Source organism: Equus caballus, chromosome 2 (genome assembly GCF_041296265.1).
Source record: "Equus caballus isolate H_3958 breed thoroughbred chromosome 2, TB-T2T, whole genome shotgun sequence".
Lineage (NCBI taxonomy): Eukaryota > Metazoa > Chordata > Mammalia > Perissodactyla > Equidae > Equus > Equus caballus.
The window spans coordinates 61134542-61278720 of NC_091685.1; the positions used below are offsets into that span (position 1 = coordinate 61134542).

Below are 144179 nucleotides of genomic sequence, written 5' to 3' on the forward strand. Positions count from 1 at the left end.
GGACATTTATGATCGTTTAATAAGCAACACTGAAAACAGATCTCAGAGATAATGTTTAATTTCATAAAGTTTGCATTTTACACCAAAGAGATATTCAGGTTATATATTTATAGACTGTACCTCCCGTGAAAGCATAAAACAAGATTTTTGGTTGTAATTATAAACAGAAGGTAATGACATGCATTTACTAAACTTTCCTTCATATTTAAGTATGCACACTGTTAAAAGACCAACACAAAATATTTCTCTGTTTTATGGTAAAACCATGGATTAAATCACATCTGTGTATACAGTTATAATGGACTTCAACTTTTACTTTAATGTGGAAAATCTATAACATAGATTTTATCATCATGTTCTAACACCAGCATTACAATAGACTTTTAAAATTAAGTTTATTCTTTCCCTTAATATATGCCGATTACAGAATATTTGGAGAAACGCAAGTATCAAAGGAGAAACAATGGCCCCTTGTCCACTGCCCAGAGACACCTCTGGGAGCACCTGGTACATTTCCTTCCCGTCTTTTCAGCTCTACGTGTTTTGTGTTTGTTTGTGGTACACACTAGTGATCATATTGTATCTGCATTTTGTATCCTGTTTCTAAAGCACAAGCAATTTCCTCTGTTTTTACAAACGCTTGACTACATAATCATCTGCCTGGTGGATTCACTGTCTTTTTTCTTCAACACCTGCTAGTGTAGGATAGTTTGGTGATTTGATAGTGAGTTCTACACCTTGAAATTGTGGTGTGAGTTGTCATCATAGTCTAGACTCGGCAGAGTTTTGGAAAACTGCCATCCAGGCCAAATTTGTAGATATTAAGAAAGTATATAAAGGGCTGGCAACTGCTTATAATTGTTCCCTGTAAAGTCCTTGCACCTGCTCCATGTCAGAAAGCATGGCTGTGGTGGGTTTGCCAACATTTTAAACCATATCATTTTCTAATCAGGGACTTCTCCTTTTCCCCTTGAGTTCATGGTCTTTCTTAGACACCCCTAGTTCTAACTGCCTAGTGGAGAGAAGCATTTAAACCATGCTGCTTCTCATTTAGTGTAGAGGAGGGTTTGGGTTCATCTCAACTCCAAGGAAAAGAACATCTTTCAAGTGATTCTCCTCTCATCGTATAATATACTTTAAAAAGCTGTTTTGGAAAACCCCACAAGTGAGTCTCATTAGCTCCATTCTGCTGGTGAGATTATGGGTATACTTGGCGCCGCTCAGCTCAGATTGGAAGGAGAACACCTCCAGGAAAACCCAGAGGGAGTTTTCCTCTTGGTGTGCCTATGCTGAACTCAGTTCTCCAGGGAACTATTACTTGGTGCATCTTACATGTGGTCATTGTTGAAGTTCTGGCTAGTGGCTCACATGAAAAAATGCTTGCATCATAGTATGTGGATCATGTGGATGAGGGAATGGTGTCCTATGGGATTCTCTTGGATTAACACGTATTCAGCAACAAAGGACCAGTTGAAAGTAGTTGGGATGAATCCATCTATAAGCAATTTACATATTTAACCAACTATTGCCTAGCAAATGTAGAACAGAATGACCAAGATAACTTGTAAAATGCCTCTTTGTTCCAGGGATAATAAAAGTGAGTGAAAACATTTATGATATGGCACACTTTAAGGAGCCAACATTTCACTGGTTTTCTTCCCAAACCAGAGAGATCTATTCATTTATCCATTAATGCAACAAATTATGTGGCTGGTGATATGGAGATGAATAAGACATACTTCCTACCCGCAAAGAACTCAAGCTAATAATGGATACATATTTAGATAATTTAAACATAATCTAGTAAGAGAGAACTGCATTAGATTTTACGAGAATATTTAGGAAGCACAGCCAGTCCAGCTTAAGGTGGGTAGAAAATGGGAAAAAATATCAGAGAAGACTTCCTGGAAGCAGTTACATTTGAATTGGTTTTTTAAAAAAACCAGAAAGAGTTTTACTGGCTGAGGAAGGAAAAAGGGATGGGCATGTGGGAATGTTGGGGCAGGGTTGGGTGAGTGGATGGTGATATTCCAGGCAAACAGACAACATCAGCCAAGGTAGAGGGGACATGGAATCAAGACTTGTGTTCTGGGAAGGCTTGTGTTAAATCCTTATTGGACATCTGCAGAAATGTCAAGGAGGCAGGTAGAGGTGTGTGTGTCTGCAGTTCTGGGGTGAGGACTGAGATAGAGACTAGATTTTGCAGTCACTGGAATATACATGTTATTTACATCTGCAAAGACCTGTAAATACTAAGTGAGGTTACCTGGGAGAGTGTGCAGTTAGAGGAGGGGATCCAGGAGAGAGGCCAGTGAGACACATCACCCTAAAATTTAGAGGGTGGTCTGGGAGGAGGAGCCAGCAGAGGAAACTGAAAAGGGTGGCTAGAAAGGTTGAGGGGAAACCAATAAGGTGTCAAGAAAGAAGAGTCTCAATAAGGATGGGGTGATCAGCCATTTCAAATGTTTTTGGGAAATAGAGAAAGACAAAACCAAAGAAGTGACCATTGGATTTTGTAACATGGACATCACGAACGACCTTGACGGAAACCATTTCTGTGAAGTGATAGAGAAGGAAGCCCCAGTGCAGAGGATTGAAGATAGAATGTAAGATAAGGAAAAGGAAATAGACAAGAGCAACTCTTGCCTTTGGGCTATTGGGTCTCCTGGCCTCTATTCCCTTCAGAAGAAAGGGAAGCAGCTTGTGTTCCACTGAAATGACTGCTCAGAGTCAGAAACTGCCAGGTCATTTGTACCTGGGCACCAGGATGCACTGATCCTTGATTATCAGATCCATCTCAGCTCATCTCACAGGCACCTAGTACCCTCAAGACTCTATATAGTATTCCTAGAAGAGTGCCCAGCACATAGCCAGTGCTATATGAACTTTTGTTACAATTATCCCAGTTTCTAGGCAAGCTTTATTGGCTCCTAAGAAGAACAAATCATTGATGTAGACCAAATCATTTTTCAGGATATGTGAAGATTCAAATCTTACACATGGCAAAAACTGAAGCACAAAAGAGAAGAACGACTTGCATACAAGGATGCCAAGTCCTCCAGTTTAATGGTCTGTTCTCTCTCTTTCTCCCTCTGAGTTCTGGTTAAGGTGGAGAGCTCTCACCAGGAAAAGGAAAACGAATTGTAGAGACATATCCTGAGAAAAACACTTATGAAATAAACCAAAATAGAAGTAAATACAGCACACAGTGCATTGAAGTTTGTACCTGTTTGTACAAGTAGCTGAAAGATGACAGATACAGGGTAGATTTTTAGTTTTGGTTTGTTCATTGGTAAAGTGAGACACATTGCCCTAATAATTAGAGAGTGGTCTGGGAGGAATAATAATACAATGGTACAGCTGTCCCATGTAGAGGAATTCTTCTTTTTTATTTTTGCTGGAAAAGAGTCACCCTGAGCTAACATCTGTTGCCAATCTTCCTCTTTTTTTTTCCCTCTCCAAAGCCCCAGCGCATGGTTGTAGATCCTAGTTGTAAGTCCTTCTAGTTCTTTTAGGTGGGCCACTGCCACAGCATGGCAACTGACAGACAGATGGTGTGGTTCTGCAACTGGGAAGTGAACCCAGGCCCCAAAGCAATGAGAGTGCCGAACTTTAACCACTAGGCCATCAGGGTTGGCTCTATGTAGAGGAATTCTGATACTTGTTTTACAGTGGAACTGCTCTGGAGATCAAGAATAAGGTAGAAGGTGGAGATGATGGAGAGGAGGAGTAAATATTGTAGATTTCCCCTTGGTCTCTGAATGCCTTATCACTCCTTTCAGCCTTAATGTTAAATTCTGGAGGTTTTTGCAGGTTTTTTCATGTGTAAAATGCAGATATCTATCTCATGGGAGTATTGTGGAGATTAGTGAGATACATAAAGTGTACACTATATAGTGACTGTATCATTAGTGCGTTTTTCAACGAAGTGCACATCCCGTCTTGGCTGATGACTAGTGGCTCCAGTTTACTTTTTTCATTGTACCTTTTAACTCTATTGAAGATGCTTTAAATACAAATCTAACAATAACTGCAGCTAACATTTATCATGCACTCAAATTAAGTTACTTAATCTTCGAAACTAGCCTGTAAGGTAGGATTGTTACCCTCATCTCACAAGTGGAGTCAGCATTTGGCAGCCTGGCTTCAGAGCCCAGCTCTTAACTACTGTTTTTACACTTTTAGTTGCACACACCAAATATGGGCCACTTTTTCAGCCATACTCTGCTACTAGCAAACTCCCGTTTTCTGTTTAGAAACCACTCTTAACTGCATTCTGTCACCAAGGACCCTCGCCACAGTTCCCCAGGCCCATGAGAAGGTAATTTAATTCACCCGGATGGAACCGGTCCAGATACCTCTCTCTCAGATCCGCGAACTGTCACCTTGGCTAAGCAGCCAGTCTGCACCACCGTCCCTTTCTTTCACCGGCCTCAGGGCTAACCCACAATGTCACTATTTTAAGTAGCAATACGGGTATTCTCCAAAAGGACACAGGACCCCATGAATCCTTGCGAGCTGAGCCCGCCCCAGAATCTGGGCACTGGCGCGAGGGCTTCGGACCCTGTGATGCGCAGCAGGACCGCGGACTGGCACCAGTAGAACGGGGCACAGGGCACCGCAGGACACCCGCCCAGCAGGGCGCGAGCCGGGGCGCGGCGCAGGCCCGCCCGGGCCAGGCCCGGACGCAGCGAGGGGGCGGGGGAGGAAGGGGCGTGGTCAGGAGCCCGCCCGGCCGCTCCCCGCCCCTCCCCCTCTGCTCTCCGCCCCGGCCCTCGCCCGCCCCGCCCCTCCGGCCCAGCCCGGCGGCTCCGCCCCCGGTGACGTCACTAGCCAGGCCGGCCGGCGCCATTTTGAAAGTGGAGTCGCCTGCCCCTGCCGCTGCCGCCGCCGTCGCTGTCGTAGCTGCCGCCGCCGCTGCTGGAGAAAGAGCAAGAGCAGGGAAGCCCCAGAGTGAAATCCACCATCCTGCTGGCCAGTCTGCCCGCCCCGCCTTCCTTCCTTCTCCCCCGACCCCCACCCCCTCCCCCCACAGGTGCCATCCGCCGCCATCCGCCCTCTCTACCCCCCCATCCCCAGGTGAGGGGGGTGAGTTCAGGAAGCAGAGACCCCGAGGAACCCAGCAGGGTCACCATTTGCAGCGCAACATGGCAGGTAAAGGAGAAATCACCCTCGTCCACTGACAAGGCACCGCTTCCTTCCTCCTCCCTCCATCACCCCCTAGCGACCGCCTTTGCCTCTGGTAGAGCCACGGGGCGCCCCTTGGATTTCAGGGAATTGGTCCAGTGGGGTGGGGAGGGTTCTGGAGAGGCGAGGGGTCGCTGCGGGATCGAAAGGGCTTCTAAAATGAGGGTTGGAACCTCGGCCCCGGGGGGTGGGGTGCGTGCCCGGAGCAGCGGGGTGAGGCGTGGGCGGGGCGGTGGGGGCGAGTGCAGATTTGTCCCCACTGCCTTGGAGCCCGGTGTAACCTCCGCGCCCCCCCCCCCCCCCCCCGCCCCGGGCTTTCCTGCGGATCTTCCTTCGTTTAATTCCTGTTTTTCTCTCGGCTGCAAGCCTTCTTGGGTGTTGATACACATATGTTTTGCACTGAGAAGGAAGAGTGCTTTACAAGTTAAAATACAATGGGGTCATATGTGTATTTTTTTCCCACCGTGGGTGCGTATATTTTTGAGACTTAAGAGCCTGAATTTTTTGTCTTGAACCATCTCCCTTTCGTTTCTTACCCTTTACGTCCAAAGAGTGCAAGGCCTTTAATACAGCAAGTTGCATGAAAAATGTAACTTAAACTTTCCGTTTTGCGTGTTAGCTTTTGTGCCCATGTCCTTTTCCCAGAAGGGTTTCATCGAGTTAGTTAAAATAGTTGTGGAGTTCAGTGATATAAATAGCCAACGGGAGAGAGGTATTTAGGTAAAAGCTTGTGCGGGGGGAGGGAAGGAAGGATGCTTAGAGAAAACCAGGTTGGAATATTTAGCAAGGAGTGGTGATGAAAGAAGGGAAAGGTAATGGCTTTGAAGATTATTTTTATGCATTTCGGTGTTCCTGAATATCTGTCTTCATCTAGTGGAATCAATTGTAGATCTCGATTGTTTCTTTCTCCGTACATGCCGGACATTTCCTCATCAGTGCTTGTAAGTGAAATAGAAATATTCAGGGACTAAACCAGTTTTCTGTGCTTTTCTCAATGTTTAGATAATTAAACCTTTTAAAAAGTTAACATGTTGAATTGACTTACGGTTTGCTATGAACAGGTTGCTCTTTGGCCTTGTTGAATAATTAAATGAAATTAAAATTGTTTCGCTCAAGATGATAAATTAGCAAAATTAATTCTTTGCAAGGTCCTTTGGACTCAGAGGGATAAGGTGAAGGGAGGCGAAATGAGCTTCCTTTGACAGTCTCTTCGCAAGCTTTCCTTTCGGTTTCTTTCCCTCGCTCTCTGGATCCAGTGATTTGCTGGTAAGGAAATGCAAAGAAAAGGGTGGTGAGGTTGTTTGCCGTGTGCGCGCTTTGGTGATAGGGTTCATATGAATCATTACTCCTCACCCAGGCAGTAATGTTCCTGAAGTTTTCTCTTCGTTCCATGTTTTATGGTAGTTTAACCTTATTAACTTTTCTGCAGGCTTTTTGTACACTTAAAGGAAACCTCTCTAACTTTTGATAATTACTTTTTTCTGGTAGGTCTTGCTTGAATGTAAGGCTTTTATTGAGGGGAAGGGAAAATGGAAGGAAGTTTTGAACTGAGGTACAGTGTTAAGCATAGTACGTGGCCTTTAAATATTTCCTACCTGGAATCCATCAATCTCTCTTTTTTAATGCAGTACCAGTTGTTGGGGACTAACCTTTTTCCAAATTAGTGCTCTGGAGTGGTAGTTGTATGTGTGGGCAGTACTAGGCTATTAGTATCATGCCAGCCGTGGATACCATCTCTGTGTTTACGGGAGTAAACATGAACAGGACTCAGTTTTAATTGGTATGTTTTCTTTTTCCAGGAGCTGGAGGAGGGAATGATATTCAGTGGTGTTTTTCTCAGGTGAAAGGAGCAGTAGATGATGATGTAGCAGAAGGTAAGAAAGCTTGCTTAATAATGCAAAATTTGAATATAAATCTTTTCAAAATCTTGATTACTGAAGGATTTCCTTGCAACTGAGTGTGTAATAGTTTAAGAACATTTTGTGTTTGTTGTCCAAGCAATGGAAAAACAGTTTTAAAAGTCACTTTTCTGAAAAATAGTCTTAAATCTCTTTTATAATTAATGCCTTGTTTTGTTATTATTTTTCCCTGAATTAACTGAAAGGAGCGCTATATGATGAGAGAGAGAGAGATATATATATATATATAAAAAACCATCAGAAGAAAAATCTAAGGTTTCCTTGCTATATAAATTTCATGTGCAAATAAATGGTGATGCATTTTCATGTTTGTACATTGTTTTTGGATGAGTAAGTTGAAACAGGTGCCGTCAACATTTAGCTCAGAAACATTTTTGACTGCATCTTTTATTTTCAAGGGAAGATTTTTAGCTTTTTATGACCTTGCCTACTTTGAGAATGTAGTGTTGATTGGCATATTCTGTGAAGGAATGCTGGTTCACATGATGCATTTTATTGTCTTGTAAGGATTAATTTAGGTGAATAAGAAAACAACAATGCTATGGATATAGTTTGACTTTTGGGAAGCTTATTCTTGTGCAGTTAGAAGCTGGATTTGATCAGCTGAAGTACTTAAGTCTTAATTTTTCCCAAAAATTTGTTTATTAATGTATTTTAAAGTTTAAAGTTTTGAAACTTTTTTAGGGTTTTGCACTTATTTGAGATGGTCTTAAGTGGTGGAGGCATTTTTTCCATAAAGTAGTTGCATTATCTCATTGTTCAGAAATGTTATTTAAAGATTGAATTTTAATAGTATTCTGTCTTGAATTACAGTAGGAATTTTCCAACAAAACTCAGATATTAAAACGTACTTTTAATTTTTAAACATTTCTCTAGTGAAAATTTATAAATCATTTTTTTTAAGATTGTGTTGTTCTCATATTAAGATCCTGTTTCTTACCTGCTGTCTAGAGTACTGTTGGGGAAGTTTTCTAGGTGCTGGTAGGGTGATGGCTTTGTGATGAGCCAGTAAATGCTTGTGTCAGTGTCATTTTTAATGAAGTTTGGTCAGAGTTTGGTGAACCCTGTGGGGGAGCCAGTTGACATGTAACATTATACTTTTTGATGCTTTACAGAGCAATCTCATGTTTTTTTTTCTATTGAGTCCTCATCCGTTTTTCACTTGAGAAACGAGAAGCTTAAAGAAGCTAAGAGACTCTCTGATGGTCACACAAATATTGGAAATCAGGGTTTTCTGGTAAAGCCTGTGGTGTTTGACTTGTTTAGAGAAATAAATTCTAAATTCAAGGGAGGAGTCATGTGTTACTCATTTTGTAACACCATTACCTGTTGAATAGTAGGCAGTCAAATATTGGATCATTAGTTCTACACCGTTGTGTAATACTCACCAAGTTATGAAAGTTCTGTATACTTGAAAAACATTGCTTGGTTGAATTCATCTTACTCCCTTTATCAAGGATCTTTTGGGGCTTCCTAAATGCTGAGCACTGGGGCCACAAGGTGTTGAGGACATAAACCTTGCCCTTTGAGAAACCATAGTTTACTTCTTAGCAGAAAAACCGCATGGGTTTTACTTAATTAAAAGAAATTGATGTTCTAAATTTACGTAACTGCATCAAGTGATAGTTTGTGATAAGTATGATGGATCAGTTGTAGTTGTCTTCTACTAATACTTAGCTGCTTTTTGCTACTGGTTCATTAAAAATTTTTTTTTGAGGTTAAATATCATTTTGACGTACAGTGCATTCATAGCATTTTAACATGCTGAGTTTTGGTATGTATATTTTAATAAAAATATGACTGTTCTGGTGCTTGTGTCTATACAACTGTATTAAGTGTAAAAAGCATCCAACTTTCAGATTTCACTGCTTTAATTTGGGTCTTTTTGCAGACTATGGTTTGTGTATCATAGTCTGTTATGTTTAACTAAGAGAAGACTTCCTTTTGTGAAATCAAGTAAAACTATTAATATGTTTTCCCCATTGGTTGAAACTCTCATCTCTAAGCAGATTCTATCTATCTCAGCCTTATAGTTTAGCTTGCCTGTTTTCTATTAGTGATACATCCCAATTTCTTTTCCGTTAAGGGCTCCAAATTGTCTGTCTTTCCCCTCCTCCATGCAGTCAGCTGTCATGGCATACCATTTTTACTTCTCTAATGCTTTAATCTTCTTTCCATACCCACGTTCACTTTAGTTCAGGTTCTCAGTATCTCTCATCAGGATTGCAGTAACTTCCTAAATGATTCTTTGCTTCTTGTCCTGTTTTACTTCTAAGTTAATCTTAAATGCAGTCCCAGTTTTATTTTCCTCAGAAATCTTAAGTAGATTCCTGTATCCACGGGATTATGAATTACTTTCAAATGATTCAACCTTTCACCAATATGACCTGTGCTTCTCTAAGTTTATTTCCTAGGATGGTTTATGATCCAGCTAAATGGATACTATTCTTCACACAAGATGTGTACACTCTTACATTGGGGTCTTTTGTTTTTTTGCTGTTCCCACCTTGGAATGCCTGAAACTCCTCCCACAGTTCTCTTATCAGAATCCTACTATCCTTCACATCAAACCTGTAACCCTTTTACTTATCTCCCTTTTTTGGAAATACTTTTAGAATCTTTCTTCACAGCACGTTATTTCTATATTTAGTAGCCAAAACCTGTAAGGTTGTACTGTAAGCTTAGTGCAGGACTCATGTGTCTTTGTGCTCTATACAGGACATCCTATATAAACTTGCTGTGCTTAGAACAATGCCTGGCATATGGTAGCTGTTCAGTATTTATTAAATGAAGTAGTATAAGTGTTACCATTATTATGAGGTTATGAAGGGGGAAGAGAAAGGTGAAAGCTAGGATGATCAAGATATACTTCTGGCAATGATGGATTTATTGATTTGGCAGGCTTTATAACTGGCTTGATGATATACAGCTATATAATAGAAACAAGTCAGGAGACCTTGGGTTTTTATCCTAGTGACAAACTAGTATATGTCACTTTGGATAAGTACTCCTCTGGGTTCCAGTAGGCTGAGCCTTAAGACGGCAGGACTGGCTTAAGTGATTTCTGTTGTTCCTTATACTCTGATCTTGTTAATTCTCAAAGATGTCTTAGAAGAGAAATCGCCCAACTTTACTAGTATTGGTAAGTTAAATTGTTTGAGATGTTGGAGTCCCTGGAGGCCTTAGTTTAAAAATAAGTCTTCACTGGACTTAGTTACTCAAAGCTCAGATTTTTTCATTAAGTACATTACAGAGCTAAGACAGAATTTTGACATTTAACCAAATGCTTTCATTGACCTTGGGCCTGTTTTAGGCTCTTCCAGGACATTTACAGCCTCTATGGGGATGCTTATTCTGTGTCCAGTTCTCTTCAGGCACTTTTAAGTGGTTTATCTTTGGTCTAGCTACTTGTCTGGGAGAAGGGTGAGGCACTAAAATCTCTATCACTTGGATCTTCTTGTGTCGTGCAGTTTTTCATTTTAATCTTCGTGGTTAGCAGTAATAACATTTTATCGTATTGTATACTTTGAACTTTTCCTTTATTAAGAGCTTTCTCTCATGAGACAGTAGGTAAGTGCACAGACTCTGGTGCTAGGCTGCGTGGTTTGAATCCTACTCAGTCACCTACTAGCCATGTGATCTGGGGCAGGTCACTTAACCTCTTTGTGCCTGTTTCCCCTTCTAAAAATGAGGATAACAATACAATCTGTCTTACAATGTTGTTTTGATGATTAAATGAGTTAATATACATAAAACAGAAACCAGCATATGGTAAGAGCCTTATAAGGGTTTAGTTATTGTTATTACTTGAACGTTTATGGCAAAAAAGGGAGAGTTGGAGAGTGAAGAAACTGGAGAATTGTCTTTAAAGGCTATGAAAAAGTTTCTCGTCAGCCAAAGTGAAGAAAATGGTACATGTATGTTTTATACATATTCTTTGATTTCATTAATATGAAGTTCAGAAACATTCAAAAGTAAACCATAGGTTTAGAGACATATATGAAGCTGGTAAAACTCCAAAGAATAGCTACGCAGTAATTACTGTAAAAGCCAGTATAATGGTTGCCTTTAAGCAGTGAGAGGGAGCTGTGATTGGGGGGGCGTCTGGGAAGGCTCTTGTGGTTGGTGTCTTGACCTGGATGGATGATGGTGGTTGTACAGATGTTTGTAATAACTGATTAACTTGGACATTTTTTATTTTCTGTATTTGTTAGGTTTCACAATAAAAAAGGGTTTTAAAAAATTCAATACTGTACTAAAGGGTTTAGAGTGAAAAATGGCAATCTCTGCCTCACCCACTCCCTAATCCCTAGTCCATCTCCTAAAGGCAATTACATTGAATTCTTTTAGCTGTGTTCCCTGGTGCTTAATTACATTTTTTGTGAATAAAACGATACTTCTGTTTCTCATCAATTTTAGACATTTCCAATTGACTTCCTTCTCTAGTATATGAAGATTAAGCTGTTTAATTATCATTCTCATGCCCCAGTGTTACATCACACTTTATGGTTAAATTAGAAGTCAGTGCTTACATTGTTATGACCATGCACATGTTTGCCACTGAACTAATACTATTATATAATGTTGCTCATTTCTTGTGTGTCTCCTCATTTTTCCTGAAGGTAATTGCCTGTTTTTTAATTTGCCTGGTTCTTTTTGCATTTTTAAAAAGACTTCATTATAGTGCTTTCGAACATTGCAGGAAGTAGATGGAATAGTAAAATGAACCCCCATCAGCCAACATCATCAACCCGTGGCTAGCGCTGCCCCATTTATACTTGCATCACTTAACTCCTTTCCCAGACCATTGTTTATTTAATAATAGAAATATTATTGATTTTGTTTTTAAAATCAGAATTCAACAAACTAGAAAACCAATTTCATTTTAAAGTGAAACAGTAAGGAATTTTTCCTAATGATTTTTTTGCAGTAGCCATTCTGATAATTTGTTAATTTATTTAAATTTTGTAGAAATTATTAAAAATTCAAATACATGTGAATAATCTGAAGTGTATGATTTTTGGTAAAAAATATGAAACAATCATTCAAGATGGCTATTTTAATGTTAATTTTATTATTTACTCTAGTATTGTTTTAATATTACTGAATGTTAAATAATTTTTGTTATTTTAATGCTGTATTTGACCATCTTAAACTTTCCTTCGTAGGAACTTATTTTAGGAATTTGATTTTATTACATGAGGCCTGTTTTTATGAAACTTGGATCCAAATGCATTGTATCTTTTCAACACTTTGCTTCCTGTTTATTTTTAGTAGGATTTAGACTTGTGGACTGGTTCTTGGGAACAATTTTTCAATGGTAGAGTCTAAATACTCCCCAAATAAGGATATAAATAAAATTTTGAGAAATAAATAATTTTTGCGGGTATCACCTAAAATTGAACGGTTTTAAATCCATTCCATATTTCTAATGCTACAATATAAACAGAATTTAAGGTCATTTGTGTTCTCTGTTTCTTAGAGGTGTATGCATGTTAGATTTAGGCACTAGTGTCAATTAGAAAAAATAGTACAACCAGTTATTTCCAGATTTCAAAATATTGGCACATCAGCTATATTCCAAATGACCTATTCCTAATGATCTATAGCAAAGGTCTTAGATACCATTCTTGCCTTGTGTCATGTGACACTCCTCCTTTCTCTTAATATTAGCATTACTACTGACAAAAAGTCTAGTTCTCATGCAGTGCAATCACTTAAAGTAGTGTAAATTTGCCCATTAAATAACATCAATGACCTTGTTTATTTAGTATTGGGCAGTGTCTTTGTTTTCATTAAAGATATTAAAAATTTTTTTCTTATTCCTTTATTGAAAGAGAAATTATGAGAGATAATGGTTCTGAAAGAAAGTTAGCTGACATTTTGTCTCAGGTTATTAAAATAAGCCAAAAATTAAACTTAGTTATTTCTTAATACTTTCTCTTTGTGAACTAAATTTTAAAATCCTTAAAGATTGTAGAATAAGCAGAATGATAAGAGGTTGTTTGAAACAAAGAATTTATTTTGTGAAATCAGTAATAAGTTCCCATATATTATGTATTTGCACATCTTTATTTGCTTAGTTTAGTTGAGTTGCAAGAGGAAGGGTAAACTATATCTTAAATTTCTTATGCTGTTAAATAGTAAAATTGAAGGGTTGGAGATAGATGTTTTAGCTAATATTCTCAACTATAATCTCTTTTCCCTTCTCTTAGGTGATATGAAAATTATATTTGAGTAATCAAGGGTCTGCAAGTTGCTTCCTTAGTAGAAGGAAAAGAGAAGTAAACACCTGGTAATATAAATTAGATTTCTTATAAATAATTGAATTTGATTTTTACCACTGTAGAGTCAATATAAGGAAGAGATGGCATGGCCATCATAAGTACTCACAGCAGCTAGTGTTCACTGAGTACTTAACTATGTGCCAGGTACTGTTTTAGGTGCTTTATATATATTACTTCCTTAATCTTCACAAAAACTCTATGAAATAAGTAGACACTGTTTTCCCATACAAATGAAGAGTCTAGGCTAGGAAGGTTATTAAATATGTATCCTTGAGCAGGTGGTGGACTTGGGATTCTTACCTCAAATCTTTTAATTCCCCTAATGTAATTTTATTTACTTCCAAACTTGAGCTGCCTTTTTTAGGTTAGGTGAGGGTGTCTGAAGTTGTTGGAATGTGACTTATTTATAACAGAGTTTATTTGTAATGCCTAATAGATTATTGTTGTTTTGAAGTAATTCGGTTTGGAGATTTACTGGATTTTCTAGTGGAATTCTTAAGAACGTGCTATAAATGGGCTGTAAGGGCTGTGTGGACCTTCTCAAGTTGTATGTAAAATTATATTGTGTGTGCATGTACATATGTGCGCTTTTCTGGTCCAAGAGGGTCTGTAACAGCTATCATTTATTCCATTTCAGAGCGTGGTCTGGCGCCCACTCAGTTCTTTCAAGAGGTCTATGAAGTCGAAACTGTTTTCATAGTAATGCTAAGATGCTGTGCCTTTTTTATTATGTTGACATTTGCACCCATGGCACAGAAGGAGTATGGGTAAATGTGCTGGCACCTTACCATGAATCAAGGCTTTGGCACCAAATGGTCCCAGTAGTCATGGTAATCTTCATTGCCATGTACCAGCAGTTTAAAAATGCCAATTTTACTTAAGAATGTCTTTGGTGAAGCAGTATACGTTACTAATTTTTTTAAATCTCGACACTCGAGTACATGTCTGTTAAACATTCTGTGTGACAAAATTCTGCTATAGACCAGAGTACAATGGTTGTCTGCAGCAGAAGCTTTGGTACAATTATTTGTTTCAGAGTGAACTAGCTGCTCTTTTCATGTAACATTATTTTTCCTAGAAAGAGCTGCTGACAATCTATGGTTATTCAAACTTGGATAGTTGGGAGATATTTTCTCAAATGAACAGTGAATCTGTTGCCTCAATGGACAGTATTTGCTGCCTGTGGTAAAATTTGAGCTTTTAAGCAAAAGTCAGAATTTTGGAAAACGTGTATCTGCCATCCTGAGCTTGTTAACTTCCTAGTAAAGATTTTTCAAATGAGATCAGTAGTACTATTAATGACTGTGATTTTTAATATTGTGTAATATTTGGAAGATCTGCATAACTCTGAATCAGTATTTTGCAAATGACCAATGCTTGTGATATTAAAAAGTCATATATAAGTAAAAGTGCAAGATGGAGGATTGCATTTTAACATAACAGACAACCCAATATGGTATCAGATTCCACAAACCTTTAAGAAACTACCAATTGTTGAGTTTTGGTGTATTATCAAAGGGATATCCATAACTACCTGAAAAGACTATTAAAATATTTCTTTTCCAGCTACATACCTGAGTGAGGCTGGATTTTCTTCATATATTTAACTGAGACAGCGTAGTGTAGTATGTTGAATGCAGAAGCAATGAAGAGAATCTAGGCATCTTCTGTGAAGCCAGACATTAGAGATTTGCAGCAATGTAAAACAATACCATTCTTACTAGTTTTTGGGGGGGCAAATATAGTTGTTTTTCGTACTTTTTTTGTTAATGCGTAGGGCTTATTATTACTGTTTTTAATGAATAAATACTTTAAAATTTAAAAGGTCTTTGGGATTCTCAGATTTTAAAAGTGTACCTGCCATCCAGAAATATCTGACAACTGTTGGTTTAGTCTGTTATTGGATTTCATTGTGCTGTTGCCTTACAAGAGTCTCATGAACCACAGGATAAGTGATCAGAATAGTGTGCTGCTTTTGTGCACGCTTGTCTAAAGCGTTCCTGTGAAAGAGTTTCTGTGACTGCAAATTGTTTCAGCCTACTCCCTTGCTGTTCTCCACATCCCTGATTAGATCTGCCGTGAGCCCTTTCCTCTGGTGAGCTTGGTCAACTAAGGATACCTTCAGGACTTTAAAATAACTATTTGTAAACTTAGCTCTCCCTAGAGAGATTAAATACCAGGACATATTTGCCAGAATGCTTTAACCCTAAAAGTTTTGTAGGGCTTTTCCAGCTATTTCTGCTCAGGTACAACTGTCATTAATACTTAACGTAGAATTACTAAATTCCTTAGAGCCTAGTCTAGTGCCATTTCTGGGTTGGCGGCCTGCTCATTAGAAATGAGTTGGTGCCCTTGACATTGTGTTTTATTTTGAGCCCAACGTGTCGCAGTTTGATGTGTTGTTTTTTCATGTAAGAAAGATATAAAATTGGCTTAGTAACTTTTTATTTCCCAACTGTTTTAACTACTAAAGGGAGGAAAAGGAGGAGGAACAGTGTTTTTCTTTAAATTCTACTTTAAAGTACAAAATAGTTCTATTTTAAAATAATTGCTGCATTTCCCATTCTAAGAGTGCAGTATCAACTATTTACTGCTAAGTATTTTCAGTGTTTTTGTGGCTATTTTTGTAGCCTTTAAAAAAAATCTGCCCAACTATGTAGTACTTTTAAAACTAGCTGTACCAGTTTTGCCTCCATGTTTAGAAATTGGGTTTATTAAAAGAGCAACACAGCTGTTTTTTTTATTAATAGGAATATTTTTAGTTAATATTAGCTGTAGTTGATTACAATGTCATATAGATCCTTGCCCATGGCATATGTGGAATCCTTAGCAAATCATATTGAATGCTTCTATATGTCATTATACCTAGGTTTATACTCCTGTATTTTTAGTTTCTGTTGGTTGACCTCCTCTCTGAATGTTCAAATACCAACTGGAATTTTCTCTTCTGAAGTCTTTGAATGATTTTTTTTTTTTTTAAGATTTTATTTTTCCTTTTTCTCCCCAAAGCCCCCTGGTACATAGTTGTGTATTTTTAGTTTTGGTTCCTCCTAGTTGTGGCATGTGGGATACCGCCTCAGCATGGCTTGATGAGTGGTGCCATGTCTGCACCCAGGATCCGAACCGGCAGAGCCCTGGGCCACTGAAGCAGAGCATGAACTTAACCACTTGGCCATGGGGCCGGCCCCATGAATGATCTGTTTTATCCAGTTCAAGGGGGTTCACAGGCCAGTGACCCTGTTAAGAACCTCTGCCCTAGTCTGTAAAGTTTTGCCTGTGATTATATGCCTACTGAAATTTGGAGGAGTCAAGGATATTTTCTATGATAGTGATAGTTTTTAGATTATTAAGAAAGTATTCTTTCTTAGGAATCCTCTTAGTACTTAGTGTTCCTGATGTAATATTAGAGGGATGAATCTTCTCTAAGATGTTAGGCTTGACAGCTTTATTGTATTCTCATCTTAATTTTTTTTTAAATTAAAAACTGCTCTCTCTTTAACCATGGTTAAAAATATTAGGAATATATTGGATTTTGAGTCAGTTGCTCATTTTATACTTCATTCTGAAGGAATCTAAATTATTCTTCAGTAGCTGATATTAAGAGAGAAACCAAAGCAGATAAAAGGAATTGATGGGAAAATATTTTCAATTTCCTAAAGATCTGAAACAATGTTACTTTTTAGAATTTGCTATTGTAGTTTCAGGTCTGCTCTGTGTGAAAGTGGAAATAGAACCTTTTTGGTGTTACCTGGTATCTGTTTTTCCCCATCTTACCATAGGGTAAGAGTCTTGTGGTCCTGCAGTAGATGTGTTTCTAAGATAGCATGAGAGAAATCTTTAATATCTTATATTGGCTACTAAATTGTGAAGGCTCTATTTCAAGAGAAACAGGCTATTGTAGGCAATAAATCTTGTCAAATTCTCTATCTAGGGATGCAACATAGAAAAATGGTTATTATAGGAATTGGTAGTAGAGAAGAGATTGCTTCTTTCTAGTGTTTTTTTTCCCCTTGACATAAAAAGAGAATTACTTATTTTTTTCCAGCAGCAGAATAAATTCTTTCAGAAATATTTTTTAACTACCTTACATTTTTATGCATTTTTTGTTGTAAAAGACACATAAAGTTTACCATCTTAACCATTTGAAGTGTACAGTTCAGTACTGTTAACTATATTCACATTATTGTGAAACAGAGGTCCAGAACTTTTCTGAATTACAAAACTGAAACTGAGCTCATTAACCAGCTCTTCCATTCTCCTTTCCCCTCAGCCCGTTATCCACCGTTCTGCTTTGTGTTTCCATGAATTTGAGTGCTTTAGATGCCTCATACAAATGGAATCATACAGTGTTTGTCTTTTTGTGACTGATTTATTTCATTTTCTCAAGGTTCATCTACGTTGTAGCATGTAGACAGGATTTCCTTCCTTTTTGAGGTTGAATAGTATTCCATTGTCTGCATATGCCACATTTTGTTTATCCATCAACCGTTGATGGACATTTAGGTTGCTTCCACCTCTTAACTATTGTCCGCTCCAATCTTTTTATATATGGTTGGGGTTCGGTGAGAAGGAACAGCATAAGTACTATCTATAAGTGATTGGCGGTGCACAGGAAGAACCTTAGGCAGAACATGAAGGTATCGGTTAGAGGACATTAAGAATACAGATTGGTACTGCTGGGAGATAAATGTGTTATCCTAGATTTGAAACAACAGTTTGAAAATTAGAATTGGATTACTATATTTCGTAGACTCGTTCAGGATAGGATTAGACAAAATCCAGATTTTTGAGCAAAGTTTCACCTCATTTGTTTTGCAGTTTCCGGTTTAAAAACAGAAAATCTTGTGGATTTTGTAAGTCAGTGTTTCATTACTGTAAAACTTCTTATATTAACAATAAAGCAATCTGTATGTTGTTTCATATATGTTTTAATTAGACAAAGTCTTCAGCATAATAGGGAAAGTCGATAACTGCATTGTATTTCTTTCTAATGAAATTGTAGATAAGGAATGATCAAGGTCACATTTCTTAAAATAGCCTTTGAGATAGACGTTATTGTCATTTTGTATGTGAAGAGCAAAGTTGGTCTAAGATTATGAGTTAGTAGAACTATTCTGTCTACTTTTTAGGCTCCCACCTTGCTTCTGTGTGGTTCAATTTTAAAAAATACTGTTTGATTAAGTCTGAATCTCTGGTTCTCATAGGAAGGGGGTGAAATTAATGTGAGACCGTAGTTATTCATCCACAAGTCAACAGGTGTATGTTGAGTGACAAGTACTGTGGAGAATGTGAAGGAAATAGAAGACATGGTTCCTTCACTTTAGGTATATTAAAAAGGTCAGTTTTATTAAAATAAGCATTTTCCATAACACTTGGTGGCTTTTGATATTAAGCTGTTATGTTACTAGGAGATCCTCGCCTAATTCCATGTAAAAATTTTACAGGAGGGGCTGGCCCAGTGGTGCAGCAGTTAAGTTCCCATGTTCTGCTTTGGCGGCCCGGGGTTTGCTGGTTCAGATCCTGGGAGCGGACCTATGCACCGCTTGTCAAGCCATGCCATGGGAGGTGTCCCACATATAAAGTGAGAAAGATGGGTATGGATGTTAGCTCAGGACCAGTCTTCCTCAGCGAAAAGAGGAGGGTTGGCGGCAGATGTTAGCTCAGGGCTAATCTGCTTCAAAAAAAAAAAAAAAATTACAGGTAATGCTGAAATGTGAGTAGTAAATTCTTTTCCCTTTTCCCAGTTGACATGATGCTGCCTGATTTTGAGATGGTGCTGTTGTACAAGTACTTAGTTGTTCCTTGGGGTTAAATAAAAAAAAATCACATATATCTCAAGTCTTTCTAAGACACAAATACGCCTTTTGATGGTTTTAAACGGTTGTGAATTGAATTGATTAATGAATAGTATTACTAGAGATTTCTCCAGGTAAATGTTTGTGGTAGCTTACAAGCCTTTTTTGTCTTTGTCCTCTGTCTCAGGTTTCAAAACTTTAATTTTAACAGTTTGGCAGTTCCTTAAAAAGTTAACCATAGACTTACCGTATAATCCAGCAATTCTGTTTCTAGGTATATACCTAAGGGAATTGAAAACATATGTCCACAAAAGCTTGTACACGTTTATAGCAACATTATTTGTAATAGGCAAAAAGTAGAAACAAACCAATTGTTTGTCAACTGATGGTACATAAGGAAAAGATGGTGTATCCAAACAATGGAATATTATGCAGCCATAGAAAGGGATGAAGTACGGCTACATGCTGCAACATAGATGAACTTTGAAAACATTATGCTAAGTGAAGAAGCCAGTCACGAAATCCACATATTGTATGATTTCATTTATGTGAAGTGTTCAGAACAGGCAAATTTGTTGAGACAGAAAGTAGATTAGTGGTTGATAGAGCTGCTGGGGGGCAGGGGTAAGGGGAGTGACTGCCAGTAGGTACAGCATTTCTGTAAGGGGTGATGAAAATGTTTTGGGATTAGATAGTGTTGATGGTCGAACAGTACTGTGAATTGTACACTGAATTTGAAGAAATAGTAAATTTACTAAAAAATACAAGGAGAGACCAAGAGTAGGATTCCCTTTCTTAAGTGAGTTTCCAGAGCCAGTAAAAAACTCATGGTTATAAAAGAAAAAGCTTTTGTTTTGCAATACTTCTATCACACACACCACCCTACATCTGACTTTCTCCACAATATTACGCAAATCTAGTTTGCACATCTTACAAACTAAATATAAGGCAGCTATTTTTATCTTTTACTAACTAGGTTTAAATATATACACACACCCACACACATGCAGTGGTGAATCCAAACAATACAACAAGAGGTATACAGTGAAAGTATGTCTCCCTCTTACCCCATTCTCCAAGATTTTATATTCCCCAGAGACACGATCACAAATTTCTTATATATTGTCCAGAAGTATTTTATATTTGTATATGTTTTCAATTTAACAGAGCGTGTTCATCATTTTAGGTTTGAAAATGGGAAAATATATTCCAGAAATCCATGATAGACAAGGTCCATAGGCCCTTTGTTAGAGAGGATCTGATGAATTGTCCAAATATCTACCATTTTCTTGTAACTGGCCTATGATTTCCATAGCTTCAGTCGGAAGAGTTGCTGAGAAGGTTATACACATTTGGGATATGCACCTAGATATACAATTAGTGGACTGTGACTAAAACTAAGTAAAATTTATAGTAATTAATTTCTAAGATATCCAAGTCTTTAAAAATAACCGTTTTGGTTCTATGATGCTTGGAGTCTGTGTCTTATCCCTGTCTTATCCCTTATTAAATTAGACCTTGAGCTTTCTCCAATTGAATCTTACTGTTCCTGATGGTATGTGAAGTGACCAGGTCTTTTTGGTGATTATTTAATTAGGACTATAATAAACGTTATAAGGTAGGCTAGATCCTAAACATCTTCTTTTTTTTAAAGATTTTATTTTTCCTTTTTCTCCCCAGAGCCCCCCAGTACATAGTTGTATACTTTTAGTTATGGGTCCGTCTGGTTGTGCTATGTGGGATGCTGCCTCAGCATGGCCTGATGAGTGATGCCATGTCTGTGCCCAGGATCCCAACTAGCGAAACCGTGGGCCGCTGAAGTGGAGCACGCGAACCCAACCACTCGGCCACGGGGCCGACCCCTAGATCCTAAACATCTTATGTGTCTTTTTTTTTTTTCTCCTAATGTGTCTTTTTGACTGTTCAGTAAACAAATGGGTCCTTTTGTTCACATGTGTACCATCTCTAATTCTTAACTGAATTTCTTGGAAATTTTGTTAACATTGTTTAAAAGGCCAAAATGTCATGATTTGTATACTGCTCAAGTTGGTGAGAATGCAGCTTCATTAAATTCTTCCTGTGTGGTAATTGTTACTATTAAGAATTTTTATTCTTTAAGGAAAAATAGCTTCCTGAATATAAACATAAAATGTCTGATATATATATATATTTTTAAAGATTTTATTTTTTTCCTTTTTCTCCCCAAAGCCCCCTGGTACATAGTTGTATATTCTTCGTTGTGGGTCCTTCTAGATGTGGCATATGGGACGCCGCCTTAGCGTGGTTTGATGAGCAGTGCCATGTCCATGCCCAGGATTCGAACCAACAACACACTGGGCTGCCTGCAGTGGAGCACGAGAACTTAACCACTCGGCCAGGGGGCCGGCCCCCTCTGATATATTTTTAAAATAAGTCCTCAAGAAACTTAGCTAACTGTTAGTGTAAATACTTTACATGTATTCTCTCATTTAATCTTCTCAACCAGCCTCTGAGGATAGGTATTATTATTATTTTCATTTTATAGATGAGGAAATTAAAGATTATGTAAAGTAATTTAGCCAAGGTCACAGAGTTGGTCAGTGGGGAATCCAGGGGTTGAACCTTGGTTCTTCTGACTTCAGAACGTCCACAAGTAAGCAAAAAAAATCATGTCTCACTATTTCAGTCTTTATGATTTTTGCTATTATAAATTTATGATGAACATCCTTGTGAGAATCTTACTCCTTTAGGGTATATTTCTAGAAGTGGAATGGCTAGTCAAAAGGTGTCGTCTTTTTTTATGGCTTATGATATGTGTTACCAAATTGCCTGAGAAAGTTGTTGATTTTCTCTTCTTCCAGCAGTAAATGCGAGTGCCCATTTCCTGACTTGTTGACTGGCAAAATATTACCATTCAGAAAATTCTTTCCTGCTTAATTGTTTTACTGTTTTTAAGTGTGTGGATTCTGTTCATGTCCTTTGTTTGTTCTTTGGAGATGCTTGTCGTTCTTATTCATTTGTAATAGCATAGTCCCTTTTCCCCCTTGAATCATATTATAGCTGAGGAAAGTTTTATGGAAGCTCAAAGAAGAAATAATTTGGGTCTGGAGTAGATGGGAAAGGCTTTCTAAATGAAGTGATTTTTCATTTGTTTTTGACAGGCAAAGGAGGGCAGAGGGTAAGGAAACATTTGAGTACTACTATGTTTAGGTTTTTTAAAATCTGTAGGCGGGGATAATTAATAGTACTTGCCGTGTTATTTCAAGGATTAGTGTACATGAGTGCTTAGTTTTTATACATACTAAATGCTCAGAAAATTTATTCACTGCAGTTATTTAGTTATTTAATGCATGATTGACAGAAATAACAGATTAACAACAGAAGAATAAAAGCCTGTTCGAGTCCACAAACGAAGATCAACTAGTTGTTTTTGAAATTTGAGGCAGATTATAGGCACTTTCAATAAGTGTATGTTGCATTAATGAATACAACTGTAACTTTGTTGGGTTGGGAGTGGGAAATCCAAAGAGAGAAGTGGGAAGAGTAGTTTCATCAGAATTGGGGTTAGACTAGGGCCTGGAACTTTGACTATTAATTTGACTAATTTAAAACTATTATGTGGCAACAAAAGTTCAAGCTTGTTCCTTTTTTATTTTTTATCTCATTTTCCTTTTTTCCTCAAGTTCCTCCAGTGTTTTGTTCTTCCCTATGATTGTATACTCTACATCTTCTCTCAAGAATAATGTAATTTGGGAGTGAGGCTGGGAGACTTTGAACATGCGCTAGAGCCCAGAGTGTCCTTCCCTAGTAGTTTCATTTTTCCCTACCAGGTGGGAGTGGAGTTTGGGCCACCTGAAAGTGTGATCTCAGGAAATCGAAGTACTGACCCTTAAGTGCTGAGGCTCTAAAAAGCCCTGTCCTTCCTCCCCTTGTTGCCTGAGGCATCATTGTGAGTGCGATATTTTTTTACATTATAAATATTTTCTCACTACTCTTTCTCCCCACTCCTTAGATGTTTCTGTGATGATCTGAACCCTTTACCGGACCTGAGTAGGCTGATGAATATATGTAGAGCCCATAAAAAATTCTACAGGAGTCTTGAAGAGAAAGCAAATTTTCTTGTACCAATGAACACCCTTATTTCTCTCTTTGATTCCTTATTCAGAAGTGTGCTGTGTTTTGTTGTCAAAACAGCCAGTACTTCTCAAGCTTCATGTGCTGAGGAATTCCCTGGGAATCTTGCAAAAGTGCAGATCATGATTCTGAATGTAGGTCTGGGCTGGAGCCTGTGAGTTTGCATTTCTTACCAGCTCCATTGATGGCCATGTTGTTGCTACTGCTGTTCTGATGGTCTGCACTCTACACCTCAAGAGAGTGAGAAGACAGCTTACAGCCTTTTTATGGGAGAGAACAGGTAGGGTAGTATCTTAATTCTTTTACTGAAAATTTCTGATGGACTGAATAGATCCATTGTGCTGTTCTCACATCAGTTAACGTTTGTTCAATAAATGAATAAACACCTCCTGGGGAGCTAGCTGTTAAAAAGCAGTTTGCATCATAGTACTACATGTTAGCCATGCCTAATTGTTAGATTAAATTTGTGTTTGTATTTCAAGTTTGGCTCAGGCCAAGATTTTACTGTACATAAAGATTTACTTTTGCTAAGTAGTTTGCCTTTTTAACTAGATTCCCCCCCAGTACTGTGAAAAGGATGAATTTAGGAATTGAAATCTTAACTCCTTAATTGATTGTTTCATAACCTAACACAGGTTTTTAATATGTATAAATGGTACCCTTTTAATTTTTATGTTTTTGATTTTGTGTTTGCCTTGAGGTACCATTTCAGTCTCCAATCAGGATTTCTCTCTCTCCCCCCAGCCACCTAATGTTACTTTTGTTTTAGGTTGTTATTTTATCAGTACAAGTCAATAGTTTCAAAATGCTTGTGAGGAAAGTTAACAGTTTCTGTGCTTTTCACCTATCCTTACCTTGACTCCCCTTCCCTAAACTTTTCTTCAGATACAGTCCTGTTTGTAAACAGTGTACTCACATAGCCAATTCTTTATCAATTTTAGACATCCTCAGATGTAAATGGTAGCTAAGACTTGAGGTCTATTCTGCCCTTCTTACAGCTCCTCCCTTGTTTTCTCAGTATAGTTATACCATTATTACTGTTTAAACCAGTGTTCAGAGTTGTAGGAGGCTGTACTCCCTTTCAGTTGTACCCCCGAAAGATATCCACATCCTAACCCCCGGAATGAGTGAGCATTACTTTATATGGCAAAGGTACTTGAGATGTGATTAAATTAAGGATTTTGAGATACGGAGATTATTTTGAATTATCCTCCTAGGCCCTAAATGTAATCACAAGGGTCTTTATAAGGAAAAGAGGGAGATAAGATGATCTAAGGAGGAAGTAGTAGATGTGACACCAGAAGAAAGAGGTTGTAGTGATGCAAGGAAAGGAACACAAGCCAAGGAATGCGGGTGGCCTCCAATACCTCAAAAAGGCAAGAAACCAGCTTCTTCCCTAGAGCCTCTGGAAGGAGCTAGCCTAGCCCACACCTTAGCTTTAGTCCAGTGAAACAGATTTTGGACCTCTAGCTTCTAGACCTGTAAGAGAATGAATTGGTGTTGTGTTAAGCCACCAGATTTGTGGGAATTTGTTACAGTAGTCATAGGAAGCTAGTACAAGAGTGTACATCATGTTCACTACTACCAGGTAATGAATTACGATTATATCCTTTCTTCTTTAACATTGTTTTCTCTAGAGTTAATAATTACCTTGTTTTTCCATTGTGTTTTGTTTTGTTTAACCTACTGTCGCTGTTTTCTTTCTGCACCTTTCAATATAATTTTCTACATGGTGAAAAGAATCAGATAAACCTGTCAGCATTCCCCCGGTGTTCTCCATCATGTTTCGGTCTGGAGTGATTTGTTTTGTTTCCTGTGACTCTGTCAGTAAATCATCCTCAGATCCTTTGACAGGAGACTGTGTCTTCTGTCATGGTATTGAAGCACGTCAGATGTTCTCTTAGTGTCACTTTAACCTTGAACTCTATCCCTCCAATGCTCCTTAAGTCTGGGCTGGGTCTTTTCTAAGTTTGTTGCACAGTTATTTTCCTTGGATTTTCCTTCGTTCTTATTTTCAGGTCACCATCATGGGAATTCATTTTGCCTCTCCTGTGTTGGATCTCCTTGTTCCTGAATCCCATGTCTTTTTCTTTCTTGATTTATTCCCTCATTTTAGTGGTGTACAGTATCCAGGATTTCATGAGAAAGATTTCATGGGTGGTACAATTTTTGAGATCTTGTCTGCCTGGAAAAGATCTTTATCCTGCGTTCACACTTCCAGGTTTGGCTAGTTATTGGAAATCATTTTTCCTCAGAAATTGGAAGACATTTCTTTTTGTCTGCCAGCGTCCAGTGTTGCATTTGAGAAGCCTGATGCCATTCTGTTTCTTCTTCTTTTTTCCTTTCTGGATGATGTACCTTTGGGTAGGTCTTTTTCATTAACTGGGCTAGTACTCACTGGGCCCTTTTAACTTGTGGATTCATTTTCTTCCGTTTTTTCCTTCTCTGTTTTATTTGTTCTTTCTGGAGCTCCTATTAAATGGATCTTGGGGGCTGGCCCCACGGCCAAGTGGTTAAGTTCGCGCATTCTGCTTCGGTGGCCCAGGGTTTCGCCAGTTCGGATCCTGGGCCTGGACATGGCACTGCTCGTCAAGCCATGCTGAGGTGGCATCCCACATGCCACAACTAGAAGGACCCACAACTAAAAATACACAACTATGAACCGGGGGGCTTTGGGGAGAAAAAGGAAAATTTAAAAAAAGATCTTAAAAAATAAAAAATAAGTGGATGTTGGACTTTCTGCCCTGATCCTCTAATTTTTTTTTCTTTTCCTATTTTCTGTCCTCTCTATATTTTTTTGTACGTTCTGAGAGAGTTCCTCAATTTTTTTTCCAACTCTTTCACTGATTTTTACAGTTTACAGTTTTTACAGTTATTGTATTTTTAAGAGCTTTTCTTTGGAGTGTTCCTTTTTCAGCAACCTGTGTTTTATAAACAGAGTATCTTTGAGATTACTTTTTAAAAAAATTTTCTCATCTTGGCATTCCATTTCCTTTGAGTTCCTTTTTTCTTAGTTGTATTAGCAGACTGCAGTATCTGGTGATCCTTGGTTATCAGCATTTAAGAATGAGGTGCTAAAAAGTAGATTGGAAATGCTCTGTTCACTGGCAGAGCCCATCAGCTGCTGGGCTTCACTGTAAAGTGATGAGCCAAGGACTCTCGCTGTTTCAATGTGAGAAGGAACTTCCAGTGTCCTGTCTCAGAGGGAAGTGTGTGTGTGTTGGGGGGGGGGGGGGTGTGTGTCATACTCAATCCTGGCTGCTTATATTCTGAGATCCTGGAAGGTAGCTAAGCAGCTCATGGTTTAGTATGCATCCTTTCACTTAATCTTGTTTTCAGTTTGATGCTTCGCCATCAGCCTCAGCTCCAACTGATAGCTTCTCTGGTTCAGTTTCTTCAGAAAGTAAAGTAGTTCTCTCCTTTACAGTGGGGCTTCTCTGTATCTTATATAGAAATTTCAACCAGTAGCCGTGTTTTGAGCCCCAAGCCTCACTGTCATGCTTTCCTGACCCTTTTCAGGGTCTACAGGGTGAATCTGCTTGCCTCTTCCTGGCAGCCCCCTTCCACCTGCTGTTAGGTGTCAGTTTCCTTTATTCTGTTAAGTTGACTGCTTTCCCTTTTCCAGCGCACTTCTTGCTGTCTTTCTTCTGCTCTTTCTCTGCATGTTCCTTTATTCTTATTGTCTTAAACTATTTTTATTCATTTATTGTCATTTTAGTGGGATCTAGAGGGGAGAGATAAATGAATGTGTTTTGAATCTCCATGTTTAACAAGTGGATCAATAAAATATTTATAGTTCCCTTTCCTTCATGTCCCACAACACTTAGTAATCACTTTCTCTGCCATGGAACAGGAGAATTCACAGAATTCATATTGGTAATTTTTTTTATATGAAAGTAGATTTAGTTGTTTTCTTAGATCTAAATTCTAGTGTGTACAGTTGTTCTTAATATACTAAGCCTTGGAAAATTTTGGAGTTCTTTTTGTCAACTACAGCAAAAAATGAGAGAAATTAAAATAAAAGACACTGGCTTGCATTTTCAAACCTAAATTTTAGGCATTAGAGAGTCAGCCAAAAGCAGAGGCTTTAAAAAATTTATCACCGGTTTTAAACTTTGAAATGTATTCTGATTTATTAAACTCTACAAGGACCAGGTCTTTATTTACTGCTATATCTTCAGCACCTGCCACAGTGTCTGGCATACATAGTGGGTGCTTATGAAATATTTATTGACTGAATACATATTGAAATTTGTTCATATATTTATCATATCAGAGAAAACTTTAGCTTTATTAGATATGAATGACTTTGTTTTTTATTCCTGAACTCTCTTTTAGTTAATTAAAATGTTTGTCTCAGACTAAAGACATTCATAAGTAGAATGTAAGATTAAAGACACTTAATGATTGCAAGGCAGCTAAAATCATAGTTTTCTTTTGGGACTATCATTTGTCCTGAAACCAAGACAGAATTAAGGGAGTAATAGTTTCTCTCTGTTTTTTCATCAGGAGCACTCATCCCCTGATAGAAGTAATAGAACATTTGTGTGCTTAATACCAGACTGCTTCTGCCTACCGCTAAGATGTTTTCTGTCCTTCTCCCCCTTGTTCACCAGTAGCTCCAGGGATGGGAGCTTTTTTGATGGTCCATGAACATACGCTGTCTTGTTCTTGCTGACGTCTTTGAACTTGCCTTGTTTAACCTGGAATATTTTACGCAGATTTTTGCACAGCCTTGACTACCCTGTGTAACTGATTTCCTTTCCAACCCCAGAGTATGCTTAATGTTAGGGGTTTTTTTTTTCTTTTTCAAATTCCTTTCTTATTATTTGAAATAATCTTGTTTATTTGTTGTTGGCTTGCTTATTGTAGGCTTCCTCTGAATTTTTAAGTTTCGTGCACAAAGGAATGAACTCCGTTTCTTTTGTTCTACCGCTTTATTTGTAGCGTCCTGAATAGTTTCAGGTACATAAAAGCATCTGGCACTTAGTGGACATTTTGTAATTATTTGTTGAATGGGTAGATAAATTGTGCAAGGTTTTGTTCACATCATCCCATTTTAAAATATTTGAAGCTTCAAGTTTATATTTTACTGCATATACATACTTAGTTTTTTAAAAAATAGGAAATACAGTAAGCTGAAGAAGAAGTTAATAGCACTCATATTATTCTTCCCAGTTTTGTGAACCAGTAAAATGAAGCCCAGGGAAGTACCCAGAGTCACACAAGCAACTATAGGCCAAGGTGCTGTAAGAGACCCAAATACACAATGGTTCCAAAAATTAGCAGCTTATTTCTCCGTCATGTAACTACCCAGTGGTAGAGAGGAGTCCCAAGTGGATAAGCTGCTTTTTTTTTGCCAGAGATTATCCAAATTCTAAGTTTCTTCTGTCTTAGTGTTCACCCTTCCGAAGTAGATTACTCTTGTCTACAGGGCTCAGTCTGGCTCACATCTGTGTTCAGCCCACGGAAGGGAGACAAAGAAAGGAGAGCAAGTAGCTTCTTTTTAAGGATGTGACATGGAAATTTTACACTCATATCCCCTTGTTAAGAACTTGGTCACATGGCCTTAGAAGAGCCTGAGAAGTGTAACCTCTAATTTTCTTTCAAAACTCTGTGTGTGCTTTTGCTGGGGGAAGTAGGGTGCTGGGGTGTTCTGTTACTAAAAGCAGAAAGGGGGAAATGGCCACTGGCAGGGACAGTTAGTCTCTAGGACAGCTGTAAATCTTAGAACTTTTACCCAGGCCTGTTGACTCCCTAGTTCAATGCTCCTTCCTTCCCACTTCAGCTGCACCTAACATCAATATTTTCTTCAGGAAATTAAAAAATAAAAGTGTTATGTGACCTTCATTGTCAGATGAAATGTTGCTTAATGCAGAATGAAATAGGTTCTAGAGTAGTAACAGAGCAGTAACAATTAAAATCTTCAGCTTTGGTTTGGTGTATCTTGTTTAATGGGGACTTTAATAGGCCTGCGTCTCCTTTTTAAGTCATAATTCCCCTTTCCCCAATTATGAATGCCCTATATAGCCTGATTAGAATAGGGGAGATTATTTGGCTCATTGATAGTTTGGGAGAAACATGCCAGCTTAGATCTTGGTTTTCATACTGGCTAGGTGGGAAAAGACCATTCTGGCTTTTTTTTTTCCTCATTATAGGTGGATTCATGGTTTTAGGACTAAGCTAAATATGAAATGAGGTCAGACAGATATTAGATCTATACAATGAAATATGAAGAGCTGTCTGTGGGGGGCGGGAGCCCAGGGAGATGGTTCCATGAAAATCTCAACACCCCTTTAAAAAGAAACCCAGGAAAGAGCTCTTCTTTTTTTGCTACAGTGTATGAGAATGTATCTGGAGCTGCTCTTATTCCCACCCTCTTTCCTTTCCTTCTCCAACTTTTTATTTTGAAAAATTTTAAGCCCACAGAGAAGTTGAAAAATAAATACAACTATAATTGTTTTTATGTATATTCACCAATTGTAAACATTTGGCCACATTTGCTCTCTCAGCTATACACACACTGACACTTTCTTGCCCCCAAATCTTTTGAAGGTAAGTTGGAAACAGCATGACGCTTTACCCCTAAATATTTCTCTCAAGAACAAGAATATTCTCTTAACACAACCACAATACCATTATCATACCCAAGGAATTTAGCATTAATACAGAAATGTTCTCTATTACACAGACCATGTTTAAACTTCCCCTACTGGCTGAAAAACAGTCCTTAAAATTTTTTCAATCCAGGATCCAGTCAAGCATTCTCTTAATTTTGAAGAGTCAAGGCTTATCATCTCCTAAAATGTCTCACTTTCTGGATTTCACCAACTGTTTCCTCATAATTAAATCCAGGTTAAATATTTCGGTCAAGACATATTATATAAGTGTGTTTAATGTGTACGTCCTGGTGCATCAAATAATGTAAATTTGTCCCAGTATTGATAATTCTTAGTTTGATCAGTTGGTCATGTAGTGTCTGCCAGATTTCTCAAAAAAGAACCTTTTTTCCCCTTTGTAATTAGTAAGGATTCATTGATGGCCCTTGGCTGAGGCGTTTCTTACATTGGTGGATGCAGAATGGTGATTTTCTTATCTTCCACCCCTTCCTCTCCTTTTTGGTATCACTGTGGACTCCTAGGTTCTTTTCTTTTTTTTTTAAAGATTTTATTTTTTTCCTTTTTCTCCCCAAAGCCCCCCGGTACATAGTTGTATATTCTTTGTTGTGGGTCCTTCTAGTTGTGGCATGTGAGATGCTGCCTCAGCGTGGTTTGATGAGCAGTGCCATGTCCGCGCCCAGGATTCGAACCAACGAAACACTGGGCCGCCTGCAGCGGAGTGCGCGAACTTAACCACTCGGCCACGGGGCCAGCCTCTCCTAGGTTCTTTTCTCATTCTGTGTGTTAACAGTCTGTTAATGCCACCCAATCTTTGCCATCATTCCTTTTGATGCTCAAATTGTCCTAAATTTGGCGGTTGAGAGACACATCAAGTCCCTCCCATGTCCCCTTTATATGTCACAGTCTTTGATCGCTCCTGCTTTTCTGACATAGGATGTTTCAGATTGTACTTTTACTGCTTCAGATCTGGAATCAATAGTTTTTTAAGAAGCCTTGGGTTCTTTTAGTAGGGAATGGTATTTAGAAACCATTTTATGTGCTAAGTGTGTTTTTTGTGACTGGAATGTCATTATTTCTAGGTCCTGTCATGGTTGTCTAGACAGAGCTAGAAAATTAGAGGGATTTTTGGGTTTTGCTTTCTTTTTAAATCATGAGTTCATATAGGACAAACCAACAGTACCTTGTTCTTCAAAAGATAAATAGCAAGGAAAAAATAGAGGGAGAACCTGTAGATTTAAAAAGATTTGAAAGACATATCAAGCAATTGTAGTTTGAAAATGTTATTGGATCTTAATTCACACAGTTGAAAAGTTTTGTTTTTTTTTTTAAAGATTTTATTTTTTACTTTTTCTCCCCAAAGCCCCCCAGTACATAGTTGTATATTCTTTGTTGTGTGTCCTTCTAGTTGTGGCATGTGGGACGCTGCCTCAGCGTGGTTTAATGAGCAGTGCCTTGTCCGCACCCAGGATTCGAACCAACGAAACACTGGGCCGCCTGCAGCGGAGCGTGCGAACTTAACCACTCGGCCACAGGGCCAGCCCCTGAAAAGTTTTTTTTGACATAAGACAATTGGAAGTTTGACCATGTACTGGATATTTGATACTAAGGAAGTGCTATTGATTTTTTTCAGGTATGATAATGGTGTTAGATTATATTAAAAATGATAGTCTTACCTTTTAGAGATACTTTCTGAAATATTTATGGGTGACATAATTTGATATCTGAGATGTGCATAAAATAATATGGGATGGCTTTATAGGTGAAACAAGATTGGCCATAAATTTGTAATTGTTGAAGCACGGTACTGAGTACACAGGAATTCCTTATACTATTCTCTTCTACCTACTTTTGTATATGACTGACATTACTCTGTGATAAAATTTCTAAAATATCACTTTATACTGATCTGCCAATTTAGGTTGACTACCACAGAATTCTTCTTTACCTCCCGCATTCTGTATTTGTATCTTTTTTTCTCCCACAGTAAGAGCCCTAGTTCCCAACTGTGTGTACCTATCTTTTGTCAGAATACAAAGATAAAAAGAACCTGGATCCTTGATGAAATAAACTAGTGAATTAACTAATCATGGATTTAATTGCCCTACCTTGGGACTTCTTATGGGAGACAACAAATAATTTTTTATTGTGATAAATTATGCGTAAGATTTACCGTTTTAACCACTTTTAAGTGTACAGTTCAGTGGCATTAAGTATGTACACATTGTTGTGCAACCATCACCACCATTCATTTCCAGAACTTTTTTATCTTCCCAGATTGCAACTCCATACCAATACAGTAACTCCCCGTTACGTGCTTTTCCTGCCCCTGGCAACTCTCAATCTTCTCTCTGTCTCTGAATTTAACTACTCTGTGAAATTATACAGTATTTGTCCTTTTGTGACTGGCTCATTTCACTTAGCATAATGTCCTTTTCTTACGTCTGTTCAGGCTGCCATAACTAACTGCCATAGACTGGGTGGCCTAAACAACAATTTATTTCTCACAGTTCTGGGAAGTCCAAGATCGAGACACTGGCAGATTCTGTGTCTGCTGAGGGCCCACTTTTGCTTCACAGACGGCTTTCTTCTTGCTGTGTCCTCAAATGGCAGGAGGAGATGAGAGAGCTCTTTGGGGTTTCTTTTATAAAGGGCTCCACCCTCATGACCTAATCACCTCCCAAAGCCCCCACCTCCTAATAACATCATATTGAGGGTTAGGACTTCAATATATGAATTTTGGGGAGACACAAACATTCAGTCCATAACAGTCTTCAAAGTTCGTCCATGTTGTAGTGTGTGCCAGAATTTCCTTCCTTTTTAAGGCTGAATAATCTATTGTATGTATATACCATTTTGTTTATCCATTCACTGTCAAGGCACGTTTGGGTTGCTTCCATCTTTTGGCTGTTGTGAATAATGCTGCTGTGAACATTGGTGTTCAAATATCTGTTTGAGTCCCTGCTTTGAATTTATTTGGGTATATACCCAGAAGTGCAATTGATGGATCATAAGGTAATTCTGTTTAACTTTTTGAGGGACCAACCTACTGTTTTCCACATTGGCTGCACCATTTTACATTCCCATCAGCAATGTACAAATGTTCCAATTTCTCCACATTCTCACCAACGCAGGTTATTTTCTGTTTTTGATAATAGCCATCCTAATGGATGTGAAGTGGTAACTCGTGGTTTGGATTTGTATTTCCCTGATGATTAGCTGTGATGAGCATCTTTTCATATGTTTATTGGCCCTTTGTATATCTTTTGGGAAATATCTTTTCAAGTCCTTTGCCTGTTTTCAAGTTGGATTTTTTCATGTGGTTGAGTTATAGTTCTTTATATATTTGGATATTAACCCCTTATCACATATATCCTTTGCATATATTTTCTCTCATTTCCTGCGTTGCCTTTTCACTCTGTTGATTTTGTCCTTTGATGTACAAAAGTTTTTAATTTTGATGTTCAATTTATCTATTTTTTTCTTTTGTTGCCTGTTTTTTCATTGTCACATTCAAGAAATCATTGTCAAATCCGATGCCATGAAGCTTTTTCCCTGTGATTTCTTCTAAGAGTTTTATAGGTTTAATTCTTATGTTTAGATCTTTGATCCATTTTGAGTTAATTTTTATAAATGGTGTAAGGTAAGGGTCCAACTTCATTCCTTTGCATGTGGATATCCAGTTTTCCCAACACCATGTGTTGAAAAGACTTTGTCAAAAAGCATTTGACCGTATGTGGAAGGGTCAGTGTGTTTTTCTGGACTCTCTAGTCCATTGGTCTGTATGTCTGTCTTTATGCCAGTACCGCACAATTTTGATTACTTAGCTTCGTAGTAAGTTTTGAAATCACGAAGTCTGAGACCTTCAACTTTGTTCTTTTTCAAGATTGTTTCAGTTATTCAGGTTCCTTGAGATTGCATATGAGTTTTAGGATGGATTTTTCTATTTCTGCAAAAAATGCTGTCAGGATATTGACAGGGATTGCACTGAATCTGTAGATCACTTACGGTAGTATTGACAACAATATTAAATCTTCCAGTCCATGAACATTGGGTGTCTTTCCCTTTATTTGTGATTTTAATTTATTTCAGCAACGTTTTGTAGTTTCCAGTGTACAACCCTTTCACCTCGTTGATTAAGTTTATTACTAAATATTCTTTCTGATGCTATGTAAAAGGAATTGCTTCCATAATTTTCTTTTCAAATTGTTCATTGCTGTTGAATAGAAATGGAATTGATTTTTGTGTGTCCATTTTGTATCCTACAACTTTGCTGAGATAACAAGTAATTTTATTCCTTAAGTGCTGAAATGTTTGAAAATCCCTTTTCTTTGACTAAGAACATATCACCTAGAAATCTGATACAGGGTTTTAACCCTCACGTGCTCTGCTTTATAAATATGTCTGTACAGGATGGCTGCTTGGGGAGATTAGATCCCGTGTAGCAGTATGTGGTGGCCTTGTGTCTGCTTAACATATTTGTGTTAATTCCCTTCTTAATTCTCTTTCCCACATATTCATCAGCAGAGGACAAAGAACCTGAATTCTGGTTATCCAGTAGATTATGCACTCTGTACCTGAGTATCAGATCAGAAAATTTGTTGACATCTGACTTAGTTTTTGTTGATTCTCTTCCTACTCTTTTTATTAGTATTCTAAGGAAATAGGATGAATAAATAATCTTCAGGGAAATAAGGGTGGCATAGAGGAGTAATATGGTATAGGAAACTTTTTTTCCATTGTTAACCAAAAATGGATATTTTGGTTTGTGAGTGAGAATACCCTTGGTATTCTGACTTAAGCTTTTTCTTTGATTAAGTACTATGTCCATTCCACAGTGCTAGGTGCCCATTACTGGGCACATAGTTGTAAGGACTATTTTGCAACCGTGTGAAATCCTGCTGAGTTCATCTCGCTGAGCAGCTGTGTCTCATTCCTTTTCAAATTGTAGATATATTGTTAAAGTGTTTCTGTGCTTACTAAGTTTTGTAATTAGTCACATCTTAAACTGAACTAAGTTTGGTGACATTGCATTTGTTAGAAATCAGTAAAATTTAGTTAAATTACCATAGTAGAAGATATCCTGGGAATTGATGATGTAGATTAAAACATCTTTGTTTTATCCAACAATAGAATTGAATTATATGGCTAAGAAAACCAACAAGCCTTTCCTGTCATATTTATCAAAACAGAGTCTTTTAAAGAATGTGTAAAGTGCTTTACTTAAATAAATAGCTGTGTTGACTTCCGGTGGAGGAGGATGATCTAATCCTGTGTGTTAAAACAAACAGACAAACACACACTGAAATGACCAACAAGCATAATGGGGAGAGTCCAGTCTCCTTGGAAACCCTGGAAGTGTGCCATAACTAAACTAAAAAGAATTTTGGCAGGAAACATTACAAATGAGAACATAGTGAGAGAAGTTCTTACTGCCTGACTCCGTGTTCATTTATGTGGTTGAGAAGCCCTCCTGGGATGTGAGTAAAGGGACCTACTTGGAGCAGCCAGAGCTAGAATTTGAGGATGGTCCACAGAACAGTTGATTGGTATGATATTTTGTACTTTGAAGCAGAGATTAAAGACTAAATGACTCAGGATGGTTCTTACCAAGGGGAGTATGACCAGTGGAGAGGAGCTGGCTAACCATGGTTGCAGGAGATAGACTAACCATGAAGCACAAAGTTGAAACTCCCTGTCCCTGACCACATATTGCTGAAGCTGTAAGCTGACCAAGGAATTGTGGCAGCCAGCCTCTAAGATAGCCCCCAATGATTCCTGCCTCCTGGTATTCATGTTCTTGTACCTGGTCCTCTCTTGAGTGTGGCTGGACCTAACCACTTGGCTTCTACAAGTATGGCAAAAGTAATGGGTTGTCACTTTCAAGGTTAGCTTACAAAAAGCCTTCGACTTCTGTGTTGGGCTGCTCTCTTTCCGTTTGCTCTGAGGAAAACCATTTTCCCTTTTGTCAGCTTCCCTATGGAACTCTTGTGGCAAGAAGCTGGTGTTTCTGGCCAACAGCCAGTGAAGGCCTCTGATGCCTGCCAGCAGCGGTGTGCGTGAGCTCGGGTTGCAGACAGGTCCTTCCACCATTCAGTTTTGAGATGACAGAGGCCCTGGCTGAGAAACTGACTGCAGCCTTTTGAGAGACCCTGAGCTAGATGCCCCCAGCTAGGCCACACAGATTCCTGATCCACACAAACTGGGAGATAATACATGTTTATTGTTTTAAGCTGCTAAATTTGGAGTAATTTGTTAGACGGCATTTGAGAGCTAATACAGGAAGTAACAATTTAACCTGCTCCGCATAAAAAGGATTTGAACTTGGTTCTAGGTGTTTTCTGATTGAACCCAACTCAGTTCCTAGTATTACATAAACATAGAACTTTTTCTTTGAAGTTGAATACAGAGAAAGAGACAGATGCAGACTCAGTATGTGCATTAGTCACTTTAAAAAAAGGTGACCAGTGTGAGCAGTTGATTTCCTATGTTAGATTTACTGCAAGAAACAATAGAAAATGTTGAAATTTAAAGAACAACTAACTTTCTCAAGGAGAAAAAAAAAAATCAGAGAGCAAGAAGGAGTTCTTAAGTGAAATTTGTGACTCTCAGCTATTGACTCTTTGAAGGCAGGGAGCAGCAGGGCTGTAGAAATGTTCCCACAATTTGGAGGAAAAAGTAAGATGAAGATTGTAGACAAAAATGTAGGAAACAAAGAATAGATCTAATGCGTAATAAAAGTTCAGAATGACAGGCTGGAGCAAACAGATAAAAGAAAGTCAGAGAAACAGTAAAAACTTTTGTGAGCCAGAGAGAACAGGTCAAAAGGGCTTATGGAATAGAGCTAACGTTTATTAAACACTTACTGTGTTCCAAGTATTTGGCGAGTTGAAACTCATTTAGAATTCTCTACAACCCCCATGTGGTAGGGCCTGTTAATATTATTCTCTTACAGATAACTAAAGTGCATACCAATCAAAATAAATGAGATCCATACCTAGGAATAGCCTAGTGTATTTTTAAATTTTAGGATATAGAAATAAATAGTACAAGTATCCAGAGAAGAAACAGATTACCTACAGAGGAAGGTGTATCAGATAGACATTGCATCTGTCTTCTGTGCTAAAACTGTGCTGTCCAGTTAGTGGTAGCCAGTAGCCATGTGTGGCTAGGTTTAATTTAAATAAAGAAAATTCATTTTATGAGTTTCATAGCTCACAGTTTAAGTGCTCAATAAATAGCTACATGTGGCTAGTGGCTACCGTGTTGGACACTGCTGTGCTAAAAGATGGGGGAGTGGGATCTAGAGAACTGAGGAAAAACTGTTATAACTTAAGAATCTTAAATAGGTGGCAGGGCAACAAAATGGCATTTTTCAGAGTTGGAATGACTCAAAATGTATCACTCAAGTATTTTTCTTGTTTTTTTTTTTAAGATTTTATTTTTCCTTTTTCTCCCAAAGTCCCAGGTACATAGTTGTGTATTTTTTAGTTGTGGGTCCTTCTAGTTGTGGCATGTGGGATGTGGCCTCAGCATGGCTTGATGAAAGGTACCGTGTCCGCGCCCAGGATTTGAACTGGCGAAACCCTGGGCCACCGAAGCGGAGCGTGTGAACTTAATCCCTCAGCCACGGGGCTGGCCCCTCTAGTATTTTTCTTGAAAGCATACTACTCAGTACACCCAGCCAGGTGAGAAGTCAGCATCTGGGAAGCATGGTGAGTCAGCTTTAGGGCCTTATTTGTTTAACCCTCTGTTTCCCAGAATAACCCAAGGCATATAATAGTCAGGAAATCTTCATTGATGGCAGAATTAGAGAGGATACCCTTCATAAGCCAAATCTCAGGCTGTCAGTGCTTTCAGCCTATACAGCTCAACTCGAGTTGCTTCTCCTTCTGACAACTGTAAAATAAAGCTACAGAAAACAGCTTTTGTTTTAAGGAAGAGTAATCCACTGAAACCAGTTTTGTTGCAGTCACCCAAAAAATCTCCATGTTGTCAAATCTAAGCTGAATTCTCAGCCCTCACTTTACTTCATCTATATGCACTTTTTGACACAATTCATCACTGCCTCATTCGAGAAGCACTATCTTTGCCTGCCTTCCAGAAAAGCTCTTCCTATCTCACCAGCAGTTCCTGCATAGTCTCCTTTCTTGGCTGGTTCCTCCTCTTCAGTGCTAGGTGTAGGAGACCTTCAGGGCTCAGTTCTCGGACCAGAGCTCTTGTTTTCTTTTTTTTTTTTTTTTTTAAAGATTTTTTATTTTTTCCTTTTTCTCCCCAAAGCCCCCCGGTACATAGTTGTGTATTCTTCGTTGTGGGTTCTTCTAATTGTGGCATGTGGGACGCTGCCTCAGCGTGGTCTGATGAGCAGTGCCATGTCCGCACCCAGGATTCGAACTAACGAAACACTGGACCGCCTGCAGCGGAGCGCGCGAACTTAACCACTCGGCCACGGGGCCAGCCCCAGAGCTCTTGTTTTCTTTATCTGTATTCACTCACTAGGAAGTCACATTTAGTTGATGATAGCCTAATCTGTATCTCCTCTTCCATCCTTAAACTGCCTTCAAATCTGTCTTGCTGCCTATATGACATTTCTACTTGTGTGTCTGGTTGAAATCAGCACCAGAAATGTGAAAATGGAATTTCTGCCTCCTTTCTTAACCGAAACCTGCTTTCTTCTGGCCCATCTCTCCCCAGTAAATGGCACTGCCTTTCCTCCATTTGGGCTTGGTTCCAAAACGTTGGAATCATCCTTTGATACCTCTGTCCATCAACAAGTTCTGGGAGTGCTATCTTCAGAATGTGTTCTGAATTCATTCATTTCTCTATGGCTGCCACCTCAGTTTATTCCATCATTATCTCTTGCTTAGGCTACTGCAATAACTTACAAACCATTCTTCTTTCTTCCAATTTTGCATTGTATTCACACAACAGATAATCACAAAATGTAGATTGGAAACTCTCCAATGGCTGCTTATCACTTTTAGAACACATCTACAGCCCTACCATGGCCTACAAGGTTGTATGTAGTCTGGCGTCTGCTAAGTAAATGCTGCATCTCCTCTGCCACCTTATTCTGCATTAGTCTTAACCAAGTTTAGCAAACTCGTTTCTCCTTAGGCTCTCTGCTTGGAATACTTTTCTTTACAAGATTGGATGACTGATTTCCTGTTCATTTTGGTTTCTGCGGAAGTCTCTTCAGAGAGGCTTTCTCTCACCATCTAACCTGAAATAGTCTCCCACCCTCTTGTGTACTTTCTATCCTCTTATTGGTCTTTACAGTATTATAGTACTTAGCACTACCTGATAGATTTTATATTATCCATTTGTTTATAATAGGCCCCCATCACTGGACTATGTGATCCAGGAGAGCAGGGATTTTGGTCTATCTTACTTATTCTTGTATCCAGCATGACCTAGAGTGTCTGGCATGGAGTAGATGCTCAGTAAAATATCGTTGAAGTAATGGCTCTCTTAAAAATGAGCAAAACAACAAAAATGCACAAGATTTATGAAAAATAAGACCAGTTTTCAGAATTAGAGGAATAAATGTTTAGTTCTAGTAAATGGAGAAAACCTTTAATATTTCTGTTTTTCAGTGAGATTCACGAAAGCAGTTGCATCTTTGAAAATAGAATCATGTAGAAAATACTTTCAAATCATTTGAAAAGCATGATTACAATAGTTTAAAAAATATAGTGGAGACGATGAGTTGCAGTCAAATATAATTAAAAACAGGGTCAGAAAATTACCACCTTGAGCAAAATAACCTACCAGAACTGAGAGGAAAAGGATGATAAAAGGAAAAGATGAGCAAAAAGAATTTTCTGAGCTAAATTTTTTGGTAATAGTATGATATGGTAATATGATATATTCCTTTTGGTTAAGAGTTGTGATGAAATCATCTTGACATAATCTTTTGTATTATTTAGCCAATGGAGGTTCACTTTTTTTTTTGACTTGATGTTGTACCTGCTATGTAGATGCTGTTAAATAACACTTAATGTAAGGTAAATATCTATCTATTAGTGGTATTGAGTACATTCAGTCAGCATGAGAACCTAGACATTATTCTTGATTTCATCTTTAGCTCTCCACACGTTATCAATTATCAAGCATTGTTTTATGTACTTCATAAATGTATTTTAAAACCTGTACACTTCTGTCATCTCATGTGCCTCTATACTTTAGTTTCTTCATCTATTAAATGGCTATATTAATACAACCAACTTTTTAGGTTTTATGAGGATTAAATACCTAACGTACTATATGTGCATTTTAAATGCTATCTCCTTATGATAATATTTTTACTGTACTACACTGGCTCAGATCACTATCATTGCTTACGGGGATTTCTGAAGTAACTCCAAACTGCCCGGTGTGCTCCTTTTTGCCATTGGAATAAAAGTCTATAAAATTTTCTGTAACATGCCTTAAAGATCTCTAGCTTCTCTGAATATTCTGTACCTTTGTACCCAGTTTGTCAGTGAGCTGGAGAAATCTGTCAGAAAACAACTGAGTTGGGTTTGACTCCACTAAGACAAATGGACAATGAAGTGCTTTCTGGTTCTTATAGCATGGCTGTAATACTCTTAGTGTGTAAAGATTTTATGTAGAAATTAATAATCATATACCCATTCTGGTTATAAAAATAGGCATGCATGTAAAGATGTAGGAGTTTTGTGCAATACTATTCGTGTAATCTCCTTGAGAAACTTATTTGCGTTTTATTTTGATAAGGCAACTTAATGAGGTGATTTGCTCTGTGGAACCAATTATAAGCCAGTTAAAAGTTGGTGAACATCTAATGAAGATGGTAACTTCAGGTTTAGAATGGTCACTTTGGAGCTCTTCTTTCTAACATTATATATAACGTTAATACACCAAGACTTGTTTGTTAAGACAACACCTGTAGACTAAATGTATTAGCAAATGTTTATCTTTCTGTTCTTTATTGCAGGAGGGTATGGTTCCATTCCATTTTATCCAAACATGATATCAGATTATCCAGGAACAAGTTAAAAAGAAGGGAGGCTGGTTCCAGAACACATCTCTGGAAATTACCCTGGCTCTCATGGCAACATTACAATGTAGGTTCTGTATGAGCATCAATAGCCGGTGGTCTTTGTTGAGCTTATCGCATAACATGTTCCTGTTCACTGAGTCAGAGGTTGAGGAGAGGTTATTATAACGGCTGTTAGCACTTACTCTGTTGTTGGAACTCATGGTGTAATTGAAGTGATATTTTGGCCAAGAGACAAAGGAATACAATATCCTGTCCTTGACCAGTGGTGCTTCACCCTGAGGCCTCTTGAGCGTATATACAAAGGAGCAGCTTTACTAGTTTGGGCTTTAGTCTCAGGCTACAGGGAGCTATGCAGGACCACTTGGAGAATTTATTTGCCTAGGTTAGGTTGACCTGAAGATCCTAGAAACAAATAAGTGCTTAAATGCTTGTTTTTTGTGCAACAAGCCCAAACCCCAGCCAACATCTTCTGCTTACCAATGTACCTATCATGTGCCTCATTCAAAGCTCATTTGTTTGCATTTATTGCTTGTTTAGCCATCAAAGCAAATCTATGAGGTAGGTAATTAAAGATGAGGAAACTGAGTCTTTTAAAGGCTAAGTTGCTTCCTCAGGGTCCTATAGACAGGTGAAGTGGGGATTTGACAGTGGGGAAATGATCAGTCTGACTTCTGGTCGCTTCCTGCACAAATTCCCTATAGATGTGGCCCCAAGAATGTGTTATAGGTGTGCTGAGATAATGATCCCTCCAGTCCTTGGGGGTGGGTGCCTGAGTGGGAGCTTGGCTGACTAGAGTTCCTGGGCAGATACAAGCAACTTCATCTTACCTTTATACTAGTGTGCAATACAAGTACGTTCTGTGTATGCCCTGGCATGAAGAACGTGGAGGTGCACTGCCTACCATGCAGATGGTAACAAGAGTCAGCAAGAGGGAGCATCTGCCCCCAGTTCTTACAGCCATCCTCCCTTCAGCCTCTCAGGCTACAGTAATATGCCCTAGTCAGTGCCAAGTGGGAAAGAGAACGTTTGAGGGGAGTCCTAGGAGTCTGGAAGGGAGAGAGGAAGAAATGGTTGGGGCTTACTGCCTCAGGAGCAGATGAGCAGGTCAAGCCTTATTCACTTCTCAGAAGCAAGAAATTCCTAAAAGGATGGTGCACATTTTACTTACTTAGGCCACAATAAAATCTTAAATCTTGAAGATACCACGTTTGTGGGAGGAGTGTCCTGACCTTTCGGAAAAAGTAACAAGAACTTTGAGCTCCCTCTAGAGGTCAACGGTGATAAAAGAGCATCATAGTGGTCTGTGGGGAAGTAACTATATCTAAAGCTAGCCGCCTCCTTTAGCGAGAAAGTAGCATGTTATAGATGCATCATCCAGTAAAATATTTTCTTATATTGAAGAGTAATTTAGTTACCTTTGAGAAGAAGTTTGGGTTAATTGTATTCTGTTTATCTATGTGGGGCCAATCCTAAAGTTCAGTGTTTGCCTTAGAGGGTATAGTGAACTAATAAAGGAGAAAAGATCATGAAAATGGATCATGTGTCCAAACAAAATAGCATTCTTCCTAATAGGAGTTCTAAGTGTTGAAACAAACCAGATCAAAATGAGAAGTAATTTCTATGTTATGTCCCAGAATGTTTTGACAGCAGGCCCTTGACTTTAACAGAGGTGAAGATGATCAGTATACCTGCTGTGTTCTCACCCCCACCTCTCTACCATCTGAAAAGAAAAGAGCAGTGAGTACTAGCAGATTAATACAAAATCCATGTTGCACACGTATGTTAACACTTCTAAGAAAGCTAACACATAGAATTTCTTAACTTTTAGAGCCTCAGCTGACCAAAAGAGAAATCCATTCCAGGACAGAAATCTTAGACATGGTCAGATACTCCAAGGATGAAAGTTAATTGTGGTGCTAACCTTTAATCTAGGTAGTCCTTTTGTTTTCAGTGTATTTCTGTTTTCTTCAGAAATCACTAAGAGAGTTCAGTGCTTAAAACTTAGTATGGGGGCCAGCCCTGTGGCTGAGTGGTTGAGTTCGTGCTCTCCGCTTCAGCGGCCCAGGGTTTCACCATTTTGGATGCTGGGTGCAGACATGGCACCGCTCATCAGGCCATGCTGAGGCAGTGTCCCACATAGCACCACCACAGGCACTCACAACTAGAATCTACAACTATGTACTGGGGGGCTTTGGGGAGAAGAATAAAAAAAAAAAAAAGATTGGCAACAGATGTTAGCTCAGGCGCCAATCTTTAAAAAAAAAACCTTGGTCTGTAACCATATAATGAAAAAACTAGAAGTCATGTTTAATTTGTGGTAATATTAAGAATGTATGAAAGTTACACGTTTTTAAAAAAGTTCCAAAAGTGCTCAAGAACAGAAGGATAGGAGCATGTCAGAGAGACCCAGGAGCCAACCTGAAAGAGCTCTCAGTGGCCAAATCTGGAAAAATTTGAGCAACCTACAATGCATTACATAGTATTAGATTATAACCCAGAGTATAAACTAAATATCTGTAAGTTCATACTGATAAGTGATTGGTTAAATAAATAAATGGGGGAGAAGAGACAATTTTCCCCTATGGAAGAATTCCAAATAATTTATGAAGGTACTCCCCTACCAGGGGATGGAGCTTAACACCCCTCATCCCTTGAACATGGACCACTCTCAGTGACTTCCTTCCAGAGTACCTTATATAAATGGGGGCGACTTCATAGTGGAGAAATGTGGCAAAATAGTGACTTGACCCAGATAATCTAGGTTGTCATCAATAGGTCATATTGATAGGATGTACCTTTGTATGATATGATAAGAATGACATTTCACTTCTGTGATTTTCTTGCCAGTAACCCATAATTGCAGTGTGGCCATGAGAAAAACAGCTGACAGTCTCAAATTGAGGGACATAACTGCAAAGTACCTGACCAGTATTCTTCAAAACTGAGAAGGTCATAAAAAATAAGAAAAGTGAGAAACTGTCACAGAACAGAGGAGACTAAAAAGACTAAAGAGACGTGATGATTAAATGTCTGTGTATCCTGGAACTGAAGAAGGACACTAGGGAAAAACTAGTGAAATCTGAATAAAGTGTGGAGTTTAGTTAATATTCCAGTGTTAGTTCCTTAGTTGTGACAAACAAACCATAGTAACGCAAGATGTAAAGGATAGGAAAACTAGCTGAGAGTATACGGGAACTGTGAAGGATCTTTGCAACTCTTCTGTAAGTCTAAAATTATGCTAAAATAAATTTATGGAAAACAAAAAGATTCAGCTCAATTAATTCTTCTGCTATGTAGCTTTTGTTCATTAATGTTTGAAAAATGTTTTCTGTTACCTGTATATGCATTATCACTTGCACTTAAGTAGTTTCTGACTTTTATGTATAAAAGTGAGGAAGATTCCATCTTATAAAAGTATAGTGAATATTGATGACATGAGAATCTCCTGTGCCGTGCTTTACTGCTGGACTGGCAGTATGAGTTGAGTGGGGCAGAGAGTGTCATATTTCATTGTTTCACTTCCATTCTGATTTCACCACTGATTGTCTTATAACTTACTGAAAGTAACTTTAATTAAATCACTGTTGTTGTTGACTTCTAGATTAAAAAGAAAGAAATCTGGGATTCGTTTTTGTCAGAGTGAGATCTCTAGCAGAGATCCACGATCATGGGTAGAGAATGCAACTTTTGCAGATGTTTTGTCCTTTCAGGTCTTTCATTTTCCATATTAGAAGTTTTTTAATAAAAGCATGATATTTTTCTCCAGCCATTATTCTGTTTTCTTCCTCTCACAGATGTGTTGAGTTTGTGTCTGAGTATATCTTGTGTATGCTCTGTGAAAGACTCATCCTCTGAAGAGAGAGATCATCTATCCATGTTTTTTTGCAAATGAGAAACTTGAAGTTCATAAAGATTAATTGACTTACTCGTGGTCAAATTATTACTTAATAACAGAGCTGAGGCTTCATCCCTGGGTGTCTTGTTGCTCTTGCTCAATGGTTAATGAAGAGCCAAGGCTTGTAAGGAACGACTTGCAAAGGGGGAGGATTTCAGGAAAAATGAGAGCAAAATGTGAAAGGATATTGGCAGAAGAAGAACATTTGATGTTTCTCTTATATTCTCTAACACTAGATAATTTGAAGACATTAGTGAGCACCTTTATACATTTAAAAAATTTGGGGGGATTATTTCAGTAGGATGACTTCTGGAACTGACATAAAGTTCCAAGAGAATGAATGCTTTGTGACTTTCGATATAAATTATGAAATAGTTTTCCAGAGTAATAATATATACTTCTATCTACAATAAAGGCAAATAGTAGTCTTTTGAACAATTTGTATTTTCTTCTAGTTTAAGACATAGAAAATAGTATCTTATTTAAAAATTTATTTAACGGATTTGACTAGATATTTGCTTATGTTTTACCAGTATTCATTCCTCTTCTGTGAATCATCTTCCTATGTTGTATAAATTGTTTTTAGAAAAACAAGTATATTTTATTTAGTTATTGTGTAAAAATCGTGTTTTTTGTTTATTATTTCTATACCTATTTTATTTCTATAGCTGTATCCTTCTGCGATATTTCTCCCTCTCCAGAGAGCTGTGAATTTAGTTCTTTTTTCTTCTTATGGGCCACATACATAAGAGCTAAAGGAATGGAGAGAGGAGATATTTCAGGCAAGGTAGACAATACAGCCAAGCTAAAGAAGGAGGCGTGAGGATGGGCATAAGTGTGTATGTTGGAAGTGTAAAACATTAACCCTGGGTCCAGCCCCATGGCCAAGTGGTTAAGTTCACACGGTCTGCTTCTGTGGCCCAGGATTTCACCAGTTCAGATCCTGGTCACAGACCTAGTACCACTCCTCAGGCCATGCTGAGGCAGTGTCCCACATAGCAGAACTAGAAGGACCTACAACTAGAATATACAAGTATATCCTGGGGGGCTTTGGGGAGAAGAAGAAAATAATAATAAAGTAACACTTCATTAAAAATAAAAGACAAAACATTAGCCCTACTAGAGAATTTGTTGGAAGCTATGGTACTAGAAAGTAAAATGATATGTTTAAGGGAGGTCTTTATATTATGGAGGAGATGAGTGCCAGGCAGTACTTCAAAAACCTTGTGGTAATTCTTAGAGGACCTTTAAAGGTTTTAGAGCAGGAAACCATTTTGTAACCAGTAAGTAAAACATCAGATTAGGATTCTGGAATGTCTGGGATGAGATTCTAGTATTTGGATTTTGTTGTAGTCTTATGATGTAATTTACATATAGTGAAATTCATCCTTTTTAGCATATGGTTCTTCAGTTTTGATAGAAACATACAGTCATATAGTTACTACCACAGTCAAAATAAAAGTAGTTCCATTATTCCAAAAAGTCCCATGTCATTTGTAGTCACCCTGTCATCCATCGCTAGTCCCTAGCAACCACTGATCTGTTTATGTCCCTCTGTTTTGCCTTTTCCAGAATGTTGGATAAATGGAATCATATAGCATGGAGCCTTTTGAATCTGGCTTCTTTCACTTAGCCTAATGCATCTTGATTTTTATGCATGTCATTGCTTGTATGAGTAATTTGTTCCTTTTTATTGCTGAGTGATACTTCATTTTATGGGTATATGCCACATTTTGTTTATTCATTCTCCAGTTGAGGATAATTTGATGTCCAGTTTTTGGTAATTACAAATAAAGCTGCTATGAATATTTGCATCCCAGATTTTTGTGTGAATATGTTTTCGTTTGACTTGGATAAAACTCTAGGAATGAGATTGCTGGGTCACATGGTAAAAATGTTTGTTTTAACTGTATGAGAAACTTCTATTTTTTTTCCCCCAAAGTGTGTGTGCCATGTTGTATTCCTACCAACTGTATGTAAGAGTTCCAGTTGCTCACCAGCACTAGGTATTGTCAGTTTTTAAAAAAAATTTTAGTCATTCAAATGGTGTGTAGTGGTATCTCATTACTTTATCTTGTAGAGGTTCATCTCTTGTCACTTTCCATGTTACTGTTAGGCTAATGGCTGTCACATTTGTTAACCTGGTCTCCCTGTCTAAGCTCTGGTAACTAATTGCATAATGCTGTGTTTTATTTATGTTACACAGATAGGCAGATAGGCTCAAACACACTTTGTACCTTTTTTTTTTTTAGCTCAGTGATATAATGTAGACAGCATTCTTTCTCAGTACAAATAGATCTGTTATTTTTTGTGCAGAGCATGTGAAATACACATGGATAAACTTCAGAAGGATATATACAAAAGTAACTATAGTGGTTCTCTCAGAAGTGGAGTTAACAGTAATGATTATCTTGTTTTACAGAGTGGTTTATTTGTGTGATTAAAAAAAGAGTAAAGTTAATTATATTTCCATTGAAGTGATTTTACAGAAATCGTATCATATATAAATAAATACATCTATATATTTTGCAATTTGCATGAGTTTCTAAAAGACTGTTCAGTTCAGTTATTACTTGTGGTTCTCTCTTGGTGGTGGGATTTCAGCTTTTTATTTTTTCAGTTTTCTTTTATAGTGATCATTGTCATCACTTTTTACAAAAACAATACCACCTTAAATATTTATATACTTAGGTTCCTCTAAATCTTTTTAAAGTATTTTTATTGCAACACTAATTTTTGTTTTTGCCCTTAGAATTTTAAAATTACCAAGTGGTTGATTAGAAACAGTGGTTGTTAATATTTAGCTAATTTTATTGTGGTTAGAGAATGTAGTCTTTAAGTTAATAATTAGAATTCTTTAAAGGACTCTGCGGCTCAGAGTATGAGTGTTTTTTGAATTGCATAGCTCTTTAGAAGAATGTGTATTTTCTGTATCAGTATAGAGTTTTCCCTGTGTGTTTATCAATTATATTTTTCAAGCGACTATCCCTCCTACCTCCTCCCTACCCCCACCAATCCCCCCTTGTCTACTTTTTTTTTTTTAAGTCTGGTCGGGCATAGGGAAGGATATGTCAGTCTTCTACTATAATTATGCTTTTTGTCAATCCCTTTATTCCTAATAACCCCGAAATGTATAAAGTAAAAACCTTCTTTGGGCGTAAAGATTTATGACTATTGCATCTTCACCATGTCTTTCATCCGTGTGTACATATTACAGACTTTTGACCTGTTCAGTTCTTTTTTACTTAATTTTACCAGTGATTGTAGGCATTATTGGCATTTACTAGGCATGAGCCAAGTGTGCCAGCTGTTTGGCAGTTTGTAGGACAATCTTGAACAAGAAAAAATTGTTCCATGGTCTGCATGACTTAAAATATTCTACCAAGTGTTCACGGTGCCGAAAAAAGCTTCCTTATTTTCTGAGCCTAAAACCCAGCTCTGCTTTATTTTATTAAGTATTTTTTTGCATGGGTTTAATGTATATACTAAAGTTTACTGTGTAAATCAAGAGAAGATTATGCTTTGAAATATTGTAATTTTATGAAGAATTTTTCAGGATTTTGCAAAGTCACATCACCAGTGCAAGGCTATTCGTGATTTTTGATTTGCCACTGCTATATACCTGTAGAAGTGACATTTATAACTGATGTCTTGGTTTGATTATTCTACGTACAGTGTCACCGTGCTTAAGCATTTAAATGCTGGTCATATGTTCAAATATTCCCCCCTTTTTCCTGTGACTGCAATGATACATATGTTAGAACACTTGATGTTATCCTACAAGTTAGATCTTTGTGCTTTTTTTGCTCTTTGCTTCATTTTATTTTGATTGTATTGCTAGGCCTTCCAATTCTTGCTCTTTTCTACTGTGGTTATCTAATCTGTTAGTCCATCCAGTGTATCTTTCATTTCAGATAGTGTATTTTTCATTCTTAGATGTTTCTTTTTTGTCCTTTGTGTTCCATTTCTCATCCTGTTCATGATTTGTTCTATATGAGCATATGGAGCATATTTACAACAGCTATTTTAAGGTCTTTGTCTGCTAAGACCTTAATTCCATCATTTTTGTCACTTCTGGTTCTGTTTCTTTTGGTTTATTTTTCTTCTGGTTATGGGTCATATTTTCCTGCTTTACGTTCTTGGTGATTTTAAATTGGATGCCAGACGTGTGAATTTACATTGTTGAGTGTTGGATTTTTTCTGGTACAGTTAAGTTACTTGAGATCAATTTGGTCAAAGTTTGCTTTTGAGCTTTGTTAGGACAAATTAGTCATTAGTGCTGATACAGTCCCACTACTAAGGGTATACTCTTCTGAGGACTCTACCCGATGCCTCATTAATTATGCAGTTTCTCTGCTGTGGCTGGTGGGAGCCCTTAATATTCTGAGCCCTCCTGAGCTTTCTGCTGGTTCTTTCCTAGGCCTTGTGGAGTGTCACACCACATATTCTCAGATCAGGATTTAACTAGAGATTGTAAATGATCCCACTGTAGATCTCTTGAGCTTTCTCTCTGTAGTCTGCCCATAAATTCTAGCTATTTTGGTTCTCCCTAACCCTCCAGTTTCTGACTCCACAACTCAGTCAAATTGCTGATCTCTGGCTTCTTCCTGGCTCGCTGACCTGTCCAGGAAGCTGGGGCAACTATAGGGCTCACTTTGTTTCCGTTCTCTAAGGGTTCACAGTCCTGCACTCCATGTTGCCCAGCTGTCTGAAAACAGTTGTTTCATGTATTTTGTTCCGTTTTCTAGTTGGTCACAGCAAGAGGATGAATCCAGATTGTCTTACTCCCTCAAGGCCAGAGACAGAAAACTGATGACAGGTTTTTAATTTTGAGTTTTGTCTTTCACTTCACCCTTTTCAAAGCGGAAGTGCTAAGTTACTGTACATTTTTATTAGGTACTTTTTTTGAATACTTTTGTTTATGCGGTTAGTTGTAGCATTCTTTGTTAGTCTTTGTTTTTACTGAAATGTAACAAAAACGGGAAGAGACTGATTACCTGGTAGAGTTTTGTGGGAAATCAAATATTGTTTGTCAAAAGATAAGATTCAGTACAGCCAACTTGATAAGTTCATTTTCTTCCAGGTATGGAAGTTTCCTTTCGTATCTAGAATACCACACTGGCAGTTCCTCTTGGAGCAAATCTTTGCAGACACTTGCTCTTTTCACCAGGGCAGTCCCTTTTGAAATAGTGTTCAGAATCCAGAATTTTAAGAAACAGTGGTTATAAAGTTTTTGTGAACCTCCTGATTATCTTAAGATTTATGCTGTCTTGTGTCGCATAAGGCACTTTTTAGAGTTACTTATTTGCTGCTGCAATGTTTATAGTATTTTATGAGTTTCAGCCTTTTAAATGTTCTTCTGTGTTATTTATCTTTAAAGCCTAATCATATTGAGAAAAATAACAGAATCAGGTTTGTCAGCCTCCACTGGATGCTTTGTTAACTCTTTCCAGTGGGACTTTTGGGAATCTGTAATCCAGATGGTTAGAAATATGTAAGCAGTTCTTCCTGGTTGAGCTCCCTCCACCCCGCCTTTATTTTTGTCTAAAAAAAGAGGGAACATCTTTATATATTTACTCAGTCCTCATGGCCTAGAATTTATTTTGTATTGTTTATTTTGCCTTATGATATTCCTTCTTAGGTTCTCTTAAACATTCACTAAATCCTTCCTTGGTTAACTGTTGTGATTACATTCCACTTTTTTTAGGGCGGGGGGGATGATTAGCCCTGAGCTAACATCTGCCACCAATCCTCTTCTTTTTGCTGAGGAAGACTGGCCCTGAGCTAACATCTGTGCCCATCTTCCTCTGCTATATATGTGGGTCGCCTGCCACAGCATGGCTTGACAAACGGTGTGTAGGTCTGCACCTGGGATCCAAACTGGTGAACCCCAGACCACCGAAGTGGAACATGCAAAGTTAACTGCCACACCACTGGGCCTGCCCACATTCCACTTTCTTATAAGCCCCTTTAGGGAGTAGAATTTAGAATGTGGATCACCCAGTGCCTTAAATGTAGTAGGTGCTGAAAGACAGACAGTAATTATAATGTGACCATTAGTAAATAGTATGAAGTCAATGTAGTTTGACTCTGTTTTATTGAATACAGGCATTTTAGCAATGAAAAAGAGGCAGTTAACTGAATATTCTGCATTAGTCCTTTATTCATTATCCTTTGATTTACAGACTTTTGTGCTGTCACCTTACTCATATGATTGTTCACACCTGCTAAATTTGAATCATGGCTCTGACAGTTGATGCAGGTGTGATAGACAAGTTGCTTAATCTCTCAGTGCTTCCTTATACTCTTCTGTGAATTGAAAATGATATCTGTATCATAGTGATGTTATAAGGATTAAATGAGAATATATGTGAATGCTTACTTAGCACAGTACTTGGCACATTATGGTTGTACATATCTGTGTAAAGTGTGTGCTTTGACATTAGTTTGTTGTGTCTTTGTATTCACATAAACCATATTTATTATTTAATGTTAGTACAGATTGTGTTAATAGGGGTTGACAAACGTTATCTGTAAAGGGACAGAGTAAATATTTTCAGTCTTTGCCAACTATTCGACCTTGCTGTTGTTGAGTGAAAGCAGCCAAAAGACGATATACAAACAAATGGGCATGACTGGGTTCCAATAAAACATTATTTACAAAAACAGCGGGTAGGCCGTAGTTTTCCAACCTGTGTACTAGAATTTACTTTTATATTTCCTAATTACTGGATGTTTGATGTCTGTTCAGCTTTTTTTGTTATACAGTAGTCATGGGGGATGCGTTCCAAGGCCCCCAGTGGGTGCGTGAAACTGCAGATAGTCCTGAGCCCTACTGCTATATTTTTTTTATGCACACATACCTATGATAAAGTTTAATTTATAAATGAGGCACAGTAAGAGATTAACAATAGCTAAAAATAGAATAATTATAACAATATCCTGTAATAAAAGTTACTGTAGATCTTAGCAACCTCAGCATATGATTTTTTTCTTTCCTTATTCAGTCGAGAACTTTGGCTTCTCTTTGGGCATCCGAATTGCCAGCATCACTTCTCTTGTGCTTTGGGGCCATTATTAAGTAAAATAAGGGTTACTTGAACACAAGCACTGTGATACCGTGACAGTCCAACTGATAACCAGATGGCTACTAAGTGACTAAGGGGCAGGTAACATATACAGTGTGGATATGCTGGACAAAGGTATGAATCACGTCCCCAGTGGAACGGAGCAGGATGGAGCAAGATTTCTTCATGCTACTCAGAACAATGTGCAATTTAAAACTTATGAACTGTTTATTTCTGGAACTTTCTATTTAATATTTTCACATGGTGATTGACCTTGGGTATCTGAAATCATGGAAATCAAAACCACAGATAAGGGAAGACTACTGGATAGATAATATACCTATAACCATGTTGGTGCTAATTTTAATTGGTTTCTTTCAGATTATTTATTTGAGCCATAGTCCTCAAATAGAATTTTAAAATCAGTGAATAACCCCATAAAGTGCCTCACAACATAAGGGTTGAAGTATTTAGAGAATGTCAGTGCTAATAATAATTTGGTCGTTTAATATATAGGAATTATTGTTAATTACTGCTATTTATATATACTATATATTAAATTCTCTCATTTGATTTTTATGCTGAGAGTGTTTTTTTTGAACCTTTCGCTGATTGTGTCCTATTCTGTTGATTATAGCACATAAGAAATAGAGAAAGTAGGTAGGTAGCAAGAAGGAACCGTGTGGTGTGCCTTGTGAAGTAGAAATAGACCAGTAATACTGCCCTTGTCATTCCTGCCACCACTACCAACTACCACTCCATCCCCAAAAGAAAGCGGTTATTTCAGTTTCTTAGGCTGAAACCCAGCTGCTGATAGTTTAGAAAGAAGGGGTTGGAAGAAATGAGTTCCATTTTATATAACACATCATAAATTCCTTGGTGTTAATAGTATATAGATTTTAACAACAAAGGTCAAAAACATTGTGTTAAATTTTCTTTAAAAAATTTGTGCCTTTTAAATATTGCATTTGTCTTGCACAATTTGAAGTCAGCGTGTACCAAAAATTGCTGTGTCTTGGCTTATTGCACAGTAAGGCAGTTGACTAATGTTCTGAAAAGGAGTAATTCCTTTTTATTAACTGTATTAGAATGTTCTTTTGTAAGATTAACAGATTTTTTTATTGTGAAATAACATTTTTGTTGGTCATAGGAAAGATTCTTATTTTTCTTTTTAAAAGAGGAAGTTTTTTGTTCTTCGATTTTTGTTGTTGGTTATTGTTGGTGTATGAGAACATGACCTAGTTGATTTGTCATACTGAACCATACCTCGAGTTCAGTGTGATGGCTCTAACAGTGAGATTAATGTCTTTGCTTTTTTAAAAACTATAATCTCAAGAGTAAAGTATTCTCAAGTATTCGTAGCTTTCATTAATGGTTTATTGTAAAACTAGCATCCAGGAATCTAAATTTTCATGAAATGTATTTACATTTTCAGCCTGCTCCTCCTTGGAGCAACAATCTGTGTGTGTGTGTTTGATAGTTGTTTTATTGTACCCGGAGTATGTTTAAAGGTTTATAATTTTCTTAGTTGCAGCGTTTTTAGCTTTGCAATAAAAGTCTATGTCCACTCTGTAATGTTTTAGACCTAGGCTGTCCAGTATGGTAGCCACTAACCACATATGGCTAAAATTAAAAATTCAGGAGCCACTTGTGGCTAGTGATTACTGTATTGGACAGTCCAGATATTGGACACTTCCATTGTAACAAAGTTCTATTGAATAGTGCTATTAATAGATTTTCTGCCATCATCCACTCTAATTTTTGTTAGTGGTATAGGCATCAGAACATTAGAAGATTATTTTCTAGGAATAGATTTATTGTTATTTTCAAAAGCACAGATACCAGTATTTGACCACCCTGTGGTATGGCATGATCTGGTAGCACCATTTTTAGAGCCATGCTTCCTTACCTGTTGCACATCATGACACAACTAGGAAATAGTAATGTTTGTGTGGCACACTGAGGTAAACAAGATTGTTTACAACTGGAGATTACAGATTTGCGTCTCTGCAGTATCCAGGCACCCATAACCTGCTCTTGGCACACTAACATGCAGTGGCACATGTGGTTCAAAGCTCAATTTTATAGTGTTGTCTATAATTGATTCCTCTATGTTTGTCTTGATCTAGAAGCGGAATTTGATTTCATTCTCCCTTTATTCATCCTTTTTTTGTGTCATATTCCCAGTGAGACCTTGCGAGATCTTGGCATTTTACAACTCAGAAAAACTTTAAAAGCATTCATAAACTTGGACATTAAATAGGTACAAATGTATACAGTGGCTCTCACACTTATACAGATGGCCAAGCATCCAGAAATCGCAGTGTTTCTTTTTTCTTTTTTTGGGGGGGGGTGCAGAGACAGGAACACTGTGACATCATACAAACCAGGAAAATAATTTACCTTCTGAAATATGGATATATTAAATACATGCAGCATAAAAATTTCAGGAAGGCAGGCTGGCCTGGTGGCGTAGTGGTTAAGTTTGCATGCTCCACTTTGGCAGCCCGGGGTTCGCTGGTTTGGATCCTGGGCACAGACCTATGCACTGCTCATCATTCCACACTGTGATGGCGTCCCACATAGAAAATAGAGGAAGATTGCCACAGATGTTAGCTCGGTGACAATCTTCCTCAAGCAAAGAGAGGAAGACTGGCAACAGGTGTTAGCTCAGGACCAATCTTTCTCACCAAAAAACCCTCAAATCCCAGGAAGACGGCTACAAGTCAGTCCACCCACCCTTTCTCCAAATAAAATTTCTTTACACTGTTCAATTAAGCAGTGGCTTCGTTGGCTATTTCTAAAATTTTCTCTTTTATCATTGGCTTTTGGCAAGGTAAATACAGTTGGCTGTCTGCATCTGCAGATTCAACCAACCGCAGATCGTGTGCTATGTTTACTATCTGAGGTTAATTGAATCCAAGATGGAAAAATCACGGATACAGAGGGCCCACTAAAGGACTTGAGCATTCACAGATTTTGGCATCTGCCAGGGGTCCTGAAACCGGTCTCCTGCAGATACCAAGGGATGACTGTACTAACAAACACCAGTGTCTGAAGAATATCTGTAAATTGAGAAAATTGTATGCCTTTCACCCAATCTTGTTCTCCCTCAAAGATTTAAAGTAGCTTGACTTTTTATGGTGTAAATGTTCGATTCTTGTTTTGTCTTAACATTGAGCATCTCTTGATATTTAGGCCAGTTGTCTCTAGGATTCCTCAGCCTGTCTCCGTTGTGCTAAGTTTTGTACCCTTGCTACAAAGCTGGTTCAGTACTAAACACACATCATCACTATCTGGAAGTCTCCTTGTAAAATAACCATTCCTGGGATGAGAAGTGACACGTTGTAAAAGCAGGTGTATTATTCCTGTTGCATCTTGCAATAAGTTATTGGTCTTTTTCATTCTGTTCCCTCTCCCTCCCCGTCCTTTTCTCCATCCCCGTCCCGCTCTTTTGACCCGCCACGAGCACACAGACACATATACACACGCTTCTTTCTTCCTCTCTCATCACATATTGAGTGAACACGTTATAACTAGCTATGTGAGTCAGTACTTTGGGGGGGGTATTGTGCCTGCTACTTTGTTACTTGATTCTTGTTCAGTCTTCTAAGAATAAGTGTGAAATCCCCACCACCACTACCCCCTTCCCAGATCTCCTCAATCCTTTATTATAATGATCTCCTTACTGATGTAATCATCTCTAGATTTTCTCCTTTCCAGCTCACCTAAGGAAGATGAAGATTTCTCCCCCACTAGAAATTGAGCCCATCTTGCAGCACACCTTTTCCCCCGGCTTTTCACTACTGCTCAGCAGAGGCTAGTCAGCTAGTCATACTGTGAACGTTGACATATCGCCTTAGTAAGTTTCAGCCATAGCAGTTCCTCTTCCTAACAAGGAGTCGTAATGACTTTAATTTAGATGAATGCAGTAATTTGGACCTGGAGAACAGATGCAAGAATTTAAATACTGAGCCAACTCTCCCTGTTATTCCATTGAGTGAACAGGAGAATAAATCTGGTGTTGGTGTCAGCTGTGAGCATTTCACCAAGCCAAGAGCATATTCTAGAATTCAAAGATAAGTGTTTTTGGTGTAGCATGACTTTATATTTAAATAAACTAGTTCATTTGATGAGTTAGCCACAGGAACCACAAATTATTAATGCTGTGGGGAAATTGGCTGAGTTGGACTTAGAAGAGAAAGAATTTGCATCTCCAAAGTGATACCTGTCCGAGGGGTTTGAATTTAAAGATAATTTTTACTGTGTATGATTTTCACCTTATTGCCTAATTTTAGAACCTAACTTTTGAATAAGATGTGACTCCGTATGCTCTGATATAGTTAGCTGCTACTTATTTTCTCCCTCCAGCTGTACTCTACTGTGCTTTAAGTGCAGGAACTATCTCTATTTTTAATTCTTTATTATATTCACCACAGAAGTACAGTACAGAGCACCTAATAGAATGGCTTTTAAAAGCACTTATTCATGTTTGGCTTTACAGAGTAATCCAGTATATTCAGCTTTATGCCTTTGTGTTACATATGCATGCAGTGTAAACAATAAATTTCTTTCCTGTTGATATCACTGACCTTGGTGGGCTGTCTGGGTTAAGGTGTTTAACCTGGAGGTGGGGTGCCGTTCATACCCTCTGAATTGTATGCAGATTTTTGTGTGCACTTAAATATAAATATGTGCCGTTTCTTGGGAGAGCGTGTTTAACTTTCAGAGGGTTCCACAAAGGTGAAGTCCTTGGACCTAGACAATGGAGGAAGCAAAGAAAGCTTTCCAAAATCAAGCTGGACTTGGAAAAATCACTAAAAAGAAAATAAGATCCAGTGTTGGACAGATTATTGTTAAGATACGTTGGTCAGTAAATTTTTTAGTTTAAGGTATATAGTCTTCTTTATTATATAAAGTCACATTCTTAAATTCTTACAGTGAGCTAATGTAGACCAGAAAATGACCCTTATCTTCTGTAAAAAAAAAAAGTTATTTATTTAAAATGTATGTAATGGGGTCTTTTCTAATTTGGCATACTATGTTTATAGTGAAGAACTTGTTCATAACAATGGTGAATTGTACAGTGTAATTGCTTCATCTTAATGCCCAATTCTGTAACTTAGGTTTTTTTCTTAGGAAAATGGCTCTGGTGTCAAAAAGCAAGGAAAAAACCCCCGATAACTTTATTTGAACTTGACTGTGAAGTTAGCACCGACTTTGAGTGTAACATGACTGATTCTAGTAGTCCCTGCAGTGTTTGGGAGCCACAAGAAGAGCTGTGCATATTGAAGGTGCATAGCACAAAACGTTTCTGGTATAAATGTGTTCTATTTGCAAATTTTTGTTTGACTTCATGAATTTGAATTTATTAATTTATGACTTAAAATTTCTTCTGAAATTATTTTTACATTTAATAAATTTTCCCTGTTTCAGCTATATCTGCCTTAATTTTATAAACCATATTTGGATTTGTGTAAAGAACCTTATCAGAAGTATATAAGAAAGAAGATTAGCAAGATAATTGTTCTTGTTTAATGATGCTATCATAGAATGTTTCACAAATTGTTAATTTCTTTACATTCATGAATTTAGTGAAATATTAATATAAACCACTAATATTTATTGTTTGTTGTGTTCCTATTTGTTAAAGTAGTTTCATATTGATTTATTCTGGGGATAATTAGTTTTTAGTGAACCAAAGTATTCATGAAATAAATATAGGCTTAGAATGTGTTTGGAAAAACATGCTAAATTCTTAAACTGTAGTTAGTTGGGAAAGAAAAACTGATATCTTCGTTTTTGTTTCAATTATACAGCAGATATAATTTCTACAGTAGAGTTTAATCATTCTGGAGAATTACTAGCAACAGGAGATAAAGGTGGTAGAGTCGTCATCTTTCAACAGGAGCAGGAGGTAAGCATTTAAAGTTTAATATCTAAATTTCAGTTTGCTTTTGGGACTGGAGCTTGTGTTGCACTGGAGAATCTCATCAGAGGATGTTGGCATTTTTTTAAAAAGAAGTGTCTTTGTCAAGCAGAATATCCAATGTAGAGATAGCTCTGGTTCTCTTAGCTTTGTGCGTATGTACGTGTGTGTGTGTGGTTTTGATTTAAAAACATAATGCTTTAATTGTAAAAATATTTGGCTAGAGAAAGGGGTGGGAAGTGGTGGAATAATTCAAGATTTTAATTTTTTTTGAAGCCTTGGCCCTCCTCAGTTTTTTCTCTTAAAACTCCATATAGCAAAATTGCTTTGACCTCTTCTCAGTGCTTAGTATACTTTGTGTAATTGGGGGTGGGAGGCTAGTTTAAAGAAATTCTAATCAATTATTTTTACGTCAGTTCATACTAATACTGTTACTGTGATTTAAATACAAAGGTTTTAAATGACAGTTGCATGTATAAACGTGTAATGTAATTTATAACCTTTTAAAAATTGTTTCCTTTTCTCTTTGAAGAAAGGAATTTCTCATTACAGTATCTGTGATTAAAGTGGGTTTTGTTTTGTTTTGGGTACAAGTTAGGCACACTTCTAAATCCGATTGACAAGATTTCTCACTAAATTTTATGCTAAACAAAATTTGTCACACTAGAATTTTCCCTTGCTCTCTCCCACTGTTTGAGGATCAAAGTTAAACCTTTAAAATAATTTGTTTTGAAACATCCTGCCCCTGTCTATTTATAATATATTCAGAAAGTTAAAAGTAATGTGGATAAATTGCAGGGTTTTACAAATAGATATCTGAATCATAACACAGTTAGGTTTTAAAGGATTGTGAAATTCCTTAAATAAGCAAAGAATCTAGTAATAATACTACTACTTTGCACTTCTATAGCGCCTTTGACCTGAGGATCTCAAAGTGCTTTACAAACACTAATGAATTAATCCTCACAACACCCCAGTGAGGTAGGTAATTTAATTTTAAAAGAAATGATTAATAGTGTCTGATTAGAAGATGCACAAACACTAAATATGTCTCCTTTTATTTATTTATTTATTTATTTATTTTGGTTGGAAGAAGATATGAAAATAAGAGTCAAGCTTTTCTTGACAGAGAATGTTCTTGTGGGAAGGGGGGCCAAAATCAGTTTTCTTTTCCTGTTTTTAAGCTTCTAAAAACTTGACCATAAGAATATTGAAATACTTAAGAGTTGAAATGGAACCTTACAGATCATACAATTTCCCTTTCTTTACAGAGAAAGTCAAGATATTAAGATCACTTGATTACTTAGTGACAGAACCAAGAACTAGAACCCAGAACTTATGACATGTCATCTTTCAGTGTTCTTTGATGCCTTTCCTATTAGATAACCAAAATGTGAATGTTAATTTTGTTATTCAGAATTTAGAACTGGCTTTCCCATAGGCACTCTCTGCTCTTGAATGTATTTTTTTTTACTGAAAGTTAATGGCTTTCTGCACTTTGCTTTTGTTTTAAAGAAAGGTGTTTGGAGAAAAATATTCAAAATTAATTTTGCTTCCTAATCAGTTCCATCTTGAAGTATATAATACATGGGCTTACATTGAGGGTTTCTAAGAGAGTTTACATTTTTACTGAGGGCTTTATATTATTTTAAAACATAAGTTGTCAAAAGCTGATTGAGTCATATTTTGCTTGACAGTGAGGTCATTTTCACCTTTTGTAGTTGGTGGTTTGTTCTTCAGTCAAAATCAAACGTGAAAAAAGACTCATTTAATGGAGGAGATGTTTGCTTTAATAGGGGGTCGATAAATGTAGTCAAAGAAATAGTTTAGTATTGTCCTAAAGGCTGTCAGTAATATATTAAATTGGAATTAAAAGTCTAACGTGGAGTTACTGAAACTGCTCATTTTACTTATATTGGAAAATAAGGCCAAAAAATTTAAAGAATAATCATTTTCTGTGATGCTTTTCTGAAGAGTCTACTGAAGATTCTAAAGTGCTATTACTGACTTTTTGAGAAGGGCCACTGGTAGAAAAAAAGGACTTCCTTTTTCATGCATCTGTCATTCTTAACTGCATTTAAGATTTCAAGACAGAGATTCATTATCTAGAACCTCAGATTAGTAGTGTGTCTTTTGAGAATTACTTAGTGTAAATATCAATGTACTTTTTAAGTGATAGATTAAATAATGATGATCATAATAATTGACTTTTCCCTCCAAAACTTGATCTTGTTAATAGTAGTTTGGCACATTTTACCTAATTCATTTTCCACATTTTCAAGCCCTGTCTTATACTGGACCTTCTAATGTAGTGCTATTTTCAGGAAAATCAGTGTCTACATCATTGATTATAGTACCTTACACTTAGAGGCACCTGTATTTCAGTGCCTAACATGTTTATATTAGATTTTAAGAATTCACTTCTATACATCTGTAAAATAGTGTTACAGTTTGAAAAGTGGAAGAGAACTTAGAGATGATCTTTTCCTAGTTTTTAGATAATCCCCGGAAAAGTTGATATAACAAGGTTATATTGCTTAGTTTAATAGCAAAGCTTTGGCATTAGAACTTGGATCTCTGAATTTTAGGCCAGCTGCTTCTAACAAATACAGCTATTATCCATATGTTCCAGGGTACACTGGTGCCTGTCCAGCAGGCATTTCTTAGTCTCAAATAATGATGCCAGCTCTGTTTGCACACACGATGTGCGTTTGCACTGTTGTAGCATTATTCTCTCACTCAGTGGCAGGTTTCCTTGCTGAACTTCGCCTGCCTGGAGACCAAAATATTTCCACTCACTCTTTTTATTATCTGTAATTAAAAAGAAAAGGTCATACAGAAGCAGCAGTGAATGTGGCACATCAACCTTGCCATCTTAAAAACCACCTTTTTGTCTCGCTTCTTACCCTTCATTCATGGCAGATCCCCTTCCTGTCCTCCTAACAGGAACCTCTTGCTGCCTGTCCATCTACTCCGCAATCAGAGAAACTGATTCATTCAGTTCAAATATATTTCAGCCTGGTGACCTTGTAACATTTTTTGCTGTCATTTAATAGTTTTTTGGGTTTTTTCCCCTCCCCAAAACCCTAGTACATAGTTGTACTTCCTAGTTGTAAGTCTTTCTGGTTCTTCTGTGTGAGCCACTGCCACAGCATGGCTACTGACAGACGAGTGGTGTGGTTCCACACCTGGGAGCGGAACCTGGACCACTGAAGCGGAGTGTGCCAAACTTTAACCACCAGGCCATCAGGGCTGGCCCTAATAGTATTTTTATGACTAATATGTTTGAATAGTTTTTTATTTGATAGAATCTCTGATAGAAGCAGGGCATATAGGGAAATTGAGGCATAAGGGTAAAGTGATTTCCATGAGGTATCACACCCATCACGTGGTCAGTAAGGGTTCAAAACTTTGATATCTAATCCAGTGTTGTGTAAAGCATGTCCTAAAATAGGTGACCATCGTACTAACTTATTTTCACACCTTATGTATAATAGCTTTTGACAACAAAGTAAATGGTGGGATATGGTCTTCTTGATAATGAAGTTATTAATACAGTTTTTCTTGAAAGATTCTAAGGAACTTTTAGAGTAGGTGATGTTCTGTAGATTTTAGGGGATCTTTAGTTATTTCTATGGGTGCTCAAATTAGGTGACTCCAGTTGTTTAAGAAGCTGGTTTCGTGTTGACTTTGGATTGCTCAGACCTTGAGTTTTCTCTCAGGCTTTCTGATGTGCATGATAAGCTAAAGGAGAGTGGTTTTTTAAGGGAGAATTAAGGAGAAGTTGAGAAGGGAAGTTGTTCGTTTTTTCATTTCTTTCCAGATCATTGTACAGCCTTTGTTTTCTGTTTTCTAGGACTGCTGGAACTTTCTAGGATATCTTTCTCATTTTTTGTTCTTTATGTGGTATTCCCCAAACTCTTTAACGGGATATAGAAGAAACCTTAGAAAGCATGCTTATCACAGAATCACATGCTTATCAGTTACCTACTCATTTTGAGGTTCCAACTCATTAAAGTAGTATATTTTCCGGAAGTGGTGTATCATTTAAAATACCTTTGCTGATTGCCGAGCATGTCAGTATGAATGTCACTAACAGCTGTTAGACGAGATAGGATTCCTTTAAATGTTAGTTTTCTTAAGGCCAGAAATTAGATCTTTAAAGCATGTTTTTGACATATTAAAGTAAAATAATTTTCTCATTTTAACTGTTGCTGAGAAATTTGAATTAACGATATTTCTTATGTTGTCCAGAAAATTCCCAACAAAGAAACAGATCCAAACCTGTGAAACTAATAATACCCAGTAATTTTAGAATTTACTTACTTTTTTCTTCACGTCATCTTTTCCCAAATCTCACACATAAAATGCTGCTTCATTGTATTCTTATCATAGGTAATTTAATTAAAAATTACTTATTCAAATTCATCATACTCATTGTAGACAATTTAGGATATATGGACAAGGGGCAAAGAAAGCACCTGTAATTACACCAAACAGAAACAGGCATTTCTGGTGTATATCAAAGGCCTATCTTTCTACAATGAGATTATAATATATTTAGGGTTGTATAATTTTTTTTCCTCACATACTGTGTTCTAAATCATCTTTAATCATTACATGATACTCCGTTAAGGAGCTGTGCTGAAGTTTCTTTATAAAGTAGTCTTTCTTGTTAGATACCTAGATTGTTTAGTTCTTGTTTTCTGTCTTTTATTTTTATTTGCTATCATAAAAGACATTGAAAACGTTGTAGTTGAATCTTTGAAGCACTTATTATTTCCTTAGAGTGTTTCTAGAAGGAAAATAGCTGGATCAAAGGGTATGTACATTTTAAGGCTTACATTCCCAAACGCCTTCCAGAAAATTTTACCAAGTTGTATACTTCAACCAAAAGTTTTGAGACTGCCCCTTTCCCCTTGAGTTGTTGGTATTTTTTTCCCTCTTTTAAATACAGTGAAACAAGAAGTAAAAGTGACAAACTGGTAGTTGAAAAGATATTTTACTGGGTTTTAGTTATCCTTTACCTCCTAATACTCCCAATAATTAAAATTGTTTGCTCTATGCCCTATTTTTCGAATGGGGTATTTATTGAATTGATTTGTATTGGCCGTGTATTGTGAGGGCATCAGTTCTTTCTCATGAGACAGTATGTATTTCAGTTTTGTAGATTGGCTGCATTTAAGTTTTGTTTACTTTTTTGTTGATTTTTCTGCCCCTAAATTATTTAAACATTTACCCATACTTTGTTTCCATTTGAATTCATTATCTAGTTGGAATTTATTACCTTAAATTATGTGATACACAGATCTTTCCTTTTTTCACCTCCCTTACCACTCCCAAATTGCCAGGCAGATTATTACATTATTTATTGAAAATTTTTCTACACTGATTTTAAAAAATGCACCTTTATCAGACAGAACATTGTTTTATGGAGTTGCAGCTAGACTTCACTGTATTTTAGTTTTTTAATGCCTTAAGGATGTTGATGTGCTGATCTTTTCTATTCTGTATTGTGATTGAGCTGTGTAGATAGGTTTTGAAATGTTTTGAAATTGGGTTCTTTCTCAAATATCTTTTTAGGCTCTTTCAAAGTAAACACTTAATCAGAATAAAGGTGATTGTAGGTTTCCTAATTTGAAGCTTTAGTTATTAAGGAGGATTTGACTTGTGGCCTTGCAAAGTCAAATTTTCTAGCGAACTTCACCTTATAGTCAAATTATGAGAGAGAGAGAGAGAGAGTGTATGTGTGTGTGTGTGTGTGTGTGTGTGTTTCTAGCTTGTTAGAATATTACCAGTGGATAAGACTTGAGAGATCATCTGGTTCAGTCTTTATCTTCTTTGTCACTTTTCCGGCTGAGACACAGAGAAGAGACTGAAATTAGGCTCCTTGAATTAATTCCAGGCCGTTGTGTGTTAGCTGCGTCCTGCTGTCTCTAAATGGCATAATGTGGATTCCCTGGACTTGGTCCCTCTCCGGAATGGAAACTAATATTTGAACATTGCTCACTTTCTCATTTAATTCTTAAAAATGCCCTGTCACTTCAGAAGTAAGAGGGGATAAAGTCTATTTGACATATGAGGAAGTCGAGGTCCAGAGGATTGTCATATATTATGAACCTGCAAGGTAAAAATAGACAATTAGTAAAAATCTTCTCTTTCTTTCCTCCTTTTTTTTTCGTTTTAAATCTCAAGTAGGCTCATCTGCTAAATCTTGTATGAGAAAGAAACCAACTCCTTAAAGGTCTAAGTTGAATTCCTATTTGAGAGAAACATGGATCAGAGAGCATTGAGATCTACCTTCTTTTTCAGTGATGTATAACGGGAAGAAGGCTGTGGTCTGAGGAGGCAAAGTTTGTGTGTGTGGGTTTTTGTTTTTCCTTTAAGCAGCATGCAAAACCTTCAGTAAATAAGCATTCATCCTATGTAACTTCATCCCTTATTCTAAAGCACGGTTTAGAACTAAGACATTTTAGCTATTTAGATGATCTGGATAGCACATTAACAATTTTAGATTTTATGACATGTTAAAGTATTATATTAATTATAACTTATAAATCTCCTTTAAATTTTATTCAAATACTATAGGCAAAGAATAATGCTTGATTTGATTTTCTGATTGTGTTAGCCTTTCTCTCTCCTCCACTATCTTATAGTTTTGTGTCTAGGAAACTTTGACTGATGTTCTTCTAAATTGTGTTTTGCTTACTATAGTACATAATAGGCGCTCAGTGGATGAGCATTAGCTTAGTATTGAATATAATTTAATAAGATCCCCCAAACTCTTGAAGTAGTCACTGCTACCGTCATCATTTGTGATCAGTTTAGGAAAGTTTGAAATTTTTTTTTCTGCTTACATCATTGGTTGTGCTGTATTTTGCTTTGTTCTGGAAAGTTCCCTTGTTTGCTAAGTGCATTGATAGTGGTTTGTTATCAGATATGAATTGATTTGTTTTGTGCTTTTCTGTCACTGTCCCTGAATGGCCACTTCACAAGACTCTAAAACTCTTTAAACTACTTTGAAATATAAAATAAACGATTGCCTATAACAAATGTAAGATTAAAGGAACGTTAATAAACAGTAAGTTTTAGTAGTGTTCTGTTTGGGGGCTGAAAAAATATCCATTCTCTTTTATGTGAAATGAATGTAATAAAATATACTTAAAGTTTTCTGAAATTTTTAATGTTTTTTTCAAGGAGCAAAGTAAATGTTTTCTAATTTCATTTAAGAAAGAAGGAAATTAGTAAGAGCACAATGCACAGTGATGTTTTCTCAGGTTGAAATATTGCCCCTCAGTCCGGGAAGTGAAGAGGCTGTTGGAACCATTGAGTGGAAAGGTGTGTGTGTGTGGTCGGAAGAACATTATCCAGTCTGTTTTTATAACTTAAGTGACAAAGTTTAATAAACATGTAGCTTGTGGAATCTGCAGAATATAGTAGCAGGAAGCATTGCACATAAGTTAATATGGTTAAGAAACATTGATCTGCTATATGAATTTAATTGGCTCTGTAATGTTTCATAATTTATTTGACCTGATGGACATTTAGGTTGTTGGTGCATTAACTTGTTTATACATCTTTGCATACATTGTTTTTCATTAGGTTATACTTTGAAGTGGAATTGTTGAGTATCTACATTTTTTAAGGCTTTCAATGAGTATTGACAAATTATCCTCCACAAAAGCTGTATAAAGTTCTTCCAGTATATATGACTGTCCCTATTCCCATCATTGAGACAATGGTCGTTTTCATGGTTTTTTATTCTTCACCAGTTTAAGGGCAAAACATTCCTTAATTTTGATTACCAATGATGATAAGCAGTCATACATATGTTTACTGACTGTTTTTTATGTCAATTTTTGACCTTTGTCATCTTTCAAGAGAGGGTGTTAATATTTTTCCTAGTGATTTTTAAGGACATTGTATACATGAAAGATAGTAACCTGTTGTTTTAAGATACACTTTTCTCCCCACTATACTTTTGTCAACCTTTAAATATTTTACTTCTTACCCAGTCAGATCTGTCAACCTTTCTTTGCTCTTTGCTTTGATTTTTATGAAGCACCTTTTCACTTCAAAATTATGTAGAAATTCACCATTGTACTTTATTTTGCTGCTTTTATTTATTTACTTTTGAACATTTAACTATTCCCTCTGCAGTTTACTTTTCTGTAAGAAATGAAGTTTCAGTTCTCTTCCCAAATGGTTGGCTTTAACACCATTGGATTTTACTGTTGTCGTCTGTTTTGGTTTGTTCCAACCTTGGGGGTGTGCTTGAGTTCATGATATGTTACTATTCTAGGTCATGGCCCTTCTTTAAGCAAACACACATGTGCACATAGGTGTACAGGCACGCATACGTTTTCCTTTTTGTTCCCATGATGTGTCTCATTCACCTCTCCCTGCAAAGATAACCATTTGAATGTGTTCTTGTAATATGTATTTTGTTTTTTATTTAATTGTGGCAGAATATCATATAACTCAACCCCCCAGCAGTTTTCAAGTGTACATTACAGTATTGCCAACCACATACACATTGTTGTGCACAGGTCCCTAGAACTCCCCGATGCTACATGACTAAAACTGTATACCCACTGAACAACTTGCTACCTTCTTCCTCCCCATAGCCCCTGGCAGCCGCCATTCTACTGTCTGTTTCTCTGAGCGTGACTACTTCACGTACCTCATGTAAGTGGAGTCATGCAATATTTGTCTTTTTGTGACTGGCTTATTTCACTTAGCATAATGCCCTCAAGGTTCATTCATGTAGCATGTAACTGGAGTTTCTTCTTTTTAAGGCTGAATAATATTCCTGTGTGTGTGTGTGTGTGTGTGTTTGTGTACCACATTTTCTTTATTCATTTATCCATCAATGGATATTTAGGTCACTTCTACCTCTTGACAATTGTGATAGCCTTTTTGAGATCCTGTTTTTAGTTCTTTAGTGTTTATACCCAGAAGTGGGATTGCTGGATCATATGGTAGTTTTGTTTTTAATTTTTTTTGAAGAACCTCCATACTGTTTTCAAAGCAGCTGTACCATTTGTGAGCTGTATTTTTTAAAACTTTATGTAGAAAAGTGCACAAAACATTGGTGGATTAACATGCAGCAGACATCTAGGTCAAGAAACAGAACTTCTCCCCTTTCCCTAAACCCTTCTCATTCCCCTTCCAGTCCTAATTTCTCCTTCCTCCCCTTGTTAGCCTCTTACAAGCCTGTCCTCAGACACTTAGCTTGGCCTGTAGTTTTAGAACTTGTTATAAATGGAAGGATACTGTAAGTATTTTGTGCCTGGCCTTTTTGCTCAGTATTATGTTTGTGCAGATATAATTTGCTGATTTTCATTGCTATATAATGTTCTTTTGTATTACTATACCACAATTTATCTGTTATATTTTAGATGCAGACATTTGGTTGTTTCAGTTTGTGGCTATTAATAATGCTGCTGTGAACATTCTGGTGATCATGTTTTTTGGTGCACATAGTCATGTGTGAAATTATTGTGTCATGGGGTAGGCATTCAGTTTCAGTAGACATCACAGTAAAAAGTGATTTCTGCCAATTTTATTCTCATGAACAATATATGAAAATTCTGGCTGTTCCTATTGTTGGTCTTTTTAAAATTTCAAACATTTTGTTGGAGGTTATGAGTATATCTTAATTGTGGTTTTAATTTGTACTAACACTGAGGTTGAGCATTTTTAAATGCATTTATTGGCCATTTGGATATCATCTTTTGTGAAGTGCCTACTAAAATCTCTTTCACATGTTTTCTACTGAGTTGTCTGTCATTTTTCTTGTTGATTTGTAGGCTTGCTTTACACGTTTTGAGTATGAACCCTTTGTCAGTTATATTTGTTAAAAGTATCTTCCATTCTACAACTTGCCTTTTCATTTTTCCGAGTGGTATATTTTGACAGACAGATTATTAATATAAATGCAATACAATTTATCATTTGTTTCCCTTAGACTTATTGCTTTTTCTGTCCTCTGTAAGAAATATCAGGAAGATATATATTCCTGTTATCTTTTAGAACTTCACTGTCTAGTGTGGTAACCACTAGCTCCATGTGGGAATTTAAATTTAATTAATTAAAATTTAATTCAAAGTTTACTTTCTTAGTCACAGTAGCCACATTTCAAGTGCTTAATAACCACATGTGGCTGGTGGCTACCATATGGAAAAGCACAGATAAATAGTATTTTCATCAGTGCAGAAAGCTCTGTCAGACTGTGTTGTCCTAGAACCTAATTATTGAACATTCACATTTATATTTCTGATTCACTTGCAATCAATTTATATGTGTGGTTTGAGGTAGTAGGGGTCAAGGTTAGTTTTTTACATATGAATGGCCACTTTATCAAAAAACATTTAGTGAAAAGACCATCCTTGTGCAGCAAGGCAGCTTTTGTCATAATTCAGGCCTGTTTCTGGGCCACCTGTTGTATTCCATTGATATATTTTCAGTCCTCTTGCCAGTACCACACTGTCTTCTTTACTTTGCTTTAAATTCTGATCGTGATAATAGTATTCTTTATATATTTATGAATTCTGTTTTATCTATGTTGAAAATGGTAATTTTGTTTTTGTGTACTGTTTTTTTAATGTATGTGAAGAATACTCTTGTCTCGCATCTCATTATGTCCTACTTTTTTTTCCACTAAGAGCTATGTTTTCAAGATTTTTCTGTCTTGCTATGTGTGCATTTAACCCATTCCTTGTAATTTCTGCACCAAACTCTGTCCACCAGTTTAACTCCAATCTCCCATTACCATACCAGCACCACCTTTTATTCATTGTTTTTACTGTTATTATTGTTCATTTAGAAGATCTATATTGAATGCCTGTTATATGTTAGGCATTATTACACGTAGGGGTAAAGCACTTGTAAATTTATTATAGAAAATTTTACACAGGTAGATTGTATGGTTAAGTAAAGAGATTCTCTCTTAGTGATCATAATGGCAAGCTAGGGGAAAAAAGAGGGAGGTGCAAATAGCTGTGCAAGAAAACCCAAATATGAGGCATTGTAGAATGTATCACAAGTCTCTACGATTGTAGAAGAGTTTTTAAAACAAAAACATTCTTTTATGCATTCTTGTTCAAGTGGCACAGTGTTGAAGCCATGGGATTATGTTTCCTTTTCTTCTTATCTGCTCACTGTACTTAGTTCATGTGGAGAACGGTGCTGTCATGATCATTGTAAGGTAAACACCTCTCCCCAAGTTTTAGGGAAAATCCCACTGCTGGCTGAGGGCCCAGCTCTCTGCAGTCCACTAAATCACTTTCCACTCATGCATCTGTTACACGGCCTCTTCCATGTTACTGCTGCTGCTGTCTCTGCTGTTACTCTTTGTTCTTGTCAATTTGTCTTTAAAAATTGTTTTAATGTAATTTTAGTGGATTTCAAGAGAGAGTAGGTACTAATACATGAGCCCAGCCTTGCATCTTTAACTTTCTAGACGTAACTTTCTTCTTCTGTGATATATATATTTTCCTGTTGCAGAGAAACACTGCTTCTTGTGATCTGTTAAGACTGCCAAACATCTCCATGATTTTGCTTCTGGATCATTAATAAATCACGTTTAAACCCATGTAGTTATTGAATTTTTAGGTTGATGTTCTTTTTTTGTTTTAGAAAATATTTTTATATGTATGTGCTTTTCTTTACTCATCATTAAATAGCATGACCCATATAGGCCCAGTTTTTGCATATAGAATGGTGTGTGCTTGCCCTTGACTCTTTCTATTGCTTACTTGAATTTTATGGACCTTGACCAGTTTCTGCTTTTGACTAAAGTTTCACATACACAAGTTACTTAAAGATAGAGATTCTCTGTTAGTAAATTTGTGTCTCTCTCTAAGATCTAATGTACACAGTGCTGTAATTTCTTGCTTTAAAACCTAGCATTCATATTAAAAATTTAATTGCTGCTTATCTTGGTTTTCTTGGAGAATGTAAAACTTTTGAGATTAAGTAATTTTAGGTGGAAGATTTATGGAATTTCTTCCAAAGTGGTCTTAGCATATACATATGTAATGGATTAGGTTATCTAATTTGATGTGAGTATGGCAATGAGACGAAGGTTCTGAGTTTGTTACCCCTTCTGTATCCCCAGTGTGGAGTATATTCTGTGGTATGTTCTGCATTCTTAATGTTGGCAAATCCACTCAATAATAATTGATATTGCTATCAGAGGGTCCAAATAGAACAGTGTAACAATGAATGATCAATTCAGATAATCAGGCTACTGGAAAAAACAACTCAAAACATGCTTTCAAGATACTCAGTAAGATTTTCTTTTTATATGGAGAATAATAACTAATGGGCTATTTTATTATCAAGTAATCTTAAACATTTCATTTGATAATTCACTTTTACTTAAAATAGTGGACTATCAACAATACCTTTCATTTAAACTTTTTCCATAGGTTCTTCTTTGAACTAGACTTTGAATCTTTTTGGTGGAAAGGTTTTTAATCATGTAATGGTAGGTTAAAAGATGAATTTCTGACCATGGGTTATAATTCTCATTTTTGCTAAAGTATTAGTGTTAACTGAAGAAGTTAACAAGTAGTCTCTTTATCCAATAGCTTAAGCTATATTCACTCACACTAATACTAAAAGAAAGAAATCAGTGGTGTGTGCTAGTCTCATAATATAAGAAAGCTGATTTAAGGAGGGTAAGCACTTGTTGATGGGGTTCTGGAGTGAGGTTTGCTGGGTAGTGCTGAGTGTGGGCTTAATGAGTAACAGTGGTCTTGGGGTGGGGGGCTCAGGTCATATGTTGCCATCACATTTATTAGAGCTCTTCTCTTAAAGAGTTTCTCGGCACTGAAATGACCTAAAGGCAGGCATCGGAAGGGAAAGCAGGAGGACAAGACATCATATTAAATAACTGACTGAGAATTGACACTAAAGTGGGCAGAGAAAGAAGGTGTGCCTCAGCCAGCTGTTTCTGACAAGCTTTTCTTATTTAATCTTTACTTTTTAGATAAGCTCCCTTCTTATGGATGCTCAGATTTTTTTTTTATCAGTATGCTTCTATATTATTTAATATATAATGGTAATCAGATTGATGTATATTTTAGTGTCACTTTACTCTTGAATTGGTCTTAATTATTAGGCTTTAGTTAGCATCTCCTTTTTTTATTTTAAGCTTTCTTATTTATTGCTTGAAAGCTTTTCAGTATGAAAAACAATATAATTATATATAAGATGCAAGTTATAAATTAACTGAAATTTGCAAGGTCTGTTGGAATTAATTACGTTTGTCGGTTTTGAAATATTTCTCAACAATGGTCCAAATATTTTTGTTTCCATTTTAGAACAAAATCCAGTCTCATAGCAGAGGAGAATATAATGTTTACAGCACCTTTCAGAGCCATGAACCAGAGTTTGACTACTTGAAAAGTTTAGAAATAGAAGAAAAGATCAACAAAATTAGGTGGTTACCCCAGAAAAATGCTGCTCAGTTTTTATTGTCTACCAATGGTAAGTGTTAACTTTTCTTTTCTCGTGCCCACTTGTATGCACATCCTGTAGGGTACTTTTCCCTTATCAAAGCTTATTAGTTAAGAGATCTCTGCAAATAGACATTTGGAAATATTTCTTCCCCATACGGGATGTAAACTCTTCCTTTTTGTCTTCCTTTTTTTATTCTGTTTTTTGAATTCTATGAAGGAGATTCTCAGGCGTCAGTTTTCTTTCAGCACACATGCAATTCGTAGTGAAAAGAATGGGCTTTACTATTGGATTTAAGTCAGATCCTGTTTCTGCCACTTCTCAGCTTTAGTAACCTTGGGCAGGTTACTAACACTGAGTCGAGTTTTTGTCATCTGCAAACTGGAGATGGTAATATCTATGTTATAGTATTGTTATCAGTATTAAATGTGCTAACTCCTAGTGTACATAATGAGCACCCAGTAAATGTTGATTTCCTTTTATCCTCCTTTTTAAGTATGTCTAAACTCTCCAAAGAGTATTTCAAACTGTAAATACTAAATACTCTGTCAAAGGATGGTGTCCATTTAGGACTCTTCTTACTTGATGCTCATCCAGCAAAGATACAAACTGGAGTTGACATATTGCCCTCTTCCCAACAAGCCTCGTGGCTGAAAGAAGATTTTTCATATTATACTGTTTCGGCTTGCTCAGAAAATTAAGGAATTAAGTGAGGGTTGGAATTGTGTAATGACTACCAGAATTCAAAGTCCTTTATGACAGGTTAAGAATTGGGTAATTTCTTTTTGTTGTAAGTTTTTTTCCATGTGAGTTGCTGTGACTTGGTTTCTTCTTGGGGACTTAGGTCTGAAGAGAGTCATTAGAGTGACTGAGGGATACTTCCAGATTCTGGATAGCCATAGTCTGTAAACATTTAGATTAAAACTCTCTTGAGGCTGGCACAAGGATTAGGGAAAACCTCTCATATTTTCTCATCCCCTCACTATTAATAAAATCATATTTTAGCACCTAGATTTTACTGTTCTTGACGATTTAAAGAATGTAAACTCAAGTGACTTCTGGGGCGACATGGTGGAAAAATGCCATTTTCCACACAAAGGAGTGCCCCCTTCATCCAGTTTAGGCCTCATTGCCCACTTTATCGAGTGCTTGGAAGTACATTCCACAAAACGACGCCACTAGCTGATACCATAAATGTTTGCCTCCTCTCAGGTGCCCATTTTTCTGATTGTCAAAGCTCTCACCAACTAACCCATTGAAATAGTACCCTCTGCTCCCTCTCTTTTCACATAAACTGCATTCCCCTTGCTTCTCCTTATTAAAAGAAAGAGAAATAGAAATATCGGTTTAAAGCCTGTAACTCAACAACATCGTAGATGGAGGAACTGTGTTGACTTATGTTATGTGTTGGCCTCTAATCTTGGTTCAGTTTTAATTTGTACAGTAAACTAAACTACTTCAAATAGCGTTTCACATACTACTATTTTCTTTGACATGAAATAATACGTAATTATACCGTTTGTATATTTTCTGCTTTTGGAAGTAAATGTCCCAAGGAAGTATGTTATACATTTCATTTCATGTATTGGAGTATTTGTCCCTAATAATTTTGACAGTTCACTTCTTATAGGCTAAGTCATTTTACTTTTTATAAAGGGGAATTTTAAAAACACAGGCTGAAATAGAATAGTAATAATGAAATCCTGCATACCCAGCGATTCTCAGTTGGTAGCCAGTTCTTTTCCAGAGACTTCTCCTTCCACTCCTTTCCAGTATTATTTGGAAGCAAATCCCATTTCAATTCACTTATGGATTAAATCTTAAATATCTTTTGCTTCTCAGTTTATGTCCATGTGTGTCTTCCATGCAGGCTTCCATGTGCTCTTCTCTGGTTTGAAATAAGCAAGGCAACATATAACCAGACGAGCCTTTCTAGATGCTGAAAACTACACAGGCTCAGTGGAGGTAGAGACCTCTGAGAATTCCCGTGCTTGGGTCAGGGATTTAGGAATCTGTAGTTCTTTTCTGTAGACAGAATCAACATTGTCTTCCAAATATATTTACTATGTAAATTTGGAAAATAATTGATTAATAATACAAATTATTTTAAAGGGCACTGCACAGTGCATTATAGGTTTTTGTCTTTTTGTTGTTCTTGTTAATGAATACTAAATAAAATACAACTATTTGAGGGCTGCGTTGTTTTTTTCTGCCAAAAATAGAGTCCAGTGTGAAAGGATAGAACAGGTATGGGGATTTTATAAACTACTGTGTCTCTGTGTGGTGGGATACGAAAAAGGATGGAAGAGTGAACTTGAACTATATCTGAAAAGCTTTATACTTTAAAAGGAAAGAAGGCAATTACGGGACAATGTCAATATCTGTTAAATCTGAATAGTATTTTATATTATTTTGTATAGTCTTCTCTCTGAGATATAGCATAATAATACCTCCTCCCCCCAAATGTAAAGGGTCTTTATACTCATAAAAAAAGATTATGAGTATAAATAATCTGGAGATTATTTACACTCCTACTATGGGAGAATGGTAGAAAAATAGGACCAAACATTCCAGCTTTAATTATCCAAAATTGATCTTATTTTTGGTTTTGCATGATCATCATAAACTGTTCAGTGTTTCCCGGATTGTTTTCACTTAACTTCATAGTCACCTTCTTATAACACAAGTTCATTTCCTGTTTCTTCAAGTGGTTTTATTCTCTCTCTCTTTAATCTTCTTTTGCGTTTCTCTGCATTCTCCTTGATTCCTCCACATTGCAAAAACATCCAGCTCTCACCTGTTAACCATCGACAAAGTTTAGTTGTAGATAGGTTGTGTTTTAACAGCTTGTTACTAAGAAGCTTTTTGGGTTTTATATAAAGCTTCATTCCCACAAAGGAAACTTGGTAGCATGGTTTTCCCTGTCCCAACCCTCTGCTTGTGGCAAGAGGAACAACTGGAACTTTTGGACTTCTGGAACACTTCTTTAGTTATTAGTGTTGACAATGCAGGGAATCACCATAGAGCAGTAGTAATTTTTAACCTTTTGGAAGCAGCAGATCTATTTGAGAATCTAATAATCCCCCTCACAGAAAAGTGTGTCTATTCATATAATTTTGCATGCAGTTTTATGGATCTCCACCTATGGGCCAAAAACTCTAGATAAAAAAGTCATGACTCTAGGGTATAAGAATTTTGATTTTTTTTTAAAAAAATTATTAAAATACTATTTTATTTCCAACCTGCCTTGTCCTCAGGCACTACGCTGAAATTGTATAGCACTTCTGTATCCTGTGTTTATACTATTAAAAAGTTTTTTACCTCCTTACAAACTTTGTCACTTTAAAATTTTTGTTTTGAAGTTTAATTTGTTTTAGAAAATAATTACCTAATTTCTCGTGATTGTTTTAAAATAATTTTCTTCCTATAAGACTATTAGGAACCACAAATTAATTTCATCTCATTTGAAAGTTTGATAAGTATATTGTCATTTCTTTTTTTTTTTCTTTTTTTTTTTTTGTTTTTTTTTTTGGAGGAAGATTGGCCCTCAGCTAACTACTGCCAGTCCTCCTCTTTTTGCTGAGGAAGCCTGGCTCTGAGCTAACATCCGTGCCCATCTTCCTCTAGTTTATACGTGGGACGCCTACCACAGCATGGCTGCCAAGCAGTGCCATGTCCGCACCCGGGATCCGAACCAGCGAACCCCGGGCCGCCGAGAAGCGGAACGTGCGAACTTAACCGCTGCGCCACCGGGCCGGCCCCAGTATATTGTCATTTCTTTATCTGGATCTTTAATAAGGATGATGAATTTGAACAGGCCCATAAGATGATTAAGGGGATTGAGTGGCAGGGGGGATCAGTTTGTCATCGTCATCATCTTTAGTTTGTAATTTCTCCCAAAACATGGAATTTAGGCTTGATCATTTATATTATAGATTGTATTTAGGACAAGTGGAATAATTCTAAAATATATACTTCTTTACCTAAATTATATAAATATGTATAGACTAAATAGCACATAGAAAATACATGTAATTTAACTATAGTGTAACCATAAACAAGATTACATAGAGTTTAGATGAAATACTAGACTACAAGTTAATAAAGTTAACAGTTTTTCTCTGTTTACAGTTCATCTTCACTGAGGGCATCCACAGGGGCATCCTAGGCAAAGAGAGGCAGCCATGCTAGAGGAGTCCCTGCTGCCTCTCTAATATGGCAGAGTTTTATAAAATGCCTTGATACACTATTTTTTAAATTGTGTTATGCCCATTTGCTTTTGAAAGACCCGTAAGAATACGATACTTTTATATGAATGCAATTTTAGGGTTATAACACAAAGTATTAAATAAACATGCATGAGTCCAGAGTAATATAAATAAATGGTTGAGTGAATAATAAAGTGGGGAGAAGGGATGCTTCTTATTGGAGAGTTCCACATAATATGTGGATTGATACTCCTCCCTACGGGGAGTGTAACTTAATTATCCCTTTAAGTGAGGACGGGATTTAGTGACTCTCCTCCAAAGAATAATATGGCATGGGGGAAAATAGTAATGGTGCAGTGGAGGATCTTGGCAGATACTGTCTTCCCCTTCACTTAGTGATCAAAGCTAGCAAACATCACCAGGGAAAAGTTAGGTGGTTACCATGTGTACCCTCACTTCATCTCTGGTTGTCTTCCTAAAAACTCATGATCCCAGTTTGATTGTGAGAAAACAGCGGACATAATCAGTTGAGGGACATCCTACAAGACACTACTTCTCAGAACTGTCAGGATGATGAAAAATAAGGAAAGTCTGAGAAATTGTTCAAGTCAGAGAGACTAAGGAGACTTGACAACTAAATGCAGAGTTATTTGGATCCTGAAACAGAAAAGGGATATTAGTGGAAAATGTGAAATCTGAGTAAAGACTAGAGTTTACGTAATAGTAATGTTTAATGTTATTTTCTTAGTTTTAACAAATGGACCATGGTTGCATAAGATGTTGACCTTAGAAGAAACTGGGTAAAGGGTATATAGAAACATTCTGTGCTGTCTTTGTAACTTTTTTGTAACTTTAAACTTAATTCCAAAATAAAAGTTTATTTTAAAAAATACTATTATGTATATATATATTGTTTTGGAGGAAGATTAGCCCAGAGCTAACTGCTGCCAATCCTCCTCTTTTTGCTGAGGAAGACTGGCCCTGAGCTAACATCCATGCCCATATTCCTCCACTTTATATGTGGGACGCCTACCACAGCATGGCTTGCCAAACGGTGCCATGTCCGCACCTGGGATCCGAACCGGCAAATCCTGGGCTGCCAAAGCGGAACGTGCACACTTAACCACTGCGCCACTGGGCTGGCCCCAATTTTATATATTTTTGATACCCTAGGAATTTTGTCTTGAAGGACTTGGGGACATATGCTTGTCATCGGTCAATTTATTTATTTATTTTTTGCTTGAGGAAGATTAACCCTGAGCTAACATCTGTGCCAGTCTTCCTCTACTTTGTATGTGGGACGCTGCCACAGCATGGCTGATGAGTGGAGTAGGCCCACACCTGGAACCCGAACCTGAATCCAGGCTGCCAAAGTGGAGTGTGCGGAACATGGACAACTTGGTCACAGGGCTGGCCCCCTTAATCAGTCAATTTTTTTCAGGCCCTGTTACCTTCTTATGAATCCCTCATTCAACAGGGGAAGAGAGAGATTTAAACAGAGGCATCCAGGCCTATGAAGGAATTTGTGGAGTGTTTGATAGGGTTTGCTAATGAAGTATGGGACCAAGGGAGATAGATATTCCTTATTACTTTTATTCTAAATAAAAATTTATTTTTGTTGTTTGTTCTCTTTTAAAAATTAAATATTGAGTGTATATATGTATATGTTTGTATGTATGTGTAGACACACAGTGTTTATATACATATACAGTTTTTCTCCACCTAGCTTTATTGATTTTTAAAGGATAAGGACCTGGCTGTGACTTGATTTTAAGATCACATGGAATTTTATGAGTGCCATTAACATTTAAATTTGTGATTTCTGTAGTATATATGTGTATGTGTTTTTATTCATCGGGTAATGGGAAATTCGTTTTTTATTAAGTCTGATAAGGGACTTTATTCTTGGTATTCTTTTAGGTGAAATATGAAGTAGCATGTTTAAATATGCCTTAAAATAGTTTTATTCAATTAGTATTACTGTTTTTTTGAGGACTTTCTTCATTGTCTCCCCCAGATAAAACAATAAAATTATGGAAAATCAGTGAAAGGGACAAAAGACCAGAAGGGTATAACTTGAAAGAGGAAGATGGAAGATATAGAGACCCTACCACAGTCACGACACTACGAGTGAGTACAGAAGAAAGCTGTTTCTAATTCTGATGAATAGTGTTCTCTATTCATGTTACATAGTCTAGAGCCTGAGCAGAACTTGAATAAGAACAATTACAGTCTGTCCCCTCTTAACAATTCTGTACCTAGATGGCATGTTAAGAATTCCCTTTTTATGGGGCCGGCCCTGTGGCTGAGTGGTTAAGTTCGAGTGTTCCGCTTCGGCGGCCCAGGGTTTTGCCAGTTCGGATCCTGGGTGCAGCCATGGCACCCTCATCAGGCCATGCTGAGGCGGCGTCCCACATGCCACAACTAGAGGGACCCACAACTAAAAATATACAACTGTGTACCGGGGGCACTTTGGGGAGAAAAAGGTGAAATCTTTTTAAAAAAAAAAGAACTCCCTTTTTAAATAGACCCTGACTACACTGAGACCTCACTGTGGCCAGAGGCCAAACTAGGACTCAGCACAAGACTGTGTTTTATACTGTGCCACACTCGCTTTTGCTTTCGTAGTTTGATTGTCAGCTATTAAAAGGTTAATTTTCAAGATTTTCTTTGGAGATCAAAAAAATAGAAAGAGATCAGATCTTCTGGTTGTAGCTAAAAAATATCAAGAATTAGATGGTCTGGGCCAATTCCCTTTTTACCCACTTGGATTTAAACTATAAACATTTATTAGCTTTGCACGTGTTTCAAGCGAAAGGAACTAGGAAGAACTGCAAATTCTATTAGTATTTCCATCTGTAATACAAGGTAAATTGTCCAGATTGCTCATTTTTCTTCTTCCCATTTCAGTACTTTAAAGGATCATCTGTTGCTTTTTAAAATTGTCTGTGTCATACTATACTGTTTATATTCTCTCAAAAACTGTAATAATGAAGTGTTCTGAAACTTGTTTTATTATAAACAATGAACATATTGTAATGACTTTTTTTTGTGTGTGTTGTTGCCAGGTGCCAGTCTTTAGGCCCATGGATCTAATGGTTGAGGCCAGTCCACGAAGAATATTTGCCAATGCTCATACATATCACATCAACTCAATTTCTATTAATAGTGATTACGAAACCTATTTATCTGCAGATGATTTGCGGATTAATCTTTGGCATCTGGAAATTACAGACAGGAGTTTTAGTATCCATTTGGTTTCTCTTTTTTGGTGTTTGGTAAAGAAGGCATGTTGCGCCCATACTAGATTTCTTTTCGTCTCTCCTTAGTGTATTCTGATTCCTTTTTTTTATAATGGCTTCTTTTTTTATGCCATTTTTTTCGTGTGCGTGAGTGATGAAACACCAGGGGAAGTGTTTGTTGATAAAGGGCATAATGTGTTGATTTAAAAATTGGATTCTTGAAATTTTAAGGAATTCGTCTATTGTAGTGTCTATGAAAAAAGAAACTTTTTAATAGTTTTTTGTTAAAACAAATTTGTGGACTATTGTTCTTAAAAATGTTTTTAATTATAAAAATATTCTCATCAAGGGAAAAAAATTCATACAAGTCCTGATGCATGATGGTATAAAGGCAATAGAAATACTTCTCCAAACCCCATTTTCATTTTTATATTATCCTGCTGAAATTTTTCTGTGCATATACAAGTGTGTGATATATAAACATATATACCTGGCACACACACAAATACTATATACATACAAATATAGAAATGTATATAAATATATTTGTTTTTAAGTATGTTTTTTAAAAAGTTCTTGATAAATGTTAGCAGTTATTACTACTGTTAATGTATTTCCAAATAGATACCATTTGAAAAATTAACATGACTATAATTCATACTCTACCAATAGTGTTATAAAAGAGCCTGTTACTTTACCGATCTAGTTAGTGAAAAGTCCTTTTTTGTTTGAATTTCCGTTTCTTTGATCATGAGTGGATTTGAGCATTTTTTACATTTATCAACCATTTATATATCTTTTGTTCTTTTCCACTTTTGTCATTGGATTTGTGCATATTTTTCATTTTTATTTTTTTTTTTATTTTTAAAGCACTTTTTTTAACGTTAGGTAAATTAGCTCCATCATTTGTGGTGCACATAGTTTCCTCTTTTTTGCCCCTTTAAGGATTTTTTGTTTTGTTTCGTTTTGTTTGGAATGTACACTAAGTTCTCTTAATATTTAGTAAGATAAACATCAATCTTTTCTTTATGGCTTCTGGGATTTGTATCATACTCAAAAAAGAGACTTCTGCATTCTAAAATGATTTAAAATTTGCTCATGTTTTCTTCTAAGATTTTTTTTAAGCATTACAAGTTTTGATTCCGCTGAGATTTATACTCATATAGTGACTAGAATTTAATTCAGAATTAATACTTGTGTTTCAATCTATGAATGAATTTTAGATTTGAGAAATGTAAAATTATATTTGCTCTTTTTCCTAAATGGAAATTCCTTAATGAAATGCCATCCAGATATTGTGGACATCAAGCCTGCCAATATGGAGGAACTAACAGAGGTGATTACAGCAGCAGAATTCCATCCCAACAGCTGTAACACATTTGTATACAGCAGCAGTAAAGGAACTATTCGGTTATGTGACATGAGGGCATCTGCCCTCTGTGATAGGCACTCTAAACGTAAGTTTATTGCGTCTTTTTTCAAATGGTAACATTTTCTGTTAGTCTGAAACTAGCCTTGGACACAGTAAACAACATCTACATAGGTTTACAGGTCTTAAACCTGTGTGCCCAGGACCTCCTGTACCCTTTGTTAAGTTGCCTAAGTCCACATGAGGCATTATAGGTTATTCTACTGGAAGAACTTAGAAGCTTCTCTCAGAGGCATGTCTGTTATATCCCAGTAGATATATTTTTAATGGAATGCTTTTCTTTGGGAACTTGGGGTGGGGGCTCTCCAACCCTGTATTCAAGTAGAGCATTTCTTTCTTTTCTTTCCTCCCTTGCTCCCTCTTCTCTCTTTCTCTCCTTTCCTCCCTTTCTTCCTTTCTTTGTTGAGCTTCCTAGGAAGATTTCTTCTGAGAAGAGGTTTCGTTGGCATAAAAAAAAGTTTGGAAAGCACTGGTTTAAAAACTTAAGGGCTTGTATTGTTCTTGGCTTCATGTTGTTGAGTATTTTAAAACTCATGAAAATAGGTACGTGCCTGTTAATCAAAGTAATTTTACCTGGCCACTGAAAAAATGCAATGCTGATATGAATCTGGATGGTGAGAATGGTGTGTTTCCTGTGGTGGCAGTACAGGCAAAGTCAGTGAGGTGTTTGCAGAATCTGCGAACCTGGTGCACTGAAGCCGGAAGCCCTGGGTGAGTCTGGTTCTGCGAAACTAGCCGAGGACTCGGGAAGTGTCCTACCTACTTTGGCATCTTCAACCTCCAGTATTCAGTCATTCTCTTAAGGAACTTTGAGGGAGATTCTGTTCTTATAGCCAGAGAGATGTTTTCAGTTCTTTATTAGCCTGTCATTTTTAGCTCTCTCTTAGGAAGTTTGTGAATTGTTTCAGCAAATGCTTTTCCAAGCCAGAATATTATACCAATTTCCGTTTTTTCTTGTTTTTAGTGTTTGAAGAACCTGAAGATCCCAGTAACAGGTCTTTTTTTTCTGAAATCATCTCCTCTATTTCTGATGTAAAGTTCAGCCATAGTGGTCGATATATGATGACTAGAGACTATTTGTCTGTCAAAATTTGGGACTTAAATATGGAAAACAGGCCTGTGGAAACATACCAGGTATTTTGCGGTTTTTTTCTTCAATGAGCATATACCCAATTTTCTTTTAAGTGTTTATAGAGAAGGATTTTGTATTATGTGTTAATCCTAATACAGTGTTTGTTCACCATTAGACTGTTTTTTCAGAGATTCACAAGTATGTTGCTTTTCCTTATGTTAAATTTACATATACTTTTGTAGGTTGTGTTGTCAATTTGATTTTGCTGCCGGTTTGGTTCAACATTGAGAACTTTTTTTCCTGCTTCTACCGGCATTTAAAGTGAGGAGGGAAGAGTACTCTCTCTTAAGGTCTGAGGGGGAGAAGATTGGGGAGACTAGTCAGTCCTGGTAGGGTGTCCCGGTTGGAGTAATGTGCAGGAGTAGTTGAACTAGAGCTTACCTTTAGCGTGCCAAGTCAAATGGACTGGCATTCTGCCTTTTGGCTGACAAATGTCGTCTTAAGCTAAAGCCCAGCGGGCAGCTTTAAGAGTTGCTGGTCTGTTGTAGGATGTCAGTTCTGGATTGTCTTCTTGTCAACCACCCACTACCATTAGTCCCCCTATCTCCTCCTTCTACAGAAGAGAAAAGAAGATGCTCACAGCTGAGAACAGGGTAGGGGACAGCAGAAACCTCTGTTAGACCCTAGGCTACAGTGGAGGAAAAACACTTAACGCTGCTTTAAGAATACGTAATTTATAAATGATACTTTCTTTATGTTGTATGTTTTCAATAAAATTAGAATGCTATTTGTCAGACTTTTTAATCCTCTTTGACAAACATAAACTACTTGGGATTCTCCTTAATGGTTATATGAAAATTCAAAATGAATGCCATGTTGAAACAAAAGCAAAGGAATACAATACTGCTTTGTTTTCAAATTACGTTTGTGTAACTGCCAAGATTGTGATCTGTCTCAACTTCATATTCTTCAGTTGTTTGGTGAGAAATCCTGTACATGCATTCTAAAACTTTGCTAAATTGTTCTGATTTACCTGATTTGCAGTTTTCCTGCCTATGCTGAATTAGTCTCATCATACTCAGTGTGGCATGTGCAGATTCCTCTATTCTTGTTCATTTTGTATAAGCATCTTGCTGAGCTATGTGTCATGGAAGGGTAATTTTTTTTTTAACTTTTTATCAAGATCATGATAGTCTACAACCCTGTGAAATCTCACCTGTCCATCACTGTTAGTCATGTGTTAGGTGCACCACCCCACCCCCTGTGCCCTCCCCCCATCCCCCCTTTCCCCCGGCAACCGCCAGTCAACTCTCTTTGTCTCTGTGTTCAACCTCCACCTATGAGTGGAGTCATACAGAGTTCGCATGGAAGGGTAATTTTGATCTCACTCATTTTTTGCCTTACATGCTCACTTTTAAACCTAACCTAACCCCACATGAGTTGCAATTCCTCTGTGTTAACAAATTTTCACTTAATGTCACGTTGGCATGGCCTGAATCATTCCACTAAGAGTTGAAATGAACACTTAAAATGACTTTAGCTTGTTTCATAAAGAATAGAAAATTGTAAGCATTTAGAAGGTGCCTTCTCTTTTCCATCATTACCTTTTTAAGGTTCTCTTAAGTAAAAAGGATAGTGAGATAGACTCCTTTCTTTCTCTCTTATCACAACAAATGCTTTGGAACTTTCCTTTGTAATTTAACAGTATTAATATTGAACTGTATCATTTCTCAGAATACTTATTTAAATACCAGATTTATTTTCTAGTTTATCTTTTTGTGAAATACTAGTGAGTAAATGTAGAATAATATTTCAAAAAACAGGTACATTTTCATTAGCTTTTGATATTGTGTTAGCAGTATCAGGTGATAGCAGATTTTTCAGTGATGCATACCTAGAGTGACCATGTGGTTTATCACCTGACCGGGCATGGTCATGGTATGCAGAGCAAAGGCACTTAATGATAATGTAGACTTTATTTATTTATACCCAGAAAGTGGTGTTTAAAAAGGAAGTAAAAAAGTTGAGTGTTTTTTAATCAGCAATTTATGGGCTGAAGCCAAATGTTCGCATATTCAAACATTGCTGTAATATTCTTTAATGAGTCTCTTATCTGTGCCATTTTCAAATGTTTTCCGGCCCGAATATTTAGTCAAGCTTATAAAGAGTACATGTGCCATGCCCAAAGGGGTATCTTCCTGTGTTGTACAGTAGTTTCATGGAAGGGGGCTCATGTGTGCAAAAGGATAAAAATGGCTTTATTGCTACTAAGGGAATTGTGTTTTAATAAGATTAAAAGGTATGTGTATGTGTCTATAAATGCATTTTTTTTAAATAAGGGCTTGTTAAATCATTTTTCTAATTTCACTCCATAGATCTTGAGGTGTAAACTAAGTGTACATATGCATATATATTTGTTTTTCTCCAGGTGCATGAATACCTCAGAAGTAAACTTTGTTCACTGTATGAAAATGACTGCATATTTGACAAATTTGAATGTTGTTGGAATGGATCTGACAGGTAATTGATTATAATTTGAACCTGTCATTCAAACATGAATTTCATTAGAGGAAAGAAACTTATAATTTCACTCCTTCTGGTATGGTTGCCACATTTCACTAAAAATAGGGCCAACTGTTTTTGGGTTGACATGAATTACAAATCTTTAAAAAATCTTCAGTTTTCCCCAGACTTTCCTCGAAATAAATTTAGTAATCTTACAGCAATATTGGCAGATAAAAATGAAACATTGTGTTTTACTAGTAAATTTGAAACATACAAGAAATTGTAGATATCATAAATTGGTTTAAATTTCTTTAATATTTTTCCTTTTATGAACCAGATCAATCACATTTTTGACATGCCAAGAGTTAAAATGGTGAAATTTCAGTTTGGTTATTACTCTACTGTTAAACTGTTTTTAGAAATATTTAGGCAATAGATATTTCATTTGGAATGTTACACACCAGTTTTTCCAGATAATACATTAATTTATTTACGATATATTATTTTAACCATATTACCATGAGTAATTAGGCTTTTTATAATCTGCAACTTTGCTATAGCATGATTCCTTTTTACTATGTAATGAAATGTGTACCATTATTTCCAAGGATAAATAAGTCTTAATCTTTCAATTTTGAGTTGTGAGTATTTATTACTATTTATTATGTACCAGTAGAACAGAAAATAGTAAAAAACATAATTTTGGAATTACTTGAACTTGCCCTCAAGGTATTAGAGGTACTTTATTCAACCATAGTTTTATCACTGAAGCTTGATATGATTTGGCTTTCGTGGTGTTATATGTTACAGAGGATAATAGAATTTGGATTATCTTTTGTCTGATTTTTAAAATTATTTTTATCTGATTATAATATGAGGCCCAGTCGTAGGCTGGCCGTGGTAAATTTAGAGTAGGAATAAGCAAACTTTGCCTTTGAGTGCCACAGCTAAATGTAAGGCATCAAGAAGGAAAAAGGAAAAGGAAGAAGAGAGAAGAAGGAATTAGCAAATTTGAAGAGAAAGAAGATATTGATATAATAGGATATGGTGCACTGCCAAAAGTAGTTCTTCCTTGCATGGTGTAAACGTATTGTTAGCAGTTTTATGTTCCATTATCAGAAAGAAGTTATTTATTTCCCTTAACATTAAAACAGTTCTTTGAAATAATTTCAAATTTGGAGAAAATTTACAAGAGTAACACAACTCTTATTTAGCCTCTACTCAGGTTCCCTATTGCTGTTTGCTGTGTCAGTCTCTCCTCTTCACATATATATGTATTATATATATATAATATAAACACATAAATAAATACGCACACTTTTTTGTGAACTAATTGGGAGTGTACTCCAAACATGATGCCCCGTTGCCCCTAAGTTCTTTAATGACAATTTCCTAAAAGACACTCTCCTACATAATGACAGAGCAAGTATCTAAAGTAGAAAAGTTTGCTTTGATGCACTGTTGCCTTGTAATCCACTGATCCCATTAAAATTTCACCAGTTCTCCCAAACATGTCCTTTCTAGCAGAGAAAAAAAGATCTGGCCAAGTATCCACTTCAAAAGTGTATGTACGTTTAGTTGTCATATCTGGTTACCTCCTTTAATCTGGAGCCATTCTTCATTCTTTCCTTGTCTTTTGTGACCTTGGCAGTTTTTAAAAACAGGCCTGGGGCCAGCTCCGTGGCCAAGTGGTTAAGTTCGCGCGCTCCGCTGCGGCGGCCCAGGGTTCGGATCCTGGGCACGGACGTGGCACCACCCGTCAGGCCACGTTGAAGCGGCGTCCCACATCCCACAACTAGAAGGACCTACAACTAAGATATACAACTGTGTACAGGGGGGGTTTAGGGAGATAAAGCAGAAAAGAAAAAGAAAAAAGATTGGCAACAGTTGTTAGCTCAGGTGCCAATCCTTAAAAAAAAAAAGGAAGATTGGCAACAGTTTTTAGCCCAGGTGCCAATCTTAAGAAGAAAAAAAAAAAATTAAAAAAAAAAAATCGGCCCGATGTTTTATAGAATGTTGCTTAATTTGAGTGTTGTCTAATGTTTCTTCATGATTATATTCCAGTTATACATTTTGGGGCAGAAATACCACAGAAATGCTGGCCTAACAACACCTTTTAAAATTTACAAATAGCCATAGACTGTGTCCTAATTCATTAAAACCTCACAAATTCAAATAATAGGGAGATGCCAGTTTAAATTACATAAATTATTTTAAAAGATAAAGTGTTATTACCTTCAGGTACATGCACCAACTTGAGTTGGATTAAAACGTTGTCAAGTCTCCTTTGCCCCCAAGTTGACATTACTGAATAGGTGGTCATCATTTGTATTTAGCATATGATCTGTGTAATTTATAATATTTGTAAATACTCAGGGTTGTTTTCAAGCATTACTTTAAACAGGTCTTTGGTATCCTGTTGTCTTATTTACAATGATTTAAACGTGCAAAGAATATAGTAGGCAATAACAGCGCCAGACTCTTTCCAAATTATTAATGGTTTCAAACTGAAGCTTTGCCTATTGAAATACTTAGTAAATGTTGAGCAGTGATGGATGGCGTGTAGGACTGATAAAGTGTCTTAGACAGAGTAAGAATTTGGCACTCCTTTAAACTGATACTATTAAACATGTTAGTCAGAAAAATTTTGCTTAAAATGTATTTAGTGTTATAGGTAAAATGATTTTCTGTTAATAAAAATTGTGTGTGCTACTTAATACTTTCAGAAGTAGATTTCTTATAAGCATTCATAAGATGTGATTATCCGAACCAGACAATGTCCTGGGAACAAATTAAATAGTTTATAATTTAAATCATAAAGTAATGGATTGGTTTCTTATGAACAGCTGTATACCATGCATTTTTTTTTTTGGTTTTAGAACCTGCGAGTTGCACAGTGGGTTGGCATTTCAAGAAGCTGGCCGGTCTGATTGATTGCATAGCCTGTAGTTGCAAAAATATTGAACAAAGATAATTCAGTACTACTGACAAGCTTTACTTGAGGATGTTTTCAACTTTAATGATAGTTTTGGTAGTCATGAAAAGGAGTCATTAAGAGAAAACCAAGTTAACTACTACCATATTTCTAGTTTGTTCTAATGGTTGGTCCCTGAGTTGGTGTCAGCAGCCCTCTCCCTGAATTCAAATCTGCTTGAGGTAGCTGTTTCCGGTAGAGTCCTAGGCTAGGTTTCATGACTGAATCATTTTACTGAAAACAAACTGTTGACGTAATTTGACTGAGTGCTCTGTCTACTTTTACAGTGTTGTCATGACTGGATCTTACAATAATTTCTTCAGAATGTTTGACAGGAACACAAAGCGAGACATAACCCTAGAAGCATCACGGGAAAACAATAAACCCCGCACGGTTCTGAAGCCACGCAAAGTCTGTGCAAGTGGCAAGCGAAAGAAAGATGAAATAAGTGTTGACAGCCTAGACTTCAACAAGAAAATACTTCATACAGCCTGGCACCCCAAGGAAAATATCATTGCTGTAGCTACTACAAACAATCTGTATATATTTCAAGACAAAGTGAATTAGGGTTGGCATTCCTAGCAGAAGAGCCCACTTCCTGCTTAGTTGAGATAGTTGAATCTAGCATTCGTACCTAAAAAAGAGAGAGGTCCATTGTGGCGCCCCTTTCCAGTGTTTGACAATGTGCCATTCGACAACACATTTTTATAGCTACATGGAGAAAGCTCTGTGGATTCATCACTGTGGTGTTCTCCATGTCTGCTAGCCATTTAGGTAAGGGTAGGGCACTTTTAATTTAAATGACTTCTTGCACCATCTTGCCTAATGGACTAGATTGGACTGTATCAACATTGATTTACTCCACTTTTTATGCCTTCCATTGTGATGACGTCAAACACAGTGAAAGCCTTCAGTCATGCTTACGGGATTTAATTGTGTATCCTCATTACTGTATCATTTGTGGGGTACACCCCTTGCCCCTTTTTTAAATTAAATACAGCTCATTCTTACTGTGGCTTGTAGCATTCCTCCTCTTCTGGCCTCCTGGACTCTTCCCCTCATCTCTCCTGCCCTTGCCCCCTCCACCCATTCTTGGTGGTGGTATATTAAAAAAAAGAAAGAACGAAAGCACACAAAATGAGTCAGTTTGGGGTCAGTGGTAAAGGGGATATATGTTGCGAACAAATGTTTTAATAACAGTTGGCTGTAATCACTCCTTGCCGTGTCTGGCACTGAAAATAAGGAAAAAAAAAACTACTACTGAATAAAAGTGACAAAGAATGGAGAATCTGGTTTTCTTTTTCTTTTTAATCTACCTCTTTAAGCCAGTATTTTGTGTCATAACTTTGGGCACAGTGAAATGAGATGAGTTTCCATTGTTACATTGATATTTTGTTAATTATTTTTAACAAGTGTTCTTTTACGTGGAGAAGGAGCGGTATTGGTTCTGTATGAACATGTTTCGAATATATATTGGTATTACTAAGGATTTCACAATCTATAAATGCTACTAGAGATTTTCTTTTTACTGTAGTTATAAGGGTATTGGATACATTGTATCTACACTCAGCTCATTTTCTGTTAATGAAATCGTTGTAAATGGGAACCAAATTTGTAGAACTTTGTTTTTAAAGGCCTTTTACAGTGCTTACTTTCATTTTTGTCTTACTCTAAATACTAACTCAAAGACTTTAAAGACTTTTTTAACAAGTTAAAATTTTTTTTTGTCATTCCGTCATAAAACATAAAACTATCCTCAAGTGATTTACATAGATAAGATTGACACTGCACTAAATATTTTTTTTGTATTTTACTGCTATCAAATCTGAATGAAATGTACTTTGCCATAGATGTTTTTCTTCTATTTTTGGTTTTCCAAAGCTATTAATATTAAAGACAAACTTTAAAGGTACAGTGTTCAAAAAGTGCTTAATGGACTCCAACAGCTGCCTCAAATAAAAATTTAATAATCTCTATATGACTGCATTTCCCTAAGTGGTGATACCTTAGCCAAAGATGAAGAGTACCCCTATTTTTTAATAGGTAGAATGTACCTTTATCAATCTTGCAGAAGCTTTAATGGAAAAAAAATTGACTTTATTTTTCAAAGGTAAATTGAATAGGCATATGTATTATTAGAGAATGGTAGTATGTTTGGGTTGAGCAGCACTACAGCCACCTTGAGTTTTAGAGGACACGGAGAGCTTCTTAGCTGTCCACGACCCATTGTTCTGTTCTCAGCAGTGAAAAGTGATTAAACAATTCGACCATAATGCCCTCTACACTTATACAGATATTATGTCTTGTAAGTTGACATTTTTAGCACACAGGAGAAATTTTATGTAATAAAATAACTATTTTTTGACTTAAATTTGAATTTGTATTTAAACACATTGATTATATGTCTGATAATTCTTAAAATAATGGCACTTTTACTAACTTATTTGGGAATCTTGGGTGCATTCATACTTGTGTTATTCTTCACTCTTGACTTGGAAGTGGGATATGCCCCTGCCACAGGTGTCACACACTGATGCTCTGTCTCTGATGAGGCAGTTTTCCAGAAGATCTTTTTAGGAGATTGTCTCCCTAAAGTTTAGGTGGAGATCTTGAGATGACACCACCAAACTGCTCTTGGAAATTCTTTTTTGATTCGGCAATAGCTGTGATGATTCTCATCCATGACACTAAGGTGAATATATGTAAGAGAAACATTGCTAAAATTAAAGTGCTTCTATAAAGGAATGCTATTATAAATTATTGTAACAATATTCTCAAGTATCAATTTTTAATTTCTTTGATGTAGCAAATTATAAGCCCAGCCACTCATCTTATATGGTCATGGTTAATCTTATTAATAAAACTTATACTTAGAATGAACTTAGTCTTGTCAAGTTGCTTGTATTCTCCTATTCTCTTGCCACCTACAAACATATACATATTCTGTCCCTTCTGTCTGAACCTTTTTTCAAAATTAACAGACTACGGAAGGAAATAGAATTTTTGATCTCCTTTGATCTTTATTTAGTGGCTGGGCAATAGTTATTTAAAAAATCTCTATATAAGCATATGTTTATTTGACAACTAAATACTGGATATTAAACTTCTGTAAAGCCCTTAGTCTTTTGGAATACAAAACTGCATCCACGCTTTTTTTCCTTTCAAATTAAGGATTTTTTTAAACCTTAAATGTGAGAATTATTCTGGTTAGAGATACTCCTAAAGATAACTAGAAATGAGAAAACTGGGGTTCTTTTGGTGTATAACTATTTATACAAGTGTTTATTAGAAAATTATATGTGAAAGCTAAATAGTACTGATGGAAGTATTTTTAGTAAAATTTAAAGCATTACCTTCTAAGGGAGCACTGCTTCAGCATCTTTTCTCTACCAGTAAATTAAAGTGGATCTATTAATGTGCACTTCTGGAAGAACAAAACCAAGCCAAAAAGAAAGAAAAGATAGGTGTATGCTGGGTAATCAAGAGTTAAGTCAATCTACTTTACTATTTGAGAGCATGACTCAGATGGTTGATAATTTAAGCTGTGTGTGTGTGTTACCATGGTTAAAAATGTTTTTCAGAGCCAGCCCTGTGGCCATGTGGTTAAGTTCACACACTCTGCTTTGGCAGCCCAGGGTTTTGCCGGTTTGGATCCTGGGCGTGGACCTAGCACCGCTCAACAGGCCATGCTGAGGCAGCATTCCACATAGCAGAGCCAGAAGGACCTACGATTGAATATACAACTATGTGCAGGGGGTGGGGTGGGGCTTTGGGGAGGAGGAGAAAGAAGAAAAGAAAGATTGGCAACAAATGTCAGCTCAGGGCCAGTCTTCGAAAAAAGTTTTTTACATGTTCCTCTTCCCCAAAAAGCCTTGGAAACTGGGGCTGGCCCCGTGGCCGAGTGGTTAAGTTCGCGCGCTCCGCTGCAGGCGGCCCAGTGTTTCGTTGGTTCGAATCCTGGGCGCGGACATGGCACTGCTCATCAAACCACGCTGAGGCAGCGTCCCACATGCCACAACTAGAAGGACCCACAACGAAGAATATACAACTATGTACCGGGGGGCTTTGGGGAGAAAAAGGAAAAAATAAAAAAAATCTTTAAAAAAAAAAAAAAAAAAAAAAAGCCTTGGAAACTGACCGTGCTTCATTTTGTAATTATGCATAAGCGGTCAAAACATCATAACTCAATATTAATCAGATGCTTAGCAAACTTACAAAGTTTTGGGTATTCTCAGTAAGTGTAATGATGAAAATTCAGTTTTGTCTCCTTGATGTTTTATTGCATCGTGGTCTTAGACTTTGTGGCCTACTATCTCTATGTAAGAATTAGCAAACACCCACCCTACAGACCTAGAGTTCATAGTACGTATGAAAAAGACCCCCTTAGCACAGTACCTATCAAACTGAAGGCACTACACGGTTCAGTTTCCTCCAAAAGGAGGAATTTGGCAAACGAAAGTAAACTGGCATAAGGGGGAAGCTAGTATATGTCTTTTTAAAATGGTCTACACTTATGCTCATTTGTAATATGTGAACAGTAACAAGTTATTTGAGGACTTTCCCACTAGGGCGGGACAGTTAAGCCTTGAATAGCATTTATGAAGTACTTTTGAGAACACATAAATGGGGGAATTCTGTTTCTGCACTGGAAGAGCTTCATTATTAAAAACCAAATTGGGGGGCCAGCCTGGTGGCCCAGCGGTTAAGTTTGCACCTTTTCAGCGGCCCAGGGTTCACCAGTTCAGATCCCCCGTGCAGACCTACACACCGCTTGTCAAGCCATGCTGTGGCAGGTGTCCCACATACAAAATAGAGGAAGATGGGCACGGATGTTAGCTCAGGGCCAGTCTTCCTCAACAAAAAGAGGATTGGAGGTAGATATTAGCTCAGGGCTAATCTTACCCCACCCACCACCACCACCAAAAAAACCTAAAACAAATGAGAACCAAATAAAGGGAAAGTCCAAAGTGTATTTATGCCCAAATAAAGCCACTATTCAATATGACCTTTGAGTGAATGAGGACCCAGTGATGGACCCAAATGTCAGCGAAGATGTCTATCACGGTCTTCTCTTATTGGGGAAGCAGCAAAAATGAAATTGGAGGAGAGTTCTGAGCTGCCCTTTCTTTCAATCATAGATGACTCAGTGTGCCCACCCCTTTGCGAAAGCAGGTCCTTATGTGCCATGTTAGCTTTCTCCTTTACAAGGAGACCAGGAATTTCATGTGCATTTATGCTGAATTAACCTGGAATGTCTAAATTCTTTATAAAAAGTAACTTCTGTGTTCTGAATACATGTTCTTTAGAAAGTAAAAAAAAGGAAAGATACCCCACCAGTCATCTCATGTAGAGAAAACGCCCAGTCGCATTTGCTTGTATTTGTTTTCTCTTTTCTTCTGGGCATAATTTTTTTAAATAGAAAATGGAATCATGTATACAGTTTAATATCCTATTTCTCCACTTAACATTATGTCATGAGCAGTTTCACACATCAAGTATTCTTAAGTAAGATTTTCTGTCTGCATAGCCTGACATTGTGGATAATTCATTATTTGACCAATCCCTCTTGTCAAAACTGATTTTTGTTTTCATTTTTGCATGGAAGTATCAGAATAGTGAACATACATACCAGTCATGGTGTGTAAGATTTTTAGGATACATTCCTAGAAATATAATTACTGTATTAAAGGATACGGAATCATTGGAGATTTCGTATATATCTTGTTTTCTGTTCCAAAAATGAAAGTCCCATCACAAGTATATGGAATTACTCATATCTTCACCTGCTCACTGATGGACAAAAGTCCTATGTTTTATCTTTGTCAATTTGAAAAAGTGAAAAGAAGTAACCCAATTTGTGTTTCCATATTTCTAGCCAGATATTAATTTCTATAATCTGGATACAAGACCCTTATCAGACATGTGCTTTATAAATATTTTCTCCCAGTCTGAGGCTTGTCTCCTTTTATTCTCTTATCAGAGCTTTTTGAAGAGCAGAAGTTCTAAATTTTCACAAAGTCCACTTTATCAACTTTAGTAGATTATACTTTTGCTGTCATATCTAAGAAATTTGGCTAACTTAAGTCGACAAAGATTTTTTTTTTTTAAGTTTAATAGTTTTCTTTTACATTTAGATCTGTGATCCATTTGAGTTAGTTTTCATGTATGGTACATATGAGGGTTATATATGTACCAGATATGGATTGAGATTCATTTTTCTTTGCACCTTTGTCAGAAATCAGTTAACACTAACAGTTTTAGTCTATTTCTGAACTATTCCATTAGTTTATATTTCTGTGCTTTCACCCACACTACAGTGCCTTGATTACTGGAGCTTTACACGAGTGAGTAATCCAACCTTGTTCTTTTTCAAAATTTCAGTTCTTTTACCTTTTTATGTACATTGACAACAAGGACAGAAACACCCACTTAGATTTTGGTAATTGCACTGACTCCATAGGCCAGTTCAGGAGGAGTGGACGTCCTGCTATTTGTCCTCCAATCCATGAATGCAGCATATGGCTCCATTTATGTGGGTCTTTAATTTCTTGTATCAGTGTCTTTAGTTTTTAACTACACATCTTGCACATATTGTTAGTGCTTAATGTTTTTTGTGTGTGTGCTATGGTAAAGGGGACTTTAAAATTCTTCCATTTCCAATTGTTCATTGCTAATATCTAGAAATACAATTGATTTTTGTATACGACCTTGTATTCTGACACCTTGCCAAATTCACTTATGTAGATTTTTTAGCGTTTTCTACTTAGTTGTGTTGTCTGCAGATTATAATAAATTTTTATTTCTTTCCAATCTTTACAGTTTTTCTTTCCAGTGCCTCTTCTCTTTCTTGTCCTGCACTGGTCAAAGCTGCCAGGGTGACAGTGAAAAGAATGGTGAGATCAGACACAGCCTTGCATTGCCACCAATATTAGGGCCAAGCATTTAGTCTTTACCATTAAGGATGTTAGTTGTAGGAGCTTTGTAGATTGCCCTTATCGAGCTGAGGAAATTCCCTTTTAGTCCTAGTTTTCTGAGAGAAAGAAACATCCATCATGAATGGATGTTGGATTTTCTCAGATGTTTTTTCTGCTTCTACTGAAATGATCATGTAGTTTTTTTCACAACATTAATATGGTGAGTTACATTGATTTTCAATTCTGGAACCAGCCTTGCATTCCCAAAATATTGCTGGATCCTTTTGGTAGTATTTTGTTGAGTATTTTTCGTATCAATGTTCGTGAGAGATATTTATCTGTAATTTCCTTACCTTTAAATGTCATTATCTGGTCAGTATAATATTGACCTCATAAAATGAGTTTCCCTCCTCTCCTATATTATGGAAGAATGTGAGTAGAAGTCATATAATTTCTTTCTTAAATGTTGAGTAGAATTCACCAGTGATGCCATTTGGGCCTCTTTACAGGAAGATTTTTATCTGAATTCAGCTATTTTTTTTAATAGACATAGAATTATGCAGATTGTCCATTTCATCTAAGCTGTCATGATTATGAACATAATTATTCATAACATTTTTTCTCTTAGTGACTGCTTGGACTGCTATAGCAAAATACCCTAGACTGGGGGCTTAAACAACAGGCATTTACTTCTCTCAGTTCTAGAGGCCGGGAGACCAAGAGCAGGGTGCCAGCAGATTCAGTGTCTGGTGGGGCTGTCTTCCTGGCTTGCGGGAACACCGATGCCACCTCTGGGGCCCCTCCTCACGACGCCACCTAGACCTACTACCTCCCGAAAGCCCCAGCTTCAAGTAACACCATATTGGGGGTTAAGGCATCAACTTGAATTTTGTAGGGACACAAATATTCAGTCCATAACATCTTTTCAATGTTTTTGGTGTCTATAGTGATGTCTCCTCTTTCACTCCTGATATTGGTAATTTGAGTCTCCTCTTTTTTTCTTGGTCAGTCTGGCTAGAATTTGTATTATCTTTATAATATATTTAAATGTTCCCAGGCTTTTTTTGCTTCCTTTAACATATAATATGGTTTTCGTCTTTCTTTTTTTTGGTAGTCAAAGAGTTTTATTTCATTTATGGTTAGGTCCTTCCTACATTTAGGTCCTTCCCCAACCTGAAATGAGAAAAAGTTATTTTCCATTCACTGTTTACATTTAATGCTTTTATTATGTATCATTTTATTTCTCCATTGCATTTTCATTTCTATTAATGATACATGAGATATTAATTTCACTATATTTTAAATTTAGCCATTAACTAGAGCAATAAGTAATTCTAGTTAGTATGTCAGTTGATTCTTTGGTGTTTTGTATAATTATATTGTCTCCAAATAATTTCATTTCTTTTCCAATATCATATCTCTTATTTCACTTTCCTGCTTTAATTGCAGAAACTTACAGAATGATGCTTAATGAGGGGCAGAAACAGTATGTTTGTTTTCTTCATGACTTCACAGAAGACTTGATGTTTTACATTGAGTATAACATGGGCTCTTGATTTGAAATACTCTATCGTGTTAAGAAAAACTCTCACTAGTCTTATTTTTACTAAGTTTTTTTCTCTTTTAATCAAATGTAACAATACCAAATGCTGTGGCTGTCTATTGAGTTTATTTTTCCCCTTTGAACTACTAAAGTGATGAATGATATTTTTGAAATTGTATTTCTGTATTCTAAATGAGATTGATCTCTAGTTTTTGTGAGTAGCTGTTTTTGTCAAGACTGGGCCAGCTTCATGAGATTAAATGAGCTGATCTTGTCTCTCTCAATGCTTTAACGTGGTCTTGCTCCTTTCACCCCAGTGTACTCTCAGCCACTCCAGTGGAGAAGGGTGGAGTGGCGAGAGGTGAGGAGGCATCTGCGTGGTGGTCACTGTCTTTTCCAAAACATCCTTCTTGTTCTAATTCTGAACTCCATCAAGATTATAATAGGTAAAAATTATTACAGGTAAAGTATTCACTCCAAATTACCAAAGAATGTGTTCCATTGGCATTAACTAATCTTGACTTATAGATCAATAAAGAATTACTTTATTGCTTAAAGGAAGCTCAAACTTCATTAAGCCAACCTCCTCGTTTGAAAGATGACAAAATATAAAACTCTACTGTCAAGGGTCACACAGCTGTGAGTAACTCTACGAAAAGAACTATAATGTACTTCCTTTTGGGAAACTGAGATGTATTATCACTGTGTTATTCTCTGAATCGCCCAGCAGAGTCAGCAAAATGAAGCACCAGAATGAAGTTTTCCAAGTGACGCTTTGCTTCCTCAAGTATCTTTGAAAATAATTTATTAGCCCAAATCTAGATCCAACTCTTGTGTTGCGCAACAGTTTACTTAGTAATGCCTGAATGGATCCACTGATGAGGTTACGCAGTTATCTTAAGTAGCAAAGAACAAGGTGGTTAGGATGTGATGGAATGCTCCACTAGGAACCCTGCCAGTTTAAGAAAATATAACAAAGTTCTTCCTCCTCTTATCTTCTCTTCACTCTCTCACATGGCAGCCAAGTGCTGACCTATCTTGCAGACAAGTTTATTGAGTCAGTGGATGAGAATGCCTCTCAACAGGTTACTCTTCGATTTATTCCACTTCAGTTAGTTGCTTCTCTTCCTTCTGTAATCATTTGAGTTAGTACCTCTCCTGCTTTAGAATTAGGGCCAAAACCAGGCAAAATTACTTGTAATTGGCTATGATATTATGGAATCAATACTCATAATTAATAATAAGGTATTTTGCAGAGTACATCATGGTTTATGTAGCACTCTTAAACATCTCATTTGATCCCTACTACATCTCTGAGATGGTGAGAGAGGATTATTTTCCCCATTCTACCCTTGACATCAGGCTCAGGATATGACTTGCCCAAGATCTCACCACCGGTAAGCTTGGACGCAGGTTTTTTTTACTCCAGAGTCCATGTTTTTTTGCGCTATATTAGACACGCTACCTTTCTGAGATTGTAGACAAATGTATTTATTTTGTTTCCGTTTTATAATGGTAATGATGATGATGATGATAGTTGCACTGTACTAAGGATTTTATATAAATTAACTCATTTAATTTTCTCAAGTAACTTGCCTAGAGCCACACAACTAGTAAGTGGTAGGGCCAAAGTTTAAACCTATGTGGCCCGTCTCCAAAGCTCACAGCCGTCTCCACTACTTTAGACCGCCAGAAAAGAAAAAAATAAAGTTCATACGTAATTCCACATCTCAGAGATCATTTGTTTTGCTTTCATAGATACAAAAACTAGAAGGCTATTCATACTGTTTGTAAATTATTTTCACATTATGGCCCACATTTTCCCATCACTGATAAACATTTTCACTTTTGATGACTGCGTTACAAGGATATGCCATCATGTATTAAATTGACTTCCTGTGGGCCACGTCTTGATTTTTTGTTGCAAATAATTCTGCAATGACTATCCACGTGCAGACATCTAGTACTCTGATTATTTTGTTATACCAATTTCCTGAAAGTGAAAGTTCTAGATCAATAGACTATACATTTTAAATCTGGATACACGGTGTTATAACTGTCCACCAGAAAGGTTGTAGACAAAGCTTTGTTGGATATTGAAACAAGCTTAAGGTCCTAAGTTAGATATCAGCATTACAGGTACCAAAGCAGTTCCCCAAATCTTGGATCAAAACATCTATTTCCTTACTGATTTATATTAAGTTTGGTGCTGATTTTTCTAAGAGCAATAAAATTGCAGAGTTCTAGAACTGGATGAAACTTCAGAGATCAAGATAAAACATTTTCTGCATGATATACTTGTGGATCTTAACTTCCTCTTGACAGGAGGGTAAAACTATAAATTGAGAGAGACCATTCTCTAGATTAACACACAGGCAGCCAACATTTTAGTGTGAGCATTTGAAAGGAAACAAATCCTTCCATAAAAGTCAACTGCTAAATAACTAAACCTCATAGATTGAACTTTGTATAAGCCCATAAATGAAAGTAGGAACTCTGTGATTAATAAGAGGTTCTGAAGAAGTGTGCCTGGCAGTGCAGATGGTGTAGGGTATCTCAACATGTGTCCAGGTGGGATCTCTGTAATTCTGGGTAAAGAAGGATCCGGCCCAACCAGAGCCATTTTTCTAGACAGTGCCTTGGAGGCCAAGAAACTAAACTACAGTCAGAATACACTGGTTGCTTCACTCACATTTGTGCTAAAATGCAAAGGGACCATAGTAGCTGTGAGTCTGTGCTTTGGAGTCAAACGTTCTGGATTCAACTCCTAGCTCTATCACTGTCATCTTGTGTATGGTGCTTGCAAGTGTCTCAATTTTCTCATCTGTAATATAGTAGTAATGCCTAACTCATCAGATTGTTGAGAGAAATAGGAAATTTATGAAGTACTTATAAAGTCTAGCACGTATGAAGTGTGCAATAACTTTAGCTGCCATTCTACCTGATTTATTATCTAACTGGTTTTGAATAAAGACAATGGGGAAAAGGACATACAGTGTAGTATGTACAAACCCTCTAACATCCAGACTCAGTTTAACTCAAATATACAAGACTAATTTCCCCTCGTGACCACATGCTTTACTGTACAGACTCATCCCCAAGACTTCCCCCAAAGTGGGGAGCTAGATCACAGGTTCTGCCACTAACTAGGATCTCACTTGCATGTGGCTTTTCTCCTTATAATAAACATGAGAAAGGGACATTTACCAGGGCTATTGGGAGTAATTCAGGCTTTACTCAGTAATTCAGTTTGCCTTAACTGAAACCTTCTTATGTATACCAAGGAAATCCTATTGTAGTTTACAAAGCCCTAAATAATACGCTGTTGTCTCCCACTCCTTTTTCATCTTCTACTCTTCCCTTGTGCCCTCTGCTCCCATTCACGGCCTCCTTTCTTTTCTCTGAGCATGCCAATTTTCTGACTATCATAATGCTGTCTCCTTTATGTTCAAATGTCTAGTCCTCAGAGAGCTTTCTCCAGACTAAAGCCACTGCCTTCTCGATCGCCAACCTCCAGGTCTTCTGCTTTCTTCATGGCATTTGTTACTGTCTGAAGGAATGTCCATCACTCATTTGATAATGATCTGTCTCAATAATGAGACAGGAAGCTACAAAACAGAGGCCTTGACTGACTTCTTAACTGCAGTGATCTGGACCCAAAACATGCCTGGCACTTAATAAATGCTCAGAGAATATTTTATTGAGTGAATGAATGAATAAGTACACCTTGACTTTTTGATTAGTCCTCTATAACCTTGCCCAAGCTACTCCATGTATCTAAGCTTTAGCTTCCTCATTGGTAAAGTGATGCTAATAATAATGCTTAACACACAGAGTTGTAATGAGGATCTATTGAGGTAATATATGTAAAGTGCCCAGCATGGTCCCTAGCACTAAACAGTAGCTGTTAAGATTGTGGCATTTTTAATAATGTTGTGATATTTTGTAAAGTATTTATTGAAGGAAATTTTCACTGGATATAGACCCTTGGCTGACTTTTATACTTCCAGCACTTTAAAGAGATTCCAGTATTTTCTGCCTTCCATAGTTTCCAATGAGAAGTCTGCTGTTTTCTTATCTTTGTCTCTCTATAAGTTACACATCTTTTTTTGCTGCTGCTTTTAAGATTTTCTCTTTATCACTAGTTTTTTGCCATGTGTTTATGATATGCCTTGGTATGATTTTCTTCATGTTTTTCCTGCTTGGGTATTTTTGAGTATTTTGTAAGAGTGGGATCATAGTTTTCATCAATTTAGGAAACTTTTCTTCAAAGAAATTATTTCTTTAATGGCTTTCTCTGACCCCCTCTGTGCTCCTTCTAGGACTCCAATTATATGTGTGTTAAGCTATTTGATAATATCCCATAGGTCACTGAGAGTCTGTCCTCATTTCTTCCCTTCATTTTTCCCTAAGTTCTTCTTTTTAAATGGATTCTATTGCTTTGTCTTTAAGTTTACAAATCTTTTCTTCTGCAATATACAATTGGCTGTTATATCCAGTCAATGAATTTTTCATTTCAGATATTATATTTTTTCACCCCTAAGAGTTCTATTGGTTTTTTTTAATCTTTCAATTTTCTCCTCATTATGTCATGGTTTTATTTAAAATATTTGAGAATATTTACAATAATGACTTTAACATCCTTGTCTACCAATTCCATCATATTTGTCATTTCTGGATCTGTTTCTCTTGACTGATTTTCCTCATAGTTATGGCCCACATTTTTCTGCTTCATGGCATATCTAGTAATTTTTAATTAGTTTCTGGACATTTTGAATCATAATGAATGTTATATTGTTGAACATCTAGATTTTGTTTTCTTCTCTTAAAGTGCATGAGGACTTGTTTTGGAAAGCAGTTATCTGCAGTTCAATTTCATGTCTTCAAGACTTGTCTTTATTAAGCTGCATGAAGTTGGCCATAGAACTTCACTGTCCAATATGGTAGCCTCTAGCCACATTTGACTATCAAAGTTTCAATATAAATTATTTAAATAAATTAAAGTTTAGTAAAACTAAAAATTCCGTTCCTAGACCACACTAGACACACTTCAAGTACTCAACAGGCACATGTGGCTAGTATGAACTGTACTGGAAATCACTAGTCTAGAATATCTTTTACTCTAGAGATAGTTTCAACCTACACTAAGACATGACCTTTCTGGGGTCTCTACTAGGTGTTCAATGAGAATGCTCCAATCTGTGTTATCAGGACTTAAATATATCCCATTCCTGAGTGATTTCCATCTCTGGAAATCATTCATCTTACAGTTCCCCAGGCATTCTTTGCTTGTGGAGTTTCACTCTACTTTTGCATGACTTAGTATTAAGCAAAGAATAAGAGGGATAAATATGCAGATTTAGTTTTCAAGCATTTGTCCCTTCTCTCCAGAACTATGCCCAACAACTTCCAGTCATCCTATCTCATGGGACTCAGATCTCTGTCTCTTACATCTCATCAAGCCTGCCATGCCCTGCTTTTGATTTTCTTTCCCGCTGTTGTCCTCCTTTCAAGTAGAAAACCAAGGTAATCACAGGACTTGTTTTGTTTGTTTCCTTTTTCCTGTGTATCAAAGTCTTATGCTCCTTATTGTGCACTGTCTGAAAACTATTGTTCTGTATATTTGATCAGTTTACTAGTTGAATATTATCAGAAGCTAAATCTAGTCCCCTTTAGTCTATGACAGCCAGAACTGGAAGCACTATATCATAAGATTTTTAAAAATTTTATTTCCTGTCCTAGTGACTTATCCAAAATATAACAGATTTAATTACTTAATGTTTCTGCCACTATTACACATAATGATGAGATTATACACTGTAGAGTAATTTTGGTGACTTATTCTTAAATATTTGTATCCATGTTCTAACTTGTTTTGTCTAGAAATTTTTTGTACACCTTTTCAGTCAGTGATGCATTGTTTACTTGTTCTCCCATATTTACATAATTTTTTACTGTATATTTCTTTTATATTTAGACACCAAAATATGAAGTCTTATTCATAAATAAAATCAAAATTTCCACAGAATAAGAAGATGACCACATATTTTAGAAGTTCTGGCAATAACAATGAAATTTGTAATGTGTCAACACTAGAAAGTAAAGGAAAAGTTATATAGTAAGAGGCATTAGTTCAAAAGTTGCAAACTCATTCATTTATTATTCTACTCAATGTATCACTTTGATCTGTTCATTTTTAAATAAATTGTATTAGAGTATGATGTATAATAAATTCATTTTCTAGTGCTTCCAAGCAAATCACCACAAACTTAGAAGGTTAAAACAACACAAACTTATCTCACAGTTCTGTAGGTCAGAATTCCAGGTGATCTTAGCTGATTTCCCTGCTCCAAATCTTACAAGGATGAAGTCAATATGTTTGCTGGCCGGAGTCTTATCAGGAGGCTCCGGGAAGAATCCACTTTGAAGTGCATTCAGATTGCTGGAAGAAACCAGATCCTTGCAGGTTAGGATGTAGGTCCCTGTTTTCTTGTGTTAGCTTTGGGCCTCCCTTAGTTCCTAGAGGTCCCTATATCTCAGAGCCAAAAACAGCAAATTGAATCCTCACATTTGGAATCTCTCTGATTTCCTTTTCTGATTAATCTCTCTTTTTAGGAAAAGAATTCTCTGCTCATGTAATTTAAGTGCTCATGTGATTATATTGAGCCCACCCAGCTAATCCAGGATAATCTCCCCATTTTTGAGGCTATAACCATAATTACATTCACAAAGTCCCTTTTGCCATGTAATGTAACATATGCACAGGTTCCAGCAATTAGGGCCTGGATATTTTTGGGTGATTATTCTACCTATAACATAAAATATTTAGAGGAAAAAAGTATAATATTTAGAAAGAAAAACAGCAGTCACAAATGAGAGGTACCAAAGACAGGCAAATGAGTTCTGTCATATACCTAATTTGAGTGTCTAGATAAAAATATTGTAACAGAGTAAATACTTAAGGGAAGCATTCAAGGAAATTTTCCAGAAATGAGACCCAAGTCTATAAACAAAACAAATATAGATATCTGAGGAAATCTGACACAGAACAATCCATATCCAGACACATGGATAAAGCTAATGGATGTCAAAGATGAAGAAAAAACTCTTGAGTATCCTGGAAAAAAGTCACATCAAATTATAAAGCAGAGGGGGAACTTAAACTGACCTCAGACTTCCCCCAAACAATATTCAATGCTAGCAGACAGTGGACTAATGCTGTCAAAATCCTTAAATAAACAAAGTATAACCCAATTATTTCATATCTTTCCATTACATTTAGTGTTCAGTTAGGAAACCAGAAAGTATGGTAGATTTTTTGAAGAAATATCATAGATTGTAGAGAAAATTGAATGCAAGGAATTGATTACAGAAAATGAGTTATCTAGAGACTAGTAACTTTAGGAATCTACTACTAGCCCTGAGGTCAAAGAAGCAAAGTGGGAAGTGGTGTTATCCAGAGCCCACAACTATTACTGTAATGGTAAGGCAGCTCTCAGAACTGCCAATACAACCTTATTTCAAGAAGCCAGGAATGCATACTCCTTCTGATGTTGCAGAAGCGCAGGAGTTCAAAGTGCCTGCTGCTCCCAGGTTAAGGGCCCACAGATGCTAAGCTATCAAGACAGCAGGAGTACCTGTGACTGCTACAGGGAACCATGTGGCCTAAGCGGGAAGCCAGTAGCCAGATTTACCTGCCTCTGCTACTGCCATCACTGCCAGAAGCACGTAGTAAAAGCACAGTAAAAAAATTCTTCTACCATCCTCCTACCTTCCAGTTTCCTTCCAGAAGTCCCCATAAGCAGAACCTAAGTGGAAGCCAGATTGCAAAGAGAGGTGGAAATGTAATGTGCAGGCTTCTAGCTCCCAGTGCTCAGAAGAGAACAAGGAATGCCAAAAATGAAGCTGAGAGACAACAAACCAATAACTGGCACTCTAGAAAATTGTATTAGAATCTAAAACAAACAGCCATTTCCAGAGAAGATAGGATAAATAAGACCAGCTTTATCCTCCTGGGTGATGTTTTAAAAACAACACAGACACAACAAATAACCAATGGTTTTGAAGACATTGGACAACAGGCAAGAAAGGACAGTAATCCATGAGAGAAATCAAACAAGGTGAGTTCTATGATAGCTGCAGCTTACTGCTTTGTGAGAGTTTCCAGGCTGTGGCAAAAGGAGAGAGAACTGAAGTGGAGCCTGGAAAACTCTCTGAGGTAAGGTGATGCTTCTGAGACTGAGGTAGCTAGCATTCACAGGACAAAGTACCAGGGTGATGACAGCTGCACAGACAGAAAACCCCAGAGATCTGCAGACGGGCCCCTTAGAGTATTCAGCAGAATACTGACCAGCCCATGCTCATGCAGGTAAGGAAATTACCTGAGGTTTGGGAAAGACTCACCTAAAAGGATTAAAAGGACAGGATGACAGAGAGTGGGGAAGAGTGTCTTCTCCCACCAACTAGACTCATAGTTGATGGGGATTTGAGAAGAATATTTAGAAAATCTCACCTCAATAGTAGAGAATAGAGTGACATCAGCATCATGGCAGAGTTGGCTCTTCCCTTGGACTCTCCCCTCTAAAATACAACCAAAAGGACATTCATACACCAACAGAGGACATATACACAATACAAAAGACATTTGAGAGACCCATGCAGCCATATGTCTGAAGGTGGTGGTGGGGCTGCATCCTCCAAAGGATGTGGAAGCTGATTGGCAGTAGCTCCACAGAGAGGGAAGGGCCACAGCTAGGGGAGGTGAGCAGCTAAAGAGAAGTGCCCCAACCCACCCAGTGCTCCAGCCCCAGGATAACAAGGAGCATGGCACAGAGAGAGAAATGGCAGCAGGTGGAGCCCCATAAGTGCCCAGAGTACCACATGGAGAGAGAGACAGTGGTTGGGGGAGGCAAGTAGGTGTAAGAAAGTGCCCCTTCCCTGGCCTGGAACTCCAGTCCAGTGATTTCCCAGAGCTCCACACAGAGAGAGAAGCAGAGGCTGAGGGAAGCACAGGTGAAGGAGATCACCCCTCTCCCTGCCCAGTGCTCCAGATCTGCCATTGGCCAGAGCATCGCACAGTGAGACAAGCAGTCAGTGGCAGGAGCTGGGGAGCCCCTGATCATGCTAGGCTCAGAATACACAGAGCCCAATCCCCACCCAGTAGAGGCGGGTAGCAGCGGTGACCAGAAAATAACATCATGCAGAGGCAAAAATCCACACCACCAAGCAGTATGAGAAAGTATGTTAAATCTACAGACCAGAAGAAAAATGACAAGTACCCAGAAACCAACCCTGAAGACACAGAAATCCATAACCTAAATGACAAAGGATTCAAAATAGCTATCATAAAAAAACTCAATGAGTTATAAGAAAACACAGAAGGACAAATTAATGAATTCAGGAGCTTCTTCACAAGAGATTGAAATTATCAAGGACAAATAATCAGAATTGTTGGAGATGAAAAACACAATGGTAGAGATGAAGAAAAATCTGGACTCCCTAAACAACAAAAGTGAAGATATGGAAGACTGAATTAGCAATTTAGAAGACAATACTATAGAAATACTTCAGAGGGAGAAGAGAGAACTAAGACTAAAAAGAAATGAGGAAGCACTCAGAGAAGTATCTGACTCAATTAGGAAAGGCAACATAAGGATAATAAGTATTCAGGAGGGAGAAGAGAAGGACAATGGAGCAGAAAGCTTGTCAAAGAAATAATAGTGGAGAATTTCCCAAACCTGGGTAAGGAGATGGAAATCCACATGAAAGAGGCTACCAGAACTCAAAATAATGTCAGTGTAAAAAGACCTACTGCAAGGCATATAGTAGTAAAGCTGGCAAAAGTAAACGACAAAGAAAAAATATTAAGGGCAGAAGAAAATAACTTAAAGAGGAACGCCTATCAGCTTTCAGTGGATTTCTCAGCAGAAACCTTACAGGCCAGGAGATAGTGGGAAGATATATTCAAAATTCTGAAGGGCAAAAACTTCCAGCCAACAATACCCTATTCAGCACAAATCTCCTTCAGATATGACAGAGAAAGGAAAACTTTCCCAGGTAAACAAAAGATAAGGGAGTTCATCACCAAAAGATGCCCCCTACAAGAAATCCTCAAGAAGGGCCTCGTACCTGAAAGGAAAAAAAAAAAAAAAAAACCAGGAAAGGGGCTACAAAGCCCTGAGCAAGGTGATAGATATGGAGGCAATAATCAGAAAATGGCGACTCTCTATCAGATCAGGTTGATAAACACAACTTTTACATCAAGAATAAAGAAAAGGAAAGCACCAAAATAAAAGTTATCTCATCATTTTAACCACAAACTAACAACACAAGATGTAATAAAATATGACAAAAATAACTTAGAAGGAGAAGAGGAAAGGGACAGAATCAGTATAGTCTGAGGAAATAAGAAGCAATCAGAAGATGGACTCTCTCTTCTACAAGAATTTTTATACAAACCTAATGGTAACCACTAAACAAATAATTAGAACAGAGATATATATGATAAACAAGGAGAAAATGAAGAAAGCTAACATAGAAAACTACCTAATCAAATCAGTAGACCAAAATACATGGGATGAGAAAAAAAGGAAAGAAGAAAAACTGGAAAATGTGTGGTAAGATGGTAGCAACAAGCCCTCATATATCAAGAATCACTCTAAATGTAAATGGATTGAATTCTCCAATCAAAAGACACAGAGTGACAGGATGAATTAAAGAACAAGACCCAACAATATGCTGCCTCCAGGAAACACATCTCAGTTCTAAAGACAACCATAGGCTCAGACTGAAGGGATGGAGACAATACTCCAAGTTAACAGCAAACAAAGCAAGCAGGTGTTGCCATACTTATATCAGACAAAGTAGACTTCAAGACAAAACAAGTAACGAGAGACAAAGAGGGGGAGTATATAATGATAAAAAGGGACTGTCCACCAAGAAAACCTAACACTTATACACATATATGCACCCAACACAGAAGCACCAAAGTACATAAAGCAACTAGTAACAAACCTAAAAGGAGATATTAATGGCAATACAATAATAGTAGGGGACCCCAACACCTCACTTACATCAATGGATAGATCATCCATACAGAACGTCAAAAATGAGATAGTGGAATTAAATGAAAAACTAGACCAGATGAACTTAATAGATATAGAGAGAGAGCACTCCATCCTGCCAGGGTCCCGCCCCAGCGGAGTCCAGGTTCCTGAGGGATGGACGGCGTCGGCGCGATGAGGGGAAAATAAAGGGGAAGTGAGACTTGGGTTGGTGTTAGCAAGTCCGACTTCACTGTGCACAAGTGTCGTTTATATATTTTTCAGGATTAGTACAGAAATAGTTCTACAAATATTCTCAGAGAGATAAGGAAGTAAAAAACGAGCACAAGAATATTTATTAGCATTATGTTCTATAGAGCATAAGGTTAATGGTAGTCTTCTCCGCAATTAACTAGTGTTTGTTGTCTCTAAGCTAAAGGAGATAGGTACCTAGGCGTCTGTTGTAATTCATGGTAAAGTTAAATCAAAGAGAGAAGGTCCAGGCCTCCGGACAGGACAGCAGTCCGTCTGGTTACATCCTGGTGGAGCCATCCCTGCCTCCCTCAATCATTTACGTCATTAGTGTAGATTGTTAATGGGAACAAAAGGCGACTCCAGGGTGTCTTATCCCCAGGGCTATCTGCATTCTCAGCGGGCAGTTAAACATCTTTACATTTTCGCGCCCTTTAGGGGGTGAAAGCATTCCTTTGTCTTTTAGATTGTGGAGCTAACAGTCCCTTAAGCACACTGCCGGAGAAAGTATCACTTTGTTAGTAAAGTAAAGGGCTGAAAAGCTAAGCTAAACTGTATATCTTCAAGAATAAAAAACAGAAATAAGTATAGACATAACCTTGCTAGAAAGCATGCATATAATTCAGAAAATATCAGGGGTGTCGGCCGGCCACTCTTCACCGAGGGGCATCCCTGCACCCCTCGGCCCTTCTACTCATCAATTATTTATTATTTATTGCTTTTAGGAGAAAACCTCTATAACATTTTAACAGAAAGCAGAAGGTCAAGAATAATATATAGATACTTCTTGATCATCCAATTAACCAACAAACTTAGAAGCGTATATATATATATATATATTTAGACAAAGAACTGGAGGGAGAAGGAAACATTAACCAGATGGAGGCCATAAACCTAATTCGACATCTAATCTGGGCAGGATTCCTTTCTGATTGTCTCAAATGGGACTGTGTGCTCCTCCATTAATTAACTGAAAAATATCTTGAAAGTTACCTGCAGGTGGTCGCATTCTCTTACTATATCTAATTTTCCCCGGGAGGTAGTGCCTCCCAAGCAGCCACCCAAAGGAGTGAAAACTGGAGGTTAAGAAAGGAAAAGGAATGAAGGGCAATTAGAAGCAGCACAGGTTTCAGAACTATGTGAGGGGCTGGCCGGTTATTCTTCACCAAGGGGCGACCCTGCACCCCTCGGCGTTAATCGGCTGGACCCTGTCAAACAGCCGATCAAATGATGTAGCCACGGCTCCCAGCACCATCCAAAAACAGCAGAATATACATTCTTCTCAAGTGCACATGGAACGTTCTCAAGGCTAGACAATATATTGGGAAACAAGGCAAACCTCAATAAATTTAAGAGGATTGAAATTATATCTACTGTCTTTTCTGACCATAATGCAATGAAACTAGAAATTAACTACAACAAAAAAGCTGGGAAAGGAACAAAAATGTGGAGACTAAACAGCATGCTACTGAACAACCAATGGGTCATTGAAGAAATAAAGAGAGAAATCAAAAAATATTTGGAGACAAATGAGAATGAAAACACACCATACTAACTCATATTGGATGCAGCTAAACAGTCCTAAGAGGGAAATTTATAGCAATACAGGTCCACATTAACAAATAAGAAAAAGCTCACAAAAACAATCTTTAAAAAAAAAAATTTTTTTTTAAAGATTGGCGCCTGAGCTAACAACAGTTGCCAATCTTCTTTTTTTTTTCTGCTTTTTCTCCCCAAATCCCCCCAGTACATAGTTGTATATTTTAGTTGTGGGTCCTTCTAGTTGTGGCATGTGGAATGCCGCCTCAACATGGCCTGATGAGCAGTGCCAAGTCCGCGCCCAGGATCTGAACCGGCAAAACCCTGGGCCGCCTAAGCAGAGCGTGTGAACTTAACCACTTGGCCACGTGGCTGGCCCCTCAAATAAGCAATCTTAAACTACACCTAACAGAATCAGAAAAAGAAGAACAAACAAAGCCCAAACTCAGCAGAAGGAGGGAAACAATAAAAATTAGAGCTGAAATAAATGAAATTGAAACAAAAAAAGACTGTAGAAAGGATCAGTGAAACAAGGAGCTGGTTCTTGGAGAAGATAAACAAAATTGACAAATCTTTAGCCAGACTCACTAAGAAAAAAAGAGAGAAGGCTTAAATAAATAAAGTTAGAAATGAAAGAGGAGAAATTACAATGGATACCACAGAAATACAAAAGATTATAAGAGAATACTATGAAAAACTATACGCCAACAAATTGGATGACCTAGAAGAAATGGATAAATTCTTAGACTCTTACAGCCTCCCAGAACTTAATCAAGAAGAAATAGAGACTCTGAATAGACCAGTCACAAGTAAAGAGATTGAAACAGTAATCAAAAACCTCCCAAAAGGAAAAAGTCCAGGACCAGATGGCTTCTCTGGAGAATTCTACCAAACTTCAAAGAAGATTTAGTATCTATTCTTCTCAAACTATTCCAAAAAATTGAAGAAGATGGAACATTTCCTAACACATTCTACGAGGCCAACATCACCCTGATCCCAAAGCCAAACAAGAAGAACACAAAGAAGGAAAATTAAAGGTCAATATCACTGATGAACATAGATGCAAAAATCCTCAACAAAATATTGGCAGACTTAATACAGCAATACATTAAAAAGATAATACACCATGATCAAGTGGGATTCATACCAGGGACACAGGGATGGTTCAACATCCTCAAATCAATCAATGTGATACACCACATTAATAAAATGAGGGATAAAAACCACACAATCATCTCAAAGATGCAGAGAAAGCATTTGACAAGATCTAACATTCATTTACAATAAAAACTCTTTAGAAAATGGGGATACAAGGAAAGTACCTCAACATAATAAAGGTCATATATGACAAACCCACAGCCAACATCATACTCATTGGGGAAAAACGGAGAGCCGTTCCTCTGAGGACAGGTTCAGTAGTAGAGAATAGGTAACTCCAGACTGAATGCTACTCTGAATTGACCTAAAAACCACCCAAAAAGCAAGACCCTCCAAAATCAAACTGGTCCTGAGTCACTTAAGGGCATCACAGAACAAAGCTCAAGATTTATAGGAATGCAGAAATATCCAGCACTCAACAGATCAAAATTCACAATGTCTGAAATCCAATCAAAGACCAGGAATGCAAGAAACTGTAATAAGACAGCCCATTGAGTAATGTCAGCATCATGGCAGAGTGAGTTGTTCCCTTTATCTCTCCCCTCTAAGTTACAACCAATCGGACATCCATTGACTAAGAGAGGACTCCCTACACAGCACAACAGGATGTATAAGAGATCCATGCATCTATACATCTGAAGGTGGGTGGACTGGACACGTGGGAGGGAGTGGAACTAGGGGAGCAGCCTCTCCCCTTCCCACAGCAGCAGCTATCCAGGAGCAGATCTTCACACCTGTGCACGTGCCTACATGTGGCCACTGCAGGAACAGAAACAATGGGTGCCATAGCTCTTGTGACTATGAGCAGAGCAGAGACAGTGGATGCCACAGCTCTTGTGACAGCAAGTGGACAAGGTGGGAGCAGAAAAAACAGCTGTGGCTTACTCCTTGCCCATCCTCCAGTGGATGTAGCCTGCAAGCCTGTGAGTGGTTGCTGACGGGGGGCAGAAAAAACAGGCATGACTTTCTCCCTGTCCATCTCTCAGCAGATCCAGCATGCATGTCCCCTCCCCCTCCCATGTCAGTGGCCAGGTATTTCCAATAGTGTAGAAAATATACAAAATTCAGATTTTTCCTAGATGAGGTCGGGTAGCCTGATCTGAGTTTTCAAAACACACTGGCTAGCACCAGAGACCAAAGGCTGCAAAAGCAAGCAACAACAACTCTCCCTACTTAACCCCTGCTTCTCCCTAGCAGTGGTAGGTGGAACTTGCACCCAGAAGCTTCAGGAACCACAGCAGAACTGGTGACCCAGTGGTGGCACTCCCACCAACAGCTCCTCCAGCAGCAGCGGCTGTATACAAGTCCCCAGGTCCCCGGGCCCCTGGCAGTGATAATGACACCTGTGAACCCACCACCCCTGGCAGTAGAGCAACCAGCACCCCCAGACAACCCAAGAGCAGCCGTATGCATGCCCACTGGGAGCCCATGGACAGCCAGTGGGGGAACACGAGACCCAGGGGACCCTGAAAGAAGCAGAAATGCTTGTACCCTGGTGACCCCAGTAGTGACAGCTAAGACTGTGCAACATCATAAGAAGCATGGCACTGGCAACCTCAGAGGCACAAGTGGTACAAGAAGGGCACTAATGACAAATCTAGCAGAGGCAGTGGAGGAAGAAATGGGCAAGCTCTCAAATACAACAAGCAGCTCAGAACCAAAGTAACCAAAGCCATACCCAAATAAGAAAAGTGATTACTACCACAAATGCACTGGCAGAGGATCAACTCATCAAACACCATGAAGAACTACTGTAACATGGGAGAAGAGAAAGAGAATGACAACTCTCTAGAAATGAAACTTGAAGTCACAGAAGATTAGACTCTGACAGAGAATTCAAAATAGCTGAGTTACAAGAAAATTCAGAAAGACAGTTCAATGAGCTCATGAATAAAATTAATGAAGAGAAGGAGTATTTCACCAAAGAGATTGAAACACTGAAGAAAAACTAAACAGAAATTCTGCAGATGAAGAAGACAACTAAAGAGGTGAAAGATAATGTAGAAAGCATTAAAAATGAGCAGACCATATGGAGAAGAGAATTAATAAGCTTGAAGATAGAAACCTAGAAACCATTCAGGTGGAGGAGGAAAGAGAACTAAGACTTTTTAAAAATATCTGACTCAATTAGGAAAAGTAACATAGGATTATAGATATCCAAGAAGGAGAAGAGAGGGAGAAAGAAGCAGAGAGCTTATTCAAAGAAATAATAGCTGAGAACTTCCCAAACCTGAGGAAGTAACTGGACATGCAAGTACATGAAGCTAACAGAACACCTAATTAACTCAATGCAAAAAAACTTTCTCCAAGGTATATAATATTAAAACTATCAAAAATCAATGACGAAGAAAAAATATTAAGGGCAGCAAGAGGGAAGAAATAATCTACAAAGGAACCCCCATCAGGCTTTCAGTAGATTTTTCAGCAGAAACCCTATATGCTAGGAGAGAGTGGAATGATATATTCAAAATACTGAAAGACAAAAACTATTAGTCAAGAATACTCTATGCAGTGAAATTATCCTTCAGACATGATGGAGAAATAAAATCTTTCCCAGACAAACAAAACCTGAGGGAGTTCATCACCACTAGACCTTTCTTACAAGAAATGTGGCCCTCCTACCTGAAACAAAAAGGCAAAGGTTTACAAAGCTTCAAGCAAGGAGATAAACAGACAAACATAATCATAAAATTGCAGCTCTATATCAGAATAGGTTAATAAACACTTAATTATAACATAAGGATAAAGGGAAAGAAAGCATCAAAAATACCCATAACCACTTCAGTTTGGTCACAAACACAACACAAAAAAGAATAATTTGTCACAACAAAAATATAGAAGGGGGAGGGGGAGGAATTCCAAGATGGCGCCGTGAGTAGTCCTCTTTGTCTCTCGCCCTTCGAGTCTACAATTATTTGGACACTTATCGCTTGACAAAGGATATCCAGACAGCATCTCAGGACGTCTGAGACACCCACGCGACTATACATCGGAAGGCGGACGGACTTTCCTCCGGGAGGATGTGGAAATAGGTGAAAACTCTCCGACCCCGACGGGCAGCCTAGTACCCGCAAGCGGCTTTCTTCCAACGGACGCCCCCAGAGGATCCACACACATCTAGGGCAGGAGCGAGAACACAACAGAGGAGCGACGGTGGAAACAGGTGACCAGAACCCTACTTAAACCCCCCGCAATTACTCCTAAACGCAGAGGGAAACTTTGGAGTTGCACACCTGAGCCCGCGGGGAGAGTCTCTCCCCGCCATTGGCGGGGAGACCCGGCCTGGTGCTCGGGGCGCCCGGAGGGTCCCAGAGAGAGACACGGAGGGCACGGAGGTCTCCCAGCTGCCGTTGCCCGCCCCGTGGGACTAGGGATTGCCGGAGATCTCGGAGAGGACCGGGGCGGGGGAACTTTCAAAGGCGGGTCCGGCGACCCGGTGGGGAAGCGCCGGAGCTCCCCCAGGCAGCAGACAAAACTCTCTGTCTGCCGGTAGCAGAGGGGCCACGCTGAGCACTCAGGGCTCCCGGCAGAGGCCCGGACAGAAGCCCAGAGGGCGGGGCGACCCCCAGCTGCCGTTGCCCGCCCCGTGGGACTAGGGATTGCCAGAGATCTCGGAGAGGACCGGGGCGGGGGAACTTTCAAAGGCCGGATCGGCGACCCGGAGGGGAAGTGCCGGAGCTCCCCCAGGCAGCAGACAAAACTCTCTGTCTGCCATTAGCAGAGGGGCCACGCCCAGCATTCAGGGCTCCCGGCAGAGGCTCGGACAGAAGCCCAGAGGGCGGGGCGTCCCCCAGCTGCCGTTGCCCGCCCCGTGGGACTAGGGATTGCCGGAGATCTCGGAGAGGACCGGGGCGGGGGAACTTTCAAAGGCGGGTCCGGCGACCCGGAGGGGAAGCGCCGGAGCTCCGCCAGGCAGCAGACAAAACTCTCTGTCTGCCGGTAGCAGAGGGGCCACGCCCAGCATTCAGGGCTCCCGGCAGAGGCTCGGACAGAAGCCCAGAGGGCGGGGTGTCCCCCAGCTGCCGTTGCCCGCCCCGTGGGACTAGGGATTGCCGGAGATCTCGGAGAGGACCGGGGCGGGGGAACTTTCAAAGGCGGGTCCGGCGACCCGGAGGGGAAGCGCCGGAGCTCCGCCAGGCAGCAGACAAAACTCTCTGTCTGCCGGTAGCAGAGGGGCCACGCTGAGCATTCAGAGCTCCCGGCAGAGGCCCGGAGAGAAGCCCAGAGGGCGGGGCGACCCCCAGCTGCCGTTGCCCACCCGGTGAGGCTAGGGATTGCCGGAGATCTCGGAGAGGACTGGGGCTGGAGAGAGTTCCAGAGACCCAGCTTAGTAGCCTAGGGGGAAACCCTACAGGCTCACAGAAGCCTTAGGGAAAGCCTCTGCACAGCACCAGTAGAAGGCACCCAGCCGCCAGCCACAAGGCTGGAAGACCCCAGGGCAAAAGCAGCATAGCTAGGTGTACTAACCACAGACTGTAGAAGATGCCAATAGCTCTCCTGCGACCCATAGAGGACAAGTGAGATTTGGTGGGTGCCGACAGCAACCGAGCGACAAATAAAAGTGATCCCACCCCTGGCCGCTGGAAAAGCCCATAACACCGTTGCAGACCCCAAGGAGAGAGCGCATCTAGGTGGGCAACAACAGTAGGCACCTGCAGCCTGAAGCCCCCCGTGACGGCCCCCACGGCAGAGGAGGGAATCCAAAGGGCCACTGTGGCTACGAAGAGGGGCCCAGGCCCAGTTAGCAACTACGGACAGGGTTCCTGGTTGGTGAAGTATAAACAGCTGCTCCCCCCACTGCAGCAGCTGAAACAAGTGAAAGGAGCAACTAAACTCTATCTCCATGCGGAGGCACAAATCAACATCATCAAGCAATATGAAAAAATACATTAAATCTCCAGAACAGAAAGAAAGTAACAAATACACAGAAAACAATCCCAAAGAAAATGAGATATATAACCTAAATGATGATGACTTCAAAACAGCCATCATTAAAATACTCACTGAGTTAAGAGAGAATTCTGACCGACAACTCAACGAGTTCAGGAGCTATGTCACAAAAGAGTTTGATACGATAAAGAAGAACCAAACAGAAATACTGGAAATGAAGAACACAATAGAGGAGATTAAGAAAAATCTAGATGCTCTGAACAGTAGGGCCGATAATATGGAGGAAAGAATTAGCAATTTGGAAGATGGCAATATAGAATTGTTGCAGGCAGAGGAGGAGAGAGAAGCAAGACTTAAAAGAAATGAAGAAACTCTCCGAGAATTATCAGACACAATTAGGAGATGCAACGTAAGGATTATAGGTATACCAGAGGGAGAAGAGAAGGAGAAAGGGGCAGAAAACCTATTCAAAGAAATAATGGCTGAGAACTTCCCAAATCTGGTGAGGGAGATGGATCTTCAGGTGACAGAAGCCAATAGATCTCCAAACTTTATCAATGCAAGAAGACCAACTCCACGGCATATAGTAGTGAAGCTAGCAAAAGTCAACGACAAGGAGAAAATATTAAGGACAGCCAGGCAAAAGAAACTAACCTACAAAGGAACCCCCATCAGGCTATCAGCAGATTTCTCAGCAGAAACTTTACAGGCTAGAAGAGAGTGGAATGATATATTCAAAAATCTGAAGGACAAAAATCTACAGCCGAGAATTCTCTACCCAGCGAAAATATCCTTCAAATACGATGGAGAAATAAAAACTTTCCCAGATAAACAAAAATTAAGGGAGTTCATTGCCACAAAACCTCCTCTTCAGGAAATCCTCAGGAAAACCCTCATTCCTGAAAAATCCAAAAAAGGAAAGGGGCTACAAAACCAAGAGCAGAGGAGATAAGTAGAAGGACAACAACAGAGAGTAGCAGCTCTACATCAGAACAGATTAAACCATGGGACGAGAAACAAAGGAAACTGAAGAAAACCGGAAAACAAGACACAAAATGGTAGTGGTAGGCCCCCACGTCTCAATAATCACTCTAAATGTAAACGGATTGAACTCCCCAATCAAAAGACACAGAGTGGCAGGATGGATCAAAGAACAAGATCCAACAATATGCTGCCTCCAGGAAACACACCTCAGCCCCAAAGACAAACACAGACTCAGAGTGAAGGGATGGAGAACAATACTCCAAGCTAATAATGAACAAAAGAAAGCAGGTGTCGCTATACTAATATCAGACAAGGTAGATTTCAAAGCAAAACAGATAAAGAAAGACAAAGAGGAACAGTATATAATGATAAAAGGGACTCTCCACCAAGAAGACATAACACTTATAAATATATACGCACCCAACACAGGAGCACCAAAATTTGTAAAGCAACTCTTAATAGATCTAAAAGAAGACATCAACAACAATACAATAATAGTAGGGGACCTCAACACACCATTAACACCAATGGACAGAACATCCAGACAGAAAATCAACAAGGAAATAATAGAATTAAATGAAAAATTACACCAGATGGACTTAATAGATATATATAGAACACTTCATCCAAAAACAGCAGGTTACACATTCTTCTCAAGTGCACATGGAACATTCTCAAGGATTGACCATATTTTGGGAACCAAAGCAAACATCAATAAATACAAGAGAGTTGAAATAATATCAAGCATCTTTTCTGATCATAACGCTATTAAACTAGAAATCAACTACAAGAAAAAAGCAGAGAAAGGTGCAAAAATGTGGAGACTAAACAACACGCTTCTCAACAAACAATGGATCATTGAAGAAATTAAAGAAGAAATCAAATATTATCTGGAGACAAATGAAAATGAGAACACGACATACCAAATCATTTGGGATGCAGCAAAAGCAGTCCTAAGAGGGAAATTCATCGCAATACAGGCTCACCTCACTAAACAAGAAAAAGCTCACGTAAGCAACCTCAAACGACACCTAACAGAACTAGAAAAAGAAGAACAAACAAGGCCCAGAGTCAGTAGAAGGAGGGAAATAATAAAAATAAGAGCAGAAATAAACGATATTGAAACAAAAAAGACAATAGAAAGGATCAATGAAACAAAGAGTTGGTTCTTCGAAAGAATTAACAAAATTGACAAACCCCTAGCCAGACTCACCAAGAAAAGAAGAGAGAAATCGCAAATTAATAAAATCAGGAATGACAGAGGAGAAATCACAACAGATACCAATGAAATACAAGAGATCATAAGAGAATACTATGAAAAACTATATGCCAACAAATTGAACAACCTGGAAGAAATGGACAAATTCCTAGACTCCTACAATCTCCCCAAACTGAATCAGGAAGAAATGGAGAATCTGAATAGACCAATCACAAGTAAGGAAATAGAAACGGTAATCAAAAACCTCCCCAAAAACAAGAGTCCAGGACCAGACGGCTTCTCTGGAGAATTCTACCAAACATTCAAAGAAGACTTAATACCTATTCTCCTCAAACTGTTCCAGAAAATTGAGAAAGATGGAGAACTCCCTAACACATTCTATGAAGCCAACATCACTCTGATCCCCAAACCTGACAAGGACAACACAAAGAAGGAGAACTACAGGCCGATATCACTGATGAACATAGATGCAAAAATCCTCAACAAAATTTTGGCAAACCGATTACAGCAATACATCAAAAAGATTATACACCATGATCAAGTGGGATTTATACCAGGGACACAGGGATGGTTCAACATCCGCAAGTCAATCAACGTGATACACTACATTAACAAAATGAAAACCAAAAACCACATGATCATCTCAATAGATGCAGAGAAAGCATTCGACAAGATCCAACACCCATTTATGATAAAAACCCTCAGTAAAATGGGTATAGATGGAAAGTACCTCAACATAATAAAGGCCATATATGATAGACCCACAGCCAACATCATACTCAATGGACAAAAGCTGAAAGCCATCCCTCTGAGGACAGGAACAAGACAAGGGTGCCCACTTTCACCACTCCTATTCAACATAGTTCTGGAGGTGCTGGCCAGAGCAATTCGGCAGGAAAAAGAAATAAAAGGAATCCAAATAGGTAATGAAGAAGTAAAACTCTCGTTGTTTGCAGACGACATGATCTTATACATAGAAAACCCCAAAGAATCCACAGAAAAACTATTAGAAATAATCAACAACTACAGCAAAGTAGCAGGGTATAAAATTAACGTGCATAAATCAGTAGCATTTCTATACACTAACAATAAACTAACAGAAAAAGAACTCAAGCACTCTATCCCATTCACAATCGCAACGAAAAGAATAAAATACCTTGGGATAAACTTAACCAAGGAAGTGAAGGATCTATACAATGAAAACTACAAGACTCTCTTGAAAGAAATAGGCGATGACATAAAGAGATGGAAAGACATCCCTTGCACATGGATTGGAAGAATAAACATAGTTAAAATGTCCATACTACCTAAAGCAATATACAGATTCAATGCTATCCCAATCAGAATCCCAAGAACATTCTTCACAGAAATTGAACAAACAATCCTAAAATTCATATGGGGCAACAAAAGACCGCGAATTGCTAAAGCAATCCTGAGCAAGAAAAACAAAGCCGGCGGAATCACAATCCCCGATTTCAAAGCATACTACAAAGCTACAGTGATCAAAACAGCATGGTACTGGTACAAAAACAGGTCCACAGATCAATGGAACAGAATTGAAAGCCCAGAGATAAAACCACACATCTATGGACAGCTAATCTTCGACAAAGGAGCAGAGGGCCTACAATGGAGAAAAGAAAGTCTCTTCAACAAATGGTGCTGGGAAAACTGGACAGCCACATGCAAAAGATTGAAAATTGACCATTCTTTTTCACCACACACCAAAATAAACTCAAAATGGATCAAAGACCTAAAGATTAGGCCTGAGACAATAAGTCTTTTGGAAGAGAATATAGGCAGTACACTCTTTGACATCAGTTTCAAAAGAATCTTTTCGGACACTGTAACTCCTCAGTTGAGGGAAACAATAGAAAGAATAAACAAATGGGACTTCATCAGACTAAAGAGCTTCTTCAAGGCAAGGGAAAACAGGATTGAAACAAAAAAACAGCTCACTAATTGGGAAAAAATATTTACAAGCCACTTATCCGACAAAGGGTTAATCTCCATAATATACAAAGAACTCACACTACTTAACAACAAAAAAACAAACAACCCGATCAAAAAATGGGCAGAGGACATGAACAGACATTTCTCAAAAGAAGATATGAATATGGCCAATAGACACATGAAAAGATGTTCATCATCGCTAATCATCAGGGAAATGCAAATCAAAACTACACTAAGATATCACCTTACCCCCGTTAGATTGGCAAAAACATCCAAAACCAAGAACGACAAATGTTGGAGAGGTTGTGGAGAAAGAGGAACCCTCATACACTGTTGGTGGGAATGCAAACTGGTACAGCCACTATGGAAAACAGTATGGAGATTTCTCAAAAAGTTAAAAATAGAAATACCCTATGACCCAGCCATCCCATTACTGGGTATCTATCCTAAGAACCTGATATCAGATATCTCAAGAGTCCGTTGCACCCCTATGTTCATTGCAGCATTATTTACAATAGCCAAGACGTGGAACCAGCCTACATGCCCAGAAACTAATGATTGGATAAAGAAGATGTGGTATATATACACAATGGAATACTACTCAGCCATAAAAAAAGACGAAATTGGCCCATTCACAACAATGTGGATGGACCTCGAGGGTATTATGTTAAGCGAAATAAGTCAGTCAGAGAAAGACGAACTCTATATGACTCCACTCATAGGTGGAAGTTAGTATATTGATAAGGAGATCTGATTGGTGGTTACCAGGGAAAAGGGGGGGTGGGGGGAGGGTACGGAGGGGGAAGTGGTGTACCCACAACATGACTAACAAAAATGTACAACTGAAATCTCACAAGGTTGTAATCTATCATAACATTAATAAAAAAAAAAAAAATATATAGAAGGGGGAGAGGGAAAGGAGGGAACCTGCATAGGCTAATGGAGATAAGATGCTATCAGCAGAGAAAGGAATATCTCATCTACGAGATCTTTTATACAAACTTCATGGTAATCACAAAACAAAAAATCAGAGCAGAGTCACATATCATAAATAAAGAAAAAACTGAGAAAAACATTACAGAAAACCACGAAACTGAAATGACAAACAGGAATATAAGGAAAAAGAAACAATGGAAATATAGAACAACCAGAAATAAGTGGGAAAATACACTCTGAATCTGTTGTGGGGCACTCCTTCTGTGCTTTGCCAAGCTGTTTACAACTCTGTCTGAGTCCCTACTTCTTGCTTGTGCTGAGCGTAGAGATCAGCCGGAGGTCTTTTCAGGTCTTTTGTAAGCACACATCCTGCCTTGGGCACATGCCTGGCTTTCTAAATTCCTCAGTATACGTGGTCACTTTTGAATGCCCTAATTTACAGAAAAGACTCTCTCCCCAGGTTTTCCTCCCGCACCTTTGGCTCTACTACTAGCCTCAACTGTAATCTTTTGCCCAGGCAGCAGCAATAGTTCATTTCATTTACAGTTATTCCAAGGAATTTCTTTTGTAGAGCCACTTTTCTGCCCTGATTGGCTTCCTAGTTACGTGAAACCAATGCAAGCACCTTCAGGTAGCCCCAACACAGGTTAGAACAGACAGACATACTTCTTTGATAATACAGTATGCTCTTCTCTCTCTAGAACCAATGACTAGGGTCCCACAGTGGGGATGCAGACTGCCATCATCAAGACCACCTCTGACCCAGGCAAGTGTGAGCTCAGGGCAAGTAGCACCGCCCACAAAGCTTTCCTACCATTTTCTAGTTGTCTTTTTCATAACTCAACATTCCTTTGATTGCTGACTATTTAGTATTATCCAGAGTCCTGAGAAATTTGATTCTGACAGTTTTGCTTTGTTTTAAATGTTCCTGTAGAGGAACAGACCCTTGAAATTACTTTCACCATTTTTGCTCGTATCACTATTGCCTTAGCTTTTGAAAGATTTTTAGGTTGACAGTTTTTTCTTTCACTACTTTAAAAATGTTACCTTGCTGTCTTCTTGTTTGCATTATTTCCAGTGGGAAATCTGATACCATCCTTTTTTTGTTCCTCTAGATGACACACCTTTTTTTTTCTTTCTGGCTTCCATTAAGATTTTCTCTTTATTATGATTTTCAGCAATTTGATTATGAGGTGTCTTGATTTAAGTTTCTTCGTATTTCTTATGTTTGGGGTTCATTAACCTTTTTGGATCTCTCCGTTTATAGTTCTCTTCAAATTTAGGAGAATTTCAGCCATTATTTCTTCAAATGTTTTTTCGGTCTCCTCTCCTTGGGGACATTATTTATTCATATATTAGGTTCCTTAATGTTGTCCCAAAGCTCACTGGTGCTCTTTTCATTTTTTTTTTCTGTTTAATTTAGAATAGATTCCATTGCTATGCCTTCAAGTTCACTAATCTTTTCTTCTGAAATATTTAACCAGCCATTAATCTTATCTGGTGTATTTTTAATCTTAGACCTTGTAGTTTTTATCCCTAGAAGTATGATTTGAGTATGTTTTGTGTCTTCCATGTCTCTCCCTAACTTTTTTAACATATAGAATACAGATTTTAAATTATTTTAATGCACTTCTCTTCTATCTTCTGTGACTGTTCTGGGTTGGTATCAACTGATTGATTATTTTCAAAAAATTAACTGAGCACGAGCTAAAGGAACAGAGACTTCAGAGTTCTCACATTACAAAGAATATGGACTTACAAAAATAATTTTTTTATTGATTATAGTAGTTTATAACATTGTGAAATTTCAGTTGTATATTGTTATTTGTCAGTCATCACATAAATATGCCCCTTCACCTCCTGTGTCCCCCCTACTCACTTCCCCTGGTAACCACTAAACTGTTCTCTTTGTCCGTGTGTTTGTTTATCTTCCACATACGCGTGAAATCAGACAGTGTTTGTCTTTCTCTGCCTGGCTTATTTTGCTTAACTTAATACCATCAAAGACCATCCATGTTGTTGCAAATGGAACGATTTTGTCTTTTCTTATGGCTGAGTAGTATTCCATTGTACATATATACCACATCTTTATCCAATCAACAGTTGATGGGCACTTGGGTTGCTTCCATGTCTTGGCTATTGTGAATTATGCTGCAATGAACACTGAGGTGCATAAGTCTCTTTGAATTGTTGAGTTCACATTCTTTGGATAAACACTGAGTAGTGGGATAGCTGGGTCATATGGTATTTCTATTTTTATTTTTTTGAGAAATCTTCATAATGTTTTCCATAGTGACTGCACCAGTTTGCATTCCCATCAGCAGCGCATGAGGGTTCCTTTTTCTCCATATCCTCTCCAACATTTGTTATTTTTTGTCTTGGTGACATTATGGGCTGTGGTTTTTTAAAAACTATTTTATAGATGTCATATTGGCTTATAACATTGTGTAATTTCAGGTGTACATTATTATATATCAGTTTCTGTGTAGATTGCATTATGTTCACCACCAACAGAATTTATCCATTTCTTCTAGGTCGTCCAATTTGTTGGCATATGGTTTTTCATAGTATTCTCTTATAATCTTTTGTATTTCTGTGGTATCCATTGTAATTTCTCCTCTTTCATTTCTAAGTTTATTTATTTAAGCCTTCTCTGTTTTTTTCTTAGTGAGTTGGCTAAGTGTTTGTCAATTTTGTTTATATTCTCAAAGAACCAGCTCTTGGTTTAATTGATCCTTTCTGCTGTCTTTTTTTTTGTTTCAACTTCATTTATTTATGCTCTAATTTTTTCCCTCCTGCTGAGTTTGGGCTTTGTTTGTTCTTCTTTTTCTAATTCTGTTAGGTGTAATTTAAGATTGCTTATTTAAGATTTTTCTTGTTTGTTAATGTGGGCCTGTATTGTTATGAATTTCCCTCTTAGGACTGCTTTTGCTGCATCCCATATGAGTTGGTATGCTGTGTTTCATTTTCATTTGTCTCTAGATATTTTTTGATTTCTCCTTGAATTTCTTCAATGATCCATTGGTTGTTCAGTAGCATATTGTTAAGTCTCTGCACTTTGTCTCTTTCCCAGCTTTTTCTTATAGTTGATTTCTAGTTTCATAGCATTGTGGTCAGAAAAGATTCTTGCTGTGATTTCAGTCTTCTTGAATTTATTGAGGCTTGCCTTGTTTTCCAACATATGGTCTATCCTTGAGAATGTCCATGTGTACTTGAGAAGAATGTGTATTCTACTGTTTTTAGATGGAGTTTTCAATATATATTTATAAAGTCCATCTGGTCTAGTTTTTGTTTAATTCCACTATTTCATTATTGACTTTTTGTCTGGATGATATGTCTATTGATGTAAGTGGGGTTTTGAGGTCCCTTACTATTATCGAGTCATTGTTAATATCTCCTTTTAGGTTTGTTACTAGTTGCTTTATGTACTTTGGTCTCCTGTGTTGGGCACATAAATATTTTTAAGTGTTATGTTGTCTTGGTGGAGTGTCTCTTTTAGCGTTATATACTGCCCCTTTTTGTCTCTCTTTACCTGTTTTATCTTGAAGTGTACTTTGTCTGGATATAACTATGGCAATACCTGTTTCTTTTGTTTGCAATTAGCTGGAGTATTGTATTCCATACCCTCACTGTGAGCCTGTGTTTGTCTTTGTAGCTGAGATGTATTTCCTGGAGGCAGCATATTGTTGGGTCTTGTTTTTTGATGCATCCTGCCACTCTGGGTCTTTTGATTGGAGAATTCAATCCATTTACATTTAGAGTGATTCTTGATATTTGAGGGCTTGATGCTGCCATCTTATTGCTCATTTTCTGGTTCTGTATTTCCTTTGTTTCTTATCCCGTGTATTTCAGACTACCAATTCAGTTAGGTAGTGTTATGATGGTTTTCCTAGTTTCCCCTTATTCATAATTTGTGTCTTTATTCTAATTATTTGTTTAGTGATTACCATTAAGTTTGTATAAAAAATCTCATAGGTGAGATAGTCCATTTTCTGATAGCCTCTTATTTCCTTAGAGTAAGCCAACTGCATTCTTTTCCTCTTCTCCTTCTAAGTTATTATTGTCATATCTTATTCCATCTTGTCTTGTGAGATTGTGGTTAAAGTGATGGGATTATATTTATTTTGGTGTTTTCCTTTCCTCTATCTTTAATGGTATAACTAAGTGTTTACTAACCTGACCTGGTAGAGAGCTGCAACTTTCTGATTTTTCTTACCTATTTATCTCCTTTGTCAGGGCTTTATAGACCCTTTCCAATTTTTTTTCAGGTATGAGCACCTTCTTGAGGATGTCTTATATGGGAGGGTCTTGTGGCAATGAACTCCCCCAGCTTTTGTTTATCTGGGAAAGTTTTTATTTCTCCATCATATCTGAAGCATATGTTCACTGTACAGAGTATTCTTGGCTGAATGTTTTCGTCTTTCAGAATTTTGACTATATCATTCTACTCTCTCCTAGCTTGTAAGCTTTCTGCTGAGAAATCCACTGAAAGCCTGATAGGGGTTCCTTTGTAAGTTATTTTCTCATGCCTTGCTTCCCTTAATATTTTTCTTTGTCATGATTTTTGCGAGCTTTACTACTATATGCCCTGGAGTTCTTTTTACATTGATATAGTTATGAGATCTATTGGCTTATTTAACTTGTATTTCCAGCTCCTTCTCCAGTTTGGGAAGTTCTCAGCTATTATTTCTTTGAACAAGCTTTCTGCTCCATTCTCCTTCTCTTCTCCCTCTTGAATACCTATAATCCTTATGTTGCATTTCCTAGTTGAGTTGGATATTTCTCAGAGAATTTCTTCACTACTTTTTAGTCTTAGTTCTCTTTCCTCCTCCGTCCCAAGCATTTCTATATTCCTACCCTCTAAATTGCTAATTCAGTCCTCCATAATATCAGCTCTATTTTTAGGGAACACAGATTTTTCTTTGTCTCTACCATTGTGTTTTTCATCTCCAACATTTCTGATTGGTTCTTCTTTATAGTTTCAATCTCTATTGTGAAGAAGTTCCTGGATTCATTGAACTTTCTGTATTTTCTTGTAACTTGCTGAGTTTTTAGCTATTTTGAGTTCTCTGTTATTTAGATTATAAATTTCTTCAGGTTGATTTCTGGGTGCTTGCCATTTCATACTGCTAGACAGCATGGATTTGTGACTCTACATAGTGATACTATCTGGTTGCAGCTTCCACCTGCCACCATTGGGTGGGGGTCAGGAGCTGTGTATTCTGAGCCTACCATGATCCATGGCTTCCTTGCCACAGACACTGGGTGCTTTCCTGTCTGTGCACACTGTGGCCACCTGCTGAGCTGGATCACTGGGCAGGGGGAGGAGCACTTTCTTTTGCCCATGCAACCCCCGCAGCTGCTGACTTCTTTTCTATCTGTGCATGCTCTGGACATCTGCTCAGCTGGAGTGCCAGTTGAGGGGGAGGTGGCCTTTCTTTTGCCCACACATTCCCCCAGCCACTGACTGCTTTTCTCTGTGTGCGTGCTCTGGCCATCTGCTGGGCTGGTGCACCAGGCTGGGGGAAATGCACAAAAATAGCTTTTAAAAACCACTAAAAAACTAGACTACAGTCCACAACTAACAAAATAAACCCAAGAAGGAAAACATCTGATTTCCAGAGTTGCCATATTATAATATGCAAAATGTCCAGTTTTTGACAAAACATTATGAAGCATATGAGAAACAAGAAAGTATGGCCCATTTATAGAAGAAATTAACAGAAATTGTGCCTGAGGAAGCACAGACATTGAATTTACTAGACAAAGACTTCAAGTCAACTGTTTTAAATTTACTAAAGAGCTAAAGAAAACCATAAATAAAGAACTAAAGGAAACAAGGACAATAGTGTATCAACAAATAGGGATTATCAATAAAGAGACAGAAATTATAAAAAGGAACCACACAGAAATTCTGGAAGTGAAGAGTATAATAATTGAAATGAAAAACTCAATAGATTTAAGTGGACAGAAGATTTAAATGTACAGAAGAAAAAGTCAGCAAACTTGAAGACAGGTCAACTGAAATTATCCAGTCTGAGGAGTAGAAAGAAAAAAGAATGAAGAAAAACAAAGTTTTCTAGTTTGTGGTCTGGCATGTAAGAAGCTTGGAAGTTGCCACTCCATCCTATCAAAAAGTAAAAAGCTGAAGAAACTGAAAAAATTAACAATCCTTCTAGGATCCATGAGAGAAGTGAGAATGCAGAGCAAATAGCTATGTCCCAAAATGGAGAGCCTGACAGTCAAATACAGAGACTCACAACTTTTCAGGGTAAAAATCCATGAGCTGAAACTTCCCTAGCAGCCAGTGCTGGGGGTAGGAAACCTGAACTGTAATTGATGAATTGCTAAAGGCTCAGTGCAGATAACTCTGAGAAGTAAAAACTCCAGGGGGACCCATCATTGGGAGATCCCCACACTTGTGAATTTTGCCTCCTGGATTTCGACCAGTTTCTCACAGTGAATACCAGAGAAAAATCACCTCATGGCTTCCAGCACAGGGAGGGGTAAAAACCCTTTTGAAATATGCCAGATCATTCTGTTCTTAATAAGGTCTGCCCTCAGGAGAAACTATTTAACCAGACCAATACCTGCTGAAGTTGTTATCAGAGCCTAACTGACCCAGGGAAAGGGAAATATCCAACCACAGACGACTCTAGCCTTCCACATGGAGGAAGGAAAGTATTCGACTCCAGGCCCTTCTAGATCTCCACACGGGAGAAGGAAAATACACACCCTCAGCCCATTCTAGCCATCCTGTATCACCTAAGGGGAGTGGAGACTGAGAAGTCTGTGTGAAGTGTACAGGCTACAAGCAGAGGCTCATTACTAAAAGATTGAGACCTAATCATAGGACTGTAGAATATTCCCCCTCATCTATACCTTATCAGCCTGTTACTAAGGGTGTATTTACAGCAGATCCTTTTAGCCAGTACAGCATGCCCAGTTATCAAAAAGACAATTACAAGACATACTAAAAGGCAAAAAACATGGTTTGAAGAGACAGTACAAGCAACAGACCCAGACTCAGATATGGCAGGGATGTTGGAATTTTCAGGCTGAGAATTCTAAACAACTATGATTAATATGCTGAAGTCTTTAACAAATAAAATAGACAACATGCAAAAATAGATGGGCAATGTAAGCAGAGAGATAGAAATTCTAAGAAGAATCAAAAAGAAATGCTAGAGATCAAAGACACTGCAACAGAAATAAAGAATGTGTTTCATGCGCTTATTAGTAGACTGGAAATGGCTGAGGAAAGAACCTGTGAGCTTGAGAATATGTCAACAGAAACCTCCCAAACTACAAAGCTAACAGACAGAAGACTGAAAAATGCAGAATACAATATCCAAGAAGTGTGGGACAACTACAAAAGATGTAACATATACAGGTTATAATAGAAAGTTATAACCGAAGGAGAAGAAAAAGAAAAAGGAACTGAAAAAAACATTTGACACAATAATGACTGAGAGTTTCCCCCAAATTAATATCAAACACCAAACCAATGATGCTGGGAGTTCAGAGAACACCAAGCAGGAAAAACGTCAATAAAACTACATGTAGGCATATAATTTTCAAAATACAGAAAATCAAAGATAAAGAGAAAATCCTAAAGGAAGCTAAAGGAATAAAGATAATTACATCAGAATTCTCTTCAGAAACCATGCAAGAAGAGAATGAAATGAAATATTTAAAGTGTTGAGAGAAAAAACTCATGAACCTAGAATTCTGTATCCTATGAAATTATCCTTCAAATGTGAAAGATAAATAAAAGCTTTCTCAAGCAAAAAGTGAGGGAATTTGTTCCCAATCATCCTGCCTTGCAAGAAATGTCTCTCTGTAGAGAGAAGGAAAATTATACAGGTCAGAAACTCAAATGTACATATAGACTGGAAGAGCATTGAAGAAGAAATAATTGAAGGTAAAATAAAAAGTTATTTTTCTCATTCTTAATTGATCTAACAATTACAGTTTGTTCAAAATAATAACAATAGTAACAATGTACATATACTTATCTATAATTTAAATAAATGAGAAAAATGATACAAGGGAAGGGATGGAAGAATTAGATTATTTTGTTATTATACAGTACTCAAACTACCTGAGAAGCAGTATAATGTCATTTGAAAGTAAACTTGGATTAGCTGTAAATATGTATTGCACACTCTAGGGCAACCACTGAAAAAAGGGAGAAAAAGCATAAATGATATGCTAAAGAGAGAAAATGGAATCATATAAAAAACTCAATTAAAACAAAAAAGTTTGTAAGACAAAAATAGGAAGAACAAGGGCAACAAAAAGAAAACAGTAATAAGAAAATAGTAACAGCCATAAAAAAAACAAAATCTTGCCATTTGTGACAATATGGACGGATCTCAAGGGTTTTATGCTAAGTGAAACAAGTCCACCAGAGAAAGACAAATACCATATGATCTCTGTTGTATGTGGAATCTAAATAAATAAATAAGTGAATGAATTTTAAAAACCAAGCTCATAGATACAGAGAACAGGTTGGTGGTTGCCAGAGGCATGGGGTGGGAGAAATGACTGAACAGTTTTTGGTTTTTTAAGTTTAAATAAATTGAATTAAACAAAATAAAACAGTAACAAATATGGTAAATCTTAATCCAACTATATCAATAATCACTTTGAACACAAATGCTCTAAATGTGCCATTAAAAGACAGAGATTGTCAGAGTGGGTCAAAAAAAAAACAAAAAACAAGACCCAACTATATGTCTACATAGACACATACAGTCTACAAAAAAACTTATTATAAATATAAAGACAGGTGTAGATTAAAAGTAAACAGATGGAGAAAGATATATCATGTTAACACTAAGCAAAAGAAAGCAGAAGTAGCAATATTAATTTTAGACAGAGCAGACTTCAGAAAGAGGAAAGTTTTTAGGGTGAAGGAGGGGCATTACATAATGATAAAGGGATCAATTCTCCAAGAAGACATAACAATCCTTAACAAGTATGCACCAAACAACAGAGCATCAAACTACGTCAGGCAAGAACAGAACTGCAGGGAGAAAGAGATGAATCTACTATTACAGTTGGAGACTTGAACACACCTGTGTCAGAAATGGACAGATCCAGCTGACAGAACATCATTAAGGACAGTGGAAATTAACACCACCATCAAAAAACTGGATATAAAGGACATCTATAGACTACTTCATCCAACAACAGCAGAATGCACATTCTTCTCAAGTTCACATGGAACATTCACCAAGACAGACAATATTACGGGCCATAAAACGTACCTTAACAAATTTAAAAGAATATAAATCATATAACAACTGCTCTCAGATCACAGTGGAATTAAACTAGAGTTCAATAACAGAAAGATAGCTGGAAAATCTCAAAATACTCAGAGATTATACAATACACTGCTGAATAACACATGGGTCAAAGAAGAAATTCCAAGAGAAATGTAAAAATATTTGACCTAAATGAAAATTAAAACACAGGTTATCATAATCTGTGGGATGCAGTAAAAGCAGTGTTTAGAGGGAAATTTATGGTGTTGAATACATACATTAGAAAAGAAGAAAGATCTAAAATCAATAATCTAAGCATCCATCTTAGGAAACTAGAAAAATAAGAGCAAGCTAAATTCAAAGTACATAGAAGAAAACAATAAAAATTAGAGGAGAAACCAATAGAGAAAAGTCAAAGACACAAATAGCTGTTTCTTTGAAAAGCTGAATACAAACAATAAGCCTCTAGCCAGGCTAATTAAGAAAAAAAAGAGAGAGGACACAAATTATCAGGAAGGAGAGAGGGAACATTAATATATATCCCCTGGACATTAAAAGGAAAATAAAAGGATACTATGAACAACTCTCTGCCCACAAATTTGATAACTTGGATGAAATGAATGAATTGCTTGAAAGACATAATCTGCCAAAACTCATGCAAGAAGAGATAGACCATCTGAATAGGGCTATACTTATGAAAGAAACTGAATTGATAATTAATAACCTTCCAAAACAGAAAGTGCCAAGATGGGTTCACTGATGAATTACAGCCAAGATATAAGTAAGAAATCATATCAATTCTCTAGAATCTATTTCAGAAGATAGAAGCAGATAGAATTCTTCCTAACTTATCCTGTGAGGCTAGCATACCCTAACACCAAATACCAAATTTGTTATACCAAATACCAAAACCAGACAGAGACATTATAAGAAAACTGCAAACCAATGTCTCTCATGAACATAGATCCAAAAATCCTCAAAAAACATTAGCAAATCAAATCCAACAATGTATAAAAAGAATTATATACTACAACCAAGTGAGATTTATCCCAGGTATGCAAGGCTGGTTCACATTAGAAAATCAATTAATGTAATCCATCACATCAACAGGCTAAAGAATAAAAATCACATACCATATCAATAGACACAGAAAAAGCATTTGACAAAATGTAACACTCACTCATGATAAAAACTCAGCAAAGTAAGAAAAGAGGGGAACTCCCTCAACTTGATAAAGAATATCTACAAAAAGCTTGCAACTAACATCATAATTAATGGTGAGAAATTCTAAGCTTTCCCTTTAAAATCAGGTACAAGGCAAGAATGTCCCCTCCCACCACTCCTTTTCAAAATCTTACTGGAAGTTCTAGCTAATGCAATAAGATAAGAAAATAAAAGGTATACAGATTGAGAAGGAAGAAGTAAAACTGCCTTTGTTCACAGGTAATATGATCATCTATGTAAAAAATACAAAATAGTCAACGAAAAACCTCCAGGAACTAAGAAGCCATTGTATCAAGTTGCAGAATACAAGGTCAATATACAAAAGTCCATCACTTTCTATATACCAGAAATGAACAAGTGGAATTTTAAACTAAAGAGCACAGTACCATTTACATTAGCACCCCCAAAAATGAAATACTTAGGTATAAATCTAACAAAATATGTAAAAGATCTATATGAAAAAAACTACAGAGCTCTGATAAAAGAAATTAAAAAGAAATAAATAAATGGAGAGATGTTCATGTAGATGGATAGGAAGACTGAATATTGTTGAGAAGTCAGTGCCTCCCAACTTGATCTATAAATTCAACACAATCCCAGTGAAAATACTGGCAAGTTAGTTTGTGGATACAGACAAACATATTCTAACATTTATATGTAAAGGCCCAGAAAAGTCAACACAATATTTAACATAAGAATAAAGGTGGAAGACTGACACTATCCGACTTCAAGATTTACTAAAAATCTAAAATAATCAAGACAGTGTGGTATTGGTGAAAAAACAGAAAAATAGATCAATGGAACAGAATAGATAGCCTAGAAATAGATGCACATAAATATAGTTAACTGATCTTTGACAAGGAGCAAAGGTGATACAATGGAGAAAAGACAGTCTTTCCAACAAATGATGCCAGAACGACAGGATATCCATGTGCAAAAAAATGAATCTACACATGGATTTTACATCTGTCACAAAAGTTAATTCAAAATGGATCATAGACCTAAATGTAAAACACAAAACTACAACACTAAAAGATGACATATGAAAAAATCTAGATGACCTTGCATTTGGCAATGACTTGTTGGCTACAACACAAAATGCACCATCCATGAAAGCAGTAATTGATAAGCTGGACTTTGTTAAAGTAAAAACTGCTCTTTGAAAGACATTGTTAAGAGAATGAAAAGACAATCTACAGACTGGGAGAAGAAATTTGCAAAAGACATATCTCATAAATGACTTCTGCAAAATATACAAAGAACTTAAAATATTCTAAGAAAATAAACAATCTGATTTTTAAAAAAATGGGCCAAAGACCTTAACAGACATCTCAACAAAGAGAATATACAGATGGCAAATAAGCATATGAAAGATGCTCCACATCACATGTCATCAGGTAAACACAAATTAAAACAACAATGAGATACCACTACGCACTTATTACAATGACCAAAATCCAGAACATTAACAACATCAAATGCTGGCAACAATGTGGAGCAACAGGAACTCTCATTTATTACTGATGGGAATGTAAAATGGTAGAGCCACTTTGCCATAGCAGTTTGGCAGTTTCATACAAAACTAAACATATTAGCATATGAACCATCTAGCAGTTGTACTCCTTAGCATTTACTCAAAGGGGTTGGAAACTTATGTCCACACAAAACCCTGCATACAGATGTTTATAGCAGCTTTATTCATCACCACAAATTTTAGAAGCAAGAAATCCTTGTTAGTTCAATGGACAAATTGTGGGACATCCAATCAATGAAATATTCTTCATCACTAAAAAGAAATCTGCTATCAAGCCATATAAAGACGTGGAAGAGCCTTAAATGCATATTGCTAAGTGAATAAAGCCAATCTGATAGGGTACATGCTATATGATTTCAACTATATGACATTCCAGGAAAGGCAAAACTATGAGAAAAGTAAAAAGATCAGCCATTGCTGGCATTGGGGGAGAGAAGGAGGTTGAATAAGTAGAGCACAGAGGATTTTGAGGGCAGTAAAAAAACGTCAATATCATAATGATGGATACATGTCAATATACATTTTCCCAAACCCAGAGAATGTACACCAAGAGTCATCCCTAATGTAAACTATGGACTTTGAGTGTTAATGATGTGTCACCGTAGGTTCATCAGTTCTGACAAATGAACCACTCTGGTTGAGAATGTCGATAATAGGGGATGCTATGCATGTGTGAGGGCAGGGGGTATACGGGAAATCTATGTAGCTGCTCAATATTGCTGTGAACCTAAAACTGCTCTAAAAATAAAGTCTATTAAAAAAAAGAAAAATGAACAGAGCCTAACACACCTGTAGGATGCCATCAAGCACACCATCTTATGCATAATGGAAGTCCTAGAGAATATTTGAGGAAGTAATGGCCAAGGACTTCCCAAATTTGATAAAAGGTACAAATCTACACATCCAAAAAACTCAATGACCTCCAAAATGGTAAATGCAAAGAAATACACACCTCTACACATTATATGCCAAACACAAAGAGAAAATCTAGAAAGCAAAAAGGAGAAGCAAATCCTAACACACAAGAAATCCTTGGTAAGACAACAGCTGATATCTCATTAGAAACCATAGAGGCAAGAAGACAGTAGGATAATATACTTAAAGTGTTGAAAGAAAAACTATCAACCAAGAATTCTATATCTGGCAAAACTATCCTTCAAAAATGAAGATGGAATTAAGACATTCCCAGATAAACAAAAGCTTAGAAAGTTAACTGCTAGTACACTTACAATACAAGAAATGCTAAAGGAATCCTTCAGGGGGAAATGAAATGATATTAGACAGTAACTCAAAAATTTATGAAGAAATGAAGGACTCTGTTAAAGGTAAGCACATAGGTAAACATAAAACCAGTGTTGTGATTTTGGTCTGTAACTCCTCTTTTCGTTTCCTATATTATTTAAAAGACTAATGCATAAAACAATAATTCTAAATCTAGGTTAATAGGCATACAATGAATAAAAATATAATTTGTCACAATAACAACACAAAGGGGAGTGGAGCTATATAGGAACAGAATTTTTGTATGTTAGTGAAGCTGTGTTGGTATTAATTCCAACTATGTTGTTATAAAGTTAGAATGTTAAATGCAATCCCCATGGTAACCACTGAGAAAATATTTGAAAAATACACAAAAAGGGAAATGAGAAGAGAGCCAAAACTATACAATGCAAAAAAAAGTCAATTTAATCAAGATAAGTAACATTGGAAGAAATGAGGGGAATAAAGCTATGACATACAGAAATAATCAGCAAAATGGCAGAAGTGAGTCCTTCCTTATCAATAATTACTTTGAATATAAATGGATTATACTCTCCAATCAAAAGGTGGAGATCAGAAAAATGGATTTAAAAAGTATCATCTAAGTATACACTGTCTACAAGAGACTCACTTCAGATCCACAGACTTAAATAGGTTGAAAGTGAAAGGATGAAAAAATATATTCCATATAAATGGTAACCTAAATAGGTCTGAGATGGCTATACTAGTATTAGACAAAATAGTCTTTAATTCAAAAATTGATACAAGAAACAAAGAAGGTCATTATATATTGATAAAAGGGTCAAGTCATCTAGAAAATACAACAATTAAAAATATATCTACCAGTAAATAGATCTCCAAAATATATGAAGCAAACATTAAGAGAATTGAAGAGAGAAATAGAAGGTTCCACAATAATACTTGGAGGGTTCAATACTCACTTTTAATAACTTATAGAACATATAGACCAAAGATTGATAGGGAAATAGAGGATTTGAACAACAGTATAAACCAACAGTATAAACCAATAACAGACTACACCCATCAATAGCAGAATATATATTCTTCTCAAGTGCAAATGGAACATTCTCCAGGATAGAACATATGTTAAGCCACAAAACTAGTCTCAATACATTTAGAAAGATCGGAATCATACAAAGTGTCTTCTCTTACCAGAAGAGAATGAAGTTAGCAATCAATAAGAGAATGAAAACTGGAAAAATTGCTAATGTATGAATTAAACAATACATTCTTAAATAACCAATTGGTTAAAGAAGAAATTGCAAAGAAAATTATGAAATATTTTGATATGAATGAAAACAGAACATAACACACCAAAACTTATGGGATGCAGCAGAAGCAGTGATCAGAGGAAAATTTACTAATATAAATGCCTACATTAAAAAAGAAGAAAGACCTCAAGCATATAACCTAACTTTATGACTTAGGAAATTGGAAAAAGAAGACCAAACTATACCAAAAGCTAGTAGAAAAAACTAAATAATAAAGATTACAGCAGAGACAAACATATTAGGCAAATAGTAAAACAGAGAGAATCAATGAAAGCAAAAGTTGGTTCTTTGAAAAGATCAACAGAATTGACAAACCTTTAATTAGACTGACTAAGAAAAAGAGAAGCAAATAATTAAAATCAGAAATGAAAGTGGGGACATTGTTACCAACAACATAGAAATAAGAAGAATTATAAGATATACTGTGAACAATTATATGCCAACAAATTATAAAACCTAGATGAAATGAAGAAATTCTTGAAAGATACAAATTACCAAAACCCACTCAAGAAGAAATAGAAAATCCAAGTAGACCTACAACAAGTATAGAGTTTGAATCAGTAATCAAAAACCTCTCAATATGAAAAGCCCAGGACCAGATGGGCTCACTGGTGTTCTACCAAACATTTAAAGAAGAATTAATGTCACCTCAAACTCTTCCAAAAAATAGTAGGAGGAAGACTTCCTAACTCATTCTTTGAAGTCAGTATTACCCTGACACCAACAGCTGACAAAGACACCACAATAAAACCATAGACCAATATGCTTTATGAATATAGATGCAAAAATCCTTAAAAAAATACTAGCAAACTGAATCCTATAGCATACTAAAAGGATTATACACCATGACCAAGTGAGATTTATCCCAGAAATGCAAGGGTAGTTCGATATAAGAAAATTAATCAATGTAACATTGATAGAATGAAGGGGAAAAACACAGGATCACCTCAAGTGACATAAAAAATGAATTTGACAAAATTTATCTTTTCATGATAAAAACACTCAGAAAACCAGGAATAAAAGTGAAATTGTTCAACATGATAAAGGACATTTATGAGAAACCCACAGAGAACATCATACTCAATGGTGAAAGGCTGAAAGCTTTTCCTCTAAGATCAGTAAGACAAGGATGGCTGCTTTCACTACTGCTATTCAGCATTGTTCTGGAAGTTCTAGCTAGAGCAATTAGGCAAGAAAAAGAAAAGAAAGGCATCCAATTAGAAAGCAAGACATAAAGCTGTCCATATTTTCACATAACATGATCTTACACATAGAAAATCCCAAAGAATTTTTTTAAAACTACTGGAGTCAATAAACAAATTCGGCCAAGTGTCAGGGTACAAGATGAACACAAAAATTAGCTGTTTCTATATACTGGCAATGAATAATCTGAAAATAAATTTAAAAAATAACTTACTTACAAAGTGACATCAGCAACATGACAGAGTGAGCTGTTCCCTTTGTCACTCCCCTTTCAAATTACAACTAAACTGACATTCACTGATCAGCACAGGATATCCACACAGCACATCAGGATGCCTGAGAGACCTGTGCAGCTATACATCTGAAGGGGTTGGACTACCCCTGGGGAGGTGGTGGATATAGGTGAGCACTCTCCAGCCCCCCACCAGTCCTGTGCATATGTGTGAATGCTCTCCCAGCTGGAACACCCATTGCACCGCTGCAGCCCCAAGGGTGGGACTGCATCATGGCATGATGTTGGGAAAGGTGACAGCAGCCCTGAGGCACTGTATGATCGCTTTCCCATGTGGTGGGAGAGCCCACATGCTGTCATGGTCTCCAGGGAGCACCTCAGGCTTGGACCCTGTGGGGAGGCCCTGCCCACCAAGCACAACAGCTGGTGCAACCTACGAGGAGATGGTGGTGGATCTGCATGCCCAAGTGAATGAGTTCCTAGCTGCTGTGAACACCCAGAGTACCACTGCTGCCCTAAAGTAGGGAGTGTGTCTTGGAAAGACTGTGGGAGCAGCTGGCAGGAGGCCTGAGCCCATATGATCATTTTCCTGTCCAGAGGGAGAGCCCACAGTACCACTGCAGTCCCAGGGAGTGGCTCAGGCTCAGACAGGCAAAGCTGACAGGGATCACGGAAGGCTCAGAATACACACTCCTGCCCCAACCCCCACCCAATGGTAGCAGGTGGAATCTGTAACCAGATACTATCACTATGCAAAGACATAAATCCACCTCATCAAATAGGAATGAAGAAGTATATTAATACTCCAGACCAGAAGGACAAAGACAAATACCCAGAAATCAATCCTGAAGGCACAAAAATCTACATAAATGACAGAGAATTCAAAATAGCTATCATAAAAAACTCAACAAGTTACAAGAGAACTCAGAAAGACAGTTCAATGAAATCATGAACAAAATTAATGAACAAAGGGAATTCTTCACAAAAGAGATTGAAACTATAAAAGAAAACCAATCAGCAATGTTGAAGATGAAAAACACAATGAATGAGATAAAGAAAAATCTGGAGTCCTTAAATAACAGAGCTGATATTATGAAGGATAGAATTAGCAATTCAGAGGATAGGAATACAGAAATGCTTCAGATAGAGGAGCAGAGAGAACTAAGACTAAGGAGAAATGAAGAGATTCTCTAAGAAATATCCAACATGAGCACAAAAGTACATGAAGCAACTATTAGCTGACCTAAAAGGAGATATTAACAGCAACACAATAATAGTAGGGGACCTTAACGCCCCACTGTCATTCAATGGATAGGTCATCCAGACAGAAAGTCAACAAGGGAAAAGTGGAACTAAGTGAAAACTAGACCCAATGGACTTAATAAATATATATATAAAACACTCCATGCAAAAACAGCAGAATACACATTATTCTCAAGTGCACACAGAACATTCTCAAAGATAGACTATATGTTGGGAAATAAGGCAAGCCTCAACAAATTTAAGACTATTGAAATCATATCAAGCATCTTTTCTGACCACAATGCTATGAAACTAGAAAGCAACTACAAGAAAAAAGCTGAGAAAATGACAAATATGTGAGACCAAACAATATGCTACTGAAAAACCAATGGATCATAGAAGAAATTAAAGCAGAAATCAAAAAATATCTGGAGGCAAATTAAAATGAACATACACCATACCAACACTTACAGGATGTGGAAAAAGCTGTCCTTACGGGGAAATTCACAGCAATAGAGGCCCAACTTAACAAACAAGAAAAATCTCAAATAAGCAACCTTAAACTACACCTAACAGAATTAGAAAGAGAATAACAAATAAAGCCCAAACTCAGCAAAGGAGGGAAATAATAAAAATTAGAGCAATATAAATGAAATAGAAACAACAACAACAAAAATCAGTAGAAAGGATCAATGAAATTAAGAGCTAATTCTTCGAGAAGATAAGCAAAACTGACAAACCCTTGGCCAGCTCCCTAAAATAAAAAAGAGAGAAGGCTCAAATAAATAAAGTCAGAAATGAAAGAGGTGCAATTACAATGAGTACCACAGAAATACAAAGGATTGTAAGAGAATACTATGAAAAGCTATACACCAACAAATTGGACAATCTAGATGAAACAGATAAATTCTCAGACTCACACAACCTTCCAAAACTGAACCAAGAAGAAATAGAGAATCTGAATAGACCAATCACAAGTAAAGAGATTGAAACAGTCATTAAAAATCCCCCCAAAAAATAAAAGTCCAAAACCAGATGGCTTCTCTGGAGAATTCTACCAAACATTCAAAGAAGATTTAGTACCTACTCTTCTAAAACTATCCCAAAAAATTAAAGAAGATGGAACACTGCCTAACACATTCTATGAGGCCAATGTCATCCTGATCCCAAAGCCAGACAAGGACAACACAAGAAGGAAAATTACGGCCTATATTGCTGATGAACACAAATGCAAAAATCCTCAACAAAATATGGCAAACTGAATACAGCAATACATCAAAAAGATCATACACCATGATCAAGTGGGATTTATACCAGACATGCTGGGTTGGTTCAACATCCACAAATCAATCACTGTGATAAACTACATTAACAAAATGAGGAATAAAAACCACATGATCATCTCAATAGGCACAGAGAAAGCATTTGACAAGATCTAACATCCATTTATGATAAAAATTCTCAATAAAATGGGTATAGAAGGAAAGTACCTCATCATAATAAAAGCCATATATGACAAACCCACAACCAACATCATACTCAACAGTGGAAAACTGAAAGCCATCCCTCTGAGAACAGGAACAAAACAAGCATGCCCATTCTCACCACTCTAACTCAACACAGTACTGGAGGTTTTGGCCAGAGCAATTAGGCAAGAAAAGAAATAAATGGTATCCAAATTGGTAAGGAAGAAGTAAAACTCTCACTGTTGCAGACAACATGATTTTATTTTTAGAAAACCCTAAAGAATCCATCAGAAAACTATTATAAATAATCAACAACTACAGCAAAGTTGCAGGGTACAAAGTCATTTTACAAAAATCAGTTGCATTTCTATACTCTAATAACAAACTAACAGAAAAAGAACTCAAGAATACAATCCCATTTACAATCACAACAAAAAGAATAAAATATCTAGGAGTAAATTTAACCAAGAAAGTGAAGGAGCTAAACAATGAAAACTATAAGATATTACTGAAAGAAATTGATGATGACATAAAGAAATGGAAAGATATTCCATGCACATGGATTGGAGGAATAAACAGTTAAAATGTCCATACTACCTAAAGCAATCTACAGATTCAATGCAATCCCAATCAGAATCCCAATGACATTCTTCATGGAAATAGAACAAAGAATCCTAAAATTCATATGGGGTAAGAAAAGACCCCAAATAGTTAAAGCAGTCCTGAGAAAAAATAACAAAGCTGGAGGCAGCACAATCATGATTTCAAAATATACTACAAACCTATAGTAAACAAACCAGCATGGAACTGGTACAAAAACAGACACATAGATCAATGGAACAGAATTGAAAGCCCAGAAGTAAAACCACACATGTGCAGACAGGTAATCTTTGAAAAAGGAGCTAATAACATGTAATAGAGAAAAGAAATCTTCTTCAATAAATGGTGTTGGGAAAACTGGACAGCCACATGCAAAAGAAGGACAGTAGGCTATTATCTTCCACCATACACAAAAATCAACTCAAAATGGATTAAAGACTTGAAGGAATTCGTGAAACCATAAAACTCCCAGAAGAAAATTTAGGCAGTACACTCTTTGACATCAGTCTTAGAAGGATCTTTTTGAATGCCAGGTCTACTGGGGCAAGGGAAACAAAAGAAAACATAAACAAACGGGATTTCATCAGACTAAAGAGCTTCGCAAGGCAAAGGACACCAGAAACAAAATGAAAAGACAACCTACCAAATGGGAGAAAATATTTGCAAATGATATATCTGACAAGGGGTTAATCTCCAAAATATATAATTTAAATATTATAAAATGTTTATATTGTATATAAATATAATAATAAAAAATATAAAAATATTAGAAAATATAAAAACTCATACAACTCAACAACAACAAAACAAAGAACCCAATCAACAACTGAGCAGAGGTGGGGCTGGCCTGGTGCCATAGTGGTTAAGCTCCCATCCTCTGCTTTGGCAGCCCAGGGTTCACAGGTTTGGATCCCGGGCACAGACCTAGCACCGCTCATCAAGCCATGCTGTGGTGGCATCCCACATAAAATAGAGGAAGTTTGGCACAGATTTTGGCTCAGGACCAATCTTCCTTGGAAAAAAAAAACAGGCAGAGGATATGAACAGACATTTTTCCAAGGAAGATATACAGATGGACAACAGGTACATGAAAAGATGTCCGACATCACTAATCATCAGGGCAATGCAAATCAAAACTACAATGAGATACCACTTTACACCTGTTGGAATGGCTATAACTACCAAGACAAAAAACAACAAATGTTGAAGAGAGATGGAGAAAAGGGAACCCTTGTACATTGCTGGAGTGAATGCAAACTGCTGCATTCTTATGCGACAAATCATAATGTACAAGTGAAATTTCACAATGTTATAAACTATTATGATGTCAATAAAATAAAAACTCATTTTACAATTGCATACAAAAGAATACCTAAGAATAAATTTAATAAAGGAGGTTAAAAATTTATACACTGAAAAATGTAAAACTGCTGAAAGAAATTAAAGAATATCTAAATAAATGGAAAGACATGCCATGTTCATGGATTGAAAGACAATGCTGTTAAAATGCTAATACTACTCACAACAATGTGTTCAATGCAATTGTATCAAACTTCTAGAAAAAAACAGAGTAGAAAATCTTTGTGACCTTGAATTAAGCAAAGATTTCTTAGAAACAATCTGCAGCCAACAGGTCAATCTTTTAGAGTATGCATTACCTTAGGGAATACTATTCTCAGCTAGAAAACTTCAGCTAGCTAGAGATAATTGCGCCAACTGGCAATAGGACCGATAATGAGCTGTGAATCTATAACTACAGAATTGGAAGTGAAGCAACACGGGGATTATGCTAACATACTGTTGTAGATTGTATTATTGTTCCCAATTCTTCGTCCTCCTGGAACCCATTCCCTTCACAATGTGACTTTGCGATTGGCTCTCTGACTTGCTTTGGCCAGCGGAATGTGCACAGAAATGATAGTTCAATGCTGTGTCTGCTCATCCTTCTCGAATTTCTTTCGTCATCGTGAGAGGAACATGCCCTGGCCAGCCCTTGGTCCAAGGAGGATGGCAGACAAGGGAGCAGAGCTGGACCATCTTTCACCTTGGAACCAAATCCACCTGAGCTAAGTCTATATTAACTATCTTTCAATTGCATGAGGGAGAATAAATGTTTCTTGTTTAAGCCAGGGAGTTTGCAGTGTTTGCTACACAGCATGATTATGGCAATAGCTATAGGATACATAGACTATGATGTATAAACTCTAATTTTGAAATGAATAATTAACAAAAGTAGGTTGTGGCGGGGAAAAAGGGAGAAAAGAGATAGGGCAAGTATGCTACCTTATTTCTACTTGGCAAAATGTATCATACTAAGTTGATAATCAAGAGATACATGTACCACTATATGTAAAACCACAAAGGTAACTTAAGATAGAATATGATCAACTAAAAAATGAGTAGTAGAGGGAAATGTAGAAGAAGAGGAATTATACTAATTTTATTATTGTTCCTTTCTGGGCATTAAAGAAACTGTCTAAAGAAATGGAGAATTAAAGGAATTATATAAACATATAGTTATAAAGGGAAATCACTAACAAAAAAATTTTTAAGCCAAAAGATGAAATATATTGTAAAACAAATAGGTCCATACTGAAAGATATTTTAAGATATCAAATGGAAAGCATGACATAAAATAATAACATTAAATCCAAATACATTTATATTATCAATAAAAGTAAATGTGTTAAACTACCGTATTAAAAGAAAAAAATACTGATTAGATCCTAAAGCAAAGACTACTTTTTGCAGTTATAAATGACACACCTAATAGACAGTGATTCAGAAAGGAAGAAAATTAGAAGCTGCGTCAGGATGTTGCAACTGAACATACAATAAAAATCAGCATCATGATTTTGATAACAGACAAGGCTGAACTGAGGACAAAATTTTAACCACTTCACAATGATAAATAAACAGTTATGAATATCTGTGCATCACATAATGAAGCATCAACTATAATGAAAGGAGACAGAAGAATAGAAACATATTAGGAGTAGGAAATATTAATTGACCTCTTGGAATTGATGACGCACAAAGAGGGGGGAAATACACAAATTTAAATGAAATTGTTATTAGAGTAGTTCCAATAAATTCTTCAAACCTGATACCTTGAACACAGAAACTATGGAACATTTCCCAAAAGGAACCACATATTAGGCCCTAAGGAAAACTTAAGAAAAATCTCCAATCTAGAAATAGTGCAAAAACACACTCTGACCAGGGACAAATTCTTAAATAGCCAAATAATTAAAGAAAGAATGAAATAAACATCCAATGAGGAGTGATGGCTAATGAGTACAGGGTTTCTTTCAGGGACGACAAAAGTGTTCCAAAATTAGATTGTGGTGATGGTTGCACTACTCTGTGAATATGATAAAAACACTGAATTGTGAATTTTAAATGGATTAATTGTATAGTATGTGAATTATAACTCAAGCTGTTAAAAAAGGCTTAAGAATAATACAATTAGAAAGAAGCAATTCGATTCTAAAAACCCCATAAAATAGATAAACAATTATATAATATAATCAAGAAAAAATAGAGGAAAAATAACACAAAACAAGAAATAGAGGTAACATCCTACAGAAACAGAACTAATCCCCCTAAAAACACTAGGTCCGGATGTTTCCTTAGGAGAATTGCAACAAATCCTTAAAGTAATTTCAATTTCATCTACTTAAGACCATAGAAAAGGAAACTTTCTAATTATTTTTTATAAAATGAGCATAAGATTGTACCAAATTCACAAAAGATTAAAAAATGTTTAACACATTTTTGAAGAAGGACTTTTCTTTTAATTAAGAAAAATACAGGGGCTGGCCAGTGGCTGAGTGGTTGTTTGCCCACTCTGCTTCCGCGGCCCAGGGTTTCACCAGTTCGGATCCTGGCTGCAGAAATGGCACCGCTCCTCAGGCCATGCTGAGGCAGGCGTCCCACATGCCACAACTAGAAGGACCCACAACTAAAAATACACAACTATGTACCAGGGGGCTTTGGGGAGAAAAAGGAAAAAATAAAATCTTAAAAAAAAAGAAAAGTTATAGGGAATAGATTCTTAATCTGGGTGTGAGGGTATTCCCAAACCATATAAAAAACAATAGATTTGATTGCATGAAAATTTTAAACATCTACAGAGCGAAACAAAGTTAAAAGACAAGTGACAGACTGAGAGAAATATATGTCACACCTAAATCAGACCAAGGACACTGGACAAAGACGTGGAGATACGAGGTAGGTGGAGTGTTTAAGCTGACAGTTTCGTGTCACCCACATATAGGAAACACGGTTTCCCACGTCATGTCCCCCAAAATAAATTAGGTGATGGGATTTGGGTATTTTCTTCTCTAGGTTTTCCTAAAATTTTCCAATTTTTTACAATGATCGCGAGTTACATTTCTAATTAAAATCTTTGAAATTCCTTAACAACTAAAAAGTCTGGCCTGCTTTATATTGTTCCCTGTTTGGAGTGTTAATGTTCCACCAGCTTTGCTTTAGGTTTATGGCGGGGAGGGACCGGGGTTTTAGCCTCCTTTGTGTCACCACGATACCCATTGCAGAAGTGAGTCCTTACAGATGTTAACAAGGAAATAATCACAGATTGGCTAAAACAACACTGATCCTGTAGGTGTGGAAGATTTGGCTGCCAACACGTGAGCACCTTACACTTCCTCATTACACACTTCTCCCTAGCCTCTATCCTAGTTCCAAGCGCATCTCTCACTCCATCAGGCCATTACAAATGACACGCAAGAATTCATTCCTGGCGCGCGCGTCAGCGCACTCCCGCGCCTCCACGTCTGTAGCCGGCCTGGCAACGCCCCCGCCCCGCCCCGCGGCTTGTTGTGTTGTCATCACGTGGCCGGGGCGGGCCCTGACGTCAGGGGCAGGGGAGGGACTGCGCAGGCGCAGAAAAGGGGGCGGGGGACTCGGCTTGTTGTGTTGCTGCCCGAGAACCAAAGACGGTCCTGCTGCAGCCGCAGCTCTTCCAGCCGCCCGACGATGTCGTCGCATTTAGTAGAGCAGCCGCCGCCCCTGCATAACAACAACAACAACTGCGAGGAAGGTGAACAGTCTCTGCCCCCGCCAGCCGGCCTCAACAGTGAGTGCGGGGCCGGCGGGCTCGGTGAAGGGGATGGGGGAGGAGGAGCTGCTCGGGCCGCCGCTGCCAGCTCCGCGCGGGGGGCGGGAGGAGAAGGCAGCCCATTGGTCGAAGTCGAGGATGTGAGGGTGACTGACAGTTCCCGTCACCTGTCAGGAGGAACTGCTCCTGTCTTCCCTTTGACCTGTCTCCCCTTCCTCCCGGGGTTTTGGGTGGGGGACTGCTGGGGTTCCCTGTCGGGGAGGGCGGGTGGGTGGGAAGAGAATGGGGACGAGCCGAGCCCACCTGTGGTGGGCCCTTGAGCGGAGCCAATCCGGGCGTGGAGGGCGGGCCTTGGGCGCGGGGAGGGAGGGTGGGCGGAGCGGGCGGCGGACGGTACGTGGGCAGGGATGGGGACGTGCGGCGGGGACGCCGGGGGATGGACGCGGGCGGTCGGCCGAGGGGAGGGGGCGGCCGAGGGATGGCGGGTGGTCAGGTGTGCGGCGGGACTGGGGCCGATCCCGCTGACCCCACCTCGCTGGTCCGTCTTTCCCTAGGGCTCGAACGAGAGCCCTCTTGTCTCGGTCCTTTGTTAGCACGGGCTGGCCAGGAAAATCA

General features: G+C 37.5%; 2 protein-coding genes across 14 annotated transcripts in view; both read left to right on the forward strand.

Annotated features, from left to right (window-relative positions):
- The first annotated feature begins 4563 nt into the window (after window positions 1–4563).
- PPP2R2A (protein phosphatase 2 regulatory subunit Balpha) lies at window positions 4564–88014 on the forward strand. 12 transcript variants are annotated; one of them, XM_070256425.1, is made up of 11 exons: window positions 4823–5154; window positions 6987–7061; window positions 40876–41005; window positions 57723–57820; window positions 71164–71329; window positions 77525–77637; window positions 78576–78753; window positions 80042–80206; window positions 81143–81312; window positions 83679–83770; window positions 87017–88014. In XM_070256425.1, exons 3-11 carry the CDS (start codon window positions 40990–40992, stop codon window positions 87294–87296), a joined length of 1278 nt encoding a protein of 425 aa, XP_070112526.1. In that variant the 5' UTR covers window positions 4823–5154; window positions 6987–7061; window positions 40876–40989; the 3' UTR covers window positions 87297–88014. The 12 variants fall into 12 exon arrangements, with proteins under 12 accessions (XP_014593267.1, XP_070112526.1, XP_070112513.1 ...); XM_070256432.1 differs by lacking the exon at window positions 4823–5154 and adding an exon at window positions 6067–6128; XM_070256435.1 differs by lacking the exon at window positions 4823–5154 and adding an exon at window positions 6466–6587.
- Window positions 88015–143274: 55260 nt separating this feature from the next.
- BNIP3L (BCL2 interacting protein 3 like) overlaps window positions 143275–144179 on the forward strand; it is a 21307-nt gene continuing 20402 nt past the window's right edge. Inside the window, exon 1 of one of the 2 annotated variants that reach the window (XM_001494222.6) lies at window positions 143275–143582. In XM_001494222.6, the coding sequence (XP_001494272.1) occupies window positions 143483–143582 (100 nt within the window). In that variant the 5' untranslated portion in view covers window positions 143275–143482. The remainder of the gene's footprint in view (window positions 143583–144179) is intronic. The other variant, XM_005607693.4, reaches the window with a different exon arrangement.

What these genes read in the sequence shown, in the direction of transcription:
- PPP2R2A (XM_070256408.1), top strand. Translation starts at nt 6,551, where the DNA reads ATGTTCCTGAAGTTTTCTCTTCGTTCCATGTTTTATG. An exon ending in CCACAGTCACGACACTACGA is followed by an intron (nt 77,638 to 78,575) that starts GTGAGTACAGAA and finishes TGTTGTTGCCAG; the next exon opens with GTGCCAGTCTTTAGGCCCAT. An exon ending in TGTTGGAATGGATCTGACAG is followed by an intron (nt 83,771 to 87,016) that starts GTAATTGATTAT and finishes CTACTTTTACAG; the next exon opens with TGTTGTCATGACTGGATCTT.